General features: G+C 44.8%; 8 protein-coding genes across 29 annotated transcripts; 4 read left to right on the top strand and 4 right to left on the bottom strand.

Moving 5' to 3' along the window:
* Positions 1–828: 828 nt before the first annotated feature.
* si:ch1073-303d10.1 (protein LBH-like) lies at positions 829–6018 on the top strand. Its single transcript, XM_047043186.1, has 4 exons — positions 829–2424; positions 3248–3326; positions 4307–4551; positions 4766–6018. Exons 1-4 carry the CDS (start codon positions 2381–2383, stop codon positions 4932–4934), a joined length of 537 nt encoding a protein of 178 aa, XP_046899142.1. The 5' UTR covers positions 829–2380; the 3' UTR covers positions 4935–6018.
* A 2480-nt stretch (positions 6019–8498) lies between these two features.
* Positions 8499–14959, bottom strand: dact3a (dishevelled-binding antagonist of beta-catenin 3a). 3 transcript variants are annotated; one of them, XM_047043316.1, is made up of 4 exons: positions 14503–14959; positions 11307–11409; positions 10793–10939; positions 8499–10474 (listed from the first exon to the last, which is right to left on the bottom strand). In XM_047043316.1, the coding sequence occupies exons 1-4, from the start codon at positions 14731–14733 to the stop codon at positions 8814–8816; spliced, it is 2142 nt and encodes a 713-aa protein (XP_046899272.1). In that variant the 5' UTR covers positions 14734–14959; the 3' UTR covers positions 8499–8813. The 3 variants fall into 3 exon arrangements, with proteins under 3 accessions (XP_046899272.1, XP_046899273.1, XP_046899274.1); XM_047043317.1 differs by having other exon boundaries at positions 11307–11447; positions 14503–14614; XM_047043318.1 differs by lacking the exon at positions 11307–11409 and having other exon boundaries at positions 14503–14614.
* Positions 14960–18265: 3306 nt separating this feature from the next.
* LOC124482808 (protein Aster-B-like) lies at positions 18266–33094 on the bottom strand. Of its 5 annotated transcripts, none has more exons than XM_047043339.1 (20): positions 32613–33091; positions 30290–30509; positions 28778–28798; positions 28454–28538; positions 27339–27442; positions 26289–26384; positions 26134–26214; positions 25514–25629; positions 24754–24964; positions 24019–24202; positions 23293–23436; positions 23077–23195; positions 22787–22929; positions 22417–22520; positions 21677–21853; positions 21276–21366; positions 20736–20795; positions 20024–20131; positions 19715–19835; positions 18266–19339 (listed from the first exon to the last, which is right to left on the bottom strand). In XM_047043339.1, the coding sequence occupies exons 1-20, from the start codon at positions 32660–32662 to the stop codon at positions 19250–19252; spliced, it is 2325 nt and encodes a 774-aa protein (XP_046899295.1). In that variant the 5' UTR covers positions 32663–33091; the 3' UTR covers positions 18266–19249. The 5 variants fall into 5 exon arrangements, with proteins under 5 accessions (XP_046899295.1, XP_046899297.1, XP_046899293.1 ...); XM_047043341.1 differs by having other exon boundaries at positions 23293–23439; positions 25514–25590; XM_047043337.1 differs by having other exon boundaries at positions 23293–23439; positions 32613–33090.
* A 3142-nt stretch (positions 33095–36236) lies between these two features.
* phldb2a (pleckstrin homology-like domain, family B, member 2a) lies at positions 36237–54032 on the top strand. Of its 8 annotated transcripts, none has more exons than XR_006957773.1 (18): positions 36240–36417; positions 37394–37482; positions 38056–39086; positions 40023–40307; positions 41981–42115; positions 44475–44612; positions 44873–45058; positions 45131–45241; positions 45347–45436; positions 47425–47565; positions 47692–47785; positions 48638–48836; positions 49157–49247; positions 49657–49803; positions 50952–51171; positions 51356–51441; positions 51751–52973; positions 53331–54032. XR_006957773.1 is itself a non-coding variant. In XM_047043401.1 (17 exons), the coding sequence occupies exons 2-17, from the start codon at positions 37428–37430 to the stop codon at positions 51889–51891; spliced, it is 3096 nt and encodes a 1031-aa protein (XP_046899357.1). In that variant the 5' UTR covers positions 36239–36417; positions 37394–37427; the 3' UTR covers positions 51892–54032. The 8 variants fall into 8 exon arrangements, 6 of the variants coding, with proteins under 6 accessions (XP_046899359.1, XP_046899357.1, XP_046899358.1 ...); XR_006957772.1 differs by having other exon boundaries at positions 51751–53608; positions 53727–54032; XM_047043401.1 differs by having other exon boundaries at positions 36239–36417; positions 44927–45058; positions 51751–54032.
* A 101-nt stretch (positions 54033–54133) lies between these two features.
* Positions 54134–60084, bottom strand: si:ch211-244c8.4 (APC membrane recruitment protein 2). 2 transcript variants are annotated; one of them, XR_006957774.1, is made up of 2 exons: positions 56588–60084; positions 54134–56419 (listed from the first exon to the last, which is right to left on the bottom strand). XR_006957774.1 is itself a non-coding variant. In XM_047043405.1 (2 exons), exons 1-2 carry the CDS (start codon positions 59984–59986, stop codon positions 56888–56890), a joined length of 2874 nt encoding a protein of 957 aa, XP_046899361.1. In that variant the 5' UTR covers positions 59987–60084; the 3' UTR covers positions 54134–56887. The 2 variants fall into 2 exon arrangements, 1 of the variants encoding a protein (XP_046899361.1); XM_047043405.1 differs by having other exon boundaries at positions 54134–58165; positions 58391–60084.
* Positions 60085–60211: 127 nt separating this feature from the next.
* LOC124482838 (palmitoyltransferase ZDHHC20-B-like) lies at positions 60212–69631 on the top strand. Of its 7 annotated transcripts, none has more exons than XM_047043409.1 (14): positions 60212–61989; positions 62533–62559; positions 62720–62814; positions 63056–63176; positions 63710–63779; positions 63863–63895; positions 63989–64109; positions 64294–64329; positions 66109–66241; positions 66450–66576; positions 66666–66752; positions 67035–67072; positions 67213–67303; positions 67399–69631. In XM_047043409.1, exons 1-13 carry the CDS (start codon positions 61872–61874, stop codon positions 67254–67256), a joined length of 1050 nt encoding a protein of 349 aa, XP_046899365.1. In that variant the 5' UTR covers positions 60212–61871; the 3' UTR covers positions 67257–67303; positions 67399–69631. The 7 variants fall into 7 exon arrangements, with proteins under 7 accessions (XP_046899365.1, XP_046899364.1, XP_046899366.1 ...); XM_047043408.1 differs by having other exon boundaries at positions 67396–69631; XM_047043410.1 differs by having other exon boundaries at positions 67213–67260; positions 67396–69630.
* A 975-nt stretch (positions 69632–70606) lies between these two features.
* On the top strand, positions 70607–75536 carry LOC124482698 (organic solute transporter subunit alpha-like). The gene is made up of 8 exons (XM_047043164.1): positions 70607–70857; positions 72040–72191; positions 72404–72477; positions 72976–73134; positions 74294–74405; positions 74541–74687; positions 74806–74911; positions 74997–75536. Exons 1-8 carry the CDS (start codon positions 70776–70778, stop codon positions 75170–75172), a joined length of 1008 nt encoding a protein of 335 aa, XP_046899120.1. The 5' UTR covers positions 70607–70775; the 3' UTR covers positions 75173–75536.
* A 644-nt stretch (positions 75537–76180) lies between these two features.
* On the bottom strand, positions 76181–81709 carry LOC124482752 (choline-phosphate cytidylyltransferase B-like). 2 transcript variants are annotated; one of them, XM_047043249.1, is made up of 8 exons: positions 81554–81709; positions 80783–80882; positions 80244–80360; positions 79726–79877; positions 79532–79610; positions 79210–79352; positions 77264–77452; positions 76181–76972 (listed from the first exon to the last, which is right to left on the bottom strand). In XM_047043249.1, exons 1-8 carry the CDS (start codon positions 81638–81640, stop codon positions 76607–76609), a joined length of 1233 nt encoding a protein of 410 aa, XP_046899205.1. In that variant the 5' UTR covers positions 81641–81709; the 3' UTR covers positions 76181–76606. The 2 variants fall into 2 exon arrangements, with proteins under 2 accessions (XP_046899205.1, XP_046899204.1); XM_047043248.1 differs by having other exon boundaries at positions 80783–80885; positions 81554–81707.
* Between the last annotated feature and the right edge of the window lie 22442 nt (positions 81710–104151).

The raw sequence follows: 104151 nt of genomic DNA, 5'->3' as shown, positions 1-104151 counted from the left end.
CTGTCTCTACGGGGCTGAGCTGCGTCTGCTGTTCTGATTCCAGACCTTTTTTGGTGTGTCTCCCTGAACTCTGCTCGGTCAATACACACTTCTTTGTGTTCAGTCCTAAAAGTGATTTGTCATCAGTGTTACCATTTCTACTCTAATTTCTCCTCTTCTTGTCTAATAACACTTAATGAGATTAAAAAAGAAGAACTGTAACTATAGAGCCCATAAAATCTTTCTTGTGTTTTATGAGAATGTGCTAATTCTTGCTGACTGTCCCTCCATTTCATCTTTTGCTTACTTTGTCTTCCTGAATCCAGCCCTGACTCTTCTCCCTCTGCTCTGACTCCCTCCACCTTGACTCCCTCCACCCTGACTCCCTCCACCCTGACTCCCTCCACCTTGACTCTCTCCATGCTGACTCCCTCCACTCTGACTCCCTCCATGCTGATTCCTCTCCCTCCACCCTGACTCCCTCCTCCCTGACTCCCTCCACCCTGACTCTCTCCATGCTGACTCCCTCCACCCTGACTCCCTCCATGCTGATTCCTCTCCCTCCACCCTGACTCCCTCCTCCATGACTCCCTCCACTCTGACTCCCTCCACTCTGACTCCCTCCACTCTGACTCCCTGACTCCCTCCACCCTGACTCCCTCCACCCTGACTCTCTCCATGCTGACTGCCTCCACCCTGACTCCCTCCATGCTGATTCCTCTCCCTCCACCCTGACTCCCTCCACCCTGACTCTCTCCATGCTGACTGCCTCCACCCTGACTCCCTCCATGCTGACTCCCTCCATGCTGACTCCTCTCCCTCCACTCTGACTCCCTCCACCCTGACTCTCTCCATGCAACCCCAAAAAATCTAAATGTGTGCCGTGTGTGTGCACTTGCAAGTCTGCAAGTATCTTTGCCCTTAAAAGTATGTAGTGTGTCTTGGCATTTGTGTGTTGTTCTTTAGGAATGTGTGCTTGTGTGTGGTGTGGCTGAGTGTGTGTGCCCGCAGCAAAACTGTGCAGGCAGTAAGAGGAATGTTTTCCTGAGGAACTGGTGCTGAGCCGCCACCCTCTGTTGCCTGGGCAACAACACTATCATAGCTCAGCGCATGATGGAGGCAGTCCTAGGAGACCCTGGTCCCCTGGTCTCCTAGGTTACTAGTCCTGCTGGTCCCCTGGTCTCCTAGGTTACTAGTCCTGCTGGTCCCCTGGTCTCCTAGGTTACTTGTCCTGGTCTCCTGGTCTCCTAAGTTACTAGTCCTGGTCTCTTAGGTTACTTGTCCTGGTCTCCTGGTCTCCTAAGTTGCTAGTCCTGGTCTCTTAGGTTACTAGTCCTGGTCCCCTGGTCTCCTAAGTTACTAGTACTGGTCCACTGGTCTCCTAAATTACTAGTCCTGCTCTCCTAGGTCAATAGTCCTGATCCCCTGGTCTCCTAGGTTAGTAGTCCTGGTCCCCTGGTCTCCTAAGTTACTAGTCTTGGTCCCCTGGGTCACTGAGGTGTAGCGTGGAACTGGTGCAGTGTCGTCCTGTTGTTGCCAGGCACACAGGGCCTATATACAGGGCTATCATCACCATGGTCACAAATAGCATGGGAGTAACCAGGCTTTTGTACAGTGCGAGGACATACTTCTATAGACTCCTAAATAAATTAAAATATATAAATAATTGTCAACAGGATACATTACTCTCACCAGTATATTGTCTATGAGGCTTTAACAAACTTTATTTATGCAAGGCTGTTTTAGATGTGAGAGGGAATTGTTATTATTACAGTTGAACACTGCTGAACCATACCACATACCAGCACCACCATGTGGCCAAAAGCAATATTTCAGAATATTTCCAAAAACAAGGCAAAGGATTTACCAGAGTATGTAGGCCTGGTCATTGTAATTTTGGGCTAATATAGACATATACATCAGACAATATACATCTGATAGATTTAAAGTTTGATGGTCAGGGTGGTCAGAGAAAACTCTCTCACGACAGTTTGTCCATTAAGGCCACAGCCTGTGTGCGGACATCAGCACTTTGTTGGTAATTGAATGTGGCATTAAGCTGTCTGTCAGTAAAGCTGGCTTGCGTGTTACAACGTGAATGTGATCTTGTTTGTGTCAATGCATATGTAAAGGGTAAAAGGAGATGAGAAGGTCCGTAGAAAGTGAACCAGAACTAAATAGAGTTGCAAACTGACAGAAAGGAAATAGAGGAACAACTAAAGATAAAGCTTTGAAGAAGATTTCTTTAGTTGATTCTGCATTGGTTTTATTAAGACATTGAACTACAAATTTGGTTCACATTCTAACATTTCTGAATAGGACCCTGCAGACCAGCTACAGCCTCTTCCCTCCTCTCATCAACTCTTTCATCTACTGCCTCAGGACCAAAGCCCGAACAGACATGAGCTGCACCCCTGCCAGCCGAGTCCCAGCTTCACCTCACAGGTAAGATGGTGTAAAAGAATCTGGTTTGGGTAAGAGTCTGGTGTGGGTAAGAATCTGGTGTGGGTAAGAGTCTGGTGGGGGTAAGAGTCTGGTGCCTGAGTTAGGTACGAGGGTTAGGAACGAGGGACTGAGCTCAATGCTCTCCTCTCCAGCCTGGTGGTTCTGTAACCGGGACAAGGAGGAATAGAACAAGCTGTTTTAGTAAAGTTGCTCTTTGATTTAGAATTATTGGATGTCAGTCCAAGTCAGTGTTGTTTTATGTGAAACAATATGAATATTTGTTCTCTTTGAGCACTGCTAGTGTCAGATTCTTCTACTGTCAGGGTATTGGAGTTAATTGGTACAGAGAAGATTTTGTTTCCAATAAGCTGTTTTAGCACTAACAAGGGAAAACCACGTTGTTTTACTCGTGTACTGGATATTATTTTTAACTAACTTCCCTTCCATCCCCCTATCCCTGAGAAGTGAGAAGTCACTGAGCATGCAAGTCTGTTACCTCATTATAGTCTTACAGCAGGGATTAATGTCATGGTGAGACTAATTTAATCCAGCCCTGAACACTCATGATTCACTGTCCAGCTATAGAGCTACTGTAGGACGTGGAACACTAATATGACCCCTACAAACCGGGCCTGTGGCTATAATCAGGCTTGCTGATCTTGGTGCGTTTTGTAGGCTGTCAAGGTGTGTTTGAGGAAAGACTGAGCTACTCCCACGTGTCTAACGTGCGTGTCTACATGCAAAGAATGATATACTTAAATAGTCTGTAAATCGTTTTATATGTGATCAATGAACTAAATAATGCTCTTTGGTCTGTCTACAGTGTGATTACCATCACAGGTCCAACAGATTCACCCATGGAGGAGAGTCCAGGACAGAGGAGAGGAAGCAGGGCCTACCAGGTACACTAACCCTAACCCTACCAGGTACACTAACCCTACCAGGTACACTAACCCTAACCCTACCAGGTACACTAACCCTACCAGGTACACTAACCCTACCAGGTACACTAACCTTAACCCTACCAGGTACACTAACCCTACCAGGTACACTAACCCTAACCCTACCAGGTACACTAACCCTACCAGGTACACTAACCCTAACCCGGTACACTAACACTTACCCTAACCCGGTACACTAACCCTAACCCGGTACACTAACCCTAACCTTACAAGGTCCGGCCCCAGGCCCAAAGAGAACGGAGAAGGTTTTTCCAGTACACACACTGTTACCCCTTTTCCACCAACGCATTTTGGGTGCCGGTTCGGAGCCGGTGCCTAATCCTGAACCAGTTCTTTCTCTTTCGACAGACAGGGAACCGGAAAAGTGGTTCGTACGTGGTTCGCAACGAGCACCACTTCGGAGCTGGTCTAGTTTACAAACCAATAAAGAACCGCTTGGGGCGGGGTTACGTGACCAACAAAACGCTTTGGCCGCCATTGCTCTAAGTTTTTACAATTCATATTTCAGCTAAACGGTACTTGTAAATCAGAATCTGAATGAAAATGTATCGCGAAGTGGGCAGTGTAGTTGCTGAAAATGTGCTTATTTTATTGATGAAACTGCTAATTTGTACTTTTCGAAACGTCCGCCATTGTTGATGTTGTGTTTGTGTTTGGCGCTACCGTGCTAGCGTTGCTGGGAAATATGAGACGTATACAGCGACATAATGACGTGGCTCTGTGGTGGCTCTCGCCCGTGGAAAAGCAAACCGGTTCTTAGTAAGCTCCGTTCTTGAACCAGCTCCGAACTGGCTCTAGCACCAGCTCCGAACTAGCTCCCGGTTCACTTTGGTGGAAAGGGGGTAAATGAAGGCCATACCACATTGATCTCTTTACCTTCATCATGTGACAGTACTGTCCCTCTTTCCACTGCTACCTAGATCTTTCCTGAGTTTCCCGTGGCCACAGAGTCAGACTCAAAGTCAGGCAGCGAGCTGCACTGCAGGGAGCGGCTGCCCTCCATCGTGGTGGAGCCCACTGAGATGAGTGAGGTGGAGAGTGGGGAACTGCGCTGGTCTCTGGACGGGCCGGAAGAGGAGGAGGATCCCTTCAACGAGAACAGCCTTCCCCGCACAGACAGCCCTTCTGGTGGGGAGCAGTCAGAAGACATGGGGGCCGAAGACAGGTGAGCCCAAGACAAATAATTACTGAAAATACTGAACAAAGTGTGTCTTTATAGATTGTCAATAGTTGTGCATATAGTAGAAAAAACTCAACCATTATTATTTGGTATATCTGAAGAGATAATGGTTAATAGATTATTTGAGAGTTGCTACCAATCTCCTTGACCGATTTTGTGAGCCTGGTGACAATGCTGTTGGTTCCTCCCCCTGGTGCAGGTCAGCTGTTCGGAGGCAGTCTATTGGTCCAGCTCAAGGCCAGCTCGACCTGTCCCGTCTGACTCCTCCACCCTCGCCCCCCTCCCCCGAGGCAGCGCCCCCCTGCCCCGAGGCAGCGCCCCCCAGCCAGAGGAGCAGAGACAGCAGCTCACCCACGCAGGAACTCTGACGTCACATGACACTTTGTTCATCTGATGTCACATGACACTTTGTTCATCTGACGTCACATGACACTTTGACACATTGCATACTCCCGACAATCCTTATACTGTATGGTCACAAAAGAAAAGTAAGACCAGTAGATGTTAGTCTCATCCCATGTACCCAATCATAGTATTTGATGAAAGAGTATGAGGAGTTTACAAGCATGCACCTTGGGCATCCCACTAACCTTCCTGTTGTGACTACTTTAACTTTAGCAATGCTGGCCTTTTGTTTTGGAACAAGAATGTTGAAAATGCATCCTTCTTCTCCCTGGAGACCATGAACTTTAGCAGCTTTAACACCTGAAATTGTTTTGAGATACTAAAGCTACTGGACATATGATAAAAATCATGTTATTTCATAATATCTATGAAAACAATGTGTTTAGAAAATGCTTTAAATAATTGCAGCAACACAGTTGTTTGTGAGTTGGCATAACAACGAAAACAAATAAATAAACACAACTCATTAATATTTTCCTTAAATTGTAATACTTTAGCATACATCTTGGAAATAAACATATCTGGTAATTATGCCTCCATAGATGTGTGCAGTATCCTCCTGACCCTGTGGTGAAGCTGCTTTCTCTCACACATTACCCAGGGAGGAGAGCAGGCCTTGTGCTCTCCCAGGGCAGAAATGGATCTAAAATCTTACGCCATTCAAGCGTATTTCTGCCATGGTGGATCGATATGATCCATGTTCTACCTCTCGGGCTGCTTAAGAATAGCGTGCACAAGCAATTATCTGGACTACTTGAACCTGGCTCGAATTAGTTGATTGATTGCATGAACTAGAACAGGGCTTTATGGAACTTTATCCCCTACTGATTTGTTACGTTCACTCGTGTCAGGTTTGGGACTTTAATCCCCATTTTTGAGTGTGCTTTATGGAACTTGTCCCTGGGATCAGCATTTGTTTGTGTTTTTGTATTACTTGAAGCATTTCAGGAAGCCCCAAAATCAACAGTATTGAAAAGCAGGGATGTGTCGTTAGGGTTAGGGTTAGGGTTAACCCTAAAGCAGGGATGTGTCGTTAGGGTTAGGGTTAGGGTTAACCCTAAAGCAGGGATGTGTCGTTAGGGTTAGGGTTAGGGTTAACCCTAAAGCAGGGATGTGTCGTTAGGGTTAGGGTTAGGGTTAACCCTAAAGCAGGGATGTGTCGTTAGGGTTAGGGTTAGGGTTAACCCTAAAGCAGGGATGTGTCGTTAGGGTTAACCCTAAAGCAGGGATGTGTCGTTAGGGTTAGGGTTAACCCTAAAGCAGGGATGTGTCGTTAGGGTTAACCCTAAAGCAGGGATGTGTCGTTCGGGTTAGGGTTAGGGTTAACCCTAAAGCAGGGATGTGTCGTTAGGGTTAGGGTTAGGGTTAACCCTAAAGCAGGGATGTGTCGTTAGGGTTAGGGTTAGGGTTAACCCTAAAGCAGGGATGTGTCGTTAGGGTTAGGGTTAGGGTTAACCCTAAAGCAGGGATGTGTCGTTAGGGTTAACCCTAAAGCAGGGATGTGTCGTTAGGGTTAGGGTTAGGGTTAACCCTAAAGCAGGGATGTGTCGTTCGGGTTAGGGTTAGGGTTAACCCTAAAGCAGGGATGTGTCGTTCGTGAACAATTTGTTTCTTTTTCTTGTGGCCGCGCATCGGGACTGTTGCGGCTCAGTAGAGGAAACAGAAATTATTTATTAATTTCCCGACTGTGTCTTCGGAGTAAGAGTGTTTGGATAATTTTTTCATCAGGAAGAAATCTTAGTGCATCTAAACCAGACAAAATGTATTTGAGTAGAATAGAAGGGAATTGCACATTTGAGATAATATTTTAAAAAGAAAAACTTGTGCATTAAATACAATACATCATGTCAGTTTGTATGATTTGAAACTGTCATTTATTATCACACTAGCATTTCATTATCACGGCAAACAATTACACTGCTCTTAACTGTAAGAAAAGTAAAAATAACAAAACCTGTAAGTATCAATTGTGAACAAATCTCATTCATGTCGTACTATACTAAATCAGTCACGCGAAAGTGAATGAGGTAAACAAATCCTCTCTGTTTCCTCTTTTGAGCCTATGCAGGTTACGTGAAATATGATCCAAAGACTCGTACCCTAAGACACAGTCGGGAGATGAACAAATTAGCAAGCGTAGAGCGAGAGACAGAGAACAGTGGTGAGTGAGCTGAGAGAAAGAGAGCGAGAGAGAGAGCGAGAGAGAACAGGGGTAAGGAGAGAGAGAGCAGAGCTCAGAGAGTGAGAGGGAGCGGGTGAGGATAGAGAGAGAGAGAGAGAGTAGAGCTGAGAGAGAGGGAACAGGGGTGATTAGAGAGAGGATACAGGGGTGAGGAGAGAGAGAGAGCAAAGCTGAGAGAGAGAGCAGGCTACACCAAGTGCAAACTCATCATAGTTAAAAGCAAGACTAAGAAAGCAATACAAAAGAAAGAAATTTAGAAAATAGGTCAATCACTCCGACCAAGTGCTTTCCTTTCTCCATTTTCAACCACTGTCACGATGCCATCTTGCTCTCCATGTTTGTTTTCCTGCTTGTCCATAAGCAAAGCCAGATGTGCTTGCTGACTCCTTTCAGCTTCACTCTGTACTTTTTTTTCTCCCTTTGGCCTCTCTGTTTGTTTTCGGTTTTATGGTTTGGATTTCCTCCTCCAGCCCATTGCAGACTGGTCATGCTCCTCCCCCTTCCTTCTCCTCCTCCCCTTCTCCTCTCTTACTCTCCTGTCTTTCTCTGCTTCTAGAACATATTCCAGGTCCTTTGCCCTGGAGGGAACAGGGCTTTAACTTAAACCAGATGGAGGGATTGAGGAGAGAGATGGAGGGATGAAGGAAGAGGCCAATGGATGGGGGAATGTCTGTTTACTAAAAATGCATGTGAATATACAGTGCCTTATATTTTGCAAATGGGACCAATAACAAAAAAGGAAAGGCTGTTATTAACCAACTTGTCAATAATGCAAATGAGACTGTCACATGTAACATGGTATAACTTACCAAACCCCAAAAATTTTAAATGGGTCTCCGGGACAAATACATGACATAAGATAGATAATCAAACATGGTCTGATTCCCTGGACAGGTTCATCCTAAAACATTACGCAGTTTCACTGTTCTGTTTTGTCCGAGAGTCGTCATCTTCATCTTTGTAGTCAGGGAGTCATCTTCATCTTTGTAGTCAGGGAGTCATCTTCATCTTTGTAGTCAGGGAGTCATCTTCATCTTTGTAGTCAGGGAGTCATCTTCATCTGAGGAGTCAGGGAGTCATCTTCATCTTTGTAGTCATTTTCATCTGAGGAGTCAGGGGTCTTAGGGAGTTCCATTTGGAATAGGCCTGTGGTTTCATTATGCATACCTACAACCTGGGCAACCTGTACAATACAACAGCAAACTCATGCTATAGACCCTTGTCTCTTAGACTGTTGTATACAGGGAGTCAGATGGCTGAGCAGTGAGGGAGTCGGGTTAGTAATCAGAAGGTTGCCGGATCGATTCCCCGCTGTGCCAAATGACGTTGTGTCCTTGGGCAAGGCACTTCACCTTACTTGCCTCGGGGGAATGTCCCTGTACTTACTGTAAGTCGCTCTGGATAAGAGCGTCTGCTAAATGACTAAATGTAAATGTATTGGGTCAGAGCAGAGCCAATAAGGGAACAGTGGTCAGCTCAGTTTCTTTGGTGAGTTGCTTTCTGATATCAATGTGGCAGCACTGAAATTCCTTCAAGTTCCTTCAAACCTTTAGCTGTATAGTCCATAGTCTACTGTATTTTTCACACTGCAGTGGTCCAGCAAATCATACAACAAGGATGTGCGATGTCTCCTAACCCTGCTTTCCACACAGGCCTTGAGTCAAACTGTAGTCATGACCTTGAGAGAGCCGGTGTGGAAGCGCAGGATCTTCTTCTTGAGTGCATGCGAGGCTTTAATCTTGACAAAGGCTTTGGGCTGCAGGGATCCTTTAGAAGGGCCTGCTGGAGAAGGGAGCGCCAGGTGGAGGTGCAGCTGCTGGGGCCACACGAAGCCACTGCTCTCATCAGAGTCGCTGGAGAGGGAGCTGGAGGCTGGGGAGTCTGCCTCACTGATGCTGGACTCAGACTCCCTGTGGTCTGGGAGGGTGCAGCAATCTATAAGCTGGCCAAGGGGAGCCCGCTCCCTCTCCATGTGTTCCATGTGGAGAGGAGGATGGGAGACGGCGTAGGCGCATCTCGGAGGTCCAGGCCTTGCTTTACGGTTGCGCCTGGAGATTCCTGCTTCCAGCTGGCTGGCAGCAGCAGGAGCTAGAGGCAGGCCAGGCAGCTGTTCATCCTGGCTCAACTCCAAGGTAGAAAGCCAGCGTCGGTAGCTACTGGCACTACCACCCCGACTGCTTAGCTGAGTCTTCTTCCCTCGGGTTTGACCTCCACGACCTCCTCCTTCTCCCCCTCCTCCTCCCCTTCCTTCTCCTCCTCCAAGTCCACTTCCTCCATCCTTTTCCAATGTGTTGTACTTGTGCTCAGGCACACCTCTCTGACCCAGAAGGCTGTTCTCTGACTGCGATCGGCATGCTCGTTTCCCAGGCTTCTTGAAGGCAGGTCTCTCCTCACTAAAGCGAAATTTTTTGGGTACACCTCTGGACTTGGACTGCATCTGGAGTGGAGGTGGAAGCTGCTGCTGTTGTTGGATGCTGCTTCTCTCTGGAGGAAAGGCACTTTGGCTGGATTTCGGCCCTCCAGGGGGTCGGTGGGAGTGGAGTACGGCACGAGCAAATGAACGTGTAGGTGCCTGGCATGGATAGGCAGGGATGTACTGGGCATTTACCAGTTTTGGGTCAGGCAGGGGCAGTGAAGAAGGGGCCTGATGAGAGTGGTGATGGGGTGAGTCAGGCTCACTGCTGCTGGGGTCCTGATTGGCAGTGGGTCGGCAGGAGAGTGGACAGTCCAGGGAGGCAGAGTGTGGGTTGTTGATCAGGGAAGGCTTTCTGGTCCTGGGATAGCGACCTGGCTGAAGGGGTGGTGGTGGCTGTTGTTGGTGAAGATGATTGACATGAACATCTTCATGCAGAGGCATTAGCTCATAGGGTTCCTGGTCCAAACTGCTGCTAGCCCAGGGAGACAGGCCCTCTGCTCTGCAGCTCAGGGGCAGGTCCTGGCCTTCTTTGCAACAGAAGCTGCTCTTCCGAACCACAGTGATGCCATCGTGTACCAGGCTTGTGCGGGGCTTGTTGGGCCTGAGCAGTGAAGGTATGGGGCTGCGGTGGATCAGGCCCAGGATGTAGGTCTCCACATTCTTGGCTTGGCAGTAGTAATCTTCTGTAGGCTTGCTTTTCCTCATCTCCCCCATCACCATCTCCAAATCCTCTTCCACATTCCCAGGTCCATCTTGGGGCAGACAGGGCCAAGACTCCTCTTGGCATTCCGTGGCCTTCTCAGCGATCCCATTACCAGAGGCACATGGGACTGGGAAAGAGTGCAGGGCAGATGTGTGGCACAGAGAGTCTAGCTGTCCATCCTGAGGGGCAATGGAAACTTCCCCTAGACATACAGAAAAGAAACATGTGCTCACTGTAACACTGATGGCATCGGAAGCTCCAACTTCCAGGTTTACAAAGTCAGGTGTGAAACTGGATTCCAAAATGACAACAGTGGGAAGCACTGGAGTCAACATGGACCAGCACCTGTGGAATGCTTCCACCTTGAAAAGTTCAAGTTAGAAACACTAACCCTTGAGTCCATACCCCGGTGAGTCCATGCTGTTCTGATAGAAGGCTGCTGCTCACTTTTACCAAATTATTCCTACTGATTTACACACTCAGTGTAAGAGAACAAAATGGTGTGTGTGCCGTCACTCACCAGCAGATTTTAGTCTGTTGTTGGCGTCGAGCATTTCTCTGTTGTTGGCGTCGAGCATTTCTCTGTTGTTGGCGTAGAGCATTTCTCTGTTGTTGGCGTAGAGCATAAGCATTTCTCTTCTCATGCCTTCACTCAGTTCATTGAAATCTGCAAGAATACACGCAAACCATAAATACACACAAACAAGACCATGATCAAAACAGCAAAGGTTGATGACCCAGATTAATTTCTTCCAGTGCAGATCATACACACAAAATACTAATATTTGTCTAATCTAGAGACCCTTCAGAAGTTAAATCAATTTACTGCTGGTGAACATAGTTATTTTTTGCTCACTGCGCTTCAAAAAACAAGAACTTTGAAAGACACAACTGGTTCCTTTTGTTGTACTTTCTGTGACTATTCATTGGTCTTCTTTACAGAATGTATCTTAATTAGGAAAAATGGGTCCACAATGGGTTTGTAAGTAAATTTATTGTGAATGTGATCCGATATATTGTGTTGGAGATCTTACCTAAGCTGTGCATGGGGGGCTCTGCGGGGCTGGTATCCACCCTCAGCACATCTACCTGGCGCTCCAGGAAGGCCATCAGCCCCCAGTAAGACCCGCGAAGGCCCTGGGGCATGAGGGCCAGAGAGGAGGGAGAGGGAGAGGCTGTTGTATGATGAGGGTGGTTACTAGCATTTGTGCTTCATCATTATGTGGTTGAAACAGAGAGCAAAGGCCAGCAAGGACCTCATATTTAAAATGATGAATACAAATCTTTTAAACTGATTTCAGTATATACTGTACATGCCTCTTCTCAGTCTAAATGTGTCATATATAGCCCCATGGGAAGAACTTTCAGCATATTAAACTTAACCAGACCATAACCCTTGCCATACACCTGACCCCATTTCTAATCATAATTACCCAAACCATAACCCTAAATCCCACATCAATGTAGTACGCAAAATGCTGGGGGGTTTGGCCACAGAAGCGCCAAAATGTGACGAACAGGGATGTGAACTTATTGACTACACACATGACTCATGAGCATTTCTTTATTTTCACAAAAAGGAGTCAAATCAAGTCCTGCATTAACATATACATAGCATTTAAATACATACAGTATAAAAGGGTCTGTCTAACTTGTAGTGGACCGACTGTTAGGCTGTTCAATTCTGATGTTTGAAATTAAAATATGTTCACATATGTGATATATGTTCATGAGTTAGTTTCACATTTGTGTGTGAGTATGAGTGAGTGTGTGTTGAGAAACTAATGTCAGGCATGTATTGGATGAAAGGGCCTGTGTGTAGGTTCAGGAGCAACTCATGAGACCACACTGCATCAATGGATACTTGTTTCCCCTGAACGCACACACTTACACTGAGAGGGGGAGCTGTATATAATCCCAATGACCAGACCCCTCCATAGCCTACAGACCTTTCCATAGCCTAGAGAGGTCTAGCTACAGAAAGACCACACTCAATCCCATTCCAAGATGAGAACCTCAGCCAATAGACCAAAACATTTTGGAATGTAACAGCACATGATAGTGCTTTTTATTAAATAGGTAAATGATTCTCTCATAATTGGGGTAACACTTTATTTCCCTTGGACTCTGGACCAAATGGTAGATAGTAAATATATATGAAAATACTGAAAAAACTATCAACAGTAGAATGTGGACAATTCATTAAGTTACTATATTCTTCTCCATCAAAACACAGTATAGTCATGAGACCTATGAGTCAGGATGATGCTGCTAAATTGAGCAACATTGAATGAGTTGATTATTTTGCTGAATCATTTAGATTTGATAAAAATCATAAACAAATGCATGCACAGCCATGTCCGCATGCACACACACAGTCACATATGCACAAAGACACAAACACATGCACACATACAAACACCCATGAAATCAAGACATTTCCTTTCTCCAACAGTAACCCAAATCAAAGATTTAATCAATGATTCCTGTATCTTTCACCAAATCATCCTCTTACCCATCCTCTTACCCACCTACCCAGCACACTTCCTGTCCATGGAACACAAAATGGTAGCAGCTGTGTAGCCACTCACCACACAAACTTCCCATCCAGTCACTCACTCCTCTCAAACCTCCCACAGGAATCCTTGGCTATCAAACCTTTTGTTTGCATCAATAATTAACACTCTATGCCATTGCTTGCTGGGAGGCGTGCTAACAGCACAGAAGAACAATATATGTTCTTTGATAACTGTCTATCTAGCAGGTTCATTTAGAGTTCCTAGGTTTTCCACCTCGTAGCCAAGCAGCTCAAGCATAGCTCATCTCGACCCAGGCGACCCAGCTAAACCCCATGGATCTTACTGGAAGGGAAGGTTGAAATCCATGGAAATCCCCCCCCCCACACTATTTCACCCCCTGCTCTGACTCTACACTCAATCTTGACAACCCACTGTGTTTCCCATCAGAGCCAGGATTAGAAAGCATACACAGTGTACTTCACCAGGAGGCCCTGGAAACATGGCTACACAGCTGCATTCTGGGGGTTCTTACAGTACAGTCCACCACCCCAAGAAACACTTATAATCTAACCAATTAAAGAATTTCAAATTGACCAGCAATGTTAAAAGGTTTAACACAGATCGAATTATTTCGTTAATTTCTAAATCATAAACTATTCCAATCAGTATACAGAGAAACTTTGACACACAGTTGTTTTGCAGCTAGGGCATTGCTTTCACAGCTGTTGTCTGATGTCAGATTGCTTTCAGCACCCTAACCCTAACCCATCCACAAGAATGAACCTGGCAGTCTGCTCACACACACACATTTTGCAAACACTGTGACATTTATCTACAATGGCCATCAAATTGCCAAGTCGTTATTTTATATTTCCTTTAAAACCCTTTTTTCTTTGATAACTAGATTGAGGCGTATGTTAGTATGAAAAACTGTGGTTACATGTTAGATTTAAATCCATATGTTGAAGAATTTGAACAATTTCCCAATTTCCCACTTCGCCCCATATGGGGGTTAATTACGTGAAACGTCCATTTTGGTGTCACAGGCATTTAAAAAATGTATTATTTATTATTACAACTCTACTTAACTCCTCTTTACCAACAGCCCATAAGACAGCCTTTGGTTTAGAGGAGAGGCACAAGCAGAGCCGCGTGAGACAAACTCCTGGAATGGTTGCCAGTTCTGCATTACGATGGACCACCCAAGACCGCTGCAGAGCTTACTGCAGCTAGGCTTGGTGAGGGTGAAACTGGGCTAACCAAACGGCTAATCCATGGTCTAAATGCAACTTGTAGGCCGAGCGTACATTCTTGTTCAAGAAATAAACTTTTCGATTACACCCAATCAATAAAACACATGTTAGGCCTACAAATGTAAAAGTCAGTGTCGGACATTGTTAGAGAGCATGTGTCTTAATCACAACTGAAGGTTTAAATGACATGGACAGTTACTTGACTGACGATAAAAGTTATTACAAAGGTGTGCTGAGAATGTCGGCAATCTACCTACTGGATACACCAACATTGTCACGATCATTCTGCACCGCGGGGCACCTTGGACCCAAATATCTACATTCATTCATATCAACGACAAGATGAGAGTTTGAAGGCAACACAGCAACATGTATGATTTAAGAGGCGTGCTCATACGTAGGTTATGCTATTCATAAAGGACTGAGAAAAGTATGATTCCCAGTAAAATATTTCTTACCGGCTGACACCGATGGTCGTTCTTGGAGCATGGTTTATCTGAGTTATACCGAGCGGGCTGCCAAACGTCGGGGCAGTGAACAGTATCCCCGAGCGACAGTGCACCCAACACCAGGCACTCCTGCCGTTGTTTAAGCAATTCCAACTCACATAACCCGGCTAAATTTGCCTTCAGACGCTCCTTGTTTCGACTTCGCTCCGCAAGAACTGGAATTGAAAACCCACGGTACATTCTATTTTCGTTTTCCGTTCAATGTAGCCTAATCACTTTTTTTCCACAGTTGTTAAAAGGCTATGGGAATATTCTAATTAAATGAACGCCTTTTCTTTACATCCATGCTCGTACAGTAGTCAGAAGCAACATGCAACTGTGCCCAGTTCTGCCGCTTTGCGGCACAACTTTGAGGTTCCAGTTCAGCTGTCAGTGGTAGGCGGCCCCAGCAGCGTCTCTTGGTAATCTCGGGCGGACAATAATTTATATTTATAAAACATTCCGTCCCTATTCTTAAATCAAAATGTGATTGGACGTTTCACTGTACCACAAAATAATCTATGAGAAAATGTATAATCTAACAATGTAAGAGTGGAAAAATCCCCGTCACATCGATTGAGTTATTAACTACACATTTGTATAAAAATAAGCAGCATTGTTGTTGGGAGAATTCACGAGAAAACGTTATCATGCTTAAAATGTGGTATTCGCTGCTTAAGAGAAGGAGTGTCAGCCAAAACGTACAAAGTATTTTACGCTTAAATTACCCCAGCTAGCAGCTTGGTGGTTGGATAGAGGTACAAACGCCCCCTTGTGGTTTAGAGAATAGGTAACCCATTGCACAATACATCAAACGTGCACAACTAAATGTGTATCTTACATAAGCACGCAGAATAGCTTTCAAACAAAGCAACCTTTACAACAATCAAAAGTTGTAAGATCTATAAAATGGATTGAAGACACTGAATGGAATTGATTCAAAGAACGGCTACCATAACACTGGAGCTGTGGAGCAAGTGGAACGAATAGAGGGTTGGCCCCCAACCCTAACTCTATGATACGAACCAAGCCCCCACCCCTCGCCCCTCGGCTTGAAGCAACGGCCCCGGTGGATGTAGGTGATATTGCATTTACGGTTAGGTTTCCGACTCTTCCGGTCGTTTTTATTCTATTAACTCCAGTCAACATTTACAAAACTATCTCCCCCAATAATTTTTGTTCGATTCTCGAACCTGGCTCATACTACGAGCTTTTTCATATAATAATTTTTCTGGATTTTTGCTAAGTTTGAAACCAATCCGAAATTGATAAACTAGCACCCCATTTATTTGCTCACGTTAATAAAAGTTGCCTGCAAATGTGCTCGCCGATACTAACAGGGCACGAGCACAAAAGTTCACATTGGCCGATAGCCGATTTACATTGAGCTGAATGAGCCATAGGGAGAACTGGCTTGAGTTGCCTGCCCTGTTGTAGCAAGTTTAGCAAACGGTTGTCACACATACATAAAATGTTGTTAATATAGTTTATTCCAGTTATTTTGAAACAGATTTGATTTTTCTTAAAAACGTTCATGACATCATGGCAAATATATTATGTTAAGCGCGAGCATAGATTGTTGACTGCCTATCTGGAGCAAAGACGAAGATTAATACTTTAACTGACAACCACAATCAGAAATTATATATATGTATACATATATATAAATAATATTTAAAAATCTGATTGCAACATTCGGAATACCAAGAATCGGTAAGGCATCCCTGAATTCAAAACCAACAAATTCGGTGGTCTTTAAATTGCAATACTAAGTATTCAGTGCCTTTTAAAATTCAAAACGTGCCACTGATTTGCTTCCATAGTTTCTCAAGTTTGTGAAGACTGAAACTATACACAACAGGTTATTGTATTCATAGTGTATGTATGGTATTTAGAGTCATACTGGATATCTGATTCAAATATGAAGCCGAAAAATATACATACAGAGCCAACTTGTAGTCATGAGGCCATAATCACTCCCAAAGAAAAATCAGTACTTAATATGAAGGGGGGGGGAGAGAGAGCATGAGACAGAGAGGGACAGAGAGAGGGACAGAGAGAGGGACAGAGAGAGAGACAGAGAGAGAGCCAGAGAGAGGGACAGAGAGAGAGACAGAGAGAGAGCCAGAGAGAGGGACAGAGAGAGAGCCAGAGAGAGGGACAGAGAGAGGGACAGAGAGAGAGACAGAGAGAGGGACAGAGAGAGGGACAGAGAGAGAGACAGAGAGAGGGACAGAGAGAGGGACAGAGAGAGAGACAGAGAGAGGGACAGAGAGAGGGACAGAGAGAGAGACAGAGAGAGGGACAGAGAGAGGGACAGAGAGAGAGCCAGAGAGAGGGACAGAGAGAGAGACAGAGAGAGGGACAGAGAGAGAGACAGATAGAGGGACAGAGAGAGGGACAGAGAGAGAGACAGAGAGAGAGACAGAGAGAGGGACAGAGAGAGAGACAGAGAGAGGGACAGAGAGAGGGACAGAGAGAGGGACAGAGAGAGAGACAGAGAGAGGGACAGAGAGAGGGACAGAGAGAGAGACAGAGAGAGGGACAGAGAGAGGGACAGAGAGAGAGACAGAGAGGGACAGAGAGAGGGACAGAGAGAGAGACAGAGAGAGGGACAGAGAGGCTCTGAATGCTTTCTAGAAAAAAGAAAAAAAAAATCTTTTGATGATAAGATTCAGCTTTGTTGTTAGGGTTTGCTGTAGGGTTTATGTAGATTGATGAGAACAAATATGAACTAAATCCTTTTTGAATGGAGAGGAGTCTGAATACTTTCTGAGCTTACTTCATCAATACTGAAATATTGAAAGGAGAATCATTTTTTAAGCTTTCAATGTAAAAATGTCATATTTGCATTTGAATCCTCCTAATTCACCATCAAATGTACTGTATACTTTTAAGTCCTACTTTATGTTGAAGTCTAGTTTTAAATGTGTTATGTGCTCTGTCACATCGCCACAAAGTACACTTGTGGGTCCAATTGTTTACTATGGGAATGTTTGTAATTTTTCATGTTTTACTACACACAATAGATAATAAACTCAAAAACACATTGGTTTGAGCATCCATGATCTTTCGACAAGCACTCATGCATCATCATAAGTGTAATTGCATTACTGTCAACACAGTACATGGACAGGTGGAGAGGAGATACCATCAGATCAGTTAACATTCATGGGCACTGAAACCAGAAGAGACACTGGTGACAGTCACGGAACTGTGAAGTTCATAAACGTCTTTGGACAATGACGATTCCTTAGCGTTACATTTCAGTCTTTCACTGTACGTAAATAAGGAAGCATAAATAAATACCTCTAAATACTTAACACATTATTAACTTCAAGCAGGGACAAGGATTTCACAGCTTAGTCTTTCCATTTCCTTACAGCTTAATTGCCTTACTTAGGTTGTGGTATACAGCTCTAGTACAGCTCTGGTACAGCTCTGGTACAGCTCTGGTATACAGCTCTAGTACAGCTCTGGTACAGTTCTGGTACAGCTCTGGTACAGCTCTGGTACAGTTCTGGTACAGTTCTGGTCCCCTCAGTGACCTATTGTCAAAAATGTATTTATTACCTTAATGAATAGAAGAGCCATTTGTAAGTGTGTGTTGGGGAGGGCAGATTTAGTGCCACTACATCCTCACTTGGCATACAACACTAAGCGACTCCACAGGTGTGGAGAGAATATTATCCAGATAAATAACATTTTAGATAAAACATGACATACATTGACACAGAGAAACCACTGTCCATTTTATAACCTGATCCCAGGTTAAAGCAACAACATTGAAAGAAGGATTAAAAGAAGAATGTTTTGCTGCAGTTAAGATTTTAACAATTTGTCATGCATAATGTTGGATAAACATTAGACATTAGAACACTAACAACATCTATACTGAAGCTAATAAATAGTCCCATACATTGTCTTTAATGCTAACAGCCAAGCTAGGTTTTCCAACGAGTCAGTAAAACAGGACAGAGCATCGTAGAACTCTACAAGAGCAACTCTACAGAGCAACTCTACAAGTAGAGACAATTTAAGCCTTAAAAAATGCATGGCAACACAAGCTCTCAGGGAAACCAGCCCTGACATGCCACGGAAGCATATTATAAATAAGCCCTGGCCACAATGGACACAATTAAAACTAACATATGAAATATTATACATGTAATTATATGCATCCATATCTGCTGCAGATCTGTTATAATTCTCATCTGGTTCTAGTCTGCCGAACCCTGTTGTAATTGTTAACAGTAATATCATCGGGGCTAAAAGGTGCTCTCTTCTCAGAGTTGGGGCATCTGTCAGTAAGGGTTAGGGTTAGGTGGACAACATATATTGGCTGCTTCTGGAGAGGAAGCGGATTGTGGTTCTGCTGTGGCTGAAACCTGCTCCCAGATTCCAATGCTGGGTGGAAAACGGATACTTCAGGTGTTTTCAACTTTACCGAGTCTGAGACAAAATAAGCTGATTTCAATGTGACTATCTTCCATCAGTGGCATCAACAAACATTACAACATTCTTTGAAAAAAGAGAAACCGGATTGGGATTTTTCACAAGACCACACTGCAGTCGACAGACCGCACTGCAGTCGACAGACCGCACTGCAGTCGACAGACGCTCCTCAACCAAGTTTGTTTTGAATTCCTAGAGGTTGTGGGCCACCAGAAATGGTTGTATATTGCACATAATGTCCATTTTGCCTTAGGATTGTTTGTCAGTGATATTGTGTCCTCTTCTCTGATGATTCTGAATTATAGTCCCTCGAGCCGATGCCCTTCTGCAGGTTCAGTAACGAGCTCTTCATCTGCAGCAGAGAAACATGTCAGCAACAGTGGAGAAAACCCACAACATGTTGGTTGTACTGAAACTCGCTAGAATTTTATTATAAATGTATTCCACAAAGATCAATAGCTCCTAGTCAAGTCATAGTGCCAGTCATATTTCACTTTTCCCCTCATAATGTTAGCCTTCCTACAATACAAAGATCCCATCTCCATTGCTGCTTGCAAATATGTTATTTTACTTAAGAAATCACATGACCTGTATATATAGGAAGAGCAAAATCCATTTCAAAAGTACTGTACAAACTCAGGTTTTAATAAGAGATCACATATGAGAGATCATTTCTGGTATCTTTGGGTTCCGACCTGAGTGATTCTACATTCTGATTGGTACTCACCTCATCCAGCAGGATGACAGAAGTCTTGATGATCTCTTTCCATTTCTGCAGTTCATTGTCATGGTAACGCTGCTGCGTCTCTAAGAGCTTTGTCAACTCTTGCTGAGTCTGGGGCAGTTTACTGGAAATCACACAATTCACTAACATGTAATCAATGAAAGCAAAAATGTTAATAACCCTTATTTTACCAGATTACTTAAACAGCTCAAGATACAACTAATTGAGATATCAAGATGGAAGAGGTACTTTTGAAATATAAAGGTCAGTGAGCATAACTAGGGTTAGATACGGTATGTCTGTGCATGGTACCTTTCTGGAGGACGGAGGTCTTGCCAGGAAGACAGACTCTGTGTTGTGTACTCCAGCATCCATAGCTTGTAGAACAGCATCATGTTCAGAAACACCAGCAGCACTAGGCTGTATGATACAGAGAGAGATACAGAGAGAGATACATAGAGAGGGAGATACAGAGAGAGAGAGATACAAAAAGAGATACAGAGAGAGAGAGAGATACAGAAAGAGATATAGAGAGAGATACAGAGAGAGATACACAGAGATACAGAGAGATACAGAGAGAGATACAGAGAGATCCAGAGAGAGATGAGAATCAGAATAGGGATTTATTCGCCATGAAAGTTTGCACAGACAAGGAATTTGCTTTGGCAGGAAGGTGCATACAATAAACATATAGGAATCTTACATTTAAATATGTGGTCTAACTATACTAAGGGTACATAAACTAGCAATACTAAGTGGAATACAATAAAATAAAATATAAGTGAGATACAGAGAGATACAGAGAGAGATACAGAGAGATACAGAGAGAGAGATAGTGAGGTAGAGAGAGGGAGGGGTAAACTATGTTTTAATCTTCAATTACTGAAAAGGCTTTATTATAAATAAATCAATCAAATGAAACTCAAAACCAAAAACATAGGACTGGTGCAAAAGTAACTATACCTTATACAGATCCTATAGGATGCAATGAGTGCAAAGAGAGAGAAAGAGAGAGATTACATACAACACCAAAACCAAGTGATGAAACAAGATGTTTATGTTCCCTCTCCAACACTCCATCTGTCTGAGTTGCAGGAGAGGGGGAAATTAATACATATTTGCTTTGATGAGTTATGTTAACAATAATAATGTACATGCATAAATATGTCCATGTATACAGACAGAATGATAACAGCGAGGTTGTGTCAATAAACATGTTTATTAAAAGATTCTGTCCTGACAGGATGGCCCCCCTGGGGGCCAGACTGGGGGCCAGACTGGGGGCCAGACTGGAGGCCAGACTGGGGGCCAGACTGGAGGCCAAACTGGGGGCCAGACTGGGGGCCAGACTGGTGGCCAGACTGGGGGCCAGACTGGGGGCCAGACTGGAGGCCAGACTGGGGGCCAGACTGGGGGCCAGACTGGAGGCCAGACTGGAGGCCAGACTGGAGACCAGACTGGGGGCCAGGCTGGGGGCCAGACTGGGGGCCAGACTGGAGGCCAGACTGGGGGCCAGACTGGAGGCCAGACTGGGGGCCAGAGTGTGGGCCAGACAGGTACTCACACCAGGCTGATGAGGAGCAGCAGCTTGGAGACGTTGTAGAGTGCCAGGCCACCTGGGACGGGGTCTGGTATGTGTCTGGTCTGGGTGGAACCTAATGAAGGCAGCCATATTGGATATAAACAAAACCAACCATCACAGAAAGTACTTTCAAGCTGCTCAAAAGCTAGTTGGATTTCACACATCTAACATGTCTTGTTTAAAGTGACTAAGTCAGTGTCTCCATCAACAAATATAACAGCAATAAATATAACTGTGGTTTTATCAGGGCCTGAATATGCTGCTCTAGAAGAGGTATAATTTAAGACAGTTTACTGTAATACAATGCTTTTGAAATAAGAGTGACATGATCAGCTTCATTCTACAAGCTTTTCCTAATATTTGGGAAATGTTGTGTGTCAGACCTGCCACACGCTTGATGAAGTGGATGACCTCCTTGTCGTCCTCGGGGGTTGTCAGGGAGCCTAGAGCCTGGTCCATCTGGGGGGGCCGCACCAACACTCTCTTCCTCCTCCTCACTGCCTTCGGAGACAGTCTGTGTGGCTGTGTTAGGACCACCTCCACTTTACCCAGCTCCACCTCTGTAGGCCAAGAGCACCCAAACATCCCCAAATGTATATGATGTCTGTACGTGTGACTTTTTGTATTGACAGTGACCATGTATAGTGTCTATAACAAGGCTGCAGTGAAGATGCTGCTCTGGTAAGCGCAACCATATGTAGATCCAGAGACTCACTCAGGTGTCAAGTTTATTAGGCTACTCATGCACATCTGTTGTCATCTACCAAGGTAGTAACTAAGATGTGAAACATTTTGTACTTAAATTTTGACCGGAAGGTGGAGCACTCCTTATCAGTAACCTGAAAACTGAATGTTTAATGTATTTTCCATATCTTGCCTGTTTTGTGTATATAGTGGTTAGTCAGGAACTGGGTTGATCAGCTCTTTGATGCTTTAATCAATATAAGGCCATTAATGAGCCACTTTACCAACACCAGGATCAGTCCTCTTGTACTGCCCACTGTTGGTTGGCTGTAACATGGCTGTGTTAAAATAACGTGCAGACGCTAACACAGGCTCTGTATTTATACTTTCTGTGAATTGATACATAGCTAGAGGGTAAATAATGCTGTTCCAGACTGACCGAGGTGTCTGAAGTACTCGTCCAGACCGCTCCAGGAGTTCCTCTCGATGAAGCCTTTCACCAGGCCCCATGGCTGCTTCCTGTAGCGCAGCTCAGTGGACACCCTGACTCACATACACACACGCACACACAGGCACACGCACACACAGGCACACGCACACACAGGCACACGCACACAAAGGGACACGCACACACAGGAACATGCACACACACACACGCACACACATGCAAACACACAGACACACATCACAGACACACACCACAGGTGCACACACAGAGACACACACACAGACACACAGGCACATGATCAAACATGCGCTCCATGTATGTCTTAACTTTCTTTCTTCTTCAGGAAGATAAAGATCGTTACCTGAGTCGACACTTGTTCTTGGCCACCCTGGTGAGCATGTAGCGGTTGAGGGTGTAGAAGTAGTCATGGTAGGGGACATCATGAGCGATCACTTCTGCATCAATGATGTAACACTCGCTTTCCTGGCTGGCTTTGAACAGAGTCTGACAACAAAGAGGGGAGCTTTCAGATCCTGACTGACATTAAATGGCAGTGAAATCAATTATTCTGAAATGTTTGGCACTATTGTAAATACAGTCAGGTGCAATAGCTATAGTTAAATTGTGGGAACAAACTGCTGTTTCACTAACTTGGGTCTCAGTGACGGTGGCAGACTTTGGGGCCAGAGGGTTGGTGAGAGAGATGGTGTACATGATGTCTCTGGTCTGGTTGCCTTCCGCCTCTTTCTTCCATGGGTGATAGACTACGTCTGCCAAGACAGGGAGGGAGACAGATCAGATCAGATCAGGATTCATCCCCCTGATGCTAAATAATCCCACTGCAGACAGCCTGGCCTGCAGACACACCTGAGAACCTGCGCTGGTCAAGGAAGTCCTTCATGAAGCGAGACTCTGTGAAAAGGATGTCGTACATCTTGTCTACGCTGAACTTGTAGACCTCGTTTATGTACTGACGGCCGTTGAGGTCCTCGTGGAATGCTTGCACTTCCCCTGCTAAATAAGACACACACACACAGCAATAATGAACAGGTGTGTGTGTATCACGTTTGTGCCATGTCAGACACACCATGTCAGAAACACACCGTGTCAGACACACACCGTGCCAGACAGACACCGTGTCAGACACACACCGTGCCAGACACACACCGTGCCAGACACACCATGTCAGACACACACCGTGCCAGACACACACCGTGCCAGACACACCGTGCCAGACACACCGTGCCAGACACACCGTGCCAGACACACACCGTGCCAGTCACACACCGTGCCAGACACACACCGTGCCAGACACACCATGTCAGACACACACCGTGCCAGACACACCGTGCCAGACACACACCGTGCCAGACACACCGTGCCAGACAGACACCGTGTCAGACACACACCGTGCCTAACAGACACCGTACCAGACACACACCGTGTCAGACACACACCGTGCCAGACACACCGTGCCAGACACACCGTGCCAGACACACCGTGCCAGACACACACCGTGTCAGACACACACCGTGTCAGACACACACCGTGTCAGACACACACCGTGCCTAACAGACACCGTGCCAGACATACCTTCATCGTGTGTGTCGGAGGAGTCACTGAGCTCGGTGGGCAGGTCCTCGTTATCATTGAAGTCCAGCGAAGGGGAGGGTGGTCGGCTTCTCAGACCACTGTTCATGTTGCCCAGCAACGGAAGGGTCAGGAGTTCACCATCGGGGAGACAGGGGGAAAAATTGTCCAATGGGAGCAAGTCGTACTGCAGAAAGAGCCAATGAGAATTGTTAGGTTCTAGATTCTGTCAATGATATTCTGTCCCTTATTTCATCAAACTTTGAAAAAAAAGTGACAGAGTGATACTATTTATGACTACCTATACAAAGAAAGAATGATCTCTGAGGAATTAACCTTGTTCTAGCTGTGACTATAGGTTGACTTGGGTCTTGACTGTGGTGGGCTCAAGATGGAGAAAATGGGTGGGTTTCCCAGGTAGGCTACCCAGGTAGGCTTCCCTTAGTCAACTAACTTTCAACTCAGATGTGTATCTGTGGCTTTATTATCTTAAGAACCAGGCACTTTACTACACTTTAAGGATGTGTAGTGTTGCATGTGAAATGTAGTGGTTAAAAGTTTCACATTTGCGAGAAATAAAATATATAACCTTATTCACCGCCATGTCGAGCTGCGTCCCATCAGACACCTGCTTTTGCAAGTATGCTGAGAAAAGCTGTAGTTAAGAAGCCCTTTTGCCAGCAATAATGGTATGTCAGCTTTGTTAGAGAAGGCATCGTGGTTGTGAAGTGTACTCACAGGGAGGGCTGTGTCTGGGCTGACCAGACAGGCCAGGGGGTCCAGGGGGGCGATGCCCAGGGGGTCCAGCGGGGGGATAGCCAGGGGGTTCAGGGGGGGGATGCCCAGGGGGTCCAGCAGGGGTAGGGCCAGGTGGCTGAGCTCAGGCTTGGCCTCTGAACGGGCGGGGTCGCTGGCCTCGCTGTCCTCTGCCTGCAGCTCCTCACAGTACCTAGACCACGGGGATGGGCAGCAGCTGGAGGTCAAGATTATCAGATCGGGGAACAGCGAGGCAGCTCACGCTGCTATGAGGGTGCTGGTAGTGTAATATATTTGCATTTGTATTTGAATACTGGATATCAAGTGTGTGTGTGTATTTGTGTCAAAACAATGTGTCTCCGTTTATGATCAGTCAGTGTGAGTGATGAAAGTGTTGACTTTCGTTGATAACACAGCCAGATATACCAGCAGCATGCTCCTCCAGGAAAAGGCCTCCTGTCAGATGTTAGGTTTGCTCCAATACTGTGATTTTGTTTATATTATATATTTCCGTGTCTTGTGTTTCAGCTGTTGACTGTGCATTCACATGCTTAGTTTTTTAGTCCAAAACTCAGTTTTAAGTTCAAACAAACTTGGATTGAGAGGTAAAGAAAGATGAGTGAGAGAGATAAGGTGAGAGTGGAGAGGGTTAGGGTTCAAAGTTAGTATGGGAATGATATGTCAATACATGGTTAGGGTTAGTATGGGAATGATATGTCTATACATGCGGTTCTGAACTCACCCCATGGTGTTGAAGTCGTCGTCCGGGGGGACGTAGTCCTCGTCATCGCTGGTGAGGCCCAGCTCACTGCCATAACACTGGTGGACAAAGTGCCATAGTTCTTTGGGACACAAGGGCTGAAAGAAGTGATGTTAGAGTTGGATTGATATGATGATTAATGAGAGAGAGAAATGGAGGAGTGTTACATCTAGGCCAGCAACTCCACGTCTACGCTCAGATTCACCAGAGTACTAGTGGCGCTGTTGTCCAGTGCTGATTACGCACTATTGTGTGCACCTGTGTTTTTGTTCACCTGTTTCTAATCCTCATTAGTGGAGTATATATAACTGGTTTTTCTGTTACTTGGTTGTCAGTTATTGTGCGTTACCCTTTACTTGCTTATCTTGAGTCAGATGTTTTTTTAAGATTCGGAGTTATGTGCCTCAATTGTTGATATACCCTTGTGGGTTATTAAAAAAAAACCAACGGATCTGCATTTGCCTCCTTATTCCTTCAAACACCGTAACAGGAGAAAGACAGTGAGAGTATCACTAGTTGCAGCGATAGACCAACACAAAACTCTACAATGTTCTAATGTACGGTAGCATCAAATGGACTGTGGATATCCAGGCTGTACTCACCTTTTCTAGCAGAGCATTTTGCCACAGTCTAAACATCATCATGTAAGTTCGGTCCCTTGCCCCAAAGGAGGTGAAAAAATGCTGAGAGAGAAAACACCACAAAAGATTAACAAAGGTTAGTGGAAAACCTACTGTGTGTGTGTGTGTGTGCTAACCTTTTCATTGTCAGTGCACAGCTGGATGGCATTGGGAATGAGGCGTGCTGTCTTCTCTTTAGTCATGGAGCAGATGTCCTTTAACCTTACTGTCAGCTGGATGCAGAAAGAGAGCAGGGGATAAAGTGGTAAGGGTTAGGGTTAGGGTTAGGGTTAGGGTTAGGGTTAGGGTTAGGGTTAGAGTGGTAAGGGTTAGGGTTAGGGTTAGGGTTAGAGTGGTTAGGGTTAGGGTTAGGGTTAGGGTTAGGGTTAGGGTTAGGGTTAGAGTGGTAAGGGTTAGGGTTAGGGTTAGGGTTAGGGTTAGAGTGGTAAGACGCACATATATTATGTGTGCTACATGTACAGTAATACTTAGTAAGATCTGGGTTAGGGTTAGGGACACTGATCCTACACAGACAGTAGTACAGTAGTACTTAGTAAGAAAGATCTGGGTTAGGGTTAGGGACACTGATCCTACACAGACAGTAGTACAGTAGTACTAAGTAAGATCTGGGTTAGGGTTAGGGACACTGATCCTACACAGACAGTAGTACAGTAATACTTAGTAAGATCTGGGTCAGGGTTAGGGACACTGATCCTACACAGACAGTAGTACAGTAATACTTAGTAAGATCTGGGTTAGGGTTAGGGACACTGATCCTACACAGACAGTAGTACAGTAGTACTTAGTAAGATCTGGGTTAGGGTTAGGGACACTGATCCTACACAGACAGTAGTACAGTAGTACTAAGTAAGATCTGGGTTAGGGTTAGGGACACTGATCCTACACAGACAGTAGTACAGTAGTACTTAGTAAGATCTGGGTTAGGGTTAGGGACACTGATCCTACACAGACAGTAGTACAGTAGTACTAAGTAAGATCTGGGTTAGGGTTAGGGACACTGATCCTACACAGACAGTAGTACAGTAGTACTTAGTAAGATCTGGGTTAGGGTTAGGGACACTGATCCTACACAGACAGTAGTACAGTAGTACTAAGTAAGATCTGGGTCAGGGTTAGGGTTCTAGTCACTGATCATACACAGACAGACGTCACAGAAGCATTCATACCAGCGTTTCCCAGCGGAAGATGTTGCTATAGAAACAGATCCAGTTCTCAGACAGGTATAGGCGACCCTGCAGAAGGATGTCGCGTTGCAGCGCGCAGGAATAGTCTGGCAGGAAACACAAAGCATGATTTATTACCAAATGCAAATGGAATCAACTTACGTGCCTCAAAAAGAAACGTGTCTGATGGGATTCCTAATTGTATTACTAGTGACCAAGTCAGCTACTACACCTAACTGTATTTGGTTATTAAAAAAATATCTGTATAATTAGGGACATAACAGTAGTAACCATTAAAGATAATCCAAAATCAAACAGTCCAATGTCTACTATCACACTGAAGAACATGATCTGGGCTGTTTGAGAGGTGTGAGTCTACTTAAAGATCCTGTAAAGCAAATTCCATGATTTGCTTCTCAGTACATTATATACGTGTGAAATGAGTTCCTGAAAGCATGTGCAAAGCGTGAAAACTTTGTCACACTGAAATGTGGAGTTAGACCGTTGAACAGTTTGTCTTCCGTTTTCAGCTCAGGTTTTGTATAGGCAGAGCCAAAACCCGACTGATCTACGTTAGATTACAGACCGTGGCATTCTGTTACATTTAGTCATTTATATTTAGTCATTTACTCAGCTGGTATGATGCAAAGACAAAGTAATTAAAACATAAAACACTCAGAAACTGCATGTAGGTCTGTTCTGATATCTGCAATTGATTTAGCTAGTGTTGCTGTGGTTGCTAAATTCAATATATTCGAGGGAGCGGAGATTCATTTCCTCCAGGCGACAGGCCCCCCCCTCCCCAGTCTCAAGCAGAGAAGACTGCTGATTTTTTTCCATTCGAATTTGGATGGGTAGTTAACAACACATTCTTCTGTGGTGTTATTAACTTAAAACTCATTTTATATTCCACTCTACAGGATCTTTAAGAATAGTGTGCACATTTTAAGAATAGTGTGCAAGCATTTATCTTGTCTACTTGCCTTCCAAACTTCCCTGATGGCTATAAAAACAACCATTCTGATCGGAAAAGGTGTGAAAGAGATTAGGTGTGTACCCTCTCAAATGACAGTGAATGCAGATAGATGATATAGTTTGATCTCCTGTTTCTGACTCACCCACGATGAGGCGCTCTGTATCGGGGAGAGGTTTGAAGAGCTTCCTGAAGTCCTCATTGCGCTGTTTGTATGTGGGGCTCAGAACCTACAGTGAGACAGAGAGGTGATCTACATTCACACTACAAATGGGTCTAATTAAAGCTCAATTAAAATTGTGTTCAATCAGTAAGAGTTTCACAACTAGGCTACCTTTGTCCACAACAAACTATACATATCATATTGGATTTTCCCAGAAAGATGAACCTAATGTTTAATGTCAGATACATCAAGTGTATTGCAGAACACAACATAATGAAGGTAGAAGTGAAGGATAGACAGTCTTACGTTGTACCAGCTCTGGCTTTTCTGCAGTCACAAGCGTGAAAGAAGATAGGAAGAAATAAATATGTTCATCAGTAAACATAAACATCCAAAGAAAAAAACAATTTCCAAATTAAATGGTCAAATTATACTGGAAGCACAGATTACAGACCAGCATGTTGGTTGGTGCTATGGCTTATCTGAAGGGAATAGTATGATTCACGAGGAGATCTGTTGATCTCTACCACAAGAGTGCAGTGTAATCCAACACAAAAATTTAAAATTATTGTACAGCTGTATCTCATTCCGAAAATAATTGGCATAACGCAACGTAGTGCAACATTCCCTAGCACAGTATAATATACATTATTGTGCCTTGGATTCACATTGTTTTACTTTTTTCCTACCTTTTTTTCCTTTTATTTGTAGTTCCAGACTACTAGGTATTCGCAAATTGGTCTGGCTGTGCTAGGCTAGTTCAAGTCCATAAAGTTTGTACGATATGTATTCAATAGGGAGTCGGTGGTGTGGGTGAGGTCTGGGAGTGGGGGAACTTGAGAGAATTTGAATGTGCATGTCCCCTTCAAAAACGAGATGCTGCTTCTCAAGGGGTTATCCTCCAAATAATACATTTCAAGTTTGTTGACACAAACTCAACCACTAACTGAATTTTTATATATGCTGAAAATAATGTACATTTGTATAGGATGAAGATTACTTCGAGCTGGGTTTTCAGATGAAAATCAGATATAATAATTTATTTTGGTAGACTGCATGGCTTAAAAAAATTATATAATGGAGAGTAATGAGACATACAAAACACAGACAAGTGAATGCTAGGCCAGAAAAGAGTGAAGCTTACTTTGGAAAGTCGTTTGTGAGACTAGCATGCATGAGAAGAACAAAGAAAACCTGAATCAGAAAAAAAAATATTCAAAGAAACTGCAAATGCATAAGGAAGAAAATAATCCATGACAGTTTCAGATTATAGACTAGGCACATGATCAACAGATCATAGACTAGTGACATGATCAACGACAATCTAGTTTCTAAAAGTTAAGTCACGAAATAACAAAGTGATCAACAAGTCCGTTCATGAAATGGACGGGATAGCCAAACGGTGCATTTTATAATTAGCATGAAATGGAATTTGAATACATAAAATGACTGAGTGGAATATGAAAATGCATGAAGATACTGTGAGTGGTCACTACTATGGCTATAACTTCCGAACCATGAAACATTCCATTCTGAAGAGGAAGTCACGATGGAGTGACATGATCTACATTTAATTTGTTCAGATCATCTCAATTACAAAATGCAGTTCAAGGACAGGTATCCTTGCTGCTTGGCGTGAGACCCAATGTAGCCCTCAGCCATACTAGGGAAATGCATGAGGCAGAGAATGATGACAAGATTCAGGTCCCTGACTGCTGAGCAGGAACCCACAGCCACACCACTAGGCCTGGCTCTTTTGTAAGCTATAGGTTAGGTGTGTACGTGTGTGTACTTGTGTGTCTGTGTGTGTGCACTCACCTTGGAGTTCTTACCCCCGGTTCGCGTGGCGTTGCCGTGGACCGAGTGGCTACAGGTGCGCTGCCCCAGGGGCTCTGGAGGGGGAGACTTGTCCGAGTGGTCACAGCCCTTCTCCACCATGGCCTCTCCCTCCAAGCTCTGCAGGGGCAGCGGTGAGCGAGGGCGTTTGTGTAGGATGGGTGAGCAAGCGGGTGTGCTCTTGTTTGAGTTACATGCAGGGCTGGAAAAACAGGCGTGAGAGAGAACTGTTATATTTTTCTCATCTCCCTACAACATTGAGAAACATAGCTCAACATTTTGAGCATATGACTTGAAGTTTGAACTGTTATGGAATTCCCTAACTCTGTATTGCACTCCGGCTAAACAAGGTAAGGGACTAGTCTAAAAATAATCTGAGGAACCAACACCACCAAAAAACCTAACAAGGCAACACTTCAGATTAAGGTGCAGAACTACCCTAACCCTATCCTGTAGTCCTGGTGGTCCTGCTTGGGGATACAGATACTGCAGGGATTGGTGCACCCTCGCCCTCTCATCTCTTTCTCTTTGTCACACTCTCTCCATGCATCACAGCGGTCCACTACTCCCACGCAAACTGCTTTGGTGTCATGAGATCAAACTGCTTTGGTGTCATGGGATCATCTTTTTCACACTACTTCTCCGTCTCCCTTCCTTTATGGCTTAACTAGGGTGCTTTGTGCCTGTGCCTAGACAGGGAGAGCTTATTATGAAACAGTGCCCGTATAGTCAGAGTGGACTGTGTCATAACTGTGTGTGTCTGTACTCTACGTAAGCTATTCTCTAGTAGGAAGATGCAGCTCTTTTCATCACTCTCTCTCATTACACACACATTTGAACACATTTACATTTAGCAGACGCTCTTATCCAGAGCGACTTACAGTAAGTACAGGGACATTCCCCCCGAGGCAAGTAGGGTGAAGTGCCTTGCCCAAGGACACAGCGTCATTTGACACGGCGGGGAATCGATCCGGCAACCTTCTGATTACTAGCCCGACTCCCTCACCGCTCAGCCATCTGACTCCTGACTCATTGTCACTACTCAGACACACACACGTCAAATACAGGAAGCATGTTTGTATACCTCCAGGTCTCAGTGATGTTACCAAACTTTTGGTGCTATCCCTGTCATCTAAAAGTGAACCCACCAGGCGTTTGGTATTTTTCACTCTCTGGTGTTTTGGGGAGGAGGAGGAGCAGCACATTAAGGCAGTGCGGCTCCTCCCAAATGGAGCCTTTATCAGTGATTTCCTAAACAATGTCATTTATTCCAAAATCACAATTACCTACTGTCATCACGAGTAGTTACATGGTGGTGAATGTAACCTTAATGTAAAGTGTTTGTCTTACTGCTTTACTCCACCAGTCAGGAAGGTCACATGACAGTCAGATTGCGTTTGTAACCAATAGCAGCTCGCCATGGGTTCGAGCAGGTTATGGAAAGCTGTGTATGTAATTCAATATTCAGACTAAAACTGAAGAACAATGTGATTATCAGAATCAGAAGAGATTTTATTCGCCATGAGTGTTTGCACAAACAAGGAATTTACTTTGGCAGGGAGGTGCATACATTAAACATATAGGAATATTGAAACTTAAATATGTGGACTAACCTTACAAAAGGAGCAAAGTCTAGCTAATACTAAGGGGGGTCTAGCTAATACTAAGGGGAATAAAAAATAAAAATATAAGTAGCTATGTTGTGACTGATCCACTCAGTACTGTCCCATCATGATTGATACACAGCCTCCACTTCTTCCGAGATTATGAAATAAATAACATCCATATTAATCCACTAGGAAGTAATAGTGCTCAACATGGCTGCTTACAATAGCATATATTTTCATAAATTATCCATCCATATTGGGTAAACCTTTTTCCTTTGATTAAACTGTTGGTTATTTTACCTATTTACAGCCTGATCTAATTGGTTAAGGGCATTAACAGACTGATATTTTTGGTTAGAGCTGAATGTTTGAGGTCATTTCATTAAGCAATGCAAACAACACATTACCATGGAATACCCGGACAACCAGGCAAAACATTCTAGTGAAGATCTTTGCTGATGCACTGCAACATTTAGCCCAATTTACGTGCTTTTTTAGAGTAGTTAAACATAAATGAATGACCCAGCTAATGTTGCTTATCAGCCTTAGCTAAAATAAGCCAAAGCAGGCCAGCTAAGCTAATGCTAACCAGAACAGCTGACGATGTTGGACAACACATTTGGCTCTGTGCCCAGAGAGGCACAGACAACCCTGCACAATGCAGCACACAAACGTTTTAAACAATCATGAAAACCAACCTGTAGCCATGAAGGACTAAGCCAGCCCGGTCAGTTTCTCTCCTCTTCATTCATCCATGAATTTAGAGAGCAGCTCGGTTGGAAGAGGAGGAGGAGAAAAGAGCAGTGGGAGGAGCTGCCTCCCTTCCATCCCAAGCAAAAGGGTCTGAAGGTGAAGTGGAGAACAGAAAGCTAGCCGAGAGAGAGTTCAGAAATCTTTGGAGCTCTGCTTTAGAAGACCATTTCATGGCTACCTTCGGTCTCGCCGTCTCTCCCTTTCCACCGCATCTTTTTCTTCTATTTCTCTTCACTCTCCACCGGATAATTTATAAATGTATGTAATGACTGCTGCAAACTCATTCAGTCCCCTTGCCCTGCTCTCTTTACCATTTTTTTCTCCCACCCTTTTTTTCCTCCGTGTACGGCTCCCTCTTCTCTCCTCCTGTCTGTCTCTATCTGTCGGATGCTTGGTGCAAAGAGCATGGCTGCTCCTCACTTATTCAAGCTCTTCATGAATGGAGCTACTGACGTCACCCCACCCTCACTGTCACACCACCCTCCCAGCCAGCCATCTTGCTGCCCTTCCCCCGAACACACCACCCAGCCCCCTCCGCTCCAGTCCTCCTTCTGTCTCACAGACTAACCCTCTACTCCTCACACACCAACCCCTACTCTTCACATGCATACAAAAACATGAGTACTTAGCCTTCTTCAATATCCCTATCCCTATGTGCTTACCCCAACAATGACCATTGTCGTCTTGACTGCATACAGACACAACTTCCTCTATAGATATCTATCTATATATATTTAGCAATAAAAGACTCATAACTACATCATGACACACTTAAAGTACCATCCACATATTTTCGCCAGTCTCTGCATTCCCCTTCTACCTCGTCTTCACACACCTCCCTCCCTTCTGCCTCACTCTACCCACTAATACCCACTTTTGGCATCTTTCACACCCTACATACTGGCCAAAGGAATACTTGTATAAATACAGTACGAGTGTAAACAGTAGCAAAGAAGGGAGACATACAGTAACATGTTTGTCCTTTTACTGATTAGATTGTTCTTCAGATGTTACAGGATGGACCTTTACATGGACCTATTCATGGACCTTTACATGGACCTTTACATGTGGGTCCCAGCAGCACTGGACCAAGCCTTCTAAAACAAACAGCTGCCCTCACACTCTGGCATCAGAACTGTCCATCCCTCTGTCCAGTCACACTATCTGGCATCAGAACTGTCCATCCCTCTGTCCAGTCACACTATCTGGCATCAGAACCCTCCATTCCTTTGTCCAGTCACACTATCTGGCATCAGAACCCTCCATCCCTCTGTCCAGTCACACTATCTGGCATCAGAACCCTCCATCCCTCTGTCCAGTCCTCCCTGGATTAGTGGGTCAAAAAACATTAAAAAGCCAGCAAAGAAAGGCAATAAACCAACATTTTGTGAAACCAAATAATTGGACACTCCGTGGAACTACATACGCAGGGTTTTTTTAAGATATAGGCATGGTTTGATGAGATATACAGGGTTTAATGAAATATCTAGCGTTTAATAAGATAATCAGGGCTCAGTTTGGAGAAAACAACATTTTCAATTGATCTCTTTTTTCTTAATTGTTGTCTTTGTTGCATGCATTTCTTTTTAATTAATTGTATTAAGTACTTCAGTCAACAACATTTTCAATTGATCTCTTTTTTCTTAATTGTTGTCTTTGTTGCATGCATTTCTTTTTAATTAATTGTATTAAGTACTTCAGTCAAAATAAGGGGTTAGTGTCAACATATACAAAACATGTCAATAAATAAACTTGAAAAACTCTTGCCAAATAAATACAGTTCTTCACCCTAACCTTCCCCCAAATATTTTTTTTCATGATATCATCCCTTGTTTCTCTGATGAATTCCTAGATGAACTTGGGCCCTTGTCTAGGAAGGTTGAACTTTTAAAACGGGTTGTAAGTGCATACTGAGTCACTGTGTTTGCAATCTGTATGTTGTGGGTGTGTGTTCTGTGTTATGCTTTTTTTTATATCCTTTCCTGTGTTTTAGCCTAATCAAACTTTGCGATCTATGAAGCCAAATAAAATCTTCCAGGATTTTTTAAAAATCTTATCATTTCAACATGGGGCCAAATCTGCCCTCCACTACATACATTTATTCTTTGCATCAAATATCCGCTTTGCAGAAAGCCTTTAAGGGAGGAATCTGTTAAAATAATTCCTCCTCACAGACGTCTAGGAAATTCCAGTTAATTCACTTTTGCTGAAGTGTATCTGATCAGCAGTGTTAACACTAACTGTGTTCATGAAGAGTGTGTGTGTATGTGTGTTTTGAGTGGGGCTATGGTGTCTGGAAGTAATCAGCCTGGCTGAACAGGGTTCCCGACCCACCCCTGATGCAACAGAGGAGTGAGTACATGGAAAGCAGAAAGTCTGAAGAAAAAAGCTGGATGAGGACTTGGATTTCCTTTGTCAAAACCTTCTTTTTAGGTTGTCTCTCTCCCTGAATGGAGCACTGTGTGATAATATTTAAACTTTAACACTTACAAGTACCTGCATGCTCAAGTGCTAAAGAGACAAATATATATTGTCAGTATACGTATTTAACGACAAAGAGTGTCGTGCTCAAGGCCCCGATCTCCATGAAAGTGTGTCAGGTATTCACCACAACAACACAACACAAAACTGACTGAAGACACAATGGCGACATGCTCGGGGCCTCACTGTTCTCCAGCATGTTGAGCACTCAGAGATTTCTTAAATAAAGAGAGCAATATAAATACCATATATTATTATTATTATGTGCATGTTTGCTGTATCAATCCGACGACCTCAGTGCATATTTATGCAAATGTGTGAAAGAGGAGAATCAAATGCAAGCTTACCATTTTATTAACTAAATAGTTAAATAATCAAATTGTAACGAAAAAGAAAAATATTTTACCTTACCTTACCAAAATATACCTTAATTGTTGTCGATTTATAAAAGGCAGCCACATTGAAATTAAACTGTCTACATGTGGTTAAGAAGTAGAATCTCAAAGAATTTGCAGTAAACTGTAACTGTGAGGATATTTACAGAAATACATATTCCTATACAGTTTCATAGCGCGTGGAGTAATTCTGTAACTGTTGTGTCTGTCGAAAGGGGCCACGGCCGAGGTTGCTGTTCAGTTGCATTTGTGCTCCCTTTTGCGCACATGCAGTTCTGATAATCAGATTTACCATACAATCCGAATGGGCGGGTGACCCTCGCGCACTCAAGTATGTACAGAATGCAAACATTTACATTGATTTTTCTGAAACCGAACTAGTCAGTATGCAGAAGGTAACTTCTAGGCTGCAAATGTATAGATGAAGCTACCTGGTTATATTAACACTAAGTCAATACTAAATGACCCAAACAACAGATTTGTTTTTTGGGATGCTTCGAAACTTTCCTACCTCCAAAGCAGTATTCACAAACTGTGAATAATAACAGGGGTTAACCCCCTTCAACTGTTTCAGCATAACCACTTTCCCAGACATTTCTTCGGTTCCACCTCCATGTCTGAAGTCCCCTCCTCTCTTCGTCTTGCGGCCCACCGAAGCCCCCCTCCCCATCCCCAAAAGTTGGTGGAATTGTATCCACCAAAGTCAGACAACCACACTTGCGCAGTTAGCATGCTTCGTCTGAGAATGGGGAGGAGTGGGGAGGATTCTCGCCAGAAATTTTAACTCGTACCTCGACTTTGTCCCTTTGTCATGTTAATCTCCATCTTAAAGAAGTCCGAACTGCTCTCAACCAGAGTATGACAGAAGACCAAGGTTAGTCACCATCCTCTAAAAAAGGATATTGTTAATTCAAGTGAGAACTCATTCGTCATTCTGTTTAGTTTGGCGCTATTGTAGCATTTTGAGTTTATTGTAGCCTAATCTTCTTTGTTCGACAAAGGACAAACGTAACCTTGTTTAAAATATTCCCCTAAAAATTAATAATTTGATTTGGCAGGTTTGACAGTCGAATAGGCCTACACGTACAATTAGTTACCGTTCTACACTAGGCTCATCTCGCCCACACATTTCAGCAGTACCCTTTGCTTTAGGCTCATTCCTTAGTGCGTGCGTTTGTTTTGTGCAAGAAAAATATATGAAGTGGAATATCTTCGTAAATCTAATCATGCGCCTTTAGTGGGATGAATTTTAACAAAAGTTTGCTTAAATGAGTGAGACACTAGGGTCTATGCAAACAAGAATTTTGCCATTTAATATTCCAAGCTTTCAACAATCCTAAAGATGGTGAGTTTTCCCCAGCTTTGGGGTTCCTGAGTGATAGAGAGAACAAGCTCATTAGAGTGAGTTTGTGTGTGTGTCTGTGTGTGTGTGTGTGTGTGTGTGTGTTTGTGTGGGAGCACATGCCTGCTTCCCTGCTACCCTCAAATCAGGGTGAAGCTGTAAATATTTCCCACATGTGATGCTTATTCAGGTGGCAGGTGGCTGGAGGAGGATGAACTCATGCTGAAGGATTGTGATTTGAGTAGCTGAGTTTGTAAATGGATACCTTACTTCCTAGACAGTCTCTCTCCAGCCAGCCATGGGTTAGGGTTATGCACTGGAACAGCCGAAAACCTCAGGATTATCAGCAGGTCCAGGATTGGTGTGTGTGTGTGTGTGTGAGACAGAGGAGGAAAGATTGGAGTGTATGGGAGCTAATGGACAGCAGGGTGATTTGTGCAGTGTGTGTGTGTGTGTGTGCAGTGTGTGTGGTGTGTGTGTTCTAACCTTGTGTTGGGTTTTTAACCAGGGCAAACTAGTCCCACTGATTGAACACCTTGACAATGGAGAGCTTGTTTCCCCAAAGCAGCACTGTTGTTCCTCTGGGCTGTGACACAGGTAGGATACATTTACTCCCTGTCATTAACAGTGCTTCTTTATTACTTTGTTTATTTTTTATAAACAAAGTAAGTGCTTTACAATACGAATAAAAATACATTAATAGTGGAGTAAAGAGTCTCCACCTCTCTCTCTACATCTCTATCTCTGTCTCTCACTCTTTCCCTCTCTCTACATCTCATTGTCTGTCTCTCACTTTTTCTTTCTCTCTACCTCTCTCAGTCTCTCACTCTTTCTTCCTTTACATTTCTCTCTCTGTCTCTCTCTCTGCACCTCTTTCTCGACATCTCTCTGAGTCTCTTTCACTCTTCCTCTCTCTCTCTGTGTCTCACTCTCTCCCTCAGCACCAGAGAGCAGAAAAACAGTCTGACCAGTCTCACTTGACCAGAACTCTTTTATTTTAGAAAAACCCTTTGTAACATCAGTGTTGATATTGGACTAAATGTTAGAGTTGGTTTCTCCCTCCTTTGTCAGCACACACACACACACACACACACACACACACTCTTGAGGCCCCTTAGTCAGCTTTGTAACCCCACTAACTCCTGACACCCTTTTCCATCCTTCTACCAGATTGTGTGGAAAGGGAGAATGGCAGTACAGAGTGTGGAGCTGTGTTGAGGCGTCGTTCCAGGGCGGAGTTGCATGGTCTGATGGAGACACTGCAGCGCAGGAAGAGTGCCCTGGAGGCCAGTTTGAGAGTTGCAGAATGCAGCCGGGGCTACCTCAGTGTTCCCCCCTCTCCTAACCTCCCAGGGAACATACCCTCTCTGCACTTCCAGGGGAATATACCCTCTCTACAGGAGAAGTTTCTCCTGCCCGGCGCTGCAGAGCGGCGCTCCTCGTCCTCCTCCAGAGCTCTCCCGTACCTAACAAGCAGCAGCGTACCTCCTTCACCCCGTGCCCCCTCGCGCCACCAGTCACAGGACAGTCTGCTTCTGTCTAGCCTTGCCGACGGCCAGCCACCTCAGACAGCCCTGCTTTCCAAGTGGAGCCCTGGGAAGCCTCGACCCCCCCGGGGCCACAGTGGGGCCGCCAGCATGCCCTCCAGCCCCCGGAGCCACAGTGGGGCTGCCAGTATGCCCTCCAGCCCCTGTCTGGGCCGCAGGCGCCACCTGGGAGATCCTACCCAGGAAAACACCCTCCGCCAGAGGAAGTACTCCACTGGATCCCTCAAAGGCCTGGGCCTGCACAGCCGCTCACTGCCCCGGCTCCACGCAGAGAGCCCGGCTCTGTCCCTGCCTCTCTCACACCGGGGAGGAGAAGCGATGCTGACCTCTAAACCACGCCGCAGCCAGGCGTCTCTGGAGTGCCCCCCAGACCTGACAGTCCCTGCCTGTGACCCTGATGATGCCCCACGCCGGGCCAGCCTGGCATCTCTCGTCGTGCCGGCCTGCCAGCTGCAACGTGGAGGGGGGCTGCATGGCTCAGCGCCCTGCCTGGATCTGGACCTGGGAGACAAGAGGCTGTCGTTCAGGAAAGCAGGCTTGTCAGCAAGCCAGAGGAGTGGCAGTATCAGCTCCTTCAATGGGAAGGAGGAACTACGAGACTACCACCAAAGACAGAGGGGAGAGAGGCTCAGGGAGCAGGAGGTGCAGAGACTGGTGAGGCTCAGTGACTATCTACTCTCCTCTCTCACCTCTTGTCTCTTATTTCTGACCCTGTTCTTTCTCCTCCTTCCCGTCTGCTGTACCTCCTCTTCCCTCCTTCTTGTTTGATCACATTTTAGTAGCCATGTCATTCTGATGAAAGTATAAAAAGAAACCCAGTCCCAGGCCTGGCTGGTTCCAGGTTGGGGTTAGGGATGTCCAGTGTGTTCTTCAGGAGCATGGAAATGTTCATGTCCATGTTTCACAAACTGACTATACAAACACAAACACTGCTGTAGATATTATATTACTCTTTACTTTTTAAAACTTTAGTTTTGACTAGTTATATTTCAGAAGACCATATCTTCATCCTGCTAAAAGTGCCATTAAAACTCACTTGCTTTAATGCATTTTATTGCTTTCACTTTGACAGTCTTTATACAGTAAACATATATAACAGGCCATTACAATTCAATCAACTTGTAAATCAAGCAAAGAATGCCTTATACTTTAATAAAATGTGTCTAACCTAAATAATACCATGGAAATGTGAAAATGTGCATAAATGTGTGGTGTTCATGCTTCCCTCTACCCATCTGCCCTCCAACCCTCATCTACCCACCTGCCCTCCAACCCTCCTCTACCCATCTGCCCTCCAACCCTCCTCTACCCATCTGCCCTCCAACCCTTCTGTACCCACCTGCCCTCCAACCCTCCTCTACCCATCTGCCCTCCAACCTTCCCCTTGTCCCACTTGCCCTCCAACCTTCCCCTTGTCCCACCTGCCCTCCAACCCTCCTGTACCCATCTGCCCTCCAACCCTCTACTCATCTGCCCTCCAACCCTCTTTACCCATCTGCCCTCCAACCTTCCCCTTGTCCCACCTGCCCTCCAACCTTCCTCTTGTCCCACCTGCCCTCCAACTTTCCTCTTGTCCCTTACTTTATGCAGGAGCGGCAGCGTCTGAAGACCATCCTGAGTCTGTGCTCAGAGTTGGACCTGGTTGACAGAGATCAGGGGGGCTCTGTGGTAGCTACTTCCGACCTGCGCAAGATCAACAAGGAGCTTGAGAAGCTGAACGTGTCTAATGATGAGCCCCTGTTCTCAGATTTTGCTAACTCTACTCCAGTAAATGACTCAGAGCCCAAGGCCCTGGAGAAGTGGCAGGTTGGTCATTACGGGGATCACAGGTCCCAATGTTCTGCTGTTCCTCCCTGTACCAAGGTAGATATGAAGGTATTGCATCACTAACGGCTGTTCATCCCTGTACAAAGGTAGATATGAAGGTATTGCATCACTAACTGCTGTTCATCCCTGTACAAAGGTAGATATGAAGGTATTGCATCACTAACTGCTGTTCATCCCTGTACCAAGTAGATACAAAGGGACTGCTATGGTCTGTTGGTGCACTGAGCAAAAGTTGAAAGGCGTGCTTAAAAACATTACTGTATATAAAAAAATCTGAATCAGAAAGGGTTTTATTCCCCATGAAAGTTTGCACAGACAAGGAATTTGCTTTGGCGGGAAGGTGCATACATTAAACATATAGGAATCCTAAAACTTAAATATGTGGTCTAACTATACTAAAGGTACAAGTCTACCTAATACTAATAAAACATATTAAAGAAAATATAAAGTAGCCAAATAATTTACAATATAAAAATGTAAAAATACAAAAGATACAAAATATACAAATAGTACAAGAGATACAAGAGAAAACTAGAGATACAAAGAGTACAAAAGATACAAATAGTGCAATTGCAATGTGGCATGGTGTGATTGTGCAGATTGTGAATTAAGTCAGTGCGAGCTCTTGGCCTTTTTGAAGAGGTCAACAGCAGATGGGAAGAAACAGTTTTTATTATAAATAATTGTTGACCAAACAGGGACAATTTCCACTCCCTCTCTGTTAAACTGGGAGTAGATTAGAGCTGCTGTCTTTCTCCCTTCCTCCTCTATTTTACGCAATCGTTACATTTTGGGGTCAAATTGTAAAAAAGCTGTCTGATGGCATTTGGTTATAACATAGTGTTCTGTGTTTCTCGTATCTCCCAGTCAGGATCAGTGCCATCCCTTAGTCTAAATTTGAGGCACAATCTCCTTCCCCGGCTTCAATCCCTTTCCACATTCCAATCCACAGTTCCAACTTCAGTTAGGGTTAGGGTTAGACTCATTCTCAGTCTTCATTCTTCAGTCATGTCTTCTGATCCTGTTCTTGTTTAGCTGTAAACGTGTCTTTTTCCACTCTAAAGTGGTTTAATGGTGTTTTAATGGAAAGTCTCAGTTACAGCTCTGTGCCCCTCCAACCCATCAGAGGGGACCAGAAGGAGGCGGGACCGGAAATGACTTAATCCCCAGTAGGATAGCTGTGTGTGTGTTCGCTTTGGCATGTGTGTGCTTGTGTGTTAGCTTGTGCATGTGTGTGAGACAAAGTGAGGTTGAGACTTTGCATTCATTGGTTTGTCTGTTAGCCGCTTAACTCATAGGTAATTATTTATATTATCACACATGATATAGCAGGAAGTAGAACACAAATAATTGGAGTGAATAAGCATACTTGGTATCATATACAGTGTGTAGACAACCATTGCAGGGTTCGGCTATGTGAGTGTTTACTGTCTATATTTATTGTTATTGCTTTAGCTGATATGCTCCCCTCTACTCTTCTACTCTGCTCTCAACCCCTCCTTTGTTCCATTGTTCACATTCCTAAGATCTGGCTGGTGCCAGACAGGCAGTTTATCAACCATAGGGTGTGCATGCACCCCTTCTCTCTCTCCCTCTCTTTGTCTCTCTCTCTCTTTTCTCTCTCTCTCTCTCTCATGTCTTACTCTCAGGAACACAACCCATTTGGTTTATCGGTGTGAACTGTGAAGTCAGGAATGTAATTTTATTGATGTCACCAACAGGCAGTGAGTGATGTTCAACTGAGACAGGAAGTGACGAGTATTGAAGAAGAGAGGATCCAGGTGCTGAATAACATTGAAGAGCTGGAGCAGAAGATTAAAGATCTGGACAACCAGATGGAGGAATCCATGAGAGAGGTATAAACAGCATGTTAGGATGAACAGGGGGGTATTCCAGGTAGCGGGTTTAACAAACTCTGAGCCTAACCCTGAACTCTGAGTTGAGTTACTCTTAAAACGGGAAAATCCAAAAATTTGGTTCCAGAAAAGCTGATTTGAATTTGTTAACTCAACTCAGAGTACGTCAACTCTGAGTTAAGCGCGAGCATGAGAACTATTAAAAGCCAACATCTATGAAGCTCCGATACTAGGATCCACCATGGCACCCGGTGACAAAAAACGTTGTCCTACTTCACCACGCTTCAGATACAAGTTTTATTTTGTGTTTATGGTCTATCTGAGCACATATTCCGAAAATATACATTTTACATTTAGGTATTTAGCAGACGCTCTTATCCAGAGCGAATTACAGTAAGTACAGGGAAATTCCTCCGAGGCAAGTAGGGTGAAGTGCCTTGCCCAGGGACACAACGTTGTTTGTCACGGCCGGGAATCAAACCGGCGACTTTCTGATTGGTAGCCCGATTCCCTAACCGCTCAGCCATCTTAATTATGTAATAACCAGTCCATACATTGAACATTTAACCCCACTGTCCATTAATATTACAGGAGAAAAAGTGGTGGACTAACCCTAGCATGTTCAATGTTGTATTAAATAAAAAAACATACTATGAACAGATAATACATATTTTGCTTAGGCCATACGCTTGTGATTGTAGCCTCGATGTCACCTTGGTTTTAATCATATTCGACATGATACAAAGTAATCAGAATCAGATTAGAATCAGAATGGGATTTATTCGCCATGAAAGTTTGCACAGACACGGAATTTGCTTTGGCAGTAAATATGAATTGGTGGCTATTTCAACTTGTAGTAGCAGTTTCCCCCAACAGAATACTTTTCATCAAAGGATGATGATGATGAATAAGATGGCGAAGAGACATTGACTGCTGCTGCAGAAAATGGATGCAGATAAATATTCATGGTGGCTACTGGTAGTTCTCTCCCCGTGAACTTTTATTTACAGGCTTGTGTGGAATTGTCAGTTACACTGACATTATGAGAATAATGAATATAAAAACTATTTGCTCATTCTGATCCTGTTGAACAGAGCATGGATGCAGTATACAATGAGATGTTCATTTAATGGCAGGTTAGAATCGAACCGGCAACCTGATCTTGTAAGGCTATCAACCTGCCCCCACCTCTCATATGGTAAAATATCGAGTTACTGGATGGAGTCTCAACTTGATGGCTCTCACACATTGTGTAACTTACTGTGGCATTGCTAGTCATGTTGATAAGTAAGGGTCAAGATTGTGATGTGATTAGTTGTTCTTGGGTATAAAAGGAATTGTGAAGAATCTGTGGATTCTTGATCTCTTGAGACCTTCTCCCCAGCTCTGGCTTGTCCTACTCCTCCTTCCTCACCTCTTGCTTTCTATGTCTGGTTTAAAATAATCATGGTAGAGTAGGTAAGAGTTAACCTTCATTGATTTCATTCATTTGAGTAAAATAACTGTAATTCCATTGGTATTGGCATTATTTGGTTAATGTTGATACACTGTTCCGTTTCCCATCTTCCTTCAAACCAACCAATTGATCAAACTAACCAATTGGTTTTGGTTGTTTGGTCAATATTGACCCCCTACAATCTTGAAATAGATTTGCTGAAACACCAGTTACAGGACAGTACATGGTCACAGGTGAATCATGTAAATTACAAGAACAATAGCCGATAAACATACTCATTGTTAGATTTCTATTTGTAGGTAATGAAGAAAACCCAAATACAATTTCGATTATTTGTCTTTATTTCAGTGCCAAAAAGCATTTGGTCAGTTCTGAGTGCACGTCTACGGCGAGTAACATTAGCGATGTAGGCTAAGGGCTGAGAATGTAAAATAAATTACAGATTGTGATGGGAAACGGTGACGTTAACCTCCTACGTATTCATCAGGGAATTGTAGCACGTCAAATTGCAGTCTTAAAATCCTCTTCTGGCGTATAACTAAGCAAATTCAATTTTGTTTGAGATCGGTCGGCTGAACCAGGAAAGGATATCCCATCTCTGCCAATCATGCTATCATGCTCAGAAAGTGGGAGGGGATTGGTGGAAATGCAGAGTTTGGCATGGAAAACCTGCTAGCAGGCAGGTTAGTTTCACAGAGTAAGTTACCATGGAAACTTACCAAAAGGTTTCGTTACCTCTCTTTCTGGAACAGAAACCTCAGAGTATGCCTCTTTTCAAGGTAAAACAAATCAGAAAGTTTTCACTGAACCCGCTACCTGGAATACCCCCCTGGTGTGCACACATGTTGTTGCTGTTAGTGTTGATCGAGTGATCTTAATAGGTTCTTCCTGGTGATGGTGTAGATGGATGTTGAGCAGGCTTTGCTGGAAGGAGAGCAGGACTCTGAGAGCGCCCTTCTGCAGAGGGAGAAGGAAGTTATGGACCAACTCAACAAGAGGATTGGAAGCATCAAGAACAAAGCCCAGAGAGACCAATTCCAGGTAATAGTGGTAAAATAAATGCATGCAATCCATGGGGTCTCAGACTACAAGTTGTCCTGTCTGTTGCTTATACACTCTGTTTGCTGTTATGTGTCTGCATGCATTTTATGTTTGCACATGAGGTCATGAAAAGTTAAAGGAACATATTTTTGGCCCGTCAGTTTCAGTTTTTGCATTTTGTAACAAGTACAGGTACATTGGAATTTGTGTGTCTTTGTGTGTATATTGGGATGTGTGTGTGTGTCTGTGTGTTGCCCCAGGGTGTGCCCCACCCTCAGAGTGTGACTGAACCCCAGGGTGTGACTGACCCCCAGGGTGTGACTGAGATGGAGACTGGGCTCCACCCACTAGAGAACGACGGACAACAGGATGAGATGAAGGACTACGAGACCCAGAAACTCCTCAGAGAAATAGCAGAGTACCAACGCAGTACTGTCAGTCACAAGGTACACATGTGTTTGTGGTGGTGTGGCACAGTGCGGATGCATTTGAGGCTAATGCCTCTCTGTTTCTCCAAGGAAAGGCTCCTGACTTTAAAGAAACAGTTGACACAGATAACCCAGCAAGGTCACAGAGAAAAGGAAACCTTTCTCAGAGAGAAGAACAACTTGTTCATCGTGCTCCAGAGAGTAAGACTTGTCTCTGTATGGTTTGTATTATTTAGGCTTTTCTGTATAGTTTACAATATATGCAACTTTTTAACAGACTTTATCTTTATTTATTATGGTATGCAGGAGAGAGAGAACCTGTCTTCCTTGGAGAGAAAATACATTGAGTTCACTGGAGGGCAGGCTTTCCCCAACAACCGCGTAACCATGAAAGAGGTACAGCATAGAGTAGACACACAACATACTTGTTGGTATAAGCTGTAAACTCTGTTAGTGAAAAGCGTGTACAACACCCATTATTCACTCCAACTGTGCCAACTGTGCTAAAGTTGACTGTGCCATTTTAATCGTATGTGGGATTGCCTGGGGCCAAATGTATACATTTGTGTGAATTAATCTTTAATAGATGGCATACAGAGAACTGAAAATCTCTGAGATGTATAAACACTGCCTACGCACAATTGTCTTTTATCCAAATTCATCCCATTGTCCACAGCCCATCAACTCCCATATTTTGTTACAGTAAACTTTATGATGTTTTTTTTTTCTGAGATTAATCAGTTTAATAGCTTATGTTTTAATGTATATAAAGTAATCATCTTGTTAAATCAATCACTTACCTACTAACACAACAGCAGTGGACTGTAGTACTCAAGTATGCAACATGTGGAAGTTATAGGAATGTGCCTCTTATCTGCTATGTACTCGAACTGGCTACTGCCAAAGCTAGGGTTAGAGTTACTGCCAAAGCTATGCACAGATGGTCACAGTGCCAGTAATCAAGTTGCTGAGAAAAAGACAGCACAGACAGCACAGACAGCACAGACGCACAGATACAGACAGCACAGACACACAGACAGCACAGACACACAGACAGCACAGACAGCACATACAGCACAGCCAGCACAGACGCACAGACAGCACAGACACACAGACAGCACAGACAGCACAGACAGCACAGACAGCACAGACGCACAGACAGCACAGACAGCACATACAGCACAGCCAGCACAGACGCACAGACAGCACAGACACACAGACAGCACAGACAGCACAGACAGCACAGACAGCACAGACGCACAGACAGCACAGACACACAGACAGCACAGACAGCACAGACACACAGACGCACAGATACAGACAGCACAGACGCACAGACGCACAGATACAGACAGCACAGACAGCACAGACACACAGATACAGACAGCACAGACGCACAGATACAGACAGCACAGACAGCACAGACGCACAGATACAGACAGCACAGACAGCACAGACACACAGACGCACAGACAGTACATACAGCACAGACAGCACAGACGCAGAGATACAGACAGCACAGAAAGCACAGACGCACAGATACAGACAGCACAGAAAGCACAGACGCACAGATACAGACAGCACAGACGCACAGACACACAGACTTACAGATAAAGACAGCACAGACAGCACAGACACACAGACGCAAAGACAGCACAGGCAGCACAGATACACAGATACACAGATAGCACAGACAGCACAGATACACAGACACCACAGTACAAGTACTAGCAACCACCATCATCACATAGAGCAAAGATCTGCATATTTTCGCTATAATGCTAACGTTCTCCAACACTTGTCAGCCTTGTGTTGCTATTGTTAGTAATTGTAATACGTTTTTGTTTCAATTACTTGTTTTACTTTGTGACCATTTTGTTATACTATACCAGCCATGCAACATTTTGTAACAGGATATGCTATATATAGCATATTTATGCATAGTTCATGTGTCTCACAGCAGAGGGCTTGACTTGGCTAAAAACAGTCAGTAGTCTATTTCATTCAAGAGGAGGAAACGAACAGTATCAGACTTTATTTGGCATGTCAGAGATGGTTTGATCAGTTCTGTAATTCTCATGTGCTCTGTAGAATCTTAACCTAAACATTCAACTATAGTAACTATCATTAATATCATCATTTTTTTAATGAAGTAACGTTTATTTTACAAAGACAACTTAACTTATAGACTAACCCTAACCCTTAATGCTACTAACAGCAGACAACAACAACAACAAACTATGCAACAAGAATGACTAAAACCCAAAGCCAACACATGAAAAGGATGGTTGCAAAACACCACAGTAGCCTACAAGCATTAGTACTTCATAACACAACCTAACAGTGTAACCCTGTTCTATGTTCTCGGCCCCCTGACCCTGCAGCACTTTGTTTCCCTGGAGGAGAGACGGAGGGGCATCCAGGAGACTGCCTCTCAGCTGAGCGACAACCTTTTCCGTAGAATGAGCAAGCCACCCCCCAGCTCCTGCATCAGCTCCAGCCTGGGGCGGGGCCTGGCCCCCAAGGTACAGCTTTACACCACCCTGAAAACCACCCTGATCACCACCCTGATCACCACCCTGATCACCACCCTGAACACCAGTGCTTCCATACAATGTTGTTTGAACTCAATCTAAGTATCCGGTCTGCAGGCCCACCTTTCCCTGTCTCAGAGCGCCAGCTGTGGCAGTGTGGTCTCACGAGGCCTGTCCATCTCCCCCAGAGACCCTGGCAGTCGCTCCAAGGGTGAGGAACACTCAGATTGGGGTGGACTTCTCTCCCCAGCCTCTTGCATACTGTCATATTTTACACATGCACAAGACTTGCTTATGCTAGAGGTAACCCCTACTCATAAGCTAATCTAACCAGTGACGGCTGGTGGTGATATTGGGGCGGATAGTCTAAATAAATGTAGGCTATTATAGGCTACATTCAGGCTATAGTTCACGCTGCAGCAAATGCTGAATTACATCCGAGATATCTAACTCTACAACAACAGACAAGCAAATTCTTAGCTACACCAGCCGTTAGCCAATCCTTTCTTTCAAACCAACTTACACAAAATGTACGATTTTGGCGGTTGTCCTTTTGTGTAATTTGAACATTTGGACAGTGTGTCCCAAGTCGCTTCACTTTAATGTTTTTTGCAAAGAAAACGGATGAGAAAGTAAAGAGACTAATTTACACACAGTAGTCAGTAGTATCTGACTGTACTGTCTATGCGTCCATGTAGCCGGTGCGTGGTGAAACTCACTCCTTAAGTATGTAACAGGCCACCCGTGTCAACGAAGAGCTATCTTTTCATATGCGTAGTTGGTAGTGGTTGCGCTCGGAAGTCGAGAGGTGGCAGGTCGACTCCCGGTGGGAGCGTACATTGGCCGGTATGCCTCTGACGGAGCTTGCAAGACCACGTCTGTTACATCCACTGTCATTGGTCAGAAAGGTGGGCTGAATTAATTTTGCCCAAACATGACTATGCTTTCTCTAGATACCACACAAGATAGTCAAAACAAAATGCTCAGCATCTTTTAGTTCAATTGTACCTCAATATCCTTGTGTGTGTGTGTATGTTTGTTTGTGTATGCTTGTTGGTCTCAGCTGACCAAAGCCACATGTACACACGTGAGGAGAGACTAAGACTGACAGCCCTTTGCAGCCGGACTGTGTCAGAATCCAACGTTTTCCAGGAGTCCTCGTGCTACACAGATAATGGACACGCCTTTGATACACTCAGTGTGGACAGCTCTGACAGCATGGAAACCAGTATATCTGCCTGTTCACCAGACAATATCTCCAGGTGAGGCAGAAGACGAAGTGGGAGCATATATAATTGTTAGTATTGTTAATGGACTCGAGGGATGCCATAATCTGTTCAATTTCTACATTAGTGGCTAACCCTAACTATTGCACACAGTGGCTTTGAAAGATTAAATGCATCCATAAATGCTTTTTTTTTATTTATGCCATCAATCAAATTTTACATTAACAAAAAAACTAAATCCCAGATAAACATTGATGGAGAAATCCCTAGAAAAATTTGTTTCTCCAAAATGTGTTTCCTCTCCACCCCTAGATAAAACCAAGATAGTTATTCCTGTCTTGTGATCTTTTCCCCAGTGCCAGCACGTCTAACACAGCCAAGATTGAGGAGATGGAACGTTTGTTACGAGATGCAGAAGTAGAGAAACATCGACTTGCGGAACACAGGGTAAGAGTCTCTACAGGGAAAGAGTCTCTACAGGGTAAGAGTCTCTACAGGGTAAGAGAGTCTCTACAGGGTAAGAGAGTCTCTACAGGGAAAGAGTCTCTACAGGGTAAGAGAGTCTCTACAGGGAAATAGTCTCTACAGGGTAAGAGTCTCTACAGGGAAAGAGTCTCTACAGGGTAAGAAAGTCTCTACAGGGTAAGAGAGTCTCTACAGGGTAAGAGTCTCTACAGGGTAAGAAAGTCTCTACAGGGTAAGAGAGTCTCTACAGGGTAAGAAAGTCTCTACAGGGTAAGAGAGTCTCTACAGGGTAAGAGTCTCTACAGGGTAAGAGAGTCTCTACAGGGTAAGAGACTCTCTGTGTTTGAGAGAGAGATGGAGGACCTGTCATAACCATGTTTGTCCCCTGTAGGAGCGAGAGATGGAAGTGCGCAGGCAGGCTCTGGAGGAGGAGCGGAGGAGGAGGGAGGTGCTGGAGCAGCTCCTGCAGGAGGAGACCAGCAGGAGGCAGATGCTCATTGAGAGGGAGGTGAAGCTGAGGGACAAACAGAGAGCACAGGTTAGAGACGTGCATGTGGACGGCATAGACTCCTGGGTACAATCTGAATTCTACAGTCACATGACAAATGGTTCAGGCAAAATAGACAGAATGTATCTACAAGTTGGTGGGACAATGTAATTCAAGTGGGTGGATTAGTTAACAGTTATGCTTGTCTCTGTGACCAATCAGCAGCCAAATGGTACACAACCTTGTTGTCGTGTGAAAACGAGTGTAACTACAGAGTGAGACAAGGTAAATTCACCCAGGCTGAGATGGACCAACCTTCAGGTGTCAGCCCACCTTATCTAACCAATAAAGCTATACTTACATTAAGTGATGCTAAAGCTAGGTCTAGGTCATCTAGGTTTAAGTATACAACAGCCTATTTTTAACACCTTTCCTTGTATGTACCCTGGGGTTTATATGATTGCTTTTGGAGACGTAATATTTGATTGAACTATGGAGCAGATAGAAGAATGGGGGAATTAATTAGCCTGACGTTGTCATACTCATAATTCTAGTCAGAATATGAGTCTGAAAACTCTCTGTTGGGCTGTGACTACGGGGCGTGTTTCAACCGAACTCGTAAAACAAATGCCTCTTCGCTCAATTGGATAGACCTACAACCAGTCAGAGCAACGTAATATTTACATTTACATTTATTCATTTAGCAGACGCTTTTATCCAAAGCGACTTCCAAGAGAGAGCTTTACAAAGTGCATAGGTCACTGATAATAACAACAAGATAGCCCCACAGCATTGCGGGTAGTCAAAAACAAGAAGTACATATTGTGAACAACCAAAAAATAGTGCTAAAATGTAATATGTTGTTTGTTGAAAACGAATTCAACCCAAGCGCTCTTTCGTGACGTTGTTGATTACGTTACTGTTTATCATCTGTCCATCATCGTATAAAGCCCGCCCTGGCAATTTCATTGGTCCGTCCCGATTCTGGTTTTCTGTAGTTGTCCCCAATACGAGACCCTCCAGACCCAACTTCCCGACCAAATTTTTTGTGGGCGGGGAGAAGTTGGGCTGGCAGCCAGGCTAGGAATTAATGTATGTCATTGACATAGAGAGATGTATGTTATTGTATTTTTTATGAATGTCATAATGTATTCCCATAATATTTTTATTCTGCAAAATCCTCCTGCATCTCTCTCCAGTCCCGCCCGCTGACACGTTACCTGCCCTTGAGGCAGGATGATTTCGACCTGCATGGCCACATCGAGGCAGCAGGACACAGTCCCCGTGCCTGCTTCCACTTGGCCATCACTGCCAAGACCTGCCGGGGCTTCCTGGTCAAGATGGGCGGCAAGATCAAGACCTGGAAGAAACGCTGGTTTGTGTTTGACCGAAACCGAAGAACTTTGGCCTATTATGCAGGTGATAAACATAGTTTGCAGTGGTTTTAGTATTGTATGCCCAATCAATAATTATATACTATCACAATAGACAGACTGCAAGGCTACATGTTGTGGTTTCTTAGGTAATCCATTGCATTGTACAATAATTGCTTATTAGCATTAGTTATTGTAGTCGATAGAAAAACATGCATTTTTGGTTTCAGATAAGCACGAGACAAAGATGAAGGGAGTAATTTACTTTCAAGCCATAGAGGAGGTCTATTATGACCATTTAAAGAATGCACACAAGGTACGTGGTTATGACATACACCAACCGTCTGTTGTTCATATGTAGACTGTTGATTTTAATACGAAGTGGATCATAGAATAGATAATAATGAGTTATTATTAATTCATTATTATAATTAATAGGAAAACACTAATTTTTCTCACATCCTTCCTCCCTAGCTCTACCTTTAACCCTAACCTCAGACACTAACCCTAACCCTATAACCCTAACCCTATAACCCTAACCTCAGACACTAACCCTAACCCTATAACCCGAACCTCAGACCCTAACCCTAACTCCATCCTCCTTTGTCTTCGCTGGCTTCACTAGAGCCCTCACCCCTCCCTGACATTCAGTGTGAAGACCCATGACCGGGTCTACTACATGGTAGCTCCCTCTCCTGAGGCCATGAGGATCTGGATGGACGTGATCATCACCGGGGCTGAGGGCCACGCACACTTCCTGATCTGAACCCCTCCTGCATGCTCGGGGTCAAGGTTTGGGGTCAGTGGTGGTTACTATGACTACATGTTGGCTACCTACCAAAAGTCAGCAAATTACAAACATTTTACTATCTGTAATATGTTTTTCAAACACACAGCTATGCAACATTGAACATTTTTACATTTTATTCATTCAGCAAACGCTATTATCCAAAGCAACTTACAAATATTACTTTGATAAATATATCTTCCACCCATCAGTGAATCTGGGTCTCTCCTCCTCCTCCTGCCCATGTCTGTCAGGTGGTGGAATGATAGTGAGTTTGTCATCAATCTCAAATTAGAGACATGTGTATGCCTGATGTTTATATATTAATAATTAATTAAACAAACATTCTGGCAGGTGCAGCTATATTCAAGGGTGGTCATGAATATTCGAATATTCAGATATTCTAACAGACTAGTATTCAGACTAATGATATTATTTGATCAAATCATTATCACAGAGCTGTGAGAAAATTCAGATGTGTTCCAATTGCCAGTGTGTTCCAGTAGCCTAAGTATTACCTTCAATTAAAGTTTTGAAAGACTTTAAATCAAACTTAGAATATCTGAATTGAATAAGTAGTTCACTGACAATATACTGTACCTTTCAGTGCTCCAATGCTTGGTTAGGTTGTTCTTCTTTGCTACTTATTGTCATTCAACAATGCATAAATATGTTATTATATTTTGGCAAAGTATTTAAGCAAAACTTAAGAAAATAAAACATTTTCCGGGGTTAGTTATTATATCAAATTATAGAAATGTGAAAATACAATATACGTTGACACATATATACTGTATTTATATTATTTTTATACACACACACTCTACTCAAATGCCTTCTACACATTGGCTGTGCAGTGGAGGTGATGCAGCTCATAGGGATCTGTGGGCTGTGCGGTAGAGGTGATGCAGCTCATAGGGATCTGTGGGCTGTGCGGTGGAGGTGATGCAGCTCATAGGGATCTGTGGCCTGTGCGGTGGAGGTGATGCAGCTCATAGGGATCTGTGGGCTGTGGGCTGGAGTGATGCAGCTCATAGTGATCTGTGGGCTGTGCGGTAGAGGTGATGCAGCTCATAGGGATCTGTGGGCTGTGCAGTGGAGGTGATGCAGCTCATAGTGATCTGTGGGCTGTGGGCTGGAGTGATGCAGCTCATAGGGATCTGTGGGCTGTGGGCTGGAGTGATGCAGCTCATAGGGATCTGTGGGCTGTGGGCTGGAGTGATGCAGCTCATAGTGATCTGTGGGCTGTGCGGTGGAGGTGATGCAGCTCATAGTGATCTGTGGGCTGTGCGGTGGAGGTGATGCAGCTCATAGTGATCTGTGGGCTGTGCGGTGGAGGTGATGCAGCTCATAGTGATCTGTGGGATGTGCAGTGGAGGTGATGCAGCTCATAGTGATCTGTGGGCTGTGCGGTGGAGGTGATGCAGCTCATAGGGATCTGTGGGCTGTGCAGTGGAGGTGATGCAGCTCATAGTGATGTGGGCTGTGCAGTGGAGGTGATGCAGCTCATAGTGATCTGTGGGCTGTGCGGTGGAGGTGATGCAGCTCATAGTGATCTGTGGGCTGTGCGGTGGAGGTGATGCAGCTCATAGTGATCTGTGGGCTGTGCGGTGGAGGTGATGCAGCTCATAGTGATCTGTGGGCTGTGCGGTGGAGGTGATGCAGCTCATAGGGATCTGTGGGCTGTGCAGTGGAGGTGATGCAGCTCATAGTGATGTGGGCTGTGCGGTGGAGGTGATGCAGCTCATAGTGATCTGTGGGCTGTGCGGTGGAGGTGATGCAGCTCATAGGGATCTGTGGGCTGTGCAGTGGAGGTGATGCAGCTCAAAGTGAATGTTTCTCTGTTGTGGACTGGCCTCTAGTGGAGGAAACAGATGGTGTCTCCAGGGCTTACCATAGGCATACAGCATACTATAAATCTTGTCTGATCTACTGTATGTGGATCAGTTTCAATGTTTTACCCTAATGTTTTTTACATATTTATGCAATTTAAATGTTAAACCTAATAATCTACAAATTAAGAATATACATTTTGTATATATTTTGGGGGGGTTATTCATGCATGTTTATAAATATTACAGGAGTAAACAATTTATAATAAACAACCAATATTTGATTGATCCACGCCTTTTAATTCACTCTTAAATTTCTGTAATGATTGTATTGTACAAAAAATATAGAATTACAAATATTTGACTGTTATGGCAGTTTTTTTGTGAAGTCGGCAGGTAATAGTTTATGAAGAAGATATCATATACTGTTTGTGGGGATATTCTGACTTGCGTGGGCTATTATGCATTCTGCTCAACAGTACTACAGCTGTCCCTCTGCTCTATAGTTCTACACTTCACTTTGCTAGCTACTCTTAAGTGAATTATCTGATTTACGCTTACTTTGTTGCTCAGAATATCCATATGGTTTACGCTAATTAACAAAAATATCTGAAATGCTTAACCTTTCTACATGATTTACTGAATGGATAAGTGAGTGTGGGTGTAGATCATGTGTGTAAATTGTGTGTATGTGTGTGTGAGAGAGGGCACTCTGAGAGGTTCTCCACATTCCCAGCCTCTCATTGGTTGACCTACTGTCCAGTAGTAGTGTTGGCATGGCGACACTGGAACTGAAGCATGCTAAATTATGTTTAAAGGAGCATGTTATTCCTCTTTTAGGGAAGAATTATTGTCAACACAAAAAACACAAATATATAGGACACTGACATGGCCTAGCTTTAAAGTGCAAAATTGTATTTTTTCTTATAATTCTGTTTTGCATAGTTAATCACAGTGCTGTGCCCCCTGTAGGGTTGATGTGTTGCCCACTCCAACAGATCATCCTTAACAATCTTGTCAATGTAACAGCACAATTCCTGCTAAACAATTTTGTTAACATAAAGGGTTTGTGTAATCTACTTCCTGTGTAAATAATATGGAATAATCACAGGGCCCTTTAATATGGAGAATAATGCAGTTCATGACTGACTCCATTTTTGCCCTTTCTGTCTCACTGTCGTGAACAGAAGTTTTTCTCAGTATGTTTCTTTCCTCTCTTTGTACCTTGGACTTATGTGCTATGTATTCATCATTATGTTGTGATATATTGTGTTTATTCATTCTTATGTTGTAGATATGAGTTTATTCATTCTTATGTTATAGGCATAATGAGTTTATTCATTCTTATGTTATAGGCATAATGAGTTTATTCATTCTTATGTTATAGGCATAATGAGTTTACACCATTCACCCATGCCCTACTTTGTGCTTAGCTGACCTGTAGCCTTTACTAGAAGTTATATTTACCATCAAACTATATTTATTCTTATTTAACACGTTTCTATCTCAAGCCACTGGTGTTACTGACAGTGCACTCCTAGTCTGTTTGTGCAGAACTAAATTGTCCTTTTGGCCATAAAGGAGAGATGTGTTCCCAGTGTGCATCCTGACATCTGACTCAATCTGATGCAGTGAAGATCTTGTGTTTTTCCAGGGAGAGCGAGACTGCTTTCTTCTCTCTGCTCAGGGCCTCTGGGTTTCACTTGGTGAATAGACATCTGTTTGTATAGCCTGTGTTGCTCTTTATCTATAAATATCCATCCTTTGTTGCACCCTCGTTATGACTTCTCTCTTCTCCCTCTTTCATCCCCGTGATGCTTCATCCTTTACCACCAGCAGTTGTTGGGGAGGGTTTGAAGTGTGCAGAGAAGGAATGGACGTGCAGATAGGAGGGAGGGAGGGAGGGGGAGAGAATCAGGGTTTCAGGACTATTAATCCATTCATTTTATCATAAAATAATATCAGCGTATTTCTAAATTGATTTTACTATTACATTGGTATTACAGAATAAACCATATTGTTCACAACTTTTTAGATTTCAGGCAATTTGCCGCTTTACACCTTAAGTCAAGTTATACAGCTTGTATTTCATCCCTCCCTTTGTAGAACACTGTAAAGAAAGGAGATGGCGTGTGTGTAAATCTGAATCCCAAAGTCATCTTTGTGATCTCACACCATATTTGCACAAACATTCTAATGTTTTCTCACGTTGCTGACAATAGCATATATCAGCACACTAACATAAAATAAATACATTTAGGGTAATAAGTACTTTTGTCATTTTATTGATTAAATAGTAGGCAGAACAACATAGATGTTGACTATACACACAAATATTATCCTTGTGGGATCATGACTACATCAGATCAGGAAAGAGATAAAACCAATGGGAGCTAAGGAATTCAGCATCCTCACAGTCTGGCTAACTAACATACTTTATAACACAGGTTCACCCACTGTAAAATCTATCCGTAAGAGCCGCAGTCAGACAGTGTTCCTCATGAGCAGGCAAACAAAGGCCATATGATTTAGTGCCCTGTCCAAAAATAAATAAAAATAGAGTTATGGAGGAGATATCCTCTGGCTCATATTGGCACATCTTTCCACATCCTGTACATCCAGAGATATGATTGGAGATGTAATGCTGAGGCACTGCCGACCCTCTACTGAGATGACTAAGGGACAGAAAAGACAAAACAGTTATACAAGAGAATTGCTGTAAAGAAATACAGGTTTCTTTTTTAAGTATTAATAACAAGAGGGAGTAACAAAAGTTAAAAATGGTTGTAGAAAAGGTTGACTTTTTTGTTAAATTCAGATATGGTTTAGAAATGAAAGAGCACCTTTGGACTCTCTTCTATTAAATGAGTTGTCCTGGGTTCAGATCATCCCAAAGGGATGGCTGGTAACCCTAACCCTGCCCAGTAATTGCTATATAATACCGTGATGATACTGCCTCCCTGCTACTGGTAAAATTCTGCTGTTGTTGAAAACCAAGGAAAGGCAGAATTGTGGGAGAGAACCATTGGGTGGTTGAGAGCAAGTCCACTACAGTAAGAGCGATGGAAGAGTATCAATATAGTAATTTAAGAGTCAAATCCACAACTTGGGTATTGAATATGAATTGATCCTGTCTGCTGTCTTTATTTCCTCAGCTGTTCTGTGATGGGTTTTGGAGAAGCAGCTGTGGTTTTGTTGCAACTCCGGCGGACCGGTACCTTTGATACGGGTATCTTGGTGCGGTGGGGCTCCTTGGCGACAGGAATCTGAGAGGGAGGGGCATGTATTGAGACTCCTTGCTTTACTGGGATCTTAGAGTCCCGTGATAAACTTGTTGCAATTTTGGGCAGCTGAAATGGATTCTCCTCTGGACTGGATTTCCAGACTGTGGGTAAGTTAACCTCCACATTAGTGGAGGGGTCAATCATACCGTCTCTGCTCTCCATGTGTTGCTGGCTGATGTGGGGACTCTCCTCCTCATGCCCTTGAGTGGGCACATCCCAACACCCTTCGTCGTCACTGGGCATGGCCTTCCTGACAGGCAACTTTGCTGGCCGACCCCCTCCAACCACAGGAATCTTACTGAGCCCTGCAGTCTTCTTTGGGGGGCTCTTTTTTTCTGACTGGGGGACATCAAGACATTCGTCCTGGGAAGCTCCGTGTTGATCCTCTTGCTTGGATGATTTGGTCCCGACGTCCATGCCGTTTGGAGTGGCTGTGCTCTTGCCTCCATTCCGAGAGGCTTCATTCTCTCTACCTATTTTTGCCTGGGAAGAGGTTAAGGGGTTCGTAACAACTGCAGCAGGTGTGGGAGCAGTCAAGAGAGAGTGTGCAGAGGCAGGAGAGGTCATGATGAATGAAACTGAGGCAGGCGTAGGGTCAAGAGGTGGATTGGATGCTGAGACCATGGCTTGAGTAGTTGTGGGGGAAGATGGAGTCTGGGGTGAAGAGAAATCTGTGGTTAAGGATGCTTTTGGAGGAGAAACTGGAGAATCTGAGTGTGAAGAAGGGGCCTTTGGTAGAGACACAATTGTTGTTAAGGGACTCCGTGCTGCAGCAAGATTAGGGGTTTGGCCAAGGACTGGGTCTGGAGATGCAGGCAGACCTGGGATTGGGGTCAGGTTGTGGGGGTATGTAGGCCCTAATGAACTTTGAAAAGGAGTGGGATGTGAAAATGTTTTGAAGCTAATGGCTTCTGTGGAACCTAGTTTGGAGGATATGGTATAAGAGGCAAATGCAGCAGGTGAATTGCTCTGAGAGACAGGTGTTGGTTTAGCAAGGGCGGGTAGTGCAGAAGTTTCAGGAGATGGTTTAGATACAGCAGACATGGGTGGAGCTACAGGAGATGGTTTAGATACAGCAAAGATGGGTGGAGCTACAGGAGAGGGTTTAAATGCAGCAGACATGGGTGGAGCTACAGGAGAGGGTCTAGATACAGCAGACATGGGTGGAGCTACATGAGAGGGTTTAGATACAGCAGAGATGGGTGGAGCTACAGGAGAGGGTTTAGATACAGCAGAGATGGGTGGAGCTACAGGAGAAGGTTTAGATTCAGGAGAGATGGGTGGAGCATCTACAGGAGAGGGTTTAGATACAACAGAGATGGGTGGAGCTACAGGAGATGGTTTAGATACAGCAGAGATGGGTGGAGCTACAGGAGATGGTTTAGATACAGCAGAGATGGGTGGAGCTACAGGAGATGGTGTAGATACAACAGAGATGGGTGGAGCTTCGGTAGATGGTTTAACTGTAGCAGAGATGGGTGGAGCTACAGGAGAGGGTTTAGATACAGCAGACATGGGTGGAGCTAAAGGAGAGGGTTTAGATTCAGCAGAGATGGGTGGAGCTAAAGGAGAGGGTTTAGATTCAGCAGAGATGGGTGGAGCTAAAGGAGAGGGTTTAGATACAGCAGAGGTGGGTGGAGCTACAAGAGAGGGTTTAGATACAGCAGAGATAGGTGGAGCAGCCACAGGAGATGGTTTAACTGAAGCAGTACAGGTAAAAGATGAAGTGATGGAGGAAGAGGTGGACACAGGGTGTGGAGTTGGGGTGGAGTTTGGGGTAAAGTTAGGGGTAGAAGTAAGGTTGGGTTTGATATTAGTGCTAAGAATGGGGCTAGGTTGATTAAAAGTGGAAGTAGAAATGACTAATTTTGTTGTAGGAGAGATGGAGTGAGGAGTCAGTTTTGTAGAGGGGACAGATGACATGAATGATTTGGTTATAGGGGTGAGCGTTGTAGATTCTGGAGCAGCATCAAAAGTAGTTGGTGTGGAAGAAGGTTTGGCCCCTGCCGCTGCCCTAGTTCCACCCCCCCCTGCAGCGCTGCTTGCCTTCCCCCACTCTGCCTCCACATCAGCAATGATGTCTCCACAGCCCGTGAACGAATCAAAGCTGATGAGCAAAGAGATGTCGGCCATCAGCGAGCTGAGGCGGTCCACAGCAGGGTCAAGGGGAGGCTCAGTGGTGGGGACAGGTGGGGGGTGCGCCTCTAGAACGTCCAGATTACATCCACACGTGTTTTCTGAAGCCACTGCCCCCCCTGCATCTGATCTCTCAGGAGTGGTGGCCGAGGCTGCAGTGTCTGGGTCCTGCTCGTGCTCAGGGCTGGTCATAGTGCGAGGGGGGGTTTTGGGAGTTAAGGTAAGATCCTCTTTAATAATCTCCACACTGTTGGTACGTGACGTCATGAGTAGGGGGCTTGGAGGGGTTTGCTCCTTGGGCTTCTCCCTCTGGTGCCAGGGGACACTGCCAAAGAGACCTTTGAGACCCCTGCGCTGTTTCATGGACGGCTGAGACACAGTGTGGGCATGGCGGTCTCTCCCTCCACGCCGCCCGCCACGTAGTAGCGACAAAAAGCCCAGAGACTTGGCGGAGGTGACGGAGGAGATGGAGGGACGGGGTGGTACACTATAGGAAGTGACATCATAACCTGCAATTTCATCTACCTCTCCTGCTATCTCCGCCTCGTCTCTTTGACCAACCTCTGGATCCTGCTCCTGCCTCTTCTCTTGCTCTTGTTCAAACTCCTGCGCCACAGTCTCTCCTAATCCATCCTGAGTATTGGTCCTTGCAATGGAGGACTTGTTTGGGTTGTTCCCATCGCCTTTGCTGCGCATGGAGAACATGCTGCTCACCCCAGAGCCTGGCTTGCGCTTTCCAAAAAGCTTGAAGCCCTTTCTTGTTTTCCCGGCAGGCTGAGGGTCACACGGTGGGGACTCACCGCTCTCTGAATGTTGATCCATTTTGTATCTCTATTTCCCTCCCTCGTTCACTCTCTCTGTATCTCCGATTTTGTGCTCTAATTCCTTCTCCCAGCCAGATGACTGAGCAGTTATCTGGATGCTGCCACCTTTGTTTTCTTGTCTCTGCAGAAGAGGCGTTGGTATTTTCCTCAGTTCTGCCAGTTTGTTTCTCAGCCCTTCCTTGCAGTCTGTCTCTGGTTTCTTTTCTGTATGTGCTCTGTCTACAGCTTCCCTCTGGCTCTTTCTCCTCTATTTCTCCCAAGCATGCCCCTCCCCTCTGCCTCCTTTCTCAGGCTGCTCTTGCTGGTCTCCATGGCAACTGATGGACTGAGCTGCTTTCGTCACCGATGGAGCATAGCCAGGGGCTCATCATCCCGGCCCACAGCACGCGTCTCTCTTTCTCTCTCTGTCTCTCTCTCTCTCTAACTGATGTCTCCTTTCCCATTCTGTCTCCATCTTGCATCCATGTTTGACTTTTATACTGTTTCTTTATACGCGTCTCTAAATCTATTACTTTTATAATATATTTGTGAATATATGTATCCATTTAATGATCACACATGTGAATGGCTATTTAATCACTCCTGGAATTATTGACTTTGTTTATTTACATCTGCTAACAACCCTTCCACTCACTAACCTTTCCTCAATTCCCCACTTCTCATTTTGTCTTCCATCCGCCCCATTTTCCACTTTGATTCTCTGTATTCAATAGCTAATTTAATCTGAGGATTGGGGGGAAATTAAGGTAAATAGAACAAATCCAGACAGCGTTCAGGATTCACACAGTAATGAGATGCCAGATTATACTGTACTTTAATGTGTAGATTCCACCTAGACAACTACAGGACAGGGTCAGCACAATATGAATCCAAGGCACTCTTATACAAATGTTGTTTTGTACATAAAATTACATTACCCTTTTTGCAAATGCTTTATGGTGTGAGAGGTACAGTGCAGTGTAATCACTAACAGTTATTATAAATTCAGAAAACAATAATTGACATTTTATTCTTTATTCTATTATGCCTTAATCAAAATGTAGGTAAAATGAAAGGGCATTCCCAAAACTTCACCCAGTGTTGGAGGGATGTTGCAATTTTGTATTGCACTTTCTGTATCAAAACTATGCAGTGTTTGAATGCTTTAAACATAATTTCGTTGTTTTTCTATGACAATGACAAATAAATATTGAATTGAATGGAAAATTGTTAGTGATGGTCTACTTCTGACCTCTGCTGGAGAAACAGCATAACTGCGTGGCAGAAGGACAAATTAGAAAATCTTTATTAATGCAGTGTGACCAATAAAGGTTTCTGTCTTTCATCTGTCGTGTCACGCCACCATGGTGTTTCTAGATTAAGATTAAGAACGAGATTGATTCCTAGGTAGGCTCTCATGCCAAGTAAATTCCTTGTCTGTGCAAACTTTCATGGCGAATAAACATGTATACATTTTTTTACACCACGAAACGGCCACAAGCGAGCTCATTTCAGCAGTCAGTGGAAAGCGAACATCACCGCGTCCGCGTCGCCATTTCAAACACCCCAACCAATCAATAAACACTATTAACAAAACAAACAAAACTATGGTGGTGATGCACTTTAATTTTGGTTGCACTAAAATAGATGTTTAACTTACATTAACTATCTTATGTGGGTTCATGTAAGGCCCCAACCCTTTCGTCTCTTTTATTAGAAAGGTGACATACGGATTGGGCTCAGTATAAGGATAAATGCTATGCAACATATAGGCTATTGGCATATTTTCAATCATTTTGTCATTTTGAGTAGCCTACTTGACGCTCCATGATCCGCAGAGCTCTTTGTTCAGTGGTGAAGAGTTCACGTCACATGTCCATTTTTCACAGCCGGATTAGAGAAAGATGGCGCCCTCTCATGTACTAAGATGCTGCCAACGCGCTCTAGGTTGGATACCGGTAGTTTTTATAAATTTAGTCGTCGGTTGGTCTTACTATGCATACGTAGTTGAACTCTGCATCTGTAAGTACAAATGTTTTGTTTTCTGTTATAGATGTGCTGTCAATTAAAGTTGCTTGGCAACGTAGCTCCGAATGGCGAATTACTCGTTAGCTCGCACTAAATACTACTGTCAGAGCTACAGGTCGAAAATGAACCGAAGCCAGTAAGAGTTTGTTGACTCATTTGAGCAACGAGGTGCCTTTTTATTTGTTTCATGCTACGTGGAAAATGAAAAGCAAATTCTTAACTGTAAACTGAAACTTAATTGTTGTCAGGATTTTGTATTTATTTATATTCAATATGTTGTCTAGAATTTCCAGATATTGGTTTGGTATTGTATCTCTTCCCCTTACTATATATTACATAGAATGAATATTAAACTGTAGTTGACATCAGTCTGTTCAGTCAGTGATCAGTCAAGGGCATTCCTATTCAGCCTGGCAAACAAAGCCCCTCTGACTGGTGCTGGCTGTGCCAGGCTGCTGGAGGGTGGTGGTTGGAAGTGGGTTGGGTGCCTGGTCTCATCACTTAACTTCCTTCTACACTATCTTGTTTCTCTTATAGTCACAATCCCAAATGATCCAGAACGAAGTAAGTTGACCTCTCACTATGTGTTTTGTATTTTTTTTCATTATAATGATGTCCCCTCTACTGTGGATTGGAATGAATGGGAATATATAGGACAATATTTCTATTGAGTTTGAAATGTAACTGTAACCTTTGTGATTGTGTACGCTTTTTCTGTCTCAAGTCAGTTACCTGGTGGTCTTTCACCTCCTCTTCGTCATGTTCATCTGGTCGTACTGGAAGACTATTTGCACAAAGCCTGCCAACCCCTCCAAAGTGGTAGGTTGTGTGTGTGGGGGGAGGGGGTTAGGGTGGGGGGGGGGGCACGAAGTGAAGTGTTTCTTCCCTAACACAGGGTTAGGGTTACATAATACCAAGGGCAAAATACACATTTATACGGTCCCAGTGTGTATGTGCACGACATACACATTTTAGACAGCCTACTGGTAAAATAGGAAGCTAACCCCTAGCCTCATTCACCAACGCCAGCATTTCACTGTGTCATCTCACTGCCCGGTAGTTCTGCCTTCCCAAAGTGGAGAAAGAGCAATACGAGAAGGAGGAGAGGCCAGAGGAGCAGCAAGAGATCCTGAAGAAAGTGGCCAGAGAGCTGCCTCTGTACACACGCACGGGCACAGGAGGTAAGAAGGAGTGTCCTCAGTATGACTGGACACGCGTATTAAACTAGGAGGGGTAATTCAGTTTGATGGTCGGGTCTGGTCAAATTGTGTTGTTTAGGAAAATCTAAACCAACAGTAGTGTCTGTTAGGTTTATGCATGATCAAATATTTCATTCTGAAAATGCATTTTTTTATAGTTGAATTCATGTAGTTACACAAAGTCACACCAAAGCCCCTGCCTAGACTGCGTTTTGCAGTTATAGTATAGCAAAACTATGACATTTGAGAGATGCACAGCATTTATAGCATATCCTGTTGACAAAAAGTGACATGATGTTGGTATTTTAATAGTTTTGTATTGTTTAGAGGAAAGAATATGGAGGGAAAATCATATTGTGGGACTGGTCTGCACTTCGTTCAAAAGCTGATTGCTTAAATCTCCGTCGTGTCACAAGTGGCTGTGAAGCTGTCAGGCTGCTGAGCATGTGCAGTTTGAGCAGCTGTCAGAACTTTTTGAGCTGATTGATTGCTGATAGATGCCATTCTCTCCACAGCTGTTCGGTATTGTGACCAATGCCAGGTGATCAAGCCAGACCGCTGCCACCACTGCTCCACCTGTGACATGTGAGTGGCTATAGTGCTCAGTATTTCAGTCTCTTTGCTGTTTTCAACAATAAAACTCCTGTACTATGTCCCTCTCTCTCTAGGTGTGTGCTGAAGATGGATCACCACTGTCCATGGTATTTTGTTTTACTTATTGGATACAGAATCTGATGTTCTTTTACACGGTGACTGGTGAATGGTTCCCCTTGTCTCCTTCTTTTCTATGTCAGGGTGAACAACTGTGTTGGCTTCTCCAACTACAAGTTCTTTGTCTTGTTTCTGTTCTACTCCATGCTGTATTGTGTCTTCATTGCTGCCACAGTCCTACAGTATTTCATCCGATTCTGGACAGTAAGTAGCATCCATACTCTTGTACCTTAAGTGGAAGATACTCAAGCCTTAAATATACTTTGCTCCCAAATAACATCACTTTAAAATGATAGACTCTGAACTTCCTGTCTACCTATCTTTTCCTCTGGCTGGCTCTCTCCCATAATTTTTCCTCTAACAGTCTGTCTGTCTCTAACATCCTAAGCGGTGCAGAAGGAGGTTTGCTGTGCATTGTCCAGAGGTAAAATCTATGACTTTACTTCATGGGCACGTTTTACAGTCTTGTCTTGGGTCTTATGACCCTTTTGGAGTAGAGTTCATCATAACTTCTCGAATGGCCTGTGTGACAATGTTTATGACTCATGAAGAATACATTTTTTATGGAACAGAACTGTCTGAACAGAACTGTTTTTATTTATATGGCACTAAGAGCTCACATACTTTAAAACTTGTATTGTCATGAACATGAACCATATTGAATTGTTTGGCAAAGCTTAATGTTAGCACAAACTATTCATGGTGTCCTGACCTGGGGTCAAATGTGTGAATAAATTCATAAAAGGAGAAAAACTTACAAGTGTAAATTTCCAGTTTTCTGAGATTTATAAACTCAGCGTATGCAAACAGTTCTCCACATTTGTCATCATACATCCCAATTTCACCTTCGCAATTTTGTGCATGCAAACAAGTCACACCTGGTTAACTCTCATGTTTGACCTCACATGGGCGTAGAAATGTCCATAATTAGTCTAATTTCCAAACAAATTTCTCAACAACCTCATACTTTTTGGGGGGATTAAATAGTTTTAATGACTTAACTACAGTCTGAGAAGTGTGTTCTTGAGGTCCCAAACAAGACCAAGCAGCTCCAATGGAAATACATTATGGCAACAGTAAATGTGAAGACTGGGTTAGGGTTAGACTGTTTAGTCTGTGAACAGATTTTTCAGACGTCATTTCATGTGTATGCACCATTATGCATTTGACCCCTGGCCTGGATTCTCCTCTTCTTATGACAGTTTCCCCTGTCACCATCCCCAGTAGTTTGTGAGTTTGGCAAGCATGTAATTGTCTGTGTTTTTGAGTGTTTATTGACTTTCCTGCTCAGTATAAATGATCTCACTAATGATAAATGGGTTAACGTTATGCACCATAACGTTCTGGTCGACGTTCTATGACGTTAGAGGAAACGTTGCTAATAGTCCATGGTCGCTGGTATAGCGCCAGAAGAGCGTCGATGATCGGCAGAGAATGCTGGTCCAAGTTTTGAACATGCACAAAAGTTCTTATGGAGATCAGCGTTTTTTAAACGCGAAATTTTAAACACTGGATACGCTGAAGAACGTTTGTGGAACGTTTGACTAACGTTGCACACGTTTGGCTATCGTTAATCAGTCGTTACCCTAACTTTACTTGGTTGTTATTCATCGTTTGCTTCGTTTTCATCATTTGCTTTCGTCACACGTCGTCGCTACCCAGTGACACGTCATCACACGCTAATAGTTTTCAGGGGTGTCTTACTTGGTCGCTGTTACACGCTCCTCATGCGTCAGTCCCACGCTACTCCATATTTTAGTCACACGTTAGTCATACGCCAGATGTGTCCACCTCGCCCTAGAACGCTCTAAATTGAACGATTAGAACTTTCAGAAACGTTTACCAGAATGTTATGGTGTGACTGGGCCTTTAGGGTTTAACCCTGTAGAGAAAAGATAAAAAGAAATTAGATTTACACAAGGGTACAAATATGTACCTGTATTGTACTCATCTTGGTGCTTACCTACTATGTGGTATCTGATTTATTGAACTACCACTAGTCTAGACGGAGGGCGAGCACTGCCAAGCAACTGGCAGATGATCTGACATGTTGTCCGGTCAGTGGTGATCTGACTTGTTGTCCAGTCAGTGGTGATCTGACTTGTTGTCCGGTCAGTGGTGATCTGACATGTTGTCCAGTCAGTGGTGATCTGACATGTTGTCCGGTCAGTAACCCTTTTCTTCTGTCTTCTCTCTTATGTAGAATCAGCTGCCTGACACTCACGCCAAATTCCACGTCTTGTTTCTGTTTTTTGTGGCGGCCATGTTCTTCATCAGCATCCTGTCACTTTTTTGCTACCATCTTTGGCTAGTGGGGAAGAACAGGACCACTATAGGTATCTGCACAGCATGCATCTGCCAATCAACTGTTTAGCAGCACAGGCTACATTATCTACTGATAATACATGTGATCCTTCAAAAAGTTTAAAAAGGGGTTACATTACAGTATGACAATCAACAGTATTGCTGTATGACTAAACTGAAAGTGTGATGACTTTGACTGCACTGGATATAATGGTGTATTGTATTCTGGCATCTTGCAAGAGGCTTTCAGGGCTCCAGTCTTCAGGAATGGACAGGATAAAAACGGATTTTCTCTGAGCTGTAGTCGGAATGTTGCAGAGGTGTTTGGAGACCAAAATAAATTCTGGTTGTTTCCAATCTACTCCAGGTAAATTACAAAACCACTGTAGCTAAAACAAGTCACTAATGGTATAATGACCACCATGACCCCCTCTCCTCTGTATCTATGTTTATCAGTCTGGGAGATGGACAATCCTTCATTACTCGTCTGGTGCACATAGACCCAGAGCAGGCCAATGCCATCCTACAGTCCAATGGCAAAAGGTAAGGCATGCTCCCATCACAGTGATATATGTGATATATTTATGACTTAATTACTATGTAACTGTCTTTTATTCAAATGTGACAAACACGCACTGCACCGTGCTTGCCGTATTGTACACCCTACACACATGCAGTAAAATTAATATAATGGGAGAACATACTATACTACTATACATACTAGGCTGGAGGTCTTCCTGGTTATGTTTCCCTGGTTAACGAAACTGTTAATGCCAATATAATGTGATGTGTGTGTATATAATAAACTGTAACATTCTGCAACAGCATACACCACAGCGAGGAAAGCAGAGAAGAGGAGGCTGGTATGTTGGCCTAATGTTATATGTAACCATGTCGTTGTCAAGGAGTTGGAAAGTTCTGATCTTCTAGCAAGGAATGATCATATAAATTCAAATCAGTCAGTCCTCTAGCCCTAACCCATGACGTTTCACCCGTGTTTCAGACACAGCTCAAACAGTGTCTGTCACCATGGAGAGGGAGTCGTAAACTGGTGTGTATCTGCAAGTGAAAGACAACAAAGAAAAATAACATCTGTAAGATCTCACATTTCTGTGTTTTTGTCTAGTTGATTGCAGTTGAACTGATGGTTGATTATTTTAGGCAGCTGTCACTTCTACATCCTAAGCAGGCTTCAAGAGCCAACTGTGATGCCTTAAAGCCAGCAGCATCTGTGTCCATGACAACCGATCCAGCAGTAGCTCCCACATGGACATTGTCTCCATATCATCTAACCACTAACCCTGTCCAGGAAAGTAACACCTCCATACAGCATTCCTAATATCATGACTACCAAAGGGACTTGCACGGACACAACACATTGGTTTCCATTACATAGAAAAAGACACTCAACATCCTCAAAAGTAGAGGCTCAATAACGGCGCTTTCTGACGGCTCTGTTGATTATGCAAACGCAGTCCGCATCTAGAAAATGTCCCTTGACAAACACATTTTGGAAATTTCTCCTGTGTCTTTCCCAATGAGATTCTCAATTTGAACCCATCTGATAACTTCTTAAGTGCCAATGATATAAGGTATTCCTCACATTTGCCGGTAACATTGATGTTGTTTATCTAGTTTGGAACTTGCATGTAGGAGACACAAATTATTTGTCTGTTAATATTGGGAATGGAAATACTATCTAACATAAGGCAAAGTAGATCTTTCAACAAACAGCAGCTGCTGTTTAATACATCTGAGGAAAATCCTGTTAACTATAAATCAGGTTACTGAATAGGTATTTAATAATGGTTTAAAATTACAAATGTAATGACCATAAAGGTAGTCATTTATAACATAATAAATAACATTGTCAGTAGGGTCAAAGTCGCATAAAACTTTGAACATTGATGGTCCATTTATTTATTTTAGTCTTAATTTATGTATTCATGGTCCATCAATGGTCTAAGATAGTCATGTATTGTAAATGTTATGGATGGAAAAAAATGAACTTCAAAGGAATCAATTTGGGGATTTATAGTATCCTGCCTAATGATGCGTTTATAAAAGAAAACACAAACAGTAGTAATTATATAAGTAGTAAGTACATTATGTTGGGAGATTTACAAATGTCCATTTACAGAAGTAAATTAGAAATGCCACGGCGCTTCTGATACTCCTGTTTTATCGACATTCCACTGACTTGCTCTCCATACAGTAGGGTTAGGGTTACTAAGGCTAGGCTGTGTGGCTGACTGCTGGGATAGGATGACAAATATAAATTGCCCAATGGGTTGATATTTGCATAATCAAAATGTGGGCCTTTGTCTGTGTGCCTTAGTCACAACACACCAAACACTCGTGCTTTGTGAACTGTGGGAAAGTGAGTTAGTTTACTGTTTCAATGAAAATCCTTTCGTTCATCCAGTGGGGATGAGTTTGACATCAACATTCTCATTGCACTGTTAAGCAGTGTGTGGTTTTTGTCATTTAATGTAGGATGTATGATAATATATGTTCAAAAGCATATTCCAAAGCATTCTTTTTGAGACTGTTAATTCATTAATTAATGTTTAAATATCTAAAAATACTGAACAAATATTTTGTAAATAGTTGTTTAAAGGATACTATTTTAATTGTTCAAACTAGGAATGATGTTGAAATATGTTTATTTATCGATTGATTCATTTAATAGGTGACATGATTTCTCCATGTAGTGTCCAGCAAGTTTACAAAATGTACAGTAAGCTGGATACTACACAGACACCTAACTAAAGGGGGTCAACACCACAACTTCAGAATTGAGTCATCAACCTTGTATGAATTATAAAGTTGACAGAAACTATTCTGTGTGACTAAAATTACTGTTATGATCCATGCATTTTTCAAAAGAGCTGTTTGAAATGTGATTGGAATCGTTTGGAATAACCAGAATCCCTCAAACAGCTGCTATCAGTTTTCTAATGTTCTAACCTATGAAAGTTTGACTTCTATGCCATATAAATGGTACAGAAAGCACATAAGCTAAATCTGTTGAGAAGGGAAATCATTGACCAATTTACTGTTTATCTTATTGTATTAATATGTTAAGATGTTTTATGAAACAATTTTGCATGCTCAGTATTATCCAAAAATGTTTGTAATAATATTACAAAGCCAGTTTTTTCTGGTTGTTTAAGATTTTGTAATTATTTAGTTTTGCACTCTGCATTTGACAAAGGTTGGAAAAAAGTTTAACTGTAATGTAATGTTTACATTTATTCATGTGGACAATTAACAATAAAAAAAAATCATGATCCATTTGAGGGCTGTATTATGTAAAATAGTTAACAAATGTGTAATGTTACACCCAAGATACGTAATACCATGATTGGTTGACCTATCGTCAGTGATCTGATGCAGAAGGGCCTGAATTTGTTTATAACAGTTATAAAAATGGTTACAACTATTATTGACAAATGTTGTGATAAAAGTAAATATGCTAGAACCATTCTCCATAGTGTGCACATATATCTGGCTTTTAGTAATGACATGTTCACAGTAAAGACAAGAGTAAGGAGAGATCTTTACTCCTGTCACCTCTTGAAGGTAAGCCAGTATTTGCTCAAGATGACTTCTGCCCGTATTGAAAGTTTTAGATCGTAATAAACACAGTGTTGGCACTGAAATGACTTATCTCAAGGACTGATCCATGAGAAGAATGGCGATAACCCTGGAAGGGTGTGTGTCTGTTTGTGTGTCACAGGCAGTGTGTTTCCTACCCTAGATTTGGGGGAATGACCTCTCTGTCATCCACCTAGGCAATGGTAATGTGTGGATGGAAAGCTATGATTGGGCCATCACAACCAGTTTACATGAATGTTTTTGTTGCAAACATTTTGTCAAGATACGAAGGACAGGGTCCTTGGCAAATCAACAATTTGAGGGCCATATAGGATGAGAGTTTGGATAGATTAATTTTGTTCTGTAATGTTATTTTCTCAGTATGAAGAGTGAGAACTTAAAAAACCCAGCTTTACATGGGTCCACATTATCTTTCCTGTATGTTAAATGTGTGTGAGAAATGGAGAATAGGTACTGTATGAGATTACATTACCATACAAAGCAGATGAGCAAATGAGCCTTAACCAAGCCTTCATGTTGTCAGTAATATAGTTAACTTCCCGTCACTATTTATTCTCAGCAGCAACATCTTAGAAATAAGTTGGGGTTCAGTTGAATGTTAACTCTAAACACGAGGGTTTTATATCTTATTAAAATAAACATTGTCGAAGGAATATGGCAATAGCTATTCTCTGATTTGTGTTGCATAATTTAAGACATTCCTGACTACAAGGAAACTATTCTCTAGTGTGTGCGGAGGTGGACCCAGAATAGATAAGAGATGGTGCTCACACTGGCAAATCTCTGATCTTGCCCTCATTCGTAAGCGGTTGATTGTGGGGGAAAGTACACCAACAGTGGCTGTTTGCTAATTTGCACCTAGTCTTAGTTTAGTCTTGTGGCATCACTTTACAAGAAGAGATTTTTGTTCAATCTTGTAACTCTGCTGTAGAATTGTAATCAGCTATGGACCTTCAAGAAGTGATGAACACCACCATACATCCATCTTGTTTAAAGGAACCCCCACTCGCTTTTGATGTCATAAAGCGTAAGTGACCGAAATCTACCTTATCATGCCCGAGATAACATTTCAATATTTATTATGCGTGTTCATTATGATTCTGAAATCATGGAACTCATCCTATCTGGTTTATCCTTAATCTTAAATGGATAATGCCCAGGTGATCTTTGCAACCAGAAAGAACGTCTCTAACTTTGAGGTATTAGGCTTGATTGTGATTTGAATCGTGTGTTTAGCCAAGCAAATTTCTCCTGAAACCTATGTTCCAAGTGGACAGATAAATTATTTGGATGGATCTTGAATAATTAAGTTCACTACAGACAAAACAAACGTGTAATGTTTGAATTATTGAATGGGTGACTGGTTACATATATCAATTTACAGTTGCTGGTATCTCACTATACCCCTGACAATAAATATATGTAGACAATAACTCAGTGTGACATACAGTATGTGTGGATTAGCTGCTTAGACGAGCCTGACACTATGGATTGCTTGATAAAGTTTAAACAGTCAATGTGCATGTAAATTGCCCAAAACAAATACTTTGTGTGATAGAAAACAGTCTACCATAATTTTTACTATAGTTACACTTTAATACACTGCTGTGGCTCTGACACAAATAGTAAAAAAAAAAATATGAGTTTAAAAGTTTTTTATGTGAAATATGATGGACTTCTTGATATTGGTAATCAATTATTATATGTATCCTTTGATACACTTCAATCCTCTTTCTTTGTAGTTTTTATTCCTGTGGATACTGCTTATGAAGTCCTTAATAAACAAATGTATCTAGACATAGTTTTCATCTGAATGAATACAATTCATTAGCACAACTATCTTCTGAAGAAACTGTTATTAAATAGCACTGTTTGGGTCCCATTTTTCCTTGAGGTAATTGTGTCTAGAGATATGACTATAAATGCGGTTTCTTATCATTTAGTTTTGTATGCCAGGGAATCTATCTAAACATGACAGTAATCATGATTTTTTTAAAACATACATTTGTTGTGTATAACTTAAAGATGTTGTGATTGTTCCTTACCTCCTCAAGATGAAAAAACTAATATTTATTTTCTTTTTTTTTTTACCAGAAGAGATATTGATACTTACTAGAATGCTAACCTCTCTTGCTTTTTTCCTGCTTTCTCCAACCCCATCCCTCAATACTCCCCTCCCATCGGTTCCCTTCATTCCTGTTCTAAAAAGAGCTGGATGTTTTTGGGCTGGCCCTGTACTCCATGCTGACCCTCATGTCTACTGTATCCTTGGGCCTGTACCTGGAGGAGTGTGTGTTCATATACAGAAAGATCCCCTATCCTAAAAAGACAACCGTCATCTGGGTCAATGGTGCTGCGCCGGTAGGAAGTGATCACCATGCCAACACCACTTCCTCTTAGCCCTGATCTTATCAGATAACCGCTTCAATTTAACGGAGAGCTAAATGATAATATAATTACATTTGGGTGCATATTTTTGTAAAACATTCCATACAATTTTTCTGTTAATTGTTCATGTTTTCATCACATTATATGTATTACATGGAAGGTAATATCTGCTCAACGTCTCACAGGTCATAGCAACTATGTCTTGTTTTGGAATGTGGATCCCAAAAGCTGTCATGTTCACAGATATGGTCTCTAATTGGTAAACTCTCCCACACACACAGGTCTCATTTACCCCATCATGTCATTGCCCTTATCTCAGTGGTCTTGAATTGAAAGTAGGATAACTGTTTAAAAAAACAGTCCTACAACCTTCAACTGTATAACCGCAATTTAACAACTCTCTTAATCATTACACTAAGAAAGTATGTGGGATTGCTCAGAGTTCAGTGCTCGTGTGAGCAGGCTTAATGTAAATGGCAGAATGGAAGGGATGAAGATAGAGATAAAAAAGACAGAATACATATGAGGCCTCCTTTTGGACTCTGAAGCCTGTTTAATGGACAGTTCCTGTTTTATTTCATTGAGCTTGTAAAAAGCACAAGAACATCTTAGTCCCTTTGTTAATCATCACTGGTTTGGGAAATGTGTTTCTTTGGCTCAGAGGTCTTCCTATAAGCCTGGCCCCCCACTGTGAATATCATAGTTACCTTTACTGTTCTCTCTGCCCCACTTCCTCTTCCTCTGTCTTCTTCTGTAGTTACTTTGCTGTGGTGGTTTATAAGTTTCTGGTACTTCTGATTGAAGAGTGCGGGGGTAGTGAGGCCTTCCTCAGACGGTGTGAGACGAACACCTTCAAGATCAGCACGGGACCCTGCTGCTGCTGCTGCCCCTGCCTGCCACACGTGGCTGTCACACGGTAGCCATGGATACCCCACTAACCTCAACCCAGTCACACGGTAGCGATGGATACTGACACAAGGCAGGATAGTGGACCCAAATGCGTACAGGAAGCGGGGTAGTTTGCCGTAGAACAGTTTATTCAAGCGATCTTGTAGTCCAGGGCAAGCAAGGGTCAGCAACAGAGTGGCAAGGCAGAGGTACACTGGGGCAGGTAGGCTCGTTGGTTGGTGGGAGGTCGGAGGTTGTAACGGGGCCGAATGGCAGAGGTACACTGGGGGCCGGTAGGTCCGTGGTCGGGAGACAAAACAGGCAGCGATCAGACTAGGACGAGAAAACTGATCAGAATGCTGGAAATGACTGTGGAACACAAGATGATCTGGCAACTGACAGAACAGAGAACAGAGGTTAAATACAGACGACAAAATGGAACACTTGGGGCCTCATGTATAAAGGATTGCGCAGCTTTCATACCAGAAGATGGCATACGGCCAAAACTCTAAGAGTACCTACGCACAGAAATATTCACATGTATAAAACCGGTCGTACGCCAGGTCCTGCGCACCTTTCCTTTATAAATCACAATCAACGTGAGATTGACCGCATGTGAACAAGCCACTGACCCCTTATTGCCTCCTCCCATAAATGAATATGCAGATGGACTATAAATGCGCTCCTGAGGTCATTTCTTTGTATGAATTACAGTATTTCTTCAAATAAACGCCGCCCTCGAATAAACGCTGCATCAAAAATTAACTTTATTTAACAAACGCCGCAGTGTTTATTTAAAGAACTACGGTAAAAAATTAATAAACACGCAAAAAATAAACAAATTTACAGACAGTGAGATCTAGGTTCTGACAACAGTGGTGGAGGCGAGAAAATGTGTCCTGTTTGGCGGCCCGTCATCAGCTATTAGCGACAAAAGAAAGTCGGCGGAGTGGAAAACTGTCAGTATTTGCGACTGACAGCCAGCGTACACAAGCTTTTAGTGCATACGCAACGTTTATACATGAGGCCCCTGGTGAGGGGTGGAGACAAACCAACAGGTGAAATGGATCAGGGTGTGACAGATACCCCACTAACCTCACCCTTTAGTATTTTTTGTGGGGATAACCATTATTTTTGGTAAATATTAAAGACAGTATTGTGTCATGAAACTTCTTTCCCTATTATAGGAGAATGCTATTCTTGCTAAAACTAGGATCTCTGCAGTACGCCATCCTAAAGACAATCCTTTCAGTCCTGTCTGTAATATTGTGGACCAATGGGAATTTCGATCAATCCGATGTAAGTGTCTAATGTTCTCAATCTTTAATCATTATCTGCATTTGGCTGCAGGTTGTGATAATGTAATATTACATGATGTGCATTGGATGCCCACAATCCACACTCGGTTAAAACATTTCCCACATCTCTGCACAGCTGGAGATCACTAGCACAGCTATCTGGATAAACCCGTTTGTGGGTGTTCTCACAATTACTGCCCTCTGGCCTGTTGCCATAATGTTCATGAACGTGTGCAACACACTGCGCATCTTGAAGATCATCCCTAAGTATGCGATGTACCAGGTGAGCCTTTCCCTCACACTTTTCTGCAACCGTGCTTCATGCGGCTGCTTTGTGGACTTGTCGGTAGATTGTGATACAACTCATACTTTTGTCTCCCTGGCCCACTGTGCCCTGGTAGCTGGTGCTAGTGCTCAGTCAGCTGCAGACATCCATTATCAACATCTTGGCTTTGGACGGAACAATTGCCTGTGCTCCCCCTTTCGCTTCTCAAGCCCGTGCATCCAGTAAGTAACTTCCCTTAAATATCAAATGTTTACAAATGTGTGCACATACAGTGCTTCTCACCCACTCTATCCTTTATATGTACAGTGTTAAGTCAACAGCTGATGATCATGGAAATGTTTATTGTGACATTGGTGACTCGAATATTGTACCGCCGCACCTACGACCCGCTGCCGACTGACCCCCATGAGACTGACAATGACCTGAATTCTAAGAAGAGTCTGCAGCGTATCTTGAGCCCTACACAGCATGCTGTGTGCTGATACCTCACTTTCAGGCAAACATGTACTGTGACATTTCCTGTAGTATTTTTATGACATCATAAAATGTAACATATTGTTCTGAAATGGTCCCCTAAAATGTTGTGGCCTATGTGCTAATGATTGTCAAGCAGGGTTATTATGTGTTTGTATGTTATGTTAGGTCTATGCCCTATGATTAAACAGTGCACAACCATTTCATGTGCAAACATTGACTGATAATCTTTTGTCTGTCTCTCTGCTACTTCAACAAGACAATTTCTCTGTCACTGATCAGTAAAGTGTTATCTATCAAGCATAAGGATTGTCAAGATGACAGGGTGACTGTCCTCCTCTCCTATCTCTCCTCCTCCTCTCCTCTCTCCTCTTCTCCTCTACTCTCTCCTCCTCCTCTCCTCTCTCCTCTCTTCCTCCCCTCTCTCCTCCTCCTCTCCTCTCTCCTCTCCTCCTCTCTCACCTGCTCTTCGGGCCTCAGCCATTTTCATATTGGCTATACATGTCAAATTTGAATGTCTAGTGAGCACACATTTTCAGACTTGTATGTATCAAAGTCTTTACTTTCAAATGGACACAATTAAATACTGGCAGTGTGGAGATGGCTGACAATTGAAAGTTTTAGGTTAGGTTTCTGCTTAGAAAAAATGCAAGCACAAAATAATGTTTAATGAAACTCAACATCCCAATTGCTTGTATTGCAATTATACCTTACTGGTTAATAATGTATTTGTGTTTCTTGTTAATAATATACAAAATGTGCATGCACACACTCAAATATTGAATAAGTGAAACTTTTGATTTCCAAATTATACTCATTATACTCATGCTTTGACTCGATAATCCATTTTCTGCAACACCAACTCACGTTTGTTTGCTGCCGCTATTGTATTGCTTAAAAATATATATATCAATATCAGTTCATATTCAGCATAAGCAGTCATATTTCTATTTCCACTTTGATAAGGAATTATCAGATGTGAGCATATGTAAGATGCAAAGTCTGGGAATTAGATCAAATCAAAATCAGAATTTATTATAATTTATTTTTTACAAGCTGTGTCACAGAAGGCTTCACATACGTCGATAGAACTGCACCTTAACCCTCAAGTGAGACAAGGAAAAACTCCCCGAATAAATCCACCAGTGAATAAGTTACCCCCAAATTCAGACTGCCAACTGCATACTTAAATTTTGAATTAAGTATATCAGCAAATCATTATTGTAACTCTAATAATTTATTGTCTTTAAGATGAAAGCTCCTCTACATTAGGCTTACCCTAACCGCTGACATGAAGTGAGTAATTCTCTGGGGTAACCTACCCATTCAGTGAGATAATATAAATATGTGCTGTTTTTGGTGTGTTTGTCCATGGGATTCTAATGTTAGAATCTGTGATTTTACAGTGTTAACTAATATGTAAAATACGTATTTTAATGTTTTTATTGGTCCTCCTCATCTCCCTCAGTCATACTTATCAGGACATTTATGGGGGAATCTGACGCAGCTTTGGTTGAGGATGTAGTCTGGCCGGAAAAATACTTTATCTTTGACTTCTGGGATGAGGAAGACTTCTCTGCGTAAGAAGGGGGAGAAGGGTTATGGGGGGGAGATGGAGTCTGGAGGGTAGAAGCCTTAGACTTCCTGAACGAGGAAGGTGAGGAAGTAGGTGAAGAGGGGGGTGAGAACCACTGCAGTCGGGAAGATGGGGAGCGCCCCCTGGTGGGGCTGTTGCTGGGGGAGCCACGTGGTGAAGTGTAAGGCGACAGGGCTTGGAGCACACGTCCACTTCTCTCCTGGATGGCATGCTGAGAGGAGACATTTTGGTTGCTTTTAGTTAAAAAATATATGTATAAGATTCTGTAGAGTTGGCACAAAACTAGTGATCCTCAAAAGACTCATTTACAAAATGTACTGTAGCAGACTGTACACACTGTGTACTCTCTGACTGTCCTGGGTAACAATGCACATTCCCCTAATCGTTCAGTTATTCCACCCATGTGATAACAGTCCAATTGACTTTCCGGTACATCTGAAATAGAAAATTAGGCAGCTCAGTTATCAAAATATTCACTTTTATTCAGCAAAGGTAAACTTACCCATGCGCCATCAGGGCCAAACAGCTCTAGGAAGCTGCTTATGAATTCTCTTGATTTTTCCTCCCATTTGTGGATGAGGTCGTGGCTCTTCTCCTCCACACTGTGGACAAAGTGTTTGCTCTTCTCCTCCACCGTTTTCACTGTCTCCTTCATCTTGTCTACCTGGTTCTGGAGACGGTACTTCTTTTCCTGGAAAATAAATGCAGGCATTAGAGAAGGTTACCTTATCACGCCTGCAGCTTGTCCAGAATGCGGCTGCTAGAATGTTCAAGTTCAAGTCTTTTATTTGTCAGGTGCACAGAACAACACAAGGTTAGACTGGGCACTGAAATTCTTAAGACAAGACAATGCAAGCACCTGGCATAACATAACATATAAGTACACAGAACAAATTTACATCTATGCTGAGCTTAGATAAGTGAACTTCCTAAATATACAGATAGCAATAAATAAACGACTATACTAACCCTAACACTAAAACGTCCTAAATTACAGATAACAATAAATAGTACGCTATACTAAACCTAATGCACAAAAAACCTGTATCAACCCTATAACCTATTCTAACCTAAGTGGAGTACAGTGCGATAGTGCAAATTTGCAGATCAGTGACTATGTCAATGACCAAACAGGAGCCTGGTGGCGAGGTACAGTGAGGTACAGTAGTGCAATGTTACTGAAAGAGCAACCAGTAGCTGAAAGTGGCAGTGTATAAGTGACTAGTATGCAGTAAAAATTTCCACATCAGTGTCCATTGAGAAGCCTGATGACCCTTGGGTAGAAACTGTTGTCCAGTCTGCGTGTGCGCGACCGGATGCTGCGGTAACGCCTGCCAGAAGGCAACGGGGTAAAGAGACTGAAGGATGGGTGGGAACAGTCTCTTAGAATCCTGCTGGCTTTCCTTAGGCAACGTGTGTGGTAGGTGTCCTGTAGGGCTGGGAGCTTCCTGCCGATGATGAACTCAGCAGAACGGACCACACTTCGTAGGGCCTTGCGGTCCCGGTCTGTGCAGCTCCCATACCACACTGTAATACAACCAGTCAGAATGCTCTCTATAGTGCATCTGTAAAAGTTAGTGAGGATGACTGAGTCCATACCAAACTTCTTCAGTCTCCTCAGGAAGAAGAGACATTTACGGGCCGCTTTGACCACCTTGTCCGTGTGAACAGACCAGGTGAGGTCATTGCTGATGTTCACCACGAGGAACTTGAAGCAGCTGACCTCCACTTCTGATCCATTGATGAAAAGGGGTGCATGCTCATCCTCCTGCCGCCTCCTATAGTCCACTATCATCTCCTTGGTCTTGCTGATGTTAAGAGAGAGGTTGTTGTCCTGACACCATGATATCAGGGTGTCAACCTCCTCTCTGTAGGCTGACTCGTCACTGTCAGAGACGAGGCCCACAATGGTTGTGTCGTCAGCAAACTTAACGAATGTTGACTGGTACCAGGAAGAGGGACCATATCTCCCCAATATTGGCCTCTTCACTGGTTGCCAGTCAAATATAGAATTGATTTTAAGGTGTTGTTACTTGTTTTTAAAGCTTTACATGGATTGGCTCCATTGTTTATTTCAGATCTTCTTATGCTGTATCACACTTCCAGGGACCTTAGATCATCAAACCAGTTCCTTTTAGCCATTCCACAGACTTGGATGAAAACCAAAGGTCAGTGCTAGAATGCTTAAAAAGCCTCAATTTGTAAATAATGTTTGTATCCATATTGCTGAACATTGCAGGGGAATGTAGGGATCTGTTATCTGCATGTTTTGCTATGTACTGTATGATCCCATCTTTAGAAAATAAGTGAGTGGAAACTGATGTGCTGTCAACAACCACCCAATCTGATTAATTGCTTGCAGTGGCTTGCTTTGTTAACTTGATTCCTAAGAAGTTGTTTTTATTCTGAAGTGTGACTGTGTGAATATTTAAAGTTTGGTGTCCTTACATTGATGAATCCAACATTAAGCTCACGGGCAGTGTAGCCTCTCTGTAGGTTCCGTCTGACATAAACATCATAATCTCTCACAATGCGGGTGATAAGGTCAGATGTGGATATGCCTTCTGTCCTCTGAGTGGCCACAAACATGCCTAGACAGATGTGAAAGGATAGAATAGTTGGGTAGATTATGAATATACTATTGGTAGGAAAGAATCCCAGGGAAATAACATAAATAACCTGTATTGGATTTGAGCAAATACTAAAAACCACCGTAAGAATAGGAATAATTTATGTCTGTTAAAATTATAGTAGCTACAGAACTCTTTACCTGCTTCTTTGATGTGTTTGTAGACATCTTCTGATCCTGCTGAGGTGTATGGGATATCATCATGGGCTACAAAGTCAATCTTTAGACATCACAACAATACAACATCATGTTAAACAAGGTTGGACTATTTAAATGCATATCACAGAGTTGTGCTTATGGTTTATACATTATATAACTTTGTCAAATGAGCTGACCTTGTGTTTGTGTAAGAACTCTGGGCTCAGGGTCCACGGGGCATCCCGAACCACCTCGTCAACATAGCGGCAGTGGATTAGTGCCTCATATCGCTCGTCCTCTTGCATCACTGTATATCCCTTAAACTTGTGTGTGAGTTTATCACTGCATACTTAAAGGTAATCACACAGACACACACACTTTATGCACCTTATTGTATATATTAGAGTGTAGGTTGGATTATGCTTTTTTTAATGTATTTTGTCTTTTGAGTAGGCTTCTACTCCCCTCCCAGGGATCAGAGTGATATTTGACTCTATTATACTTGATATACACACACAGACACATCCTGCAGACTCTAATCTTTACACATGAACCAAAATTACTTAAAATATTTGGGGTTCTATTCGGAGTAGTCTAACCTTAACCCTAACCCAAATGTACAGGCACGTTTGCATGCGTAGTATGGATCTTATATCTAAGCAGGTAGGTGGCATTGTGGATCGGTGTAGTGTTCTGTACAGTGCATTCAGTTTACCTCCCACTATCAAGTGTGTGTTTGGGAACAGCGTCTTGGCCTGCATCAGAGCTCGTGCATGACCAGAGTGAAACAGGTCAAAGATCCCATCAGCGTAGACTCTGACTGGCCGGTGTGCTGCAAGACAAGGAAGTAAAACCTTTGCTTTCTAAGGTTCTGATGTTTTTCTCGATTTATTTAAACTGTCCCATCTTTAACACAGTCTCTTTGTCCATTTGTCAATCATCCTGTTTCAGTAATACCAGTGGCCTGAAGTACATTTTGGTAAAGTGGTGATCAATCTTTTAATAATTCTGGTTAGTTAGATGTCTGAGTGCAAACTTACAATGTAATGGACTCGTCTACAATACTATGATTGTCTAGGGTTTGTGTTTGTATACTTGACAGTGTTTTGTGTAGAAGTACAGTAGCAATCAAAAGTTTGGACACATTTTCCCATTCAATTGTCCAAACCCTAGACAATCGCAGTATTGTCGTAGTAGTATCCAAACTTTTGACTGGTACCGTATCCCTAACCCTAACCCGTATCTCTGACTGACCTGACGTTCCCCTGCGGGCCTGAGCGACTGTCAGCTTCTCATGGTGAACATCTGTCTCATAGCCTGTGTCCTTAGCAAACACTGCTGGTTCTTTCAGAGTCTGCTGTACATGAAGAAAGAGAAAGGACCCAGTCATTAACTTATCAGTGCTGATACAATAGTTATCAGTGAGTACATTATGTGTTTGAAAGGATGTGTTCAAGAATCCAAATTTAATCTGAGGTTGTCATGAAATTCAGTGGATCTCTGCCATTGAATTACATTTAAACATCTACAGAACACATTCACTGAAAAGGCTGAATGTCACACTGCTTTCTCTTTTTGGTCTATCAGTGTAGTTATGCAACTTCCTGATAAAAATAGGGCAGCCCTCCCTCCAGCAGAATGGTACAGATGTTGACAGCACACACACAGAACACAAAATGTAAAATGACACACTCACAAATGTACTTACATGCTTGCGTAAATTGGCTTCATTGTCAAATTAACATGCAATGACTTTGGCACTGCAATAGTATGCAATATTTTATATACAACATTACTTACACCATTGTACCAAGATGGTGTAATGGTGTAAGTACCATAATTATTTGTTTAATTATGAGTCTAATAATGAATGTTGTAAAAGTATAGGTTACAGTTTCATACAATTCTATTTTTGTTTTTTATCAATCATCACTCATGGATGATTCTTAGCATATTCCACTGTGAAGTGTTAAAGTATATAATTCCACCTGCTGGTCCCTGATCTGGTGGTTAGGGTTAACCTACCTTGCGGTGCCCCCCCCTGCGTGGTGTCTTCTGCTGGGCCTGAAGCCCATTATTGGCTCTCGAGCTGTTCTTTCTCCTCCCCACCATGCTGGATGTTCTTGTGCCTTGTTTCCCAGCTGCCACCAACACGTTTACTCTCTCCAACTCTTTTTACTACTGCAATACTTACATTTTATCTGAGAGTATGAACCTTGCCAACAGGTTTGACCCCGGTGACGAGAGAACCTTGTGTACAAAGTTCAAATTCTCATGTGTATGCACTGTCTGAAATTCACTAGCCTCCCTTTTTTTACCATGTATGCATATGACTAATTGAACCATGTATTTTTGTTTCTAAATCCATTGCTTGAAATGGTTTTATTTTTTAAATATTAATTTTCAGATTATAATAATAGTGGTAGATCCAATCAGTTTAGATCTAAAATGTAATTGAGTTGACTTTTTCAACTGGCTCTGGTATCTGATGCATTTGGAACCAAACACTATGAAACAAACTCCTAGAAGTTCACAGAACTGCCTGGTTATCTGACACAATATCTTTTATACCTATTGTGCAATGTTTATAAGCGGCACCATTATCTACTCACTAAAACTGCCAGTAATTATTAACAAGCTTTACCAAGACTCCCATATCACACCATGTTCTAAAGACTAGATAATGTCGTGCTCTCTCCTCCCTGTCACACACCAGGGCGCACATTGACTTGAACTGCACACTTTTAATATTATTAAACCCTGAATATTTGCCAAAGCTGATGCATAGTAGTTCTGTTTATACTACTCACAGGAGTCAGAGGTTCTGGGAAAGTTAGCTTCTAGCTAGGTGCTTTGCCATGAATGAATGTGTCTTACTTACTTGCTGGACAGGGTTAGATCTTTTGGTTTCAAAATAAATTTTTGAAAAAGAAACATTTGTGGGTGGGGTGGGGGTTATTTTGTGCTGCTCAAGGGATACTTCAACTTTTCTATGTATTAGAGTTAGGTAGTATTAGGTGTTCAAAGGTTGACGGACAGACAGACAAAAAAAAAGGTGAATGAGTTTTTTGGTGAAAGTGGCCTGGTTTGGGCGAAATCGCACTCATTGGACTCATCGGACTCATCGGACTTGAAAAATTGTTTTTTGGAAGGTTGAAAAGATATTTTCCCTGAAAAATAGGTTTTTGGAAGGTTTAAAAAATATTTTCCCAGAATATAGTTTTTTGAGGTTTGAACAAATATTTTAGGGTCAGGGTTACGGTTAATGGAAAATATGACCGTAGAGGGGACTCTGATGAACAGGCCAGGCCAGCTTTGGGGCCTCTGGGGCCTTCCTAGGCAGAGTTATGGGCCTTGCAAAAGGGCAAGGCGAATATGGCAAAAAAAAAATCCAAATCCAATGGAAAATATGACTGTAGAGGGGACTCTGATGAACAGGCCAGGCCAACTTTGGGGCCTCTAGGGCCTTCCTAGGCAGAGTTATGGGCCTTGCAAAAGGGCAAGGCGAATATGGGTAAAAAAAAATCCAAATCCAATGGAAAATATGACCGTAGAGGGGACTCTGATGAACAGGCCAGGCCAACTTTGGGGCCTCTAGGGCCTTCCTAGGCAGAGTTATGGGCCTTGCAAAAGGGCAAGGCGAATATGGGTAAAAAAAAATCCAAATCCAATGGAAAATATGACCGTAGAGGGGACTCTGATGAACAGGCCAGGCCAATTTTGGGTCTCTAGGGCCTTCCTAAGCAGAGTTATGGGCCTTGCAAAAGGGCAAGGCGAATATGGCTAAAAAAAAATCCAAATCCAATGGAAAATATGACCGTAGAGGGGACTCTGATGAACAGGCCAGGCCAATTTTGGGGCCTCTAAGGCCTTCCTAGGCAGAGTTATGGGCCTTGCAAAAGGGCAAGGCGAATATGGCTCAAAAAAAATCCAAATCCAATGGAAAATATGACCGTAGAGGGGACTCTGATGAACAGGCCAGGCCAATTTTGGGTCTCTAGGGCCTTCCTAAGCAGAGTTATGGGCCTTGCAAAAGGGCAAGGCGAATATGGCTCAAAAAAAATCCAAATCCAATGGAAAATATGACCGTAGAGGGGACTCTGATGAACAGGCCAGGCCAATTTTGGGTCTCTAGGGCCTTCCTAGGCAGAGTTATGGGCCTTGCAAAAGGGCAAGGCGAATATGGCTCAAAAAAAATCCAAATCCAATGGAAAATATGACCGTAGAGGGGACTCTGATGAACAGGCCAGGCCAACTTTGGGTCTGTAGGGCCTTCCTAGGCAGAGTTATGGGCCTTGCAAAAGGGCAAGGCGAATATGGCTAAAAAAAAATCCAAATCCAATGGAAAATATGACCGTAGAGGGGACTCTGATGAACAGGCCAGGCCAACTCTGGGGCCTCTAGGGCCTTCCTAGGCAGAGTTATCGGCCTTGCAAAAGGGCAAGGCGAATATGGCTCAAAAAAAATCCAAATCCAATGGAAAATATGACCGTAGAGGGGACTCTGATGAACAGGCCAGGCCAACTTTGGGGCCTCTAGGGCCTTCCTAGGCAGAGTTATCGGCCTTGCAAAAGGGCAAGGCGAATATGGCTCAAAAAAAGTCCAAATCCAATGGAAAATATGACCGTAGGGGGGACCCTGATGAACAGGCCAGGCCAACTTTGGGGCCTCTAGGGCCTTCCTAGGCAGAGTTATGGGCCTTGCAAAAGGGCAAGGCGAATATGGCTCAAAAAAAATCCAGATCCAATGGAAAATATGACCGTAGAGGGGACTCTGATGAACAGGCCAGGCCAACTCTGGGGCCTCTAGGGCCTTCCTAGGCAGAGTTATGGGCCTTGCAAAAGGGCAAGGCGAATATGGCTCAAAAAAAATCCAAATCCAATGGAAAATATGACCGTAGAGGGGACTCTGATGAACAGGCCAGGCCAACTTTGGGGCCTCTAGGGCCTTCCTAGGCAGAGTTATCGGCCTTGCAAAAGGGCAAGGCGAATATGGCTCAAAAAAAGTCCAAATCCAATGGAAAATATGACCGTAGGGGGGACCCTGATGAACAGGCCAGGCCAACTTTGGGGCCTCTAGGGCCTTCCTAGGCAGAGTTATGGGCCTTGCAAAAGGGCAAGGCGAATATGGCTCAAAAAAAATCCAAATCCAATGGAAAATATGACCGTAGAGGGGACTCTGATGAACAGGCCAGGCCAACTTTGGGGCCTCTAGGGCCTTCCTAGGCAGAGTTATGGGCCTTGCAAAAGGGCAAGGCCAATATGGCTCAAAAAAAGTCCAAATCCAATGGAAAATATGACCGTAGGGGGGACCCTGATGAACAGGCCAGGCCAACTTTGGGGCCTCTAGGGCCTTCCTAGGCAGAGTTATGGGCCTTGCAAAAGGGCAAGGCCAATATGGCTCAAAAAAAGTCCAAATCCTATGGAAAATATGACCGTAGGGGGGACCCTGATGAACAGGCCAGGCCAACTTTGGGGCCTCTAGGGCCTTCCTAGGCAGAGTTATGGGCCTTGCAAAAGGGCAAGGCGAATATGGCTCAAAAAAAGTCCAAATCCTATGGAAAATATGACCGTAGGGGGGACCCTGATGAACAGGCCAGGCCAACTTTGGGGCCTCTAGGGCCTTCCTAGGCAGAGTTATGGGCCTTGCAAAAGGGCAAGGCCAATATGGCTCAAAAAAAGTCCAAATCCTATGGAAAATATGACCGTAGGGGGGACCCTGATGAACAGGCCAGGCCAACTTTGGGGCCTCTAGGGCCTTCCTAGGCAGAGTTATGGGCCTTGCAAAAGGGCAAGGCGAATATGGCTCAAAAAAAGTCCAAATCCAATGGAAAATATGACCGTAGGGGGGACCCTGATGAACAGGCCAGGCCAACTTTGGGGCCTCTAGGGCCTTCCTAGGCAGAGTTATGGGCCTTGCAAAAGGGCAAGGCGAATATGGCTCAAAAAAAGTCCAAATCCAATGGAAAATATGACCGTAGGGGGGACCCTGATGAACAGGCCAGGCCAACTTTGGGGCCTCTAGGGCCTTCCTAGGCAGAGTTATGGGCCTTGCAAAAGGGCAAGGCGAATATGGCTCAAAAAAAATCCAAATCCAATGGAAAATATGACCGTAGGGGGGACCCTGATGAACAGGCCAGGCCAACTTTGGGGCCTCTAGGGCCTTCCTAGGCAGAGTTATGGGCCTTGCAAAAGGGCAAGGCGAATATGGCTCAAAAAAAGTCCAAATCCAATGGAAAATATGACCGTAGGGGGGACCCTGATGAACAGGCCAGGCCAACTTTGGGGCCTCTAGGGCCTTCCTAGGCAGAGTTATGGGCCTTGCAAAAGGGCAAGGCGAATATGGCTCAAAAAAAGTCCAAATCCAATGGAAAATATGACCGTAGGGGGGACCCTGATGAACAGGCCAGGCCAACTTTGGGGCCTCTAGGGCCTTCCTAGGCAGAGTTATGGGCCTTGCAAAAGGGCAAGGCGAATATGGCTCAAAAAAAGTCCAAATCCAATGGAAAATATGACCGTAGGGGGGACCCTGATGAACAGGCCAGGCCAACTTTGGGGCCTCTAGGGCCTTCCTAGGCAGAGTTATGGGCCTTGCAAAAGGGCAAGGCGAATATGGCTCAAAAAAAGTCCAAATCCAATGGAAAATATGACCGTAGGGGGGACCCTGATGAACAGGCCAGGCCAACTTTGGGGCCTCTAGGGCCTTCCTAGGCAGAGTTATGGGCCTTGCAAAAGGGCAAGGCGAATATGGCTCAAAAAAAGTCCAAATCCAATGGAAAATATGACCGTAGGGGGGACCCTGATGAACAGGCCAGGCCAACTTTGGGGCCTCTAGGGCCTTCCTAGGCAGAGTTATGGGCCTTGCAAAAGGGCAAGGCCAATATGGCTCAAAAAAAGTCCAAATCCTATGGAAAATATGACCGTAGGGGGGACCCTGATGAACAGGCCAGGCCAACTTTGGGGCCTCTAGGGCCTTCCTAGGCAGAGTTATGGGCCTTGCAAAAGGGCAAGGCGAATATGGCTCAAAAAAAGTCCAAATCCAATGGAAAATATGACCGTAGGGGGGACCCTGATGAACAGGCCAGGCCAACTTTGGGGCCTCTAGGGCCTTCCTAGGCAGAGTTATGGGCCTTGCAAAAGGGCAAGGCCAATATGGCTCAAAAAAAGTCCAAATCCAATGGAAAATATGACCGTAGGGGGGACCCTGATGAACAGGCCAGGCCAACTTTGGGGCCTCTAGGGCCTTCCTAGGCAGAGTTATGGGCCTTGCAAAAGGGCAAGGCCAATATGGCTCAAAAAAAGTCCAAATCCTATGGAAAATATGACCGTAGGGGGGACCCTGATGAACAGGCCAGGCCAACTTTGGGGCCTCTAGGGCCTTCCTAGGCAGAGTTATGGGCCTTGCAAAAGGGCAAGGCGAATATGGCTCAAAAAAAGTCCAAATCCTATGGAAAATATGACCGTAGGGGGGACCCTGATGAACAGGCCAGGCCAACTTTGGGGCCTCTAGGGCCTTCCTAGGCAGAGTTATGGGCCTTGCAAAAGGGCAAGGCCAATATGGCTCAAAAAAAGTCCAAATCCTATGGAAAATATGACCGTAGGGGGGACCCTGATGAACAGGCCAGGCCAACTTTGGGGCCTCTAGGGCCTTCCTAGGCAGAGTTATGGGCCTTGCAAAAGGGCAAGGCCAATATGGCTCAAAAAAAGTCCAAATCCTATGGAAAATATGACCGTAGGGGGGACCCTGATGAACAGGCCAGGCCAACTTTGGGGCCTCTAGGGCCTTCCTAGGCAGAGTTATGGGCCTTGCAAAAGGGCAAGGCGAATATGGCTCAAAAAAAGTCCAAATCCTATGGAAAATATGACCGTAGGGGGGACCCTGATGAACAGGCCAGGCCAACTTTGGGGCCTCTAGGGCCTTCCTAGGCAGAGTTATGGGCCTTGCAAAAGGGCAAGGCGAATATGGCTCAAAAAAAGTCCAAATCCTATGGAAAATATGACCGTAGGGGGGACCCTGATGAACAGGCCAGGCCAACTTTGGGGCCTCTAGGGCCTTCCTAGGCAGAGTTATGGGCCTTGCAAAAGGGCAAGGCCAATATGGCTCAAAAAAAGTCCAAATCCTATGGAAAATATGACCGTAGGGGGGACCCTGATGAACAGGCCAGGCCAACTTTGGGGCCTCTAGGGCCTTCCTAGGCAGAGTTATGGGCCTTGCAAAAGGGCAAGGCGAATATGGCTCAAAAAAAGTCCAAATCCTATGGAAAATATGACCGTAGGGGGGACCCTGATGAACAGGCCAGGCCAACTTTGGGGCCTCTAGGGCCTTCCTAGGCAGAGTTATGGGCCTTGCAAAAGGGCAAGGCGAATATGGCTCAAAAAAAGTCCAAATCCTATGGAAAATATGACCGTAGGGGGGACCCTGATGAACAGGCCAGGCCAACTTTGGGGCCTCTAGGGCCTTCCTAGGCAGAGTTATGGGCCTTGCAAAAAGGCAAGGCGAATATGGCTCAAAAAAAGTCCAAATCCTATGGAAAATATGACCGTAGGGGGGACCCTGATGAACAGGCCAGGCCAACTTTGGGGCCTCTAGGGCCTTCCTAGGCAGAGTTATGGGCCTTGCAAAAGGGCAAGGCCAATATGGCTCAAAAAAAGTCCAAATCCTATGGAAAATATGACCGTAGGGGGGACCCTGATGAACAGGCCAGGCCAACTTTGGGGCCTCTAGGGCCTTCCTAGGCAGAGTTATGGGCCTTGCAAAAGGGCAAGGCCAATATGGCTCAAAAAAAGTCCAAATCCTATGGAAAATATGACCGTAGGGGGGACCCTGATGAACAGGCCAGGCCAACTTTGGGGCCTCTAGGGCCTTCCTAGGCAGAGTTATGGGCCTTGCAAAAGGGCAAGGCCAATATGGCTCAAAAAAAGTCCAAATCCTATGGAAAATATGACCGTAGGGGGGACCCTGATGAACAGGCCAGGCCAACTTTGGGGCCTCTAGGGCCTTCCTAGGCAGAGTTATGGGCCTTGCAAAAGGGCAAGGCCAATATGGCTCAAAAAAAGTCCAAATCCTATGGAAAATATGACCGTAGGGGGGACCCTGATGAACAGGCCAGGCCAACTTTGGGGCCTCTAGGGCCTTCCTAGGCAGAGTTATGGGCCTTGCAAAAGGGCAAGGCCAATATGGCTCAAAAAAAGTCCAAATCCTATGGAAAATATGACCGTAGGGGGGACCCTGATGAACAGGCCAGGCCAACTTTGGGGCCTCTAGGGCCTTCCTAGGCAGAGTTATGGGCCTTGCAAAAGGGCAAGGCGAATATGGCTCAAAAAAAGTCCAAATCCTATGGAAAATATGACCGTAGGGGGGACCCTGATGAACAGGCCAGGCCAACTTTGGGGCCTCTAGGGCCTTCCTAGGCAGAGTTATGGGCCTTGCAAAAGGGCAAGGCGAATATGGCTCAAAAAAAGTCCAAATCCTATGGAAAATATGACCGTAGGGGGGACCCTGATGAACAGGCCAGGCCAACTTTGGGGCCTCTAGGGCCTTCCTAGGCAGAGTTATGGGCCTTGCAAAAGGGCAAGGCCAATATGGCTCAAAAAAAGTCCAAATCCTATGGAAAATATGACCGTAGGGGGGACCCTGATGAACAGGCCAGGCCAACTTTGGGGCCTCTAGGGCCTTCCTAGGCAGAGTTATGGGCCTTGCAAAAGGGCAAGGCGAATATGGCTCAAAAAAAGTCCAAATCCAATGGAAAATATGACCGTAGGGGGGACCCTGATGAACAGGCCAGGCCAACTTTGGGGCCTCTAGGGCCTTCCTAGGCAGAGTTATGGGCCTTGCAAAAGGGCAAGGCGAATATGGCTCAAAAAAAGTCCAAATCCTATGGAAAATATGACCGTAGGGGGGACCCTGATGAACAGGCCAGGCCAACTTTGGGGCCTCTAGGGCCTTCCTAGGCAGAGTTATGGGCCTTGCAAAAGGGCAAGGCGAATATGGCTCAAAAAAAGTCCAAATCCTATGGAAAATATGACCGTAGGGGGGACCCTGATGAACAGGCCAGGCCAACTTTGGGGCCTCTAGGGCCTTCCTAGGCAGAGTTATGGGCCTTGCAAAAGGGCAAGGCCAATATGGCTCAAAAAAAGTCCAAATCCTATGGAAAATATGACCGTAGGGGGGACCCTGATGAACAGGCCAGGCCAACTTTGGGGCCTCTAGGGCCTTCCTAGGCAGAGTTATGGGCCTTGCAAAAGGGCAAGGCCAATATGGCTCAAAAAAAGTCCAAATCCTATGGAAAATATGACCGTAGGGGGGACCCTGATGAACAGGCCAGGCCAACTTTGGGGCCTCTAGGGCCTTCCTAGGCAGAGTTATGGGCCTTGCAAAAGGGCAAGGCCAATATGGCTCAAAAAAAGTCCAAATCCTATGGAAAATATGACCGTAGGGGGGACCCTGATGAACAGGCCAGGCCAACTTTGGGGCCTCTAGGGCCTTCCTAGGCAGAGTTATGGGCCTTGCAAAAGGGCAAGGCCAATATGGCTCAAAAAAAGTCCAAATCCTATGGAAAATATGACCGTAGGGGGGACCCTGATGAACAGGCCAGGCCAACTTTGGGGCCTCTAGGGCCTTCCTAGGCAGAGTTATGGGCCTTGCAAAAGGGCAAGGCCAATATGGCTCAAAAAAAGTCCAAATCCTATGGAAAATATGACCGTAGGGGGGACCCTGATGAACAGGCCAGGCCAACTTTGGGGCCTCTAGGGCCTTCCTAGGCAGAGTTATGGGCCTTGCAAAAGGGCAAGGCCAATATGGCTCAAAAAAAGTCCAAATCCTATGGAAAATATGACCGTAGGGGGGACCCTGATGAACAGGCCAGGCCAACTTTGGGGCCTCTAGGGCCTTCCTAGGCAGAGTTATGGGCCTTGCAAAAAGGCAAGGCCAATATGGCTCAAAAAAAGTCCAAATCCTATGGAAAATATGACCGTAGGGGGGACCCTGATGAACAGGCCAGGCCAACTTTGGGGCCTCTAGGGCCTTCCTAGGCAGAGTTATGGGCCTTGCAAAAGGGCAAGGCGAATATGGCTCAAAAAAAGTCCAAATCCTATGGAAAATATGACCGTAGGGGGGACCCTGATGAACAGGCCAGGCCAACTTTGGGGCCTCTAGGGCCTTCCTAGGCAGAGTTATGGGCCTTGCAAAAGGGCAAGGCCAATATGGCTCAAAAAAAGTCCAAATCCTATGGAAAATATGACCGTAGGGGGGACCCTGATGAACAGGCCAGGCCAACTTTGGGGCCTCTAGGGCCTTCCTAGGCAGAGTTATGGGCCTTGCAAAAGGGCAAGGCCAATATGGCTCAAAAAAAGTCCAAATCCTATGGAAAATATGACCGTAGGGGGGACCCTGATGAACAGGCCAGGCCAACTTTGGGGCCTCTAGGGCCTTCCTAGGCAGAGTTATGGGCCTTGCAAAAGGGCAAGGCCAATATGGCTCAAAAAAAGTCCAAATCCAATGGAAAATATGACCGTAGGGGGGACCCTGATGAACAGGCCAGGCCAACTTTGGGGCCTCTAGGGCCTTCCTAGGCAGAGTTATGGGCCTTGCAAAAGGGCAAGGCGAATATGGCTCAAAAAAAGTCCAAATCCAATGGAAAATATGACCGTAGGGGGGACCCTGATGAACAGGCCAGGCCAACTTTGGGGCCTCTAGGGCCTTCCTAGGCAGAGTTATGGGCCTTGCAAAAGGGCAAGGCCAATATGGCTCAAAAAAAGTCCAAATCCTATGGAAAATATGACCGTAGGGGGGACCCTGATGAACAGGCCAGGCCAACTTTGGGGCCTCTAGGGCCTTCCTAGGCAGAGTTATGGGCCTTGCAAAAGGGCAAGGCCAATATGGCTCAAAAAAAGTCCAAATCCTATGGAAAATATGACCGTAGGGGGGACCCTGATGAACAGGCCAGGCCAACTTTGGGGCCTCTAGGGCCTTCCTAGGCAGAGTTATGGGCCTTGCAAAAGGGCAAGGCCAATATGGCTCAAAAAAAGTCCAAATCCTATGGAAAATATGACCGTAGGGGGGACCCTGATGAACAGGCCAGGCCAACTTTGGGGCCTCTAGGGCCTTCCTAGGCAGAGTTATGGGCCTTGCAAAAAGGCAAGGCCAATATGGCTCAAAAAAAGTCCAAATCCTATGGAAAATATGACCGTAGGGGGGACCCTGATGAACAGGCCAGGCCAACTTTGGGGCCTCTAGGGCCTTCCTAGGCAGAGTTATGGGCCTTGCAAAAAGGCAAGGCCAATATGGCTCAAAAAAAGTCCAAATCCAATGGAAAATATGACCGTAGGGGGGACCCTGATGAACAGGCCAGGCCAACTTTGGGGCCTCTAGGGCCTTCCTAGGCAGAGTTATGGGCCTTGCAAAAGGGCAAGGCCAATATGGCTCAAAAAAAGTCCAAATCCAATGGAAAATATGACCGTAGGGGGGACCCTGATGAACAGGCCAGGCCAACTTTGGGGCCTCTAGGGCCTTCCTAGGCAGAGTTATGGGCCTTGCAAAAGGGCAAGGCCAATATGGCTCAAAAAAAGTCCAAATCCTATGGAAAATATGACCGTAGGGGGGACCCTGATGAACAGGCCAGGCCAACTTTGGGGCCTCTAGGGCCTTCCTAGGCAGAGTTATGGGCCTTGCAAAAGGGCAAGGCCAATATGGCTCAAAAAAAGTCCAAATCCTATGGAAAATATGACCGTAGGGGGGACCCTGATGAACAGGCCAGGCCAACTTTGGGGCCTCTAGGGCCTTCCTAGGCAGAGTTATGGGCCTTGCAAAAGGGCAAGGCCAATATGGCTCAAAAAAAGTCCAAATCCAATGGAAAATATGACCGTAGGGGGGACCCTGATGAACAGGCCAGGCCAACTTTGGGGCCTCTAGGGCCTTCCTAGGCAGAGTTATGGGCCTTGCAAAAGGGCAAGGCCAATATGGCTCAAAAAAAGTCCAAATCCTATGGAAAATATGACCGTAGGGGGGACCCTGATGAACAGGCCAGGCCAACTTTGGGGCCTCTAGGGCCTTCCTAGGCAGAGTTATGGGCCTTGCAAAAGGGCAAGGCCAATATGGCTCAAAAAAAGTCCAAATCCAATGGAAAATATGACCGTAGGGGGGACCCTGATGAACAGGCCAGGCCAACTTTGGGGCCTCTAGGGCCTTCCTAGGCAGAGTTATGGGCCTTGCAAAAGGGCAAGGCGAATATGGCTCAAAAAAAGTCCAAATCCAATGGAAAATATGACCGTAGGGGGGACCCTGATGAACAGGCCAGGCCAACTTTGGGGCCTCTAGGGCCTTCCTAGGCAGAGTTATGGGCCTTGCAAAAGGGCAAGGCGAATATGGCTCAAAAAAAGTCCAAATCCAATGGAAAATATGACCGTAGGGGGGACCCTGATGAACAGGCCAGGCCAACTTTGGGGCCTCTAGGGCCTTCCTAGGCAGAGTTATGGGCCTTGCAAAAGGGCAAGGCGAATATGGCTCAAAAAAAGTCCAAATCCAATGGAAAATATGACCGTAGGGGGGACCCTGATGAACAGGCCAGGCCAACTTTGGGGCCTCTAGGGCCTTCCTAGGCAGAGTTATGGGCCTTGCAAAAGGGCAAGGCCAATATGGCTCAAAAAAAGTCCAAATCCAATGGAAAATATGACCGTAGGGGGGACCCTGATGAACAGGCCAGGCCAACTTTGGGGCCTCTAGGGCCTTCCTAGGCAGAGTTATGGGCCTTGCAAAAGGGCAAGGCCAATATGGCTCAAAAAAAGTCCAAATCCAATGGAAAATATGACCGTAGGGGGGACCCTGATGAACAGGCCCAGGCCAACTTTGGGGCCTCTAGGGCCTTCCTAGGCAGAGTTATGGGCCTTGCAAAAGGGCAAGGCCAATATGGCTCAAAAAAAGTCCAAATCCAATGGAAAATATGACCGTAGGGGGGACCCTGATGAACAGGCCAGGCCAACTTTGGGGCCTCTAGGGCCTTCCTAGGCAGAGTTATGGGCCTTGCAAAAGGGCAAGGCCAATATGGCTCAAAAAAAGTCCAAATCCTATGGAAAATATGACCGTAGGGGGGACCCTGATGAACAGGCCAGGCCAACTTTGGGGCCTCTAGGGCCTTCCTAGGCAGAGTTATGGGCCTTGCAAAAAGGCAAGGCCAATATGGCTCAAAAAAAGTCCAAATCCAATGGAAAATATGACCGTAGGGGGGACCCTGATGAACAGGCCAGGCCAACTTTGGGGCCTCTAGGGCCTTCCTAGGCAGAGTTATGGGCCTTGCAAAAAGGCAAGGCCAATATGGCTCAAAAAAAGTCCAAATCCAATGGAAAATATGACCGTAGGGGGGACCCTGATGAACAGGCCAGGCCAACTTTGGGGCCTCTAGGGCCTTCCTAGGCAGAGTTATGGGCCTTGCAAAAGGGCAAGGCCAATATGGCTCAAAAAAAGTCCAAATCCAATGGAAAATATGACCGTAGGGGGGACCCTGATGAACAGGCCAGGCCAACTTTGGGGCCTCTAGGGCCTTCCTAGGCAGAGTTATGGGCCTTGCAAAAGGGCAAGGCCAATATGGCTCAAAAAAAGTCCAAATCCAATGGAAAATATGACCGTAGGGGGGACCCTGATGAACAGGCCAGGCCAACTTTGGGGCCTCTAGGGCCTTCCTAGGCAGAGTTATGGGCCTTGCAAAAGGGCAAGGCCAATATGGCTCAAAAAAAGTCCAAATCCAATGGAAAATATGACCGTAGGGGGGACCCTGATGAACAGGCCAGGCCAACTTTGGGGCCTCTAGGGCCTTCCTAGGCAGAGTTATGGGCCTTGCAAAAGGGCAAGGCGAATATGGCTCAAAAAAAGTCCAAATCCAATGGAAAATATGACCGTAGGGGGGACCCTGATGAACAGGCCAGGCCAACTTTGGGGCCTCTAGGGCCTTCCTAGGCAGAGTTATGGGCCTTGCAAAAAGGCAAGGCCAATATGGCTCAAAAAAAGTCCAAATCCAATGGAAAATATGACCGTAGGGGGGACCCTGATGAACAGGCCAGGCCAACTTTGGGGCCTCTAGGGCCTTCCTAGGCAGAGTTATGGGCCTTGCAAAAGGGCAAGGCCAATATGGCTCAAAAAAAGTCCAAATCCAATGGAAAATATGACCGTAGGGGGGACCCTGATGAACAGGCCAGGCCAACTTTGGGGCCTCTAGGGCCTTCCTAGGCAGAGTTATGGGCCTTGCAAAAGGGCAAGGCCAATATGGCTCAAAAAAAGTCCAAATCCAATGGAAAATATGACCGTAGGGGGGACCCTGATGAACAGGCCAGGCCAACTTTGGGGCCTCTAGGGCCTTCCTAGGCAGAGTTATGGGCCTTGCAAAAGGGCAAGGCCAATATGGCTCAAAAAAAGTCCAAATCCTATGGAAAATATGACCGTAGGGGGGACCCTGATGAACAGGCCAGGCCAACTTTGGGGCCTCTAGGGCCTTCCTAGGCAGAGTTATGGGCCTTGCAAAAGGGCAAGGCCAATATGGCTCAAAAAAAGTCCAAATCCTATGGAAAATATGACCGTAGGGGGGACCCTGATGAACAGGCCAGGCCAACTTTGGGGCCTCTAGGGCCTTCCTAGGCAGAGTTATGGGCCTTGCAAAAAGGCAAGGCCAATATGGCTCAAAAAAAGTCCAAATCCAATGGAAAATATGACCGTAGGGGGGACCCTGATGAACAGGCCAGGCCAACTTTGGGGCCTCTAGGGCCTTCCTAGGCAGAGTTATGGGCCTTGCAAAAAGGCAAGGCCAATATGGCTCAAAAAAAGTCCAAATCCAATGGAAAATATGACCGTAGGGGGGACCCTGATGAACAGGCCAGGCCAACTTTGGGGCCTCTAGGGCCTTCCTAGGCAGAGTTATGGGCCTTGCAAAAGGGCAAGGCCAATATGGCTCAAAAAAAGTCCAAATCCAATGGAAAATATGACCGTAGGGGGGACCCTGATGAACAGGCCAGGCCAACTTTGGGGCCTCTAGGGCCTTCCTAGGCAGAGTTATGGGCCTTGCAAAAGGGCAAGGCCAATATGGCTCAAAAAAAGTCCAAATCCTATGGAAAATATGACCGTAGGGGGGACCCTGATGAACAGGCCAGGCCAACTTTGGGGCCTCTAGGGCCTTCCTAGGCAGAGTTATGGGCCTTGCAAAAGGGCAAGGCCAATATGGCTCAAAAAAAGTCCAAATCCAATGGAAAATATGACCGTAGGGGGGACCCTGATGAACAGGCCAGGCCAACTTTGGGGCCTCTAGGGCCTTCCTAGGCAGAGTTATGGGCCTTGCAAAAAGGCAAGGCCAATATGGCTCAAAAAAAGTCCAAATCCAATGGAAAATATGACCGTAGGGGGGACCCTGATGAACAGGCCAGGCCAACTTTGGGGCCTCTAGGGCCTTCCTAGGCAGAGTTATGGGCCTTGCAAAAAGGCAAGGCCAATATGGCTCAAAAAAAGTCCAAATCCAATGGAAAATATGACCGTAGGGGGGACCCTGATGAACAGGCCAGGCCAACTTTGGGGCCTCTAGGGCCTTCCTAGGCAGAGTTATGGGCCTTGCAAAAAGGCAAGGCCAATATGGCTCAAAAAAAGTCCAAATCCAATGGAAAATATGACCGTAGGGGGGACCCTGATGAACAGGCCAGGCCAACTTTGGGGCCTCTAGGGCCTTCCTAGGCAGAGTTATGGGCCTTGCAAAAGGGCAAGGCCAATATGGCTCAAAAAAAGTCCAAATCCTATGGAAAATATGACCGTAGGGGGGACCCTGATGAACAGGCCAGGCCAACTTTGGGGCCTCTAGGGCCTTCCTAGGCAGAGTTATGGGCCTTGCAAAAGGGCAAGGCCAATATGGCTCAAAAAAAGTCCAAATCCAATGGAAAATATGACCGTAGGGGGGACCCTGATGAACAGGCCAGGCCAACTTTGGGGCCTCTAGGGCCTTCCTAGGCAGAGTTATGGGCCTTGCAAAAAGGCAAGGCCAATATGGCTCAAAAAAAGTCCAAATCCAATGGAAAATATGACCGTAGGGGGGACCCTGATGAACAGGCCAGGCCAACTTTGGGGCCTCTAGGGCCTTCCTAGGCAGAGTTATGGGCCTTGCAAAAGGGCAAGGCCAATATGGCTCAAAAAAAGTCCAAATCCAATGGAAAATATGACCGTAGGGGGGACCCTGATGAACAGGCCAGGCCAACTTTGGGGCCTCTAGGGCCTTCCTAGGCAGAGTTATGGGCCTTGCAAAAGGGCAAGGCCAATATGGCTCAAAAAAAGTCCAAATCCAATGGAAAATATGACCGTAGGGGGGACCCTGATGAACAGGCCAGGCCAACTTTGGGGCCTCTAGGGCCTTCCTAGGCAGAGTTATGGGCCTTGCAAAAGGGCAAGGCGAATATGGCTCAAAAAAAGTCCAAATCCAATGGAAAATATGACCGTAGGGGGGACCCTGATGAACAGGCCAGGCCAACTTTGGGGCCTCTAGGGCCTTCCTAGGCAGAGTTATGGGCCTTGCAAAAGGCCAATATGGCTCAAAAAAAGTCCAAATCCTTGGAAAATATGACCGTAGGGGGGACCCTGATGAACAGGCCAGGCCAACTTTGGGGCCTCTAGGGCCTTCCTAGGCAGAGTTATGGGCCTTGCAAAAGGGCAAGGCGAATATGGCTCAAAAAAAGTCCAAATCCAATGGAAAATATGACCGTAGGGGGGACCCTGATGAACAGGCCAGGCCAACTTTGGGGCCTCTAGGGCCTTCCTAGGCAGAGTTATGGGCCTTGCAAAAAGGCAAGGCCAATATGGCTCAAAAAAAGTCCAAATCCAATGGAAAATATGACCGTAGGGGGGACCCTGATGAACAGGCCAGGCCAACTTTGGGGCCTCTAGGGCCTTCCTAGGCAGAGTTATGGGCCTTGCAAAAAGGCAAGGCCAATATGGCTCAAAAAAAGTCCAAATCCAATGGAAAATATGACCGTAGGGGGGACCCTGATGAACAGGCCAGGCCAACTTTGGGGCCTCTAGGGCCTTCCTAGGCAGAGTTATGGGCCTTGCAAAAAGGCAAGGCCAATATGGCTCAAAAAAAGTCCAAATCCAATGGAAAATATGACCGTAGGGGGGACCCTGATGAACAGGCCAGGCCAACTTTGGGGCCTCTAGGGCCTTCCTAGGCAGAGTTATGGGCCTTGCAAAAAGGCAAGGCCAATATGGCTCAAAAAAAGTCCAAATCCAATGGAAAATATGACCGTAGGGGGGACCCTGATGAACAGGCCAGGCCAACTTTGGGGCCTCTAGGGCCTTCCTAGGCAGAGTTATGGGCCTTGCAAAAAGGCAAGGCCAATATGGCTCAAAAAAAGTCCAAATCCAATGGAAAATATGACCGTAGGGGGGACCCTGATGAACAGGCCAGGCCAACTTTGGGGCCTCTAGGGCCTTCCTAGGCAGAGTTATGGGCCTTGCAAAAGGGCAAGGCCAATATGGCTCAAAAAAAGTCCAAATCCAATGGAAAATATGACCGTAGGGGGGACCCTGATGAACAGGCCAGGCCAACTTTGGGGCCTCTAGGGCCTTCCTAGGCAGAGTTATGGGCCTTGCAAAAAGGCAAGGCCAATATGGCTCAAAAAAAGTCCAAATCCAATGGAAAATATGACCGTAGGGGGGACCCTGATGAACAGGCCAGGCCAACTTTGGGGCCTCTAGGGCCTTCCTAGGCAGAGTTATGGGCCTTGCAAAAGGGCAAGGCCAATATGGCTCAAAAAAAGTCCAAATCCAATGGAAAATATGACCGTAGGGGGGACCCTGATGAACAGGCCAGGCCAACTTTGGGGCCTCTAGGGCCTTCCTAGGCAGAGTTATGGGCCTTGCAAAAAGGCAAGGCCAATATGGCTCAAAAAAAGTCCAAATCCAATGGAAAATATGACCGTAGGGGGGACCCTGATGAACAGGCCAGGCCAACTTTGGGGCCTCTAGGGCCTTCCTAGGCAGAGTTATGGGCCTTGCAAAAAGGCAAGGCCAATATGGCTCAAAAAAAGTCCAAATCCAATGGAAAATATGACCGTAGGGGGGACCCTGATGAACAGGCCAGGCCAACTTTGGGGCCTCTAGGGCCTTCCTAGGCAGAGTTATGGGCCTTGCAAAAAGGCAAGGCCAATATGGCTCAAAAAAAGTCCAAATCCAATGGAAAATATGACCGTAGGGGGGACCCTGATGAACAGGCCAGGCCAACTTTGGGGCCTCTAGGGCCTTCCTAGGCAGAGTTATGGGCCTTGCAAAAAGGCAAGGCCAATATGGCTCAAAAAAAGTCCAAATCCAATGGAAAATATGACCGTAGGGGGGACCCTGATGAACAGGCCAGGCCAACTTTGGGGCCTCTAGGGCCTTCCTAGGCAGAGTTATGGGCCTTGCAAAAGGGCAAGGCCAATATGGCTCAAAAAAAGTCCAAATCCTATGGAAAATATGACCGTAGGGGGGACCCTGATGAACAGGCCAGGCCAACTTTGGGGCCTCTAGGGCCTTCCTAGGCAGAGTTATGGGCCTTGCAAAAAGGCAAGGCCAATATGGCTCAAAAAAAGTCCAAATCCTATGGAAAATATGACCGTAGGGGGGACCCTGATGAACAGGCCAGGCCAACTTTGGGGCCTCTAGGGCCTTCCTAGGCAGAGTTATGGGCCTTGCAAAAAGGCAAGGCCAATATGGCTCAAAAAAAGTCCAAATCCAATGGAAAATATGACCGTAGGGGGGACCCTGATGAACAGGCCAGGCCAACTTTGGGGCCTCTAGGGCCTTCCTAGGCAGAGTTATGGGCCTTGCAAAAAGGCAAGGCCAATATGGCTCAAAAAAAGTCCAAATCCAATGGAAAATATGACCGTAGGGGGGACCCTGATGAACAGGCCAGGCCAACTTTGGGGCCTCTAGGGCCTTCCTAGGCAGAGTTATGGGCCTTGCAAAAAGGCAAGGCCAATATGGCTCAAAAAAAGTCCAAATCCAATGGAAAATATGACCGTAGGGGGGACCCTGATGAACAGGCCAGGCCAACTTTGGGGCCTCTAGGGCCTTCCTAGGCAGAGTTATGGGCCTTGCAAAAAGGCAAGGCCAATATGGCTCAAAAAAAGTCCAAATCCAATGGAAAATATGACCGTAGGGGGGACCCTGATGAACAGGCCAGGCCAACTTTGGGGCCTCTAGGGCCTTCCTAGGCAGAGTTATGGGCCTTGCAAAAAGGCAAGGCCAATATGGCTCAAAAAAAGTCCAAATCCAATGGAAAATATGACCGTAGGGGGGACCCTGATGAACAGGCCAGGCCAACTTTGGGGCCTCTAGGGCCTTCCTAGGCAGAGTTATGGGCCTTGCAAAAAGGCAAGGCCAATATGGCTCAAAAAAAGTCCAAATCCAATGGAAAATATGACCGTAGGGGGGACCCTGATGAACAGGCCAGGCCAACTTTGGGGCCTCTAGGGCCTTCCTAGGCAGAGTTATGGGCCTTGCAAAAAGGCAAGGCCAATATGGCTCAAAAAAAGTCCAAATCCAATGGAAAATATGACCGTAGGGGGGACCCTGATGAACAGGCCAGGCCAACTTTGGGGCCTCTAGGGCCTTCCTAGGCAGAGTTATGGGCCTTGCAAAAAGGCAAGGCCAATATGGCTCAAAAAAAGTCCAAATCCAATGGAAAATATGACCGTAGGGGGGACCCTGATGAACAGGCCAGGCCAACTTTGGGGCCTCTAGGGCCTTCCTAGGCAGAGTTATGGGCCTTGCAAAAAGGCAAGGCCAATATGGCTCAAAAAAAGTCCAAATCCAATGGAAAATATGACCGTAGGGGGGACCCTGATGAACAGGCCAGGCCAACTTTGGGGCCTCTAGGGCCTTCCTAGGCAGAGTTATGGGCCTTGCAAAAAGGCAAGGCCAATATGGCTCAAAAAAAGTCCAAATCCAATGGAAAATATGACCGTAGGGGGGACCCTGATGAACAGGCCAGGCCAACTTTGGGGCCTCTAGGGCCTTCCTAGGCAGAGTTATGGGCCTTGCAAAAAGGCAAGGCCAATATGGCTCAAAAAAAGTCCAAATCCAATGGAAAATATGACCGTAGGGGGGACCCTGATGAACAGGCCAGGCCAACTTTGGGGCCTCTAGGGCCTTCCTAGGCAGAGTTATGGGCCTTGCAAAAAGGCAAGGCCAATATGGCTCAAAAAAAGTCCAAATCCAATGGAAAATATGACCGTAGGGGGGACCCTGATGAACAGGCCAGGCCAACTTTGGGGCCTCTAGGGCCTTCCTAGGCAGAGTTATGGGCCTTGCAAAAAGGCAAGGCCAATATGGCTCAAAAAAAGTCCAAATCCAATGGAAAATATGACCGTAGGGGGGACCCTGATGAACAGGCCAGGCCAACTTTGGGGCCTCTAGGGCCTTCCTAGGCAGAGTTATGGGCCTTGCAAAAAGGCAAGGCCAATATGGCTCAAAAAAAGTCCAAATCCAATGGAAAATATGACCGTAGGGGGGACCCTGATGAACAGGCCAGGCCAACTTTGGGGCCTCTAGGGCCTTCCTAGGCAGAGTTATGGGCCTTGCAAAAAGGCAAGGCCAATATGGCTCAAAAAAAGTCCAAATCCAATGGAAAATATGACCGTAGGGGGGACCCTGATGAACAGGCCAGGCCAACTTTGGGGCCTCTAGGGCCTTCCTAGGCAGAGTTATGGGCCTTGCAAAAAGGCAAGGCCAATATGGCTCAAAAAAAGTCCAAATCCAATGGAAAATATGACCGTAGGGGGGACCCTGATGAACAGGCCAGGCCAACTTTGGGGCCTCTAGGGCCTTCCTAGGCAGAGTTATGGGCCTTGCAAAAAGGCAAGGCCAATATGGCTCAAAAAAAGTCCAAATCCAATGGAAAATATGACCGTAGGGGGGACCCTGATGAACAGGCCAGGCCAACTTTGGGGCCTCTAGGGCCTTCCTAGGCAGAGTTATGGGCCTTGCAAAAAGGCAAGGCCAATATGGCTCAAAAAAAGTCCAAATCCAATGGAAAATATGACCGTAGGGGGGACCCTGATGAACAGGCCAGGCCAACTTTGGGGCCTCTAGGGCCTTCCTAGGCAGAGTTATGGGCCTTGCAAAAAGGCAAGGCCAATATGGCTCAAAAAAAGTCCAAATCCAATGGAAAATATGACCGTAGGGGGGACCCTGATGAACAGGCCAGGCCAACTTTGGGGCCTCTAGGGCCTTCCTAGGCAGAGTTATGGGCCTTGCAAAAAGGCAAGGCCAATATGGCTCAAAAAAAGTCCAAATCCAATGGAAAATATGACCGTAGGGGGGACCCTGATGAACAGGCCAGGCCAACTTTGGGGCCTCTAGGGCCTTCCTAGGCAGAGTTATGGGCCTTGCAAAAAGGCAAGGCCAATATGGCTCAAAAAAAGTCCAAATCCAATGGAAAATATGACCGTAGGGGGGACCCTGATGAACAGGCCAGGCCAACTTTGGGGCCTCTAGGGCCTTCCTAGGCAGAGTTATGGGCCTTGCAAAAAGGCAAGGCCAATATGGCTCAAAAAAAGTCCAAATCCAATGGAAAATATGACCGTAGGGGGGACCCTGATGAACAGGCCAGGCCAACTTTGGGGCCTCTAGGGCCTTCCTAGGCAGAGTTATGGGCCTTGCAAAAAGGCAAGGCCAATATGGCTCAAAAAAAGTCCAAATCCAATGGAAAATATGACCGTAGGGGGGACCCTGATGAACAGGCCAGGCCAACTTTGGGGCCTCTAGGGCCTTCCTAGGCAGAGTTATGGGCCTTGCAAAAAGGCAAGGCCAATATGGCTCAAAAAAAGTCCAAATCCAATGGAAAATATGACCGTAGGGGGGACCCTGATGAACAGGCCAGGCCAACTTTGGGGCCTCTAGGGCCTTCCTAGGCAGAGTTATGGGCCTTGCAAAAAGGCAAGGCCAATATGGCTCAAAAAAAGTCCAAATCCAATGGAAAATATGACCGTAGGGGGGACCCTGATGAACAGGCCAGGCCAACTTTGGGGCCTCTAGGGCCTTCCTAGGCAGAGTTATGGGCCTTGCAAAAAGGCAAGGCCAATATGGCTCAAAAAAAGTCCAAATCCAATGGAAAATATGACCGTAGGGGGGACCCTGATGAACAGGCCAGGCCAACTTTGGGGCCTCTAGGGCCTTCCTAGGCAGAGTTATGGGCCTTGCAAAAAGGCAAGGCCAATATGGCTCAAAAAAAGTCCAAATCCAATGGAAAATATGACCGTAGGGGGGACCCTGATGAACAGGCCAGGCCAACTTTGGGGCCTCTAGGGCCTTCCTAGGCAGAGTTATGGGCCTTGCAAAAGGGCAAGGCCAATATGGCTCAAAAAAAGTCCAAATCCAATGGAAAATATGACCGTAGGGGGGACCCTGATGAACAGGCCAGGCCAACTTTGGGGCCTCTAGGGCCTTCCTAGGCAGAGTTATGGGCCTTGCAAAAGGGCAAGGCGAATATGGCTCAAAAAAAGTCCAAATCCAATGGAAAATATGACCGTAGGGGGGACCCTGATGAACAGGCCAGGCCAACTTTGGGGCCTCTAGGGCCTTCCTAGGCAGAGTTATGGGCCTTGCAAAAGGGCAAGGCGAATATGGCTCAAAAAAAGTCCAAATCCAATGGAAAATATGACCGTAGGGGGGACCCTGATGAACAGGCCAGGCCAACTTTGGGGCCTCTAGGGCCTTCCTAGGCAGAGTTATGGGCCTTGCAAAAGGGCAAGGCGAATATGGCTCAAAAAAAGTCCAAATCCAATGGAAAATATGACCGTAGGGGGGACCCTGATGAACAGGCCAGGCCAACTTTGGGGCCTCTAGGGCCTTCCTAGGCAGAGTTATGGGCCTTGCAAAAGGGCAAGGCGAATATGGCTCAAAAAAAGTCCAAATCCAATGGAAAATATGACCGTAGGGGGGACCCTGATGAACAGGCCAGGCCAACTTTGGGGCCTCTAGGGCCTTCCTAGGCAGAGTTATGGGCCTTGCAAAAGGGCAAGGCCAATATGGCTCAAAAAAAGTCCAAATCCAATGGAAAATATGACCGTAGGGGGGACCCTGATGAACAGGCCAGGCCAACTTTGGGGCCTCTAGGGCCTTCCTAGGCAGAGTTATGGGCCTTGCAAAAAGGCAAGGCCAATATGGCTCAAAAAAAGTCCAAATCCTATGGAAAATATGACCGTAGGGGGGACCCTGATGAACAGGCCAGGCCAACTTTGGGGCCTCTAGGGCCTTCCTAGGCAGAGTTATGGGCCTTGCAAAAAGGCAAGGCCAATATGGCTCAAAAAAAGTCCAAATCCAATGGAAAATATGACCGTAGGGGGGACCCTGATGAACAGGCCAGGCCAACTTTGGGGCCTCTAGGGCCTTCCTAGGCAGAGTTATGGGCCTTGCAAAAGGGCAAGGCGAATATGGCTCAAAAAAAGTCCAAATCCAATGGAAAATATGACCGTAGGGGGGACCCTGATGAACAGGCCAGGCCAACTTTGGGGCCTCTAGGGCCTTCCTAGGCAGAGTTATGGGCCTTGCAAAAGGGCAAGGCGAATATGGCTCAAAAAAAGTCCAAATCCAATGGAAAATATGACCGTAGGGGGGACCCTGATGAACAG

Source organism: Hypomesus transpacificus, chromosome 20 (assembly GCF_021917145.1).
Source record: "Hypomesus transpacificus isolate Combined female chromosome 20, fHypTra1, whole genome shotgun sequence".
Taxonomy (NCBI): domain Eukaryota; kingdom Metazoa; phylum Chordata; class Actinopteri; order Osmeriformes; family Osmeridae; genus Hypomesus; species Hypomesus transpacificus.
The sequence above is the reverse complement of the archived record's forward strand: the minus strand, read 5'-3'. Positions and strand labels throughout refer to the sequence as shown.

Excerpts from the sequence above, each read along its gene's own strand:
- si:ch1073-303d10.1 (XM_047043186.1), top strand. The coding sequence starts at position 2,381 with ATGAGCTGCACCCCTGCCAGCCGAGTCCCAGCTTCACCTCACAG. Across the intron at positions 3,327-4,306 it reads GAGGAAGCAGGGCCTACCAG|ATCTTTCCTGAGTTTCCCGT; the intron begins GTACACTAACCC and ends ACTGCTACCTAG. Across the intron at positions 4,552-4,765 it reads GACATGGGGGCCGAAGACAG|GTCAGCTGTTCGGAGGCAGT; the intron begins GTGAGCCCAAGA and ends CCCCTGGTGCAG.
- dact3a (XM_047043316.1), bottom strand. The coding sequence starts at position 14,733 with ATGTACCGTGGGTTTTCAATTCCAGTTCTTGCGGAGCGAAGTCGAAAC. Across the intron at positions 10,940-11,306 it reads GCCCCCCATGCACAGCTTAG|ATTTCAATGAACTGAGTGAA; the intron begins GTAAGATCTCCA and ends GTATTCTTGCAG. Across the intron at positions 10,475-10,792 it reads CAACAGACTAAAATCTGCTG|GGGAAGTTTCCATTGCCCCT; the intron begins GTGAGTGACGGC and ends CTGTATGTCTAG.
- LOC124482808 (XM_047043337.1), bottom strand. The coding sequence starts at position 32,662 with ATGAAGAGGAGAGAAACTGACCGGGCTGGCTTAGTCCTTCATGGCTAC. Across the intron at positions 28,539-28,777 it reads AAAGCCAGAGCTGGTACAAC|GTTCTGAGCCCCACATACAA; the intron begins GTAAGACTGTCT and ends GTCTCACTGTAG. Across the intron at positions 27,443-28,453 it reads TACAGAGCGCCTCATCGTGG|ACTATTCCTGCGCGCTGCAA; the intron begins GTGAGTCAGAAA and ends GTTTCCTGCCAG.
- phldb2a (XM_047043397.1), top strand. The coding sequence starts at position 37,428 with ATGGAGAGCTTGTTTCCCCAAAGCAGCACTGTTGTTCCTCTGGGCTGT. Across the intron at positions 39,087-40,022 it reads AGCAGGAGGTGCAGAGACTG|GAGCGGCAGCGTCTGAAGAC; the intron begins GTGAGGCTCAGT and ends TACTTTATGCAG. Across the intron at positions 47,786-48,637 it reads CCCTGGCAGTCGCTCCAAGG|CTGACCAAAGCCACATGTAC; the intron begins GTGAGGAACACT and ends TGTTGGTCTCAG.
- si:ch211-244c8.4 (XM_047043405.1), bottom strand. The coding sequence starts at position 59,986 with ATGGATCAACATTCAGAGAGCGGTGAGTCCCCACCGTGTGACCCTCAG. Across the intron at positions 58,166-58,390 it reads AACCATCTCCTGTAGCTCCA|CCTGTAGCTCCACCCATGTC; the intron begins CCCATCTCTGCT and ends TCTAGACCCTCT.
- LOC124482838 (XM_047043409.1), top strand. The coding sequence starts at position 61,872 with ATGGCGCCCTCTCATGTACTAAGATGCTGCCAACGCGCTCTAGGTTGG. Across the intron at positions 62,815-63,055 it reads CTGCCAACCCCTCCAAAGTG|TTCTGCCTTCCCAAAGTGGA; the intron begins GTAGGTTGTGTG and ends ACTGCCCGGTAG. Across the intron at positions 67,073-67,212 it reads AAGCAGAGAAGAGGAGGCTG|ACACAGCTCAAACAGTGTCT; the intron begins GTATGTTGGCCT and ends CCCGTGTTTCAG.
- LOC124482698 (XM_047043164.1), top strand. The coding sequence starts at position 70,776 with ATGGACCTTCAAGAAGTGATGAACACCACCATACATCCATCTTGTTTA. Across the intron at positions 72,478-72,975 it reads ACAGATATGGTCTCTAATTG|TTACTTTGCTGTGGTGGTTT; the intron begins GTAAACTCTCCC and ends CTTCTTCTGTAG. Across the intron at positions 73,135-74,293 it reads CCACACGTGGCTGTCACACG|GAGAATGCTATTCTTGCTAA; the intron begins GTAGCCATGGAT and ends TCCCTATTATAG.
- LOC124482752 (XM_047043248.1), bottom strand. The coding sequence starts at position 81,640 with ATGGTGGGGAGGAGAAAGAACAGCTCGAGAGCCAATAATGGGCTTCAG. Across the intron at positions 80,361-80,782 it reads GGCCCGCAGGGGAACGTCAG|CACACCGGCCAGTCAGAGTC; the intron begins GTCAGTCAGAGA and ends CTTGTCTTGCAG. Across the intron at positions 77,453-79,209 it reads TTAATGTTGGATTCATCAAT|GAAAAGAAGTACCGTCTCCA; the intron begins GTAAGGACACCA and ends TTTATTTTCCAG.